The sequence below is a fragment of the Mytilus californianus genome, unplaced genomic scaffold (assembly GCF_021869535.1).
Source record: "Mytilus californianus isolate M0D057914Y unplaced genomic scaffold, xbMytCali1.0.p SCAF_5, whole genome shotgun sequence".
Lineage (NCBI taxonomy): Eukaryota > Metazoa > Mollusca > Bivalvia > Mytilida > Mytilidae > Mytilus > Mytilus californianus.
The window spans coordinates 48,935,613-49,079,791 of record NW_026262701.1 but is presented as its reverse complement, the minus strand read 5'-3'; the positions used below and the strand labels follow the sequence as shown (position 1 = coordinate 49,079,791).

The following is a 144,179-nucleotide window of genomic DNA, read 5'->3' as shown; positions in this document are numbered from 1 at the left end:
TCACGGTCTCGTTACGTTAAACAATCCTTTTAACGACTCCGAGTAATTTGCAGATGGTTTGTTGCCAGGCAAAAAATCTGCCATTACCCATAATGCCTTAATTTTCCACCATATCAGTCCACCAACTTTGCAGAACCTACCTCTTTGATTTATCACTATGTGTTTATCGTCCCAAATATGCATAACATATTGCCACTTTAACATCAAGCAAACATCTAATTAAATGGGCATTTAAAAAGTCGGAAAGCGAATACATATGTTCCAACTCTTTTAGGTCATTTTTTAGTAGCAACAAACAAAAGAGCTTTGTCAATTAGACATGCTTTGATACTATATCTGCCCTTGAATTTTTACTTGATAACATTTTTGATCGCTTTGGAGATTCCGTATATCGTCAAGTTATCGGAATTCCAATGGGGACTAACTGTGCACCACTTATTGCGGACCTGTTTTTGTATTGTTATGAGTTACAATTTATGACTAAAATCAGCAAAGACCCATCGAAACAACATCTGATACAAAAATTTAACAATACTTTTAGATATTTGGATGATATATTGGCTCTCAATAATGACGACTTCAGTATGTATACTAAAGAAATTTATCCTGTTGAACTTACTTTAAAAAAAGCTAATACTAACAATGACCACTGTCCTTTCCTCGATCTTGATATCTATATCATTAACGGGAAGCTTAATACAAAAATTTATGATAAAAGAGATGATTTTTCATTTCCTATCGTTAATAATCCATTTTTAGATGGTGACGTTCCCTCGTCACCATCTTATGGTGTTTATATATCTCAACTTGTACGATTCGCTCGTGTATGTAACAACGTATTAGATTTTAGCGAAAGAAATTTATGTATTACTGAAAAATTATTACACCAGGGTTTTCGATATCATAAACTAGTCAAAACATTTACTAAATGCCAAAGTCTACCAAATCTATTCATAAGTTGTTAAACAATCAGAAATACACAACATTGTTATTGAAACTCTCAAGTACACACAAGACGCTGGACTACAATGAATTTTTATGAAAAATTGAAACACGTCGATAAAATTGCACTTGTGTGCAATACATCAAGGGGAAGTTTTTCAGGGGGACTCGGTGGTCGAATGGTCTTAACAGTACATCTCCAATTATCACTAGCCAGTCAACAATGAGGTTGTGAGATCGAGTCCCGCTTATGGCAACAGCCTTCGACTACGATCGTAATTGATCGGGTACTCCGGCTTCCTCAATCAATAAAAATTAGATTCAATAATATAGTAGAAATCGTTAATCACCAACAATCAATCAGTCAATTTGTGTTTCAGTTATTATTGTCGGACATTTTATAATGTAGTTAATAGTATGGAGCATTAAGAGTTATCTACCATATTGTAACGCTGTTCTGTTATACTTTTCGCTAATATTTCTCATGAGCAAGTAATGATTTTTATAGTTTCAACTAATTTTTATAGTTTGTTCATATGTTGTACTGTTACACCACTGTCCAAGGTTTAAGGGGGGGAGGGGGGGTGTTGGCGTCCGCAAACATGTTTAAACCCGCCACATTCTATGTGTTCCTGTCCCAAGCAAGTCAGGAGCCTGTGATTCAGTGGGAGTCATTTGTTGCTGTATATTATATTTGCATTTCGTTCATTGATTTTACATATATCAAAGCGTTAGTTTTCTCGTTTGAATTGTATTACATTTGTCATTTCGGAGCCTTTTATAGCTTACTCTGCGGTATGGGTTTTGCGTATTGTTGAAGGCCGTACGATGAACTATAGTTGTTAACTTCTATGTCATTTGGCCTCTGGTGGAGAGTTGTATCATTGGTAATTATACCACATCTTCTTATTTTTATATGACATATCTTCTAATCTTAAGCTTATAACTTTTTCAGCGTAAAAATCCATATATGAAAGAAATTGACCTCTTTCTAAGTATGATAATAGACTAGGTTGTTTTGAGTACATCTCCCTATTTATAGGTACAAAACAATTTAGTCGAATGATCCATCAAGGGTATGTAGCAAATAAAACTATATTTTTCTGTGCATAATTCAAGAGAATATGATCTTGAATCTCCTTTTTGCACGGGCATAGCATTGGAATACATGTAGTTAACAACTTGTTAGTATTTTAGTTTCAAATTTATATGTCTAAATTACTTTTTCCCCCTTGCCATCATATTGTTTGATTATAACAAGCCATTTTTTTTTCGTGTACACAAAATACACAGAATACAAACTGGTATGAAGAGGATATCTTCTTTAGGTCATGATCATATAGAGTTATCTTGAGATTTTTGTACCACAAAAGCATTCACAGGATACATCAACTTGGAATTAGAATAAAAAGCCTGATTGTAAAATTTTATTGGTTGATTAATTGATAAAATTGAGAATGGAAATGGGGAATGTGTAAAAGAGACAACAACCCGACCAAAGAGCAGACAACAGCCGAAGGCCACCAATGGGTCTTCAATGCAGCGAGGCGTCCTTCAGCTGGCCCCTAAACAAACATGTATACTAGTTCAGTGATAATGGACGTCATACTAAACTCCAAATTATACACAAGAAACTAAAATTAAAAATGATACAAGACTAACAAAGGCCAGAGGCTCCTGACTTGGGACAGGCGCAAAAATGCGGCGGGGTTAAACATGTTTTTTGAGATCTCAACCCTCCCCCTATACCTCTAGCCAATGTAGAAAAAACAAACGCACAACAGTACGCACAGTAAAACTCAGTTTAAGAGAAGTATATTATTTATGGCCTATGATATTGAAATCCCGGAAAGGTGTAACTCTTTTTCAAAGTTTAACAATGTAAGTGAAACACGTGGGAATTTGTCATTGTTAATCATTTCCGAGTAGTAAGGTTGATAAAAAAGTAGGTTATGTAGTTTTGCTCTCTTGTTCTATATAAGTCAGTGAACTCTAATTAAGGTATATATGCTAGGCAGTCAACCTTAATTGAAAAGACATTTGACAATAAATTTTAATTATGTCTTTTATGTAAGACAGCCAGTCGTAACTGAATAGACATTGCAACCGCGTCTGAAGGTTCGTTTTCTCTCTAGAACTACCGTAAGTGACGCACTTAGAGGATTTACGCTGTTTTCCATATATTTTCCTGACGGCATGGAGCTTGATGGTTTTGTTTATTACTTTTGCCAATTTGGGAGAAAATGAATTCACACGCTGTGAATGGTTGGACAAATTGCCAATCAACTTGAAAACGATTGTCGTTCACAATTTCTAAATTTCCATCTAATGCCTTGATCAATATCGCAACTAAGTATTATAGGGGAGATAGTTTATTTTGATGTTTATTAAATAAGACATCCTGGGAATAAAAATATATTCTGAGGAGATAAATAAATGCGTTTCTCTGGTATGTCCAAGGGATCTAAGATTTTTATCTTTATTTCCAATCAATTGCAAATGATTGACTTTAAAAACAGTGGAATACCGTAAATTTGTTTGCGTACATTGAACTATGCCATAAACTCTTCAATAGATAGGTTGATCTAGGACTCTCCACACAGCAGAAAGTATTACTTGTAGGAAGAAAAGGAGATATGGTGTTTATGACAACAAGACAGTAACCAAATTACAAAAATAACCCAAAGACATGCATTTAGAGGGCAAGATACATGATACTTAAGTCGTCTATACAGCTACTTTTAAATATGTATTTTTTTAGTACTTTAATATAAAGTACGAGAATGTACCTATATGCAAGAAACATGATACGGCAAATCTCTATACAGTAGCTACCTTTGCATAGTAGGTACATTGTTGGTACCTTAAACGTACCGATATAGCTTAGTAATGTCAATAAATAATATGTACTTCTAAACGATTTTACTATTTTAGTACAATTATTTTACAGTACTTAATTTGTACTACGAATTTGACGTATTTGTTTTGTTTCTTCATTGTGTAGTATAGTTAAGGTGCTATAAATATATATTACTTCTTTAGCACTATAATTTAAAAATAAATTTTACTGAAATTGCGATACTACAAAAATTTTTTTAGAGCTGAACTGATACAAAATAGATTTTTTACATAAAAGGTACAACATGTTAAAAATATAAAACGGGAACTAAATCTTGTAGTGCAAATCTAGCCCTTATAAATTATGGAATTATGAAATACTACAATAATTTGGAAGTACTGCTGCAGTACCACCTTATATGGGTACATTTTTCGGTACTTCAAATTTCAGTACTAACAAAGTACACATGCAAAAGTAGCTGTTTACAATAGACAGTTGTCTGTTCAATATGTAAAATTCTAAATTGCACCGAGTTTGCACAACAGGTGAATAAATCAATCAGAAACAATCAAAGATCATATGTAATCAAAACCAAATTCTCTGAGGAAGAAAAAATAATACTAAGTTATGACATATGACAACTACTGACGAAGTATCTGACTGAATTTTATAAAAAAAAAAATGAATTATTTCAGACAACATTGACAATGAAGTTTTAATTGCCTTGCAATAGACTCTGATCAAAACTACAGCAGGTAAGACAAAACTTGAAATATCGCTATTTTCTATTTTCAACACAAATTTAAAAGTATTATCAGATGTTGTGTGTGTTATTTTTGAATATTTTTTCATAATAGGAGTTCCTTTTCATCATCCAAGTTGTGATTGCATGGGATTATTAATTGAATTTAACTAAAGGTGTTAATACAAATGTATAATAACAAGGATTTTAAACTATTTCTGTAAATCATCTTCCACGACAGAAAACACCATTAATACCATATATAAGAAAGAGACAAAAACACAAACAATATAATGAAGCATGTTATTTTGAGGTAGTTTAAAAAATTTGAGCGCAGCCCGAATCTAGACTTGTGACGTCATGAAACGGCTTTTATATGTATAGACATTTTGGTTGCCGTTCTGACTTCACACAGCAATAAACTCCGTAAATTAAAATTAATTCTTATCAATTATAATTCTCACAAAATGCACATAACATAATATCCGGATGCAAAATGTCATCAACAAGGAATAGACACAAACGACGACAAGAAACGGTTCTATATCTGTATTAACTTTCTTGGTGCCTTCATAAACATACAACTTAAGGTTATCACAAACAACTACCCAGTAGACAATAAACTGATACAGATTGAGCAAAACAAACCAACAAAAACTGGAAATAAACTCGGTTGCTCTTGGAGGTTCATATAATCAGTTACTTTTCCACCAGTTCCACTTATCGTTTTGCACGTGACAAGTAAAAATTCGGTGATGTCAGCTAGAAACGAGAAAAAGGACGGAAGTGTGGCTATTTAAAAGAGTTCGTCGACAAAATACCTAATACAATAATACAGACTTTTTTTTTATTAAACCTTGTTTTCCCAACTGTTCATAAATATACATGTACATAAATATTTATTACAAAATCTAAGATTTCTGTTTCTGTTACAGGTAGGGTGAAATAACATGATTAAAAATGTTTATGCATTACATTACTGAATAAATTTTAATTGATTGGTCATTCCTTAAATTATAGATACCTCCACCTTTTTAATAAAGTTTATTTACTAGTTACTACTCGTATATTAATCAAAGACGTGATGATCGTTATATTTTTTTGTAGACATCCTGTTTAATTGTCAGTTTTGACAATTCGATGTTATCGTAGAAGATGACGGGAATTACAAAGTAAAAACTTTAATTTGAAAACTTGTTTTAATCTTTGATTCTTCCTTTTAATTTGATATATTTTGATTTTTTAAATATATATTGAAAACATTTTTTTTTTCATCACGTTCAGTTTTTTTATTTCAAAATGTTGCGTTTACTTATATTTAAGCTGAAGCACGCCTCCGGGAGAGGGATTTTCTCGCTGTGTTGAAGACCCATTGGTGGCCTTGGGCTATTTTATGCTCTTTGGTCGGGTTATTGTCTCTTTGACACATTCCCCATTTCCATTCTCAGTTTTAAACTATGTTTGGAAATAAAATTAACCGAAGATGTATTAATTCAAAAATGCGGGGAAATGTTATACGCCCCGCTTAATATTATATAGCCATTTAGTCCACGCCCAGTCTGGAAAAATTAATCAAATAATATAATCAGATTTGCAGTTCTTCTATTGGTTCCTGGTCACATGCTAATTCAGTTGCTATCGAATTGGAACTAGCACCATCTTCTTTCCTTTGTAGACTATACACATGTTGTCTCAAACTTGTCTGATAGTTTTGTAAATCTGTTGAATGCTTGTTTGTATATTCGTGTGTGAAACCTCCAAAAATACCTCCTAGTATTGGTCCGACCCAGTATATCTACAAAGAACGCATGTAAAAGAAAACAAAATTTTAGCCACATTCAATAATTAATCAAACACCAATTTAGTGCTTTTTTTTAAAATTATTTCACGTTAGTATTAACCAATCTACTAATTTCGCTTCAATGTTATGTGTAACTATATATATTTGTCACTCCTGTTACGCAGGAAATCTGCGTCTGAGTGTTTATCAATAAACAGTAAAACAGTGCAACCAATAAAGGCGATAGTAATTTAACTATGATGAAATCACATAAATCGATTAAGAAGGACAAATGAGATTATTATACTTCACGTTAAAATACCAGATTTTGATTGGCAAATACGGGGGAGGTAATTTACTCTATCCCATGGCTCAGCAGAAGACAATTTTTTGAATGTCACCCTCTCGTGCAGATCAATATTGACACAACATTCAGTATGATAATAAAAAAACACATAGCTGTCAACATTGGCCTCGATTAACAATGTTTTCTCGGGGTAACAATCTGTCATATCAACCTCTCAGCTATATGTTATTTATATAGTAACAAAAAAACAAAAAAAACAAAAAAAAACCGAGGGAATCGCATGAATTCCAAAAGGAGCTAGACCGCTACAATTTCAAAGTGATTCTTTTACTTGTAAACCAACACAGATGCAACACGTGCAGAGCAATTCACAATTGAGAGTACTTGCTAGACTCTGTAACGGTTTGATATTACATCGGTTATTTTTATAGACTTGTTATTAATTGCTCAATGTTAATTTGTTTTATTGTATAGTTTTCTTATTTTATACTTTTGTCTTAGGACTTTCTTTAATGAATTCTAGTTACTAAAAGTCTTATAGTTACCTATTAAAGAAAATTCAAACATATGTTTCTTTTGAAAAGTTAACCTCAAAATTATACGATAGATTGACAAAATCATACCCAGTGATTTTCCCAGGAGTTGTGGATTAAGGCAGGACCAAACGACCGTGCTGGATTTACACTAGCACCTGTAAGATTGAACTGAAAAAGAAAAAAAAAGAAAGATCATACATGTCTTTAACATACTATAGTGAGTGGGGTGATTCTATAAGTTAAATAGTTTGCTACTGATCCCCTACAGATCCTTAGGGGTTTAGTAGCGAACTGTATAAAGAATCTAGCGCACACTGGCCTTCCCTGTCAAGTTTTATATAAAAATAAAACAATGAAATACTCAATGAAATCTTCTGACCAATGGCCAATGGCCAAATTGAATACGGATCCATAGGGGGCCCACGTGTTGGCGTTATACCAATCATATTGTCACTAATTTACCTCGGGTGCGATAAGACGTCACAGTGGCTTGTTGATGATGTTACTGAAGTACGATGGCGACATTATTGGGATGTATTCATAATTGCATCGGTGGTCATGGTAAATTGGAGGCTAGAGTAGTTTATCGATGTCAAATATCAAAAATTTAAGAAGATACAAATAAAACTAAATGACAAAAAATGAGTTAATCGCATGGCTTTAAAAGTAACGCCACCGGATGCATAACAGGTTACAAGCACCATCCGTCATGCAAATTCACACACAGTCAAAATGTCACAACATAGAATAGGACACACGCGTTAAATTGCGGATCAGACGACTGATCTATTGTCTGAAGTCTATTACATTATCAACAAATAATCTTAAATAAAATCTGAGTTTAACGACATTTGAATAACGTGATTCGTTTCGAATAAATGTGTAAACCATTGCAGATTAAGAAAGGAACATATCATTTAATATAACTCCCGCCATTTTTCATGTATCGCCTTGTCACATTTGTGAGTATTTAGATTTGACCTATATAAATTGGCTTGTAATACATTGCTTGATGTACAGATAGATAACACATTGCGTTAAGGATCTCTACAAAATCTATATTATACAAATAATATCTTAAACTACAAAATCTATATTATACAAATAATATCTTAAACTACAAAATCTATATTATACAAATAATATCTTAAACTACAAAATCTATATTTTACAAATAATATCTTAAAGTAGGAAATAATACTTCAAAATATGTCATGAGAGAAAATGACACGTATGACAAATATAAATTCCATAGAGAATATATTCCCAAAAGAGTTTTGATATATAAGTGTATTTAAAACAAATCATTAATTGAACTTGGCCTTCGGTAAAAAAAAACCCTCATTCACTTGGCATGTAACGTATCATTCAAGTTCGCTGTTGTGTAAAGCAAATTCAAAAGACATCTAGCTATTGTATTTGTTTGTCAAGAATAAACACATAAAATTTTCCAGGCTTATAATTTTGTATGTCAAAAGCTCGTTTCAACTACATGACTACGTGACACGGCTACACGAAATTGTATGAAATAATATTTATTTTTTTGTATTTTCTTTAAAATATCTATAGCTGATATGTTTGTAAAGGATGGTCGGTACTCCGACTTTTCTTTCTGATATCTTGTAACACCTGTGTTTTTCGTAGGAAGCAAACGCATAAAAAGTTTCATAATAGTATATGACTAAATGAAGATGTAAGGTAGACGACAATTGGGAACAACCAAACGACATTAAGATCACATACGATTTTTTGATAATGATGCATGTAGAAGATTTAATCGAATCTCTACATAGGTTTTCCCTAATTTCATGAGTCAAACACAGTATAGAATAATGTCATCATGTAACATTCAAGTAGATAATGCCTCACTGTTAATATCCAAAGTTAGACAATTAGAAGTTGCGACTATTAGAGTTACCAATAGAGCAAAAACTAATTGATAAAGGTCAGACATTATTTTATCTAAATAAAACAGATAACACAACACATCTGGTTTTTTTTTAAATTTTTTTTTGCAAAATTTGATCCAGAAAAATAAGTTCTTTAACAGATAATAAATTTGATAAAAACCATGTTCAATATTGAACTAAAACATGCAAAACTTGTGTTTAAAGCAGTTATAGCATATTTATAGTTCAAGTAACATTTTACATATCTGATTATACTGCTTCAGAAATCATGCCAAGTTGATATATCTTTACGAGACAATATTATCTTTATTGAAGAAAATAATATCCCAAATTTGGACTGGTTTAAAATAAAATAAAAAAAATTATTCTTACACAATTCCTATCTTAGCTAATCTTGCATTTATTCTGGATATATATAATAGAGTTTAAAGTATGAATAATTGACAAAAATAAATATGATAAAAAGCATGACTTCCTTTACAGGCAACTTATAAATATATGTCTGTTTTGAGATCAACCCACATTCTGTCAATAACAATACATAATCGTCTGCTTTACTGATTGAAAAAAAACCCTTAACGGTTGTAATTAGTAGATTTATAACTCCTAGCTACATCAACTAAGTCTTAGCGTTAACAATATCAGCACTATTTAGTTTTCTCTGTTTACTTATAGATCAAAGTCTTACTTTAATACCACAGCTGAAGTCATTGTGTATGTATTGACATGATTTATGGCATACTTTTCTAAAATTCTTCTTTGATATATTAGATAAAGAGCTGCGCCATGAGCGCATGACACGCTCGTCGCATTTTTTTAACGAATAAATTCCATAACTCCTCAATATCATATCAGAAATTTATATATATATATAATAAATATAATAAAAGGAGCTTATTTCATAGATATGAACCAGTCAACAAAGTTTCATGAAAACTTCTCAAAGCATTTTTGAGTTATTGTCCCAAAACTGAAAATCCCCCCTTTTATATGAATAAAATCCCATGATTCGAAAACATAAAATCGAAAATTTATAAAATTCGAAAGGGAGCTTTCGTCAATAGATATAAACAAAGCACCAAAGTTTCATGAGAATTGTTCAAAGCATTTTTTGGGTTATAGTCAGAAAACTGAAACGTTACTCATTTTTCATAAATAATATCCCATAACTCGGAAACGTAAAATCTAAAATTTATAAAAATCGATAGGGAGCTTACGTCAATAGATATAAACAATAAACCAAAGTTTCATGAAAATTGATTAATATTAAAATAAGGAGATGTGGTCTGATTGCCAATGAGACAACTAAACGTTCAAATGAAATGGATGTAAGCAATTATAGACAACCGTACGGCCTTCGACAATGAGAAAAACCCATACCGTATGGTCGGCTATAAAAGGCCCCGTCATGAAAAATATACAACAATTTAATTGAGAAAACTAACGGCCTAATTTATAACAAAACAATTTACGAAAAGCAAATATGACCGACATGAACTAACGACAACCACCGACAACTACAGGCTCCTGACTTGGGACAGGCACATAAATAATGTGGCGGGGTTAAACATGTTTGTGAGCGATCAACCCTCCCCTAACCTGGGACAGTGTTGTAACAGTACAACATAAGGACAAACTATAAAAATCAGTTGAAAAAGGCTTAACTCATCAGATGGATAAAAATGGAAATACATCTAACAAAAACACAGAGTGGACGTGGACGGGTACTTATACATCCCCTCAAATCGTCTTTGAGTTATTGTCCGACATGTTGACGACGGACGGACAGACGGACGGACAATAGTATACCATAATACGTACCGTAAACGGACATATAAATCTTAACAAAAATCTGAGTTTAAGAGTCCCTCAAGCAAAGCTGACCTTGGATGCATTTTGGCTATTCTTTTATGTCCTTTAGAAATAGGAAGATGTGGTATGAGTGCCAATGAGACAACTCTCCATCCAAGTTACAATTTATAAAAATAAACCATTATAGATCAAGGTACGACCTTCAACACGGAGCATTGGCTCACACCGAACAGCAAGCTATAAAGGGCCCCAAAAATTACTAGTGTAAAACCATTCAAACGGAAAAACCAACGGTCTAGTCTATATAAAAACGAGAAACACGTATGGACTACATAAACAGACGACAACTACTGTAATCAGATTCCTGACTTAGGACAGGTGCAAACATTTGCAGCGGGATTAAACGTTTTAATGGTACCAAACCTTCTCCCTTTTCTGAAACAATAGTATAACATCACAACATAGAAAAACACACTATAAAATATCAATTGGAAGGCTTAACTCAATCAAAAAACGTAAATTAACACACAATGAACGAATAAATTTGACCTGTGACACCTCAATGCAAATACACATTTAATAAAAAATTACAAGGGATAAATAATTAAAGTCAAAAGTAAATAAACAGGTTTAAACAAAGTTAAAGTATGATATCACTGTGAAATGTCAAACATTTTTTAGAAAATCATGTTTGATTATAAAGATCCTAACAATTTTACGTTTTTATTCATCCTAGCTTTACATGTTTAAGTTTAAGCGTTCCTGATGAAAGTATATCCACAAAAGCTCTTCGGACGCATGTTTATAAAACATTATATATATTTTTTTCATTTGAAGACTTTAATATTATATTAACTACAAACGCAACTGTATTGATTTATTGATTGATTGGTTTTTAAAGACACTTTCAGCACTATTGTGATATTTCGTGGCGGTCATTTTTAAAAATGGAGGAATCTGGAGTGCTAGGAGAGAACTACCGACCTTAGGCAGGCAAAATGACAATCCATGTCAATTAAGAGTGGAGTCGAGCGCGCCTTCCACGTGCGAGATTCATACTCAAAACCTCAGTGTTGACAGGCTAGTGATACAGTTGTTTTGTACTTAGACCACTCGGCCACCAAGGCCCCTAACTGTATTGACTTATATAATCTAATGTAATATTTGACATCATGTACATTTATTACATATTATAACAGGAAAAGGTTTGAAATTAGACATGAAGTGGAAAAGACTACGAAATAGTCAACATTTCACTTTAAATTGTCTACTACGAAAAGAATTGTTGCCATTTTGTTTTCTTTTTCGGTCTATTTTGGTTATAATATATAGCTCCTCGTATATTCAAGTAATTAAACATCCCTGTCATCCAACTTTCAATCATCCGTGATGAAGGTAAACCAGGCAATGCAGTGTTGTATTACAATAAAATTTGGACATTCAGTATTTTGAACGACGTTGTAGCTCAAAATGGAGTGGTTTTTCTAGCTAGGAAATTCATTGAAAATTTAAGTTTAAATGTATTTGTAATTATTAATTTTAATCGCAAAACGTTTTTCTTGGTGGAACGATTAGACACGAATTCATTAAGTGATATCATCCAGACTCGTCAAATTCAAAATGGCTTCCTTTCTAACTTGTCTTATAGGAGCAGGAAAACAAAAAATGGTAAAGGTCCTCGAACGCAATACTGTTTTAAATTATTCTTTTAGAACCGAAAAAATTCATGGCAGCCGTGTTTATAAAGATTTTAACTTGGGCAATACACTATTTTCAAAAAGTGACCCGTAGCTAACACTCAGGATTACAATTTTACGAAAACAAAATGTAAAATCGCATATAAACCATGGCTACCATGAATTATTTCGAATTGAAACACATGGACATATAGGATATTCTAGTACGTCGATAAGACACCAACCCTATGACTTAAAGACATCATATAGAAAAATACACTCTGAAATAGATGTTTGTATCATTGTGTTGCTATTTCATTGTACTATTCTACGCCTCCTTTGATTCAAACCAACTTAGCCCGTTGATCTAGTTTAAGAAAACTTGTACATTATCTCTTTAGAAGTGTTGAATACATCAACACATATTCTTCAATCCATTGCCTAACCATTTTTTCTCGGTTAGATGTCCAGTTCATTTTATCATGACCTTTGAATTCATGATCTTTCCATTACAAACAGACTTGATGGGATTTTCACATAAACGCTTTCTCCGTAATCATCACATTCTCCCTCTAATTGCTTCCGGTGAAATACAGAAATCATTTCATCACAACATACGGCGATCCGTTATTCCCTATATAATATTTCCAAAGGTTTCCGGTGTTTATCGTTCCTAATGTTCACTCATTATCAGATTGTTGACAAGTACAGTTCAATTTTAAGGCATCTTTTTGCTTCGTTAATTCAGTCTTCATTACATGGCTGCAATTAAGATCTAATTACCGAAATGTATTAAGTATCTGTTATATTATTGATTTCCAGCTCGCGGTTGTTTGAAAAGTATTACTTTCTGCATTTTCTTATCAATCCAATATTGTTTTATTCTGTAGGATATTAAACAAAACTGCACGTTTTTTTTTAACTTCGTCTCTGATTTTGCCTTTAAACTTTTTTTTATTTCGAGCGCTACTGGTGAGGTAGCTGTAGAAGAAACTCGTCTGTCGTACCAAATTATGAACCTGGTATCTTTGGTGATTTTTTCTCGACAAAGAAGTGTTTGCGCCAAGTGAATCAAATTTATCCTTTTTGCTTGCAGATTGACTGTTGTTTTTTTCCAGAAAAAACAAAATTCGCAACAAAATCTTTATTTATATATTTTAAAATGATGAACATTTTCAATACCAGTGGTCAAAATGATAACACAAAATTGTTTAGAATATCCTTAAATGACTCAGTGTAACGACAATGTAATAACATCCTTTGATAACTTAAAAAATTGAATACAGCTTTTTGCATAACAAATTCAATATCGTTTTTCAATGATTAGTTTTTATTACTCAGTAAAGTTACCAGGATAAGAATTTTGTACACCAGACGCGCGTTTCATCTTTTAAAGACTCATCGGTGACACTCGAATCAAAAAGTTGAAAAAAAAACCAAAGAAAGTGCGAAGTTAAAGATCATTGAGTATCCACAATTCCGAAAGGTTTTTGCAAAATACAAAGGTAATCTATTCCTATACTAGGGTAGAAAATTGTTAGTATTTCGAAAAATGCAAAGTTTTGTAAACAGTTGATTTATAATAATGACCATATCAATGATAATTCATGTCAACACAGAAATTTTTGAAGAGAAGTTAAGAATATAGTATATTAAGAATATATCAGCAAAAATATTTGAAGGCGAAGGGTGGCGCCACTGTTAATTTTTCAGAGAACCGTGTCAAAATTATTGCAGAATTCTGCAAAAATCCGGCTTTTCCGAAATTCACTTACATGTTTGACGTTACAAATACGTCACTTATGACGCAATTGGTGAAAATCGGTTTCAGCTGAAACAATTTGACATTTTAAGATATGTTTTTATCAAAATTTAAACACATTATCGCCTCAAATTTTTTTAAAGATGTTTGGGGCCAAAATTAAGAGTTAGTGAACCAACTCCTTTAAATATTTAGTCTTTAAAAACGAACATTTTGAAAACAGCATTGTATACGAGTTCAAAAATAAATAAAGCAAATAAGAGACTGCATTCTTATGGTTCCACCCACAGCTATTGTAATGACACAGTCATGATTTGTATGATAGACAATGTCTCTCTTTATTTTTGATTCCTATACTTCTTTGACTTCCTTTGCCTTCAAATACAACCATGTTTGTTATTAGAATAAAGATAGAAAACTAAACGAGAATTGTTAATACCACAAAGTATTAATAAAATTAATAAAATATGAAAAGGTTCAATGATAAATGTCAGTGTCAAAACTAAACCTTATATTTTGTTTTACGTCTTACATTTTGATGTAAACATTAGATAAAATGTTTTTCATATCAGTTTCATTTTTTTTTTATCTCTGATAATTTCTTTAAAACAATTACAAAAGTCTCCATGACAATTTTGTACTCGGGACTTTATAACGCCTCTTTTATCATGTATTGGAGAATGTTATTTATGGTTTCGTCAAGAAAATATGGAGAAATAACCAAACATTACAATTAGGAGTTACAACAACTTGTAAATTTTAACAACTTTATTCTGATTTAATGTTTCCATCTTCCTTTTGCAAACATATAAAACTAATTGACACGATGTATGTCTTTCTGAAATGTAGTATTTTGTATAGATCTGCGTGCTTCGTTTACAGTTTGACAAAATAAATCAACTAAAATGTAATCTGAACAGTTATACAATCTAAAAAGAATAGATCTTTATAACTTAATGGAAGAAAAGCATGCGAGGGTTTACGAAAAGATAAAAAAATCTTAAAAGCACACAAAAGATAATAACACTATCGATATATTTTCTATCTCTATTCAAAATATGGCCTCAAAGTCACAAATTCTGAGAAAAAGGGCATTTATGGATAACATTTTTCAATAGATACATCAAACGTCTGGCAATTGGAAAATATGACACATAATAATATTAAGTTTTACAAGTATTTTTATTTATGTTAAGTTAATACTTATTTCACCATTTAGCAAATTCCTCTGCGTGTACACGAATTGTGTAAAAATGGATCTACATAGAATCTTAAAAAGTTGCTATAACTTCGACTTCAAAACAATTTTCTAATTCCATTTTATGTCAGGGACACTTGTGTGACATAAAGATTAAGTAGAATGTAAGCTTAAATTTCTGCGACGCTGGTCATTAGAATTAAAATAATTTTATATTTTTTTAAGATTTCTTATTGATGCAAATGTATACTTGTAAACTAGCTATAAAAATAATAAATTGAAAAAATTCATACTAACAACCGCCCACCGTCAAAATGTATTATCAAGACCTAAGATCTAGACAAACCAAGTGCACACGAACAAAATAACTGCCCTTTCGCATCAATAAGGTTGATTTGTACAATCAATTCGCGCAAGGGATATTAACACGCATATTACGTGATCACGATATAAGCGAAAATTCCACGTTTATAGTATATTGTCACTCGAAACATTCATTCGATCACAAAGATAAGGAATCTAATTCTTATAAAAATAGTTAAGCTTTCTTGCCAAACACTTTCAACATTTCATGATGCTAACTTTAGTGACAGTAGCTATTGAGGCATGCTATTATGTTCTATATGCTGAATGCATATTGCAATACAGAACAAGTAAAAATTTGGATAGGAGAAAAAATTACCCCCCCCCCCCCCCCCCCCCCCCCCAAAAAAAAAACATACAAAATTCCCTTCCTTCTCTGGGAACCGAAATATATATTTCAAGAATAGGTGAGAGACGATTCTAAATTCTCTTTAATTTGTGCCTTCTTCGATTGTCATATGATTGTTAAATATGACAAAACTAATATTTTATACGATTATATATTTATATATGTAAAGTAAAGTGCTATGACAATTGAAAACAAATTAGCGCAAGGATAGGATTTTCTTTGTTATCGACGTTCTACGTTGCACAGTGTTCACATGTTAAATTTGAATTCAGACGTCAGATCCCAGCAGTGTCGATTTCGTTTGACAGGTTTGCATATACGTCGACGCGTAATTACAAAGAAATAAATTGTGTGCAAATGTCAAAGATTGCATCCTCAAAGTATTAAAATCAATTGTATCTATAGGAAATTTTCACAATCTCTCGGTAAGAGCTTTTCTTTATGACATACTTTGTTGCATTTGTTTACCATTATAAAGTTCAACAGTTGGAGAAACGTTTATTAATTGACGAAATGTTTGAAAGCTAGCAGCGCAAAGTACTTGGTATATTCATAGATGTATAAACCCATACATTATACAATCTATGGTATATTCAAAATATCATGTTTGGCCAGGTTTTCGTGAAATCTCATGATACCTTCCCTTTACATTCTTCTGTTAATACGTTATATGTATTATATACAATAAAACATTGTATTTTGGGGCATTTTTCAAGATATACTTCTGATTCAAATCCAGAGTGAAAAGTTATGTTCAGTCGAAAACACTGCCCTCAAGCGTTCTGATCTAAACTTATTCTACTAAAATAGTCGATTTTTTAAATTAAACAATTTATATATAGAAACTGTTTCAACGTCTTGCAATAGCATTCAACAATAGGCACAAGTACCCTTTGCAATCCGGTACTCCTCAGTTCAATTTTTATCGGTTCACGTTTTTTGATATGAAATAAAATAAGATGCAACTGGAGTTGACCGATGTACATATCATGTAAATATATTTTGAATATCCAAATGCATGAACTCATGAAGAGGGAGAACTGGAGTGTCAACGGGTAAGCGTCTTTTGCTATGCATGCTTCACCAACTATTTGAATTTAGACTCAGTCAAAATGTCATGATAAGCAATAAATAACAATACGTAAATTTATTATGACATTTGAAATTTTATCTTAACTTAATGGCATACGATACAGAAGATATCTCGCGTTGATTTTTCCTTACAATTTTGACACAAGATGCATAAGATTGCCGTAGCCATATTTGGCATAACTTTTCAGAATTTTCTGTTTTAATGCTCTTCAGCTACGTACTTGATTTGCACTTCAAACTGTTTTGTTTCGAACGCCACCAATTAGTATCATCTAGACGAACCGTAACAAATTTTAAGCCTGATAGCTTTGGTGATTTTTTGTACCCATTGATTGCTACTTGAAATATCAATCTACCAGTTTCGTAAATTCGACAAATATGTTGTCGATCAGTTCCAGCATTTCAGATATATCGTCTTCGGTGTATTTATAGTTTGAATCAGTTTGTTTTTTACACAAAGTAAGATGATGTGATGAACGAAAACAACCAAGTTGCTCTACGATATCCTTTCATTGTATCTAATGGATAATTCAATTAAAACTTTTGATTTAATTTAGGGATATAAAATTAAAAAATAATTAAAAAAATAAAAGCATTGCATTTAGGCGCCCTCCCCTCAACTATATAAACTTCAATTTTACCACCCTATCAACTGTAGACATTGATAACTTTTCCTTCTGCAGTTCCTAGTACAATTTTGATGAGCCTTGTCGAATAGATAGCACGAACGTCTGCTTCATTCATGTCCTTGGTTATAAGCTTTCTATGTATTTCAATGAATATACTATTAACTAGAATTCTATTAATTAATGTTAACCATTAAACATGTATAATCAAAGAATGCAATCAAAACTAAAGACAAAATTGTCATTGCTGGCTAAAGATAACGATCACTGTATCTTAGTGGCTGTTTATATGCTGAAGTTGTCATATAAAGCGGAACACTTACCACCGTAAAAAACAAATTGATATCAAAGATATAATTTTAAACAATACATACGGGCGATTCTAATTTCTAAGATGTTTGTACCTTACTCGGTTTTCATTTAATCAATAAAAGACGGTTAAACTAATATTTAGTATGAACTGTATGTGCGTATAATAAAATGCCATAATTATTGAGCGCAAGGGTAAGCTTTTTTCTTTGTAATTTGCAAATTTCGTTGCACAGCGTTCACAAGTGAAATTACAGTTCAGACGTCAGATATCAGCAGTAACGATTTCGTTTGACATGACTGCGTATAAAGCGACTCTTAATTATAAAGAATTTAATTGTGTGCTAATGTCAAAGATTTCAATCTCATACTATTTAAATCAATTGTATCTATAGAAGATCTTCACACACTCTCGGTATGTTCTTAATTAATGACAAACTTTGTTGCACTTGATTTCCATTATAATTTTAACAGTTCAGCAGGAATTTGCATAAAATAACGGAATGTTTCACAATTAGCAGTGCAATATGGTATAAATTTATTTAAGGTCAACTTAAATGAGTTGGAACTTAGTTTCTTTGTAGTTGTATTTGTGATTCAAAATATAAACTAGTTTGTATCAAATATCACATTTTGAAATGACTCTTTCTAAAGTTTCAGTGCGGTTCCCTGAACGTTTCGACTTCTTGTTGTAGATGTAAATGTTGTTACAGTGAATTTGTAAAATCGGGGATTTTGTAAAAATCCCTGAAATAATTAGTGATTTTGTAAAGTCCCTGAAATATTTAATGATTATGTAAAAACCATGAAATTGTAAGGAATTTTAATCACCGAAAATATTGCTGGGGATTTGGTGTAAAGCTTACAAGTCTATAATTTGAAATGTATTTTTCTTGATATACATGATATAGATAAACCATATTTTTTTTAAATATATTTATTTAATAAACATTATTGGTTTACACTATTTAAAGTGGAATTGAATAAAAGGCATATTAGAGTGTTTATGAATAAAAGACGTATGTACAGATTTAAAGACTACAATTAACTTAGTGTTGCATAATAAGTTTGGTGGCACACTTGTTTTTAACATCTCCAAATCGAAGAACTCAATACCGTGACTTTTTATATGTAGCATACTAATAAAATAACACTTTATTTGATTTTTAGATTTCCTTTTTTCTTAACATGTGCCCTCTTAGGCTGACCTGTCTTCATGCGGACATTTACCTTGTGCACATGGTATATATAGTTTTAATTAAAAATAGCATGGTTTTACTCATAAATTAACACACTTTTTATTGATATGAAAATCATTTTCAGTATATCTTCGATCTTGGTTTTGCGCAGATTAGAAATTACATTAGTTTACTTGGAAGCCCAGGGTAATTGTAGATTGCACAAATATTACCTAATATTAATATCATAAGCAAACATTATTGAATGGAATGTCTCTACTGAATAAACAGAACTACTGGAGTAAATGAATGTCAGCGTATATATAAATAAAAGTTGCTCTCTTTTGTCTTGAGTTATGTATATAAGCCTCAGAATGACGTTGATTAGAGATGATGTGTAAATATTTCAACATGAATTAGATACAGAACAAAGGTAAAAAAAAAAACGGTCCGGTAACAACCGTTGTCGTATAGTTTGTTTTTCTGTACGAGTAGTCAGGTTAATGTCTGAGGCGATAGCCGAGGACATTTACCTTGCTACAAGTGCAGAACAAACTATACGGCTGGATGATAATAACTCGTTTCTTTTGTAACTTTTGTTTTGCATATTACGTGTACGATGTTTTAATTAGAACATTATACTTTGTGCTTTTTCAAGACTATTACATGAATAAAAAGATGAAACACAAAAAAATGTCTACCAGTGTTGAAATGAGGGAAAACATAGTTTTGTTTTCCACCGCCTCACTTTTGAAAGTTGACGGGGGCAGTTGACTACCTTCTCCGGATCCTATGTAGTGATATATACTCTTCCACTCCCAAGAAAAAAAACCCAATCATACATACGTACGAACAAAGAAAACCAAACAAGGAAACAAATAATAAAAAAAATATATGAACAACTCATTTAAGATTTGTTTTTAAACTCAACGACGTATGAATATATTAAGATAAGAAAGAGAAATCAGACAATCGTAAATAAACATGCGTAAAGATGAAATCAAAAGAGCAATTATATGAATCTAGAAAAAAGTTTTTTTCCTTATTTATGGGGAATAAAATGTAACGAACAATAAAGGATTTTCTCTTGTATTGATTTTTGGATCCACGTATTTTGGAAATAAAATATTTCAGTTTGTTTTCGAGCTCATTGGAGTACAGTGATTTCGAATAGACCAAAGGATTTATCACGTGACACTATATGTTTTCCTTTACCGTCCCAATGTCCAAAACGGGTGAAACTGATTTTGCACAGTTGAACTAATTCATTGAAGATGACAAATTTGAAGAAGAAAAGAGGCAATCTTCCATAGAGTTAAATTCAGAAGACTTGCAAGATTTCAGTTTTCCTACTAAGCAATCCGACGAGAAGTTTGTACATGGAAACAATTTGTGGTTACTGTAACTCTTGCAGACAGTAAATCCGTAGCTACTTTATTTAATTTATCATTTTGGGAAACCTTTCATATAAATTATATTTATAAAAACAGGCTGTTGGTTCACAAAGTGTACGATAAAGTGCCTATGAACTCATGTCCGTGTAACACCCGTTACAGTACTTTTTCTATAGCTCTGTAGCGCTGGGTCGTATGTAATATTGTGTTTAATTGCGTGTAAAACAGAAACAAAATATTAAAGCACTGCACCGGGCGTCTTGATTTTCCACTTTTATTTCGATGCACTTTAAAGCAAATACACTTGGTGCTTCCGATTATAGTCAAAACAACGAAAGGTAGAAATAAGAATAAAGTGTTTATAAGAAAATGGCGTCTTAATCTTCCCCTTTTCTTTCCATGCACTTTAATTCAAATACTTGCCTCTTATAGTGCTTCCGGATATAGTAAAAACACCGCAAGGTATTAATAAAAAATAAATGTTTATAAGAAAATGGCGTCTTGGTCTTTCCCTTTTCTTTTGATGCACTGTAATGCAAATTCCTGCATTTTACGGTGCTTCCGTTTATAGTCAAAACACTGTATAGGTATTGATAAGAAGAACATGAGCAAGAAGAAAATACACAGAGAGTGATTTAAGTTACATGAAAACTAAACTTTACTGCTTACCTCCTTATAGGTATCAGACCATCAATTCGTCCACTCCAATTTAGAACATAAAAGTAACCTTATTCTAACGAAAAATAGTGTTGTTGATGTTGTTTGCTTAAACTAGCAGATGACGTTACATGAATGTTACTTTTCCTGATTGAGAAATACATGTATATATTGATCATTTTTAGCTAAAATGTACTTGTGTATGAACTTGCATCGCAACTTTTGGGTAGATGCGCTTAATAGTATTCTAATGAAGACTTTCAGTAACCTTCTATTTTTAGCACGAACATCGTGTGTCATTTCACCTCTTTAAACATTGGTTGCAAATTGGCATGTTGAAGGTTGATAAATGTATAATTCAGGATATACATGATTTACATGAAGTCAAATTTAGAGTAAATATTTAGAGAGCTGTGAAAATTGAAAAATTTGCCTGAATACATAGGGATTTTCAATTGGTGGTCTGACGCCTATATATATGGCGGCACATCTAGATAAGTAGACATTTGAGGAAACTGTCGTACACCTACGATAAGGATTACAGTTACATTTACAGGTAGCATTTAAATCTTGGGTCGTCTCAAAGTGTAATTATAAACTGTCGTTCCACAACCAGGTCTAACTCCTATAATGATTTTCTATAGTTGAATCACCGGGTTTTTTTAAAGAAATATATGTAGTAATGTGTACACATTAATTATTGTGCAAGGTGTTATCCAGGTTGAGCATGCTATAAATGAACGGCGTATGATAAAATGGACAAACACCAGTTAATCAATTTTACACGAGACATGAAAAACAATTCACAATTGTCGTCGGATGGATTGAGACAGTTAGAAATTAATTTCAGCAAGACTAGTGTAAAGAAAGAGCGACCAACCAAGGAGCATGTTGACAATAATTAATGTTAAATCTAAGACATACAATTTTCTTTTTTTTAAGGAATGAGGGGGTACAGCGAATGGATCCTTAAGGACTATTTATTTTACATGGCATTATGCTAACCGGACGGTATATTTATACTATCTTTTTTTTTCTGAATTGGGCATGTCGATAATTCTCTCCCATGAACATGGGTGAGTCTGGTCTGCTCGAATGATGAGCTGTAATTCATGATCCGAGACCAGTACAATTTTCTTGAAATTGTCCTATAGAGTGCACTTATGACAGTCACACAAAGTTTATCCGCAAAATTAATCCCGGTGTTGAATAAAAAGGATTATTAAAAGGTGCAAAGGTATATCAGGCGAGAAGAAATTGCTAAAACAAAATCACACATTATTCAATTCGGTTAGGGATCAGTTGTGGATATAGAAGTGAAAATGTGAAAACGAAGGGCATTAATAGTTCAAAAGCATTGCACTGCGGCGAGTATATTGAATATTTTGTGTAAATTGCTTATTGCATTTCCCCGTGATTATCAAGTGCACCGTTTGTAAAGTACCCACTTAACGATTTTTTTTTCTGATTTTGCTATACTAAATTAAGACACAATTTTGGAACTATACCTTATAGAGAAGTACTCTGTTTCTCGGGAAACGCGTATGGTTCTCTGCTGTTTTTGGTAGGCGACAAAAGATATCCAAACAGATATCCAGTTTTGACACCCTAAACAAGACAACAGATTGTTTGAAAACCCAAGAACATGTACAGTGCAGAAAATTAAAAAAACTTATCATACTCTTTAAAGTAAAGGTTGAACACACTATCGGAGAATTAAAAAAATACAAAGTTACGAGGATTTTAGGTGATAGCCCATACAGATTCAAATTAGAAGTGTAATACAATTAATGTATAAGTGTGAAAACTTTATTCCCTGTACGACTATAATACACTTCATTCTCGTTCATGTATAGTGATTTTAGACGGGTTTACTTATTTGTTTAAGTATTTTGTTTGCTAACATGGCCCAATATTTCAGAAATAAGAAGTGACGGGAACACCAATTAGTCTTTCTGGTCAGGGAAATTTAATTAAAATGTTTTAATAAAATATTAAAGATTGAAAAAGTAGACTCGACAAAACAATTGTAAAAATTCAGGGTGGAGGTCGCTCTGATCGTCGTCTTGCAGTTTATTGTTACTTAGGTAATTTATGAAGAACGATTGTGGAAAATGTTCACATCCCATACCCGAAATTATTTAAATATTCTTTTACTTTTAATAATTTCATAATTATCTAGAAAAAAAGTAAATAGAAAGTTTATGTTTTGCTTTCGTTTGATGGTCCGCCATCGTACTGGAAATTAGTTATTAAAGAGTCGAAGCAATTTTTGCCGGGGTAGTTTAGACACAGTGTTAACCGCGAGGTATTATCATTACATAATTCAGATCAAGATATAACATGATGAATCGAGTGACCCGACCTGCTCATATGTGTTGTTTATTTGTCTTTATTTTAATATTTTGTATGAATTGTATATGCGTATAATAAAATTCCATAATTATTGCGCGCAAGTTAGGGTAATCTTTTTTTCTTTGTGATTTGTGAAATTACAATTGAGACATCAGATATTAGCAGTAACGATTTCGTTTGACATGATTGCGTATAAAGCCACTCTTAATTATAAAGAATTTAATTGTGTGCTAATGTCAAAGATTTCAGTCTCGTACTATTTAAATCAATTGTATCTATAGAAGATCTTCACACACACTCTCGGTATGCTCTTAATTAATGACAAACTTTGTTGCACTTGGCTTCCATTATAATTTCAACAGGTCAACGGAAATTTGCATGAAACGCCGTAATGTTTGACAATTAATTAGCAGTTCAATATGGTGTATAAACACAAATGAAATAAACATTTTATAAATTTAGTGCGTGTTTGTATATAAATATCAACAATTAATGAGCTCTAATAACTATATTGTACTTGAAAAACTATGTAGATTTATAAAAATTATAAATGTGAGGGTCACTCCTCCTGGTTAGTTTGTAATTTAATGTTTATGTCTGTATTGTTCACATGTGCTTTAATATTTAATGTAATTGTTAATACATATATATTCATGATGAACAATGTCTGTATTGTTCACATGTGCTTTAATATTTAATGTAATTGTTAATACATATATATTCTCTGTAACTATGTAATTTGTAGTTAATGAGTAATAAAATTCATTCATTTGTTGATATACCTTCACCAGGAACGCTCCAACTTAAACATTTTAAGAAAGTTCGCTGCTCAGTTTCAAGCTTTTCATAACACTAGTATATATTGATAGGGGATTAATAAAGGAACAAAAAGAGCAAAAATAAAATAAAGGTCAATGTGCTTGTTTTCGAGATATTAGCCATTGAAATTTTGGCGGGAAAATATCCTCTCTTGATTTTTCATAGCTTTATTATTGACAAGTTAAAGTTCTCAAAAACTTTTAAAAAATAATTAAGATTTTATAAGACTTTTACAGATGGCTTATAATTATACATATAAAAGATTAAAAAAAAAAATAGGGTCAATGGGCAAATTTTTTTAAGGCATTCAAATAGATAAAAACCAGAGGATTCCGAAAATCTGACAAAAAATTCCAAAACATGACAAACGAACTTCCTTAAAGCCAGGAAAGCGTAAAAACGTTGCAACGTTAGGAGGTATATGACCAAATTGGACCTTAGCAGAATAGAAAAATTCATCTTATGTTCACTTTTCCTTGGAGAGTTGTAACTTAGTTTCTTTATTGTTGTATTATTGATTCAAGATATAAGTTTGGCTGTATTAAATGTTACATTTAGAAATGACGCATTTTTTAATGCTTCTCTGCGGTTCTCTGACTGTTCGACTTTAGGTTTTAGATGTATATATATTTTTTTTTAATCACATGGTTTAATTACTTGCAAACAAATACACCTTTTTTTTATATGAAAATCATTTTCAGTATATCTTCGATCTTGGTTTTACGCAGATTAGAAAATTATATTTAGTTTACTTGAAAACCAAGGCTAATTGTAAATTGCACAAATATTAAATAATATTAATATCATAAACAAACATTCATGAAGAAAATGCTTCTACTGATTTAAACAAAAATACTGGAGTTAATGATTAACAGCGCATATACATATAAAAGTAGTTCTCTTTCTTTTCGAGTTATGTACATAAATCCTCAGAACGACATTGAATCGGGATAATATTTAATTATTCCATTATTATTGTGTTAAACTCATTGTAAAAGAAAAACGTATTAAAGCACTACACCAGGGAGTCGAATTGTCTTTCCCTATTCCAACGATGCACTTGGTCCGAGGACACAGTTATCTACCTTCAATTTTCGTTGTCCACAAATGTAGTTCCCTTTAATTTCAGTGTTTTTTTTCTTATTTTTTTTCTTTGTCTTTTTTTGGAATTTTTCATTATTTGTTTTGCATTTAGGTGAAAGATAAGACTTCAAATATACTGTCTGGAAAAAATCTTTTTGAAATTTTCTGTAGAAATGAGTGATTTGGTCAGGTAAATAAAGGTGGAATTTCCTCTTCTCGGAAGCTCTCTGGCTTCATCCTTACCGGTGTCCTTATGTTTGGGGTTACCAGGAGAGAATGAGCTGGTAGACTTTTCTGAATTTTTGATATGTTTTGGGATAAAAGTCAAACTTTATGCACACCAAATCTTTTTAGAATAGAGCAGGTGGAATTTTTTTTAATTGCCATTATGTTTTAATAGACAAATAGGGGAAAATAACTGTGTTCTCGGGCCTAAGAGGCTGAACCCACTGTACCCCAAAATGGACATTTTGGTCCCCTGATTTGCACAATTTGCCTCAAAATTGAAATGTAAAGATATTTCATTGTTAATTTATAGTAAATAATTGGAAAATATTTTTAAATGCCAAAAAAATCCTATTTTGCCATATTTTTGGATTGTTATTTATATGTTGAAACTTTTGGGGCAAATCTCAAAACAGGGGCTCATAATTTTTCTATTTTGAGCAAATTCCTACTCATTCTGATAAGAAATAGTTCTTTAAAGTTTAAATGGAGGGATTTATTCAAAAATACTTAGCAAAATTACAAGAAAAATCTGCCCCTGGCCAAAATGGGCACTGTCTGATTTGGACAGGGACTTGTACGCCTAATGGCAAATATGGGGTGATAAATTTCAAGCATCCCAATGCCGGCGGGTGGAGACAAATACATGTGCACAGACTTGCGTACATGATAAGGCATCTAAATTTTCATTTACCTAATTTTGATGTCTCGCATCTGTGCCACAACTCAAAATGCATTAATGTTGATCATCTGGTGTTGGAGCCACACGGCTTCAACAACAGTAGAAAAACTTGCATTTCATGTGGCCATTGCTTGGGTCACCCAGCTCCATTGCCACCTTGCAAGTTGGACTTAAAGATGGCAAACAATAACCTTGGTATTATTCATGTTTTAGGATTTACAAATTAAATATTTACTTTATTTTATTTTATTGATGTAAACAACAATTTCAGATATCTTTTTGAAAGATTTGGGTGGTCCTTAAAAGGACCTTTGGTTGAGTTACTGTGTTGCTGGGTTGCTGTCTCATCTATGGTGCTGGTGGTAGTTTTCTCTTGCAGTAGGTACTATGGCTAAGTAAGGCAGGCACTGGGTCCAACTGCCCTTTTCTGTAGACATCGCGCTCTTTACTTTTTACCTTGGCCTCTCTATGTTCTACTATTTTTTCACCACTCTGTGTGAGACGTCTACGTTTAACTTCAGGTTTTTTTTCATACTCTCGCTTGTAGGTAAACTGTTTATCCATACTGTCGAGGAACTTTAAACTGGAATCAGATAAATTAACCCCCAGATGTTCACACTTTTGCTTTGCTGAGGTTCCTGGCATGTTGTTGTTTCTGTGAATTCCAGATGCTAATCTGGCCTCCATGCCTCTTGAGAAGATTACATTCTTGGGTAAATTCACACTCAAGGATCTGTGCACAGCTTCATTCTTGTTTGTTGTGTTGTAAAGCTTCATACTACTAATCGCATCTTCACTAAGCTTCATTTTCAAGATCTCTTGCAGTAACAACTTGTCTTTTTCGTCCATTTGCAGGATAGTAATGTTATAGCAGCCAAGATACTTGGAGCGGGTCCACCAGTTGTAGCTCTCATCACCTGCACATACCACTGAGTGCTGTTTACACATGGAGCAGTCACCATCATAACACCTGATTGTCGCCTGCAGAGCCTTGGGTAAGTCTTTACATACGTCATCTGTATTTCTTTTGTACTGTTCCATTAGCTGTCCCACTATCATCGAACTCCTACATTTGACATCTTGACTAAAAGCTTTCTTCATTTCTTTCTTTATCTCTTTTGTACGCCCATAGAACATGCCTTCGCTGAACTGAGCTCTCAGGGATGCTCGGAACTGTGACTGGCCAAGGTGGACATAGTCAGCTAGCCTTTCGACCTTCCACATGGGATGTAGGGCTCTGGTTGCGTCATCTATCCCTTTGGCAGCCCGTCCGTCTCCATCTGTTGTGGCATTCTTTACAAGGATGTCTTGAAGTGCCAGCTGTGAACCAATTTCTTTACCCATCTGGTACTCTGACACTGGAGCTGCTCTGTATAAGTTTGCAGTGCAGTCTTCGTGGCCATTGGGACAATTAACATCGAAACCTTTCCCCCTCAGCCAGGCTCCTTTCCAGCACATCTGATTTTGGGCAAATGATGCAACAATATATTGCCTCTCTGTCATTTTCTCAATGGCAAGTGTGAAAGCTTGGGTGGCATTCAGTCCCGGTTTCTTGCGGCTGGTAATGGTCTGACTGTTGTACCTTCCGTCGACTGTAACATTAATCACATTTTCTGGTAGCCCCCTCTCTCGATTTACTGACTTAACAATCTCAAGTTTTTCTGACATGTCTGTCCTGTTAAGTTTTACTAGCTCCTTTCCAACATTATGTGACATTCTCTGCATGCTTGTTCTGGATGGAGGAGGACAGTTCATTCTAGCAAACAGCTCCTGGAACTTTGTACTACCAATGGGACAGTCATGTAGGACTGCAGCTACTGCAACATTGGGTGCTCCAGGGTTGGTACCAGGTTTATTGGTGACAACTTCTTTGTATAACTTTATAACTGGGCTCATGTAGGTGCAGTTCTTACATCTAAGGGTATATTTCCAGCAAACTCCCCATTTAACTTGTCTGTGTGCCAGTATTTCTGGATTTTTGCAGTACTTGAATTCTTTTGTGTGAGCCTTTATAACAATGTTCAGCATCTTCATCATCTCTTCATGATCGACGAACCTCATACCAGAAAGTGAACTCCAATCTTCTTCTTCTGTTTTCAGGTCATAGGATGATACCAGTAGCTGGGAACGAGTCTTTATGCCATCATTGTGTACAGCTGAAGTAGAAGTGATTGTAGGTTCATCTTTAATGTCCTTCTGTTCAACATTCATTTCAACAACAGGAGCATTATTGATATCTTGGTCTGGTGTAGTGGACAACTCTAGTACAGGGACAGGAACAGGAACATTCCATGGAATTCTGCCATTCTGGAATCTACACACAGGTGCAACTCTCCTTCTCTGCAGCCGTCCAGCTAAGCCTTTGTTGAATGGCCAGTAACCTTTTGGATACATGTTGAGACAAATATTTTGGTGGTGCAGTGTAAAGCGTCGAAAGAAACTTGGATGACAGACCATAGAAGTGTTAGTTTTTATACTTTTTGTCATTATGTAACTTTTGATTCAGATTTTTAATTGGCTAAGTGATGATGTCAATCAATTCTGTGGATTCTTTTGATCTATTTTTAGCTGCAGATTAAAGAAATGACCAACTCTGGCTTCAAAGGGTTTGGTCCAGTTCAAACAAAATTCCTTATTTTGGCCTTTATTTGTGAAATAAAAGTTCTTTTCCTATTCAGATTTTACAAACGTTAATTTTCCAAATTTTAGAAAGTTGTTTTGCCATTGAAAAGTGATTTTGTAATTTATTGTTAATTTTTTGGTTCTATTTTTGTTTGATTTTGAAAAAAAAAAAAAAATTCTAAAAATCTGTTGAATTTTTTACTTTTTTTAATTGAAATGAATTTTTGGCATCTTAACCTTTCCAAAACACTTTATTTCATCTCAAAATTGCAAAAAATAAGGATTTTACAGCATTTTAAAGTTTTTATGACATCTTGATTTTGCCTTTGGCAGATGGTGTAAAGGGGGTGTTGAATATACAGGTAAATAAGCCAAAAGTTTATTCAAGACCCCCATAAAGTTAAATTTTGTGTATTGTAGTATGACTGTAGAATTTTTTAATGCAATTCTGAAAACTGTAGGTTGAGTTTTGAAATTTTCATTGATTTTTTTAAATATTCTGGTTTGGAATTTTCGTGATTTGAAATGAATTTAGAAAAATAACCTTAGTTACACAATAATGCGTTCTAATTTTGGAAAATTTTATCAATGATTAAATTTTATCAATGTTTCTACTTTAACAAACACTTTAGTTTTTCGTAAAAATTGCACTAATAAAAAAGTTATGAGCGTTTGAATAAAGATGGTATTTTGAGGAAATTGAAAATTCCATACCAGAAAAATGATAAAATTTGGGTGTGAAGGTAGGGGTGCAAGAAATGCATTTGCTGGTGCATGCATTGTCTGATTGGTCTGAAATTTGGTATGTAGTCTTGATATATATTAAAGTTAATGTATGTAAAATTTTATTTCATTTGGACTACTGGAAGGGTCCTATTAGGTCCGAGGACACAGTTATCTACCTTCAATTTTCGTTGTCCACAAATGTAGTTCCCTTTAATTTCAGTGTTTTTTTTCTTATTTTTTTTCTTTGTCTTTTTTTGGAATTTTTCATTATTTGTTTTGCATTTAGGTGAAAGATAAGACTTCAAATATACTGTCTGGAAAAAATCTTTTTGAAATTTTCTGTAGAAATGAGTGATTTGGTCAGGTAAATAAAGGTGGAATTTCCTCTTCTCGGAAGCTCTCTGGCTTCATCCTTACCGGTGTCCTTATGTTTGGGGTTACCAGGAGAGAATGAGCTGGTAGACTTTTCTGAATTTTTGATATGTTTTGGGATAAAAGTCAAACTTTATGCACACCAAATCTTTTTAGAATAGAGCAGGTGGAATTTTTTTTAATTGCCATTATGTTTTAATAGACAAATAGGGGAAAATAACTGTGTTCTCGGGCCTAAGAGGCTGAACCCACTGTACCCCAAAATGGACATTTTGGTCCCCTGATTTGCACAATTTGCCTCAAAATTGAAATGTAAAGATATTTCATTGTTAATTTATAGTAAATAATTGGAAAATATTTTTAAATGCCAAAAAAATCCTATTTTGCCATATTTTTGGATTGTTATTTATATGTTGAAACTTTTGGGGCAAATCTCAAAACAGGGGCTCATAATTTTTCTATTTTGAGCAAATTCCTACTCATTCTGATAAGAAATAGTTCTTTAAAGTTTAAATGGAGGGATTTATTCAAAAATACTTAGCAAAATTACAAGAAAAATCTGCCCCTGGCCAAAATGGGCACTGTCTGATTTGGACAGGGACTTGTACGCCTAATGGCAAATATGGGGTGATAAATTTCAAGCATCCCAATGCCGGCGGGTGGAGACAAATACATGTGCACAGACTTGCGTACATGATAAGGCATCTAAATTTTCATTTACCTAATTTTGATGTCTCGCATCTGTGCCACAACTCAAAATGCATTAATGTTGATCATCTGGTGTTGGAGCCACACGGCTTCAACAACAGTAGAAAAACTTGCATTTCATGTGGCCATTGCTTGGGTCACCCAGCTCCATTGCCACCTTGCAAGTTGGACTTAAAGATGGCAAACAATAACCTTGGTATTATTCATGTTTTAGGATTTACAAATTAAATATTTACTTTATTTTATTTTATTGATGTAAACAACAATTTCAGATATCTTTTTGAAAGATTTGGGTGGTCCTTAAAAGGACCTTTGGTTGAGTTACTGTGTTGCTGGGTTGCTGTCTCATCTATGGTGCTGGTGGTAGTTTTCTCTTGCAGTAGGTACTATGGCTAAGTAAGGCAGGCACTGGGTCCAACTGCCCTTTTCTGTAGACATCGCGCTCTTTACTTTTTACCTTGGCCTCTCTATGTTCTACTATTTTTTCACCACTCTGTGTGAGACGTCTACGTTTAACTTCAGGTTTTTTTTCATACTCTCGCTTGTAGGTAAACTGTTTATCCATACTGTCGAGGAACTTTAAACTGGAATCAGATAAATTAACCCCCAGATGTTCACACTTTTGCTTTGCTGAGGTTCCTGGCATGTTGTTGTTTCTGTGAATTCCAGATGCTAATCTGGCCTCCATGCCTCTTGAGAAGATTACATTCTTGGGTAAATTCACACTCAAGGATCTGTGCACAGCTTCATTCTTGTTTGTTGTGTTGTAAAGCTTCATACTACTAATCGCATCTTCACTAAGCTTCATTTTCAAGATCTCTTGCAGTAACAACTTGTCTTTTTCGTCCATTTGCAGGATAGTAATGTTATAGCAGCCAAGATACTTGGAGCGGGTCCACCAGTTGTAGCTCTCATCACCTGCACATACCACTGAGTGCTGTTTACACATGGAGCAGTCACCATCATAACACCTGATTGTCGCCTGCAGAGCCTTGGGTAAGTCTTTACATACGTCATCTGTATTTCTTTTGTACTGTTCCATTAGCTGTCCCACTATCATCGAACTCCTACATTTGACATCTTGACTAAAAGCTTTCTTCATTTCTTTCTTTATCTCTTTTGTACGCCCATAGAACATGCCTTCGCTGAACTGAGCTCTCAGGGATGCTCGGAACTGTGACTGGCCAAGGTGGACATAGTCAGCTAGCCTTTCGACCTTCCACATGGGATGTAGGGCTCTGGTTGCGTCATCTATCCCTTTGGCAGCCCGTCCGTCTCCATCTGTTGTGGCATTCTTTACAAGGATGTCTTGAAGTGCCAGCTGTGAACCAATTTCTTTACCCATCTGGTACTCTGACACTGGAGCTGCTCTGTATAAGTTTGCAGTGCAGTCTTCGTGGCCATTGGGACAATTAACATCGAAACCTTTCCCCCTCAGCCAGGCTCCTTTCCAGCACATCTGATTTTGGGCAAATGATGCAACAATATATTGCCTCTCTGTCATTTTCTCAATGGCAAGTGTGAAAGCTTGGGTGGCATTCAGTCCCGGTTTCTTGCGGCTGGTAATGGTCTGACTGTTGTACCTTCCGTCGACTGTAACATTAATCACATTTTCTGGTAGCCCCCTCTCTCGATTTACTGACTTAACAATCTCAAGTTTTTCTGACATGTCTGTCCTGTTAAGTTTTACTAGCTCCTTTCCAACATTATGTGACATTCTCTGCATGCTTGTTCTGGATGGAGGAGGACAGTTCATTCTAGCAAACAGCTCCTGGAACTTTGTACTACCAATGGGACAGTCATGTAGGACTGCAGCTACTGCAACATTGGGTGCTCCAGGGTTGGTACCAGGTTTATTGGTGACAACTTCTTTGTATAACTTTATAACTGGGCTCATGTAGGTGCAGTTCTTACATCTAAGGGTATATTTCCAGCAAACTCCCCATTTAACTTGTCTGTGTGCCAGTATTTCTGGATTTTTGCAGTACTTGAATTCTTTTGTGTGAGCCTTTATAACAATGTTCAGCATCTTCATCATCTCTTCATGATCGACGAACCTCATACCAGAAAGTGAACTCCAATCTTCTTCTTCTGTTTTCAGGTCATAGGATGATACCAGTAGCTGGGAACGAGTCTTTATGCCATCATTGTGTACAGCTGAAGTAGAAGTGATTGTAGGTTCATCTTTAATGTCCTTCTGTTCAACATTCATTTCAACAACAGGAGCATTATTGATATCTTGGTCTGGTGTAGTGGACAACTCTAGTACAGGGACAGGAACAGGAACATTCCATGGAATTCTGCCATTCTGGAATCTACACACAGGTGCAACTCTCCTTCTCTGCAGCCGTCCAGCTAAGCCTTTGTTGAATGGCCAGTAACCTTTTGGATACATGTTGAGACAAATATTTTGGTGGTGCAGTGTAAAGCGTCGAAAGAAACTTGGATGACAGACCATAGAAGTGTTAGTTTTTATACTTTTTGTCATTATGTAACTTTTGATTCAGATTTTTAATTGGCTAAGTGATGATGTCAATCAATTCTGTGGATTCTTTTGATCTATTTTTAGCTGCAGATTAAAGAAATGACCAACTCTGGCTTCAAAGGGTTTGGTCCAGTTCAAACAAAATTCCTTATTTTGGCCTTTATTTGTGAAATAAAAGTTCTTTTCCTATTCAGATTTTACAAACGTTAATTTTCCAAATTTTAGAAAGTTGTTTTGCCATTGAAAAGTGATTTTGTAATTTATTGTTAATTTTTTGGTTCTATTTTTGTTTGATTTTGAAAAAAAAAAAAAAATTCTAAAAATCTGTTGAATTTTTTACTTTTTTTAATTGAAATGAATTTTTGGCATCTTAACCTTTCCAAAACACTTTATTTCATCTCAAAATTGCAAAAAATAAGGATTTTACAGCATTTTAAAGTTTTTATGACATCTTGATTTTGCCTTTGGCAGATGGTGTAAAGGGGGTGTTGAATATACAGGTAAATAAGCCAAAAGTTTATTCAAGACCCCCATAAAGTTAAATTTTGTGTATTGTAGTATGACTGTAGAATTTTTTAATGCAATTCTGAAAACTGTAGGTTGAGTTTTGAAATTTTCATTGATTTTTTTAAATATTCTGGTTTGGAATTTTCGTGATTTGAAATGAATTTAGAAAAATAACCTTAGTTACACAATAATGCGTTCTAATTTTGGAAAATTTTATCAATGATTAAATTTTATCAATGTTTCTACTTTAACAAACACTTTAGTTTTTCGTAAAAATTGCACTAATAAAAAAGTTATGAGCGTTTGAATAAAGATGGTATTTTGAGGAAATTGAAAATTCCATACCAGAAAAATGATAAAATTTGGGTGTGAAGGTAGGGGTGCAAGAAATGCATTTGCTGGTGCATGCATTGTCTGATTGGTCTGAAATTTGGTATGTAGTCTTGATATATATTAAAGTTAATGTATGTAAAATTTTATTTCATTTGGACTACTGGAAGGGTCCTATTAGGTCCGAGGACACAGTTATCTACCTTCAATTTTCGTTGTCCACAAATGTAGTTCCCTTTAATTTCAGTGTTTTTTTTCTTATTTTTTTTCTTTGTCTTTTTTTGGAATTTTTCATTATTTGTTTGCATTTAGGTGAAAGATAAGACTTCAAATATACTGTCTGGAAAAAATCTTTTTGAAATTTTCCGTAGAAATGAGTGATTTGGTCAGGTAAATAAAGGTGGAATTTCCTCTTCTCGGAAGCTCTCTGGCTTCATCCTTACCGGTGTCCTTATGTTTGGGGTTACCAGAAGAGAATGAGCTGGTAGACTTTTCTGAATTTTTGATATGTTTTGGGATAAAAGTCAAACTTTATGCACACCAAATCTTTTTAGAATAGAGCAGGTGGAATTTTTTTTAATTGCCATTATGTTTTAATAGACAAATAGGGGAAAATAACTGTGTTCTCGGGCCTAAGAGGCTGAACCCACTGTACCCCAAAATGGACATTTTGGTCCCCTGATTTGCACAATTTGCCTCAAAATTGAAATGTAAAGATATTTCATTGTTAATTTATAGTAAATAATTGGAAAATATTTTTAAATGCCAAAAAAATCCTATTTTGCCATATTTTTGGATTGTTATTTATATGTTGAAACTTTTGGGGCAAATCTCAAAACAGGGGCTCATAATTTTTCTATTTTGAGCAAATTCCTACTCATTCTGATAAGAAATAGTACTTTAAAGTTTAAATGGAGGGATTTATTCAAAAATACTTAGCAAAATTACAAGAAAAATCTGCCCCTGGCCAAAATGGGCACTGTCTGATTTGGACAGGGACTTGTACGCCTAATGGCAAATATGGGGTGATAAATTTCAAGCATCCCAATGCCGGCGGGTGGAGACAAATACATGTGCACAGACTTGCGTACATGATAAGGCATCTAAATTTTCATTTACCTAATTTTGATGTCTCGCATCTGTGCCACAACTCAAAATGCATTAATGTTGATCATCTGGTGTTGGAGCCACACGGCTTCAACAACAGTAGAAAAACTTGCATTTCATGTGGCCATTGCTTGGGTCACCCAGCTCCATTGCCACCTTGCAAGTTGGACTTAAAGATGGCAAACAATAACCTTGGTATTATTCATGTTTTAGGATTTACAAATTAAATATTTACTTTATTTTATTTTATTGATGTAAACAACAATTTCAGATATCTTTTTGAAAGATTTGGGTGGTCCTTAAAAGGACCTTTGGTTGAGTTACTGTGTTGCTGGGTTGCTGTCTCATCTATGGTGCTGGTGGTAGTTTTCTCTTGCAGTAGGTACTATGGCTAAGTAAGGCAGGCACTGGGTCCAACTGCCCTTTTCTGTAGACATCGCGCTCTTTACTTTTTACCTTGGCCTCTCTATGTTCTACTATTTTTTCACCACTCTGTGTGAGACGTCTACGTTTAACTTCAGGTTTTTTTTCATACTCTCGCTTGTAGGTAAACTGTTTATCCATACTGTCGAGGAACTTTAAACTGGAATCAGATAAATTAACCCCCAGATGTTCACACTTTTGCTTTGCTGAGGTTCCTGGCATGTTGTTGTTTCTGTGAATTCCAGATGCTAATCTGGCCTCCATGCCTCTTGAGAAGATTACATTCTTGGGTAAATTCACACTCAAGGATCTGTGCACAGCTTCATTCTTGTTTGTTGTGTTGTAAAGCTTCATACTACTAATCGCATCTTCACTAAGCTTCATTTTCAAGATCTCTTGCAGTAACAACTTGTCTTTTTCGTCCATTTGCAGGATAGTAATGTTATAGCAGCCAAGATACTTGGAGCGGGTCCACCAGTTGTAGCTCTCATCACCTGCACATACCACTGAGTGCTGTTTACACATGGAGCAGTCACCATCATAACACCTGATTGTCGCCTGCAGAGCCTTGGGTAAGTCTTTACATACGTCATCTGTATTTCTTTTGTACTGTTCCATTAGCTGTCCCACTATCATCGAACTCCTACATTTGACATCTTGACTAAAAGCTTTCTTCATTTCTTTCTTTATCTCTTTTGTACGCCCATAGAACATGCCTTCGCTGAACTGAGCTCTCAGGGATGCTCGGAACTGTGACTGGCCAAGGTGGACATAGTCAGCTAGCCTTTCGACCTTCCACATGGGATGTAGGGCTCTGGTTGCGTCATCTATCCCTTTGGCAGCCCGTCCGTCTCCATCTGTTGTGGCATTCTTTACAAGGATGTCTTGAAGTGCCAGCTGTGAACCAATTTCTTTACCCATCTGGTACTCTGACACTGGAGCTGCTCTGTATAAGTTTGCAGTGCAGTCTTCGTGGCCATTGGGACAATTAACATCGAAACCTTTCCCCCTCAGCCAGGCTCCTTTCCAGCACATCTGATTTTGGGCAAATGATGCAACAATATATTGCCTCTCTGTCATTTTCTCAATGGCAAGTGTGAAAGCTTGGGTGGCATTCAGTCCCGGTTTCTTGCGGCTGGTAATGGTCTGACTGTTGTACCTTCCGTCGACTGTAACATTAATCACATTTTCTGGTAGCCCCCTCTCTCGATTTACTGACTTAACAATCTCAAGTTTTTCTGACATGTCTGTCCTGTTAAGTTTTACTAGCTCCTTTCCAACATTATGTGACATTCTCTGCATGCTTGTTCTGGATGGAGGAGGACAGTTCATTCTAGCAAACAGCTCCTGGAACTTTGTACTACCAATGGGACAGTCATGTAGGACTGCAGCTACTGCAACATTGGGTGCTCCAGGGTTGGTACCAGGTTTATTGGTGACAACTTCTTTGTATAACTTTATAACTGGGCTCATGTAGGTGCAGTTCTTACATCTAAGGGTATATTTCCAGCAAACTCCCCATTTAACTTGTCTGTGTGCCAGTATTTCTGGATTTTTGCAGTACTTGAATTCTTTTGTGTGAGCCTTTATAACAATGTTCAGCATCTTCATCATCTCTTCATGATCGACGAACCTCATACCAGAAAGTGAACTCCAATCTTCTTCTTCTGTTTTCAGGTCATAGGATGATACCAGTAGCTGGGAACGAGTCTTTATGCCATCATTGTGTACAGCTGAAGTAGAAGTGATTGTAGGTTCATCTTTAATGTCCTTCTGTTCAACATTCATTTCAACAACAGGAGCATTATTGATATCTTGGTCTGGTGTAGTGGACAACTCTAGTACAGGGACAGGAACAGGAACATTCCATGGAATTCTGCCATTCTGGAATCTACACACAGGTGCAACTCTCCTTCTCTGCAGCCGTCCAGCTAAGCCTTTGTTGAATGGCCAGTAACCTTTTGGATACATGTTGAGACAAATATTTTGGTGGTGCAGTGTAAAGCGTCGAAAGAAACTTGGATGACAGACCATAGAAGTGTTAGTTTTTATACTTTTTGTCATTATGTAACTTTTGATTCAGATTTTTAATTGGCTAAGTGATGATGTCAATCAATTCTGTGGATTCTTTTGATCTATTTTTAGCTGCAGATTAAAGAAATGACCAACTCTGGCTTCAAAGGGTTTGGTCCAGTTCAAACAAAATTCCTTATTTTGGCCTTTATTTGTGAAATAAAAGTTCTTTTCCTATTCAGATTTTACAAACGTTAATTTTCCAAATTTTAGAAAGTTGTTTTGCCATTGAAAAGTGATTTTGTAATTTATTGTTAATTTTTTGGTTCTATTTTTGTTTGATTTTGAAAAAAAAAAAAAAATTCTAAAAATCTGTTGAATTTTTTACTTTTTTTAATTGAAATGAATTTTTGGCATCTTAACCTTTCCAAAACACTTTATTTCATCTCAAAATTGCAAAAAATAAGGATTTTACAGCATTTTAAAGTTTTTATGACATCTTGATTTTGCCTTTGGCAGATGGTGTAAAGGGGGTGTTGAATATACAGGTAAATAAGCCAAAAGTTTATTCAAGACCCCCATAAAGTTAAATTTTGTGTATTGTAGTATGACTGTAGAATTTTTTAATGCAATTCTGAAAACTGTAGGTTGAGTTTTGAAATTTTCATTGATTTTTTTAAATATTCTGGTTTGGAATTTTCGTGATTTGAAATGAATTTAGAAAAATAACCTTAGTTACACAATAATGCGTTCTAATTTTGGAAAATTTTATCAATGATTAAATTTTATCAATGTTTCTACTTTAACAAACACTTTAGTTTTTCGTAAAAATTGCACTAATAAAAAAGTTATGAGCGTTTGAATAAAGATGGTATTTTGAGGAAATTGAAAATTCCATACCAGAAAAATGATAAAATTTGGGTGTGAAGGTAGGGGTGCAAGAAATGCATTTGCTGGTGCATGCATTGTCTGATTGGTCTGAAATTTGGTATGTAGTCTTGATATATATTAAAGTTAATGTATGTAAAATTTTATTTCATTTGGACTACTGGAAGGGTCCTATTAGGTCCGAGGACACAGTTATCTACCTTCAATTTTCGTTGTCCACAAATGTAGTTCCCTTTAATTTCAGTGTTTTTTTTCTTATTTTTTTTCTTTGTCTTTTTTTGGAATTTTTCATTATTTGTTTGCATTTAGGTGAAAGATAAGACTTCAAATATACTGTCTGGAAAAAATCTTTTTGAAATTTTCCGTAGAAATGAGTGATTTGGTCAGGTAAATAAAGGTGGAATTTCCTCTTCTCGGAAGCTCTCTGGCTTCATCCTTACCGGTGTCCTTATGTTTGGGGTTACCAGGAGAGAATGAGCTGGTAGACTTTTCTGAATTTTTGATATGTTTTGGGATAAAAGTCAAACTTTATGCACACCAAATCTTTTTAGAATAGAGCAGGTGGAATTTTTTTTAATTGCCATTATGTTTTAATAGACAAATAGGGGAAAATAACTGTGTTCTCGGGCCACTTGAATGGAATACACAGTGCTTTCGGTTATAATCAGCAGAACACTGTAAGGTAATAATAAGAATAAAATGTATAGGAATAAAATGCACGAGAATGTGCTTTAACTTCCAAGAATATTAATCATTAAAACTTTACTGCTTGCCTCCGTATGTGTGAGGGTCTGGATGGGGCTACAGAATAGAGAATAATGGACAAAAAGTACAGAATAAAGGGCAAAAAAAAAAAAATCAAAAAAAATCGAGAAAATGGACGAAAGATTAAATTATTGAGAATAATGGGCTACTATATTATATGAAAAGAGAGAATAATGGACAAAATATATATTTAGAATAGAGAATAATTGTCATAAAAAAATTGTCATTAAAGAATAAAGAGATGAAACACCCAATCCTTACAGATATGTCTGTGTCTAGATCAAGTAGGGTTTGATTCACCTTATCTAATTTCTGATACATGTGTTAACATCATCTGCATTTACAATATTTCGTGTTATAAATGTAATTAGTTTAGCATAAATTAAGTTTTATAATAAATAAAAAAGATAAGTAGAAATTTGCATTTACAATATTTCGTTTTATAAACGTATTTAGTTTGGCATATATTAAGTTTTATAATGAATAAAAAAAGATAAGTAAAAAATTGAATTCCCATTGATTAAAATTTTATCATTTTGATATTTTTTTGCAAATTCGGCAACATTTACTTTTATGTGAAATAGAACAATTTTTAAAAAATCATTTAAGTAGCGCAAACTCTATGTTTATACTTTGTCTGAGTTGGCATTGTAGAAGGTTCGAGTTGACATAACAGAAGATCCGAGTTAACTTTATAGCCGGTCCGTGTTGACTTATTAGGCGGTCCGAGTTGTCTCCTCGCCGAATTGTCCCATATTCCCCGATACTAGTAGCAAAAACTCCTGTGTTCGATTATTGGTATGGTACAAGCAACAATAAGAAAGTTACAAATATGAGTTTTATTAATTATTTATTGAACATACATGCTGAAAAACTGCTTTGGAAAGATTATGCCGACTTCACTGTGTTAGATTCATGCGCGATACACATGAATATAATCCTGTGGTTCCAAAAAAGTTAAAATTGAAAGAAAAAAATGTTTGAGCTGTCAATTATAAGATAATAAACATTCATGTACTCGTACTAGGAACAACAAATTTATTTTGTAAAAGATGTTTCGGTACTCCTAACAACAAAATTATTATATTTAAATTTACATTTGTACGTTATTTTATTTACCGCAATTTTGTCCTAGGTTAAAGTTGTCTTTTTGACATTGATACATCTTTTTTATTTATATTGTGTCATAGATCAAACTTATTCGTTCAGTGTATATTTACTTGTTTGTGAATATGTATTTTTGATCGAGTTAAGCCATTGCAATTGATATTTTATTGTGTGTCTTTTTATGTTGTAATGTTACACCACTGTTTCAGGTTAGAGTGAAGGTTGGCGCCTGTTAAAACGTTTAAACCCGCTGCATTTTAATGCACCTGTCATAAGTCAGGAGCCTGTTGTACAGTGGTTGTCGTTTGTTGGTGTGGTTCATAAGTGTTTCTCGTTTCTATTTTTTTTAATATAAATTAGATCGTTGGTTTTCCTGTTTGAATTGTTTTACACTAGTCGTTTTTGGCCCTTTATAGCTTGCTGTTCGGTGTGAGCCAAGGCTCCATGTTGAAGCCGTACTTTGACCTACAATTGTTTACTTTTTACACAGTGTGACTTGGATGGATATTTGTCTCAATGGCACTCATACCACATCTTCTTATTTATATATGATATCCTTTAATCCGATAAAAAGTAAAAATAGGCTGACAAAACCAGAAGCCATTTTTACAAATACTTATACCGAGCAAAACCCTTATTACGTTAGGATATTTACCGACCGTGCAAGACCCTCAAGTAGGTAAACATCCCGATGGTAATTTAGCGCAACTTACCATCAATTTTAGCCACAGGTTGTTTCGTAAAAACATGCACGGTTTACCATAATTGTTTCGATATAAATGTTTTATTAATGAGTTGCTTTCATTAATGTAATACAATTAATGTATTCGTGTAAAAATGATATTCCCTGTGCGACTATAATAAAGTTTATGCTCGTTTATACATAATGGTTCTGGACTGATTTGCGTATTTGTTTAAGTATTTTGTTTGCTAACATGGTCCAATGTTTAGGGAATTAGAAGGGATAGAAAACACTAATTAGTCTTTTTGGTCAGGGATAATAAATTAAAAGGTTTGAATAAATGATTGAAAACCTGCAGGTACGTACACTCGACAAAAGAAATTGTAAAAATTAAACGTTAGACCGACCTTGATTTCAATTTCCGTTATATTTTTATGCATAACAAAGCCTGTTCCTGTTTTGTGAAGTTTTAGGACGAAGCCAAGTCTTTTTATTTTTAAATGAAACATTCCTTCGTTCCATGTGTTTAATACAACATGCAAGCTTCTGTTCATTTCATTCCATGTAATGTGAGCCAAATTCAGGTGGTGGTCGTTCTGATCGTCGTCTTGCAGTTTATGGTTTCTTAGTTCTCAATTTATTTAGGACGATTGTGTAAAATGTTATATCCCATACCCGAAATTATTTGAATATTCATTTGTTTTACAATTTTTTAATTATCTACAAACAAGTAAATAGAAAGTTTATGTGTTGCTTTCGTTTGATGGTCCGCAATCGTACCGGCAATTGGATATTTACGAAATGGAAGCAATTTTTGCCGGGGTGGTTTGGATATAGTGTTAACCACGAGGTATTCTCAGTATATAAGATGTTTCATAAAATAACAAGATATAACATGATGAATCGAGTGTCCCGACCTGCTCATATGTGTATTTATTTTGTCTTTTGTCTTCCTTTTTTTTTTAAATCTATAATGCATAATAATTCGATTTTGTTGCACTAAACTCTATTTCATTAATACAAATTTATTCATGAGAAACCATAGCATTAAATATTCTGATATTCAAAAAATTTTAATATCCATGAATCCAAAGTTATTGTTTAAAATATTAATATCCTCAAAATTTTTTTGGATAGTTATATAAGTATGCTTGTCTGGACTTCTTCTGTTCGCAGATTAACCAATGCTAATGTGGGCTGTCGTTTGTCATTTGTAGATTTTTAAGTATACACCGTCTTATATAATACATGTATAAAGCATGTTGATAATAAATATAGTGGAAAGTTAGCTTTCATGAATTAGGGAACTACCATTTGATATTTATGGGGAAGGATCTAGGATGAAATTTGAAAAAAAGGCAGGACAGGAGTTTTGAGTAAAAAAAAAAGGCAGGATGACAATTTATGTAAAAAAAGTCAGGATAAACTAATAACAAAAAAGGCAGGACCGATCAGAGTGAAAAATAAAAAGGTAGGACAGAGATTACAACTAAAAAAAAAAAAAAAAATTTCATCCTAGCACCCCCCCCCCCCCCCCCCCCCCCTAAAAATCAAATGGTAGCTCCCTTATAAAACATCCAAATGTCTGTAATTTGAAGCTAACATACGCGCATGTCTTTTTACTTTATCGTCTGTTTGTCTTTTTTTTTTTATGTTATGCCTTTCCTTTTTTTTTACTTCTTTTACGGCCAAGATAGGAACATATATCAACCGCTCTAGAGGTCGAACAATGACATGACTTTACCAAGGATGTCATTAATTACTTTTTGTTTATTGGTAGGTGTTTCTTAGTCTTTCAAAATGGTTTATCAAAACTTTAAAAATCTGCCAAAAGTAATTACGTGTATTCGGAGAGCTCCTTGCAACACTTGAAAGAGCGGACCAACTGTTTAGGATAATTTTAGACGTTTTGGGACAAAAAGGTTAAAACTATAATATCATTACTGAATAATTATTTAGGGGAACGACCATTTAACTTCAAAGAGAGGGGGGGTATGTTTTTTTTTTTTGTGGAAATGCAAAAAATTATTAAAAGGCGTTATATAACTTTGAATTTCCTCAGCAATCTTAAGAAACACCATATAACCACGCATTTATTGGAAAAGAAGGAATGTTGTGAATAAACTCACGACACAAAAATCCCTACACTGAACTAAACCCTATGCAAAGTAATAATATTTCTTTACTTTTCTTAATATTCTTGATGACGACCAAAGTCAAATTTGGAGCTTCGACACGGAGCAAAAGCTCTTACTGTACTGCCAGTTCAATGGGATCTATAGCATCGGTTTGAACGAAATTCTTTACAATGGATGTCGATATTTATGCATGTCCATTGAAAACAGATAAAAGACTTGTCTCGTAAGTCTTTAAGAATATAGTATAAAAACAGGAAAAGACATATACCCCAAAGGGGCAATTCAAATTCAGAAGTCGGAAATAAATAGAAAACACAATCATAAAAAGAAAAGACGACTAAAATACAAAAGGGTCTGGTGTCATATATTTCTGTATTCTTTAATTTTTTATGCTATTTTTCTCTATTCTTTATATTTTAGCCCATTATTCTCTAACCTTTATATTTTGGCACCTCATTGTTCTCTATTCTTTATTTTTTGGTCCATTTTTCTCTATAGAAAATGAAAGGATATGAAGTAAATGTACATGGGACAAAATCGCACACAATACATAGAAAACAGAAAATTATCAATGAACAGGGCTTTTATTCCTGTTATATTTATTGTTCATTATTCTCTATTCTGTAAACCCCCATCCACACTCACATACATTAACAGTCCACAAAACATTACTCAGAAAACTAGATTAAGAAACACGAGCCATGTGCGAATCAAATGCTTAAATATTACCTCTTCAGCTGTCATAATTAGAATATGGTCAGCAAGCGTAATGGGCGCATTTGCGTCAATTTTGGAAAAATGCACTGTATTTCATTTGCGCCAAAAATAAATACTGCTTTTGCGCCAATTCACAGGTAAAATATAACGGAGAAATTTTGATATTAGTTCAGAAATGTGAGTATTTCTCTCCCAAAATCGCGAAGATGTACCCCAAAAAGTTGCAAAGCCAGAATCACAATAGATGTGGACAAAGCGTAATTCATTGCCAGTCCCACACAAAATATGTGCTTTGTGACATTTTATTTATACTTGAGATTTGCTAATCTGCAGATGTGAAAGGTACCCAATACTGCTTGATTTTTAGCGTCATATATATATATATATTGTAAATTGATGATAAAAAAAAATGAACATTTATTCTATGATCACGTCAGTTTTTCTCAAGGTTGAATTGTTAAGCTATGGAATAGATTATATGAAAACTGATGGGAGGATATCAAGTGCTGTTCCGTGAGCGTAAATTGTTATTTAAACAGTTCAATTGTTTAGCTTATTTTTTAACTTGAAATTGCAATAAGTCATTAGATATTTATTTTTCCTGCAAACAAAAGATAATTTTCAGAATATGCCAATATTGATTAAATCTCTATATGGTTAATGATTATCAACAAAAAGTTTGATGAAGCAGAAACAAGGTCAAATTTACTTTTTTTAAAAGCTGAATATTCATATTAAAACAGAAAAAAGCTAATTGCAAAAAAAAAAAAACGGTATAAGTTTGTAATTCTTGCAGAATGTCGTGTTTTTGTTTTGTTTTGATGTGACGTAGTGTATACACTAACTGAACTTGTAGATGATCATTGTATATTTACATTCTCCGAAGAGGAATAACTTATTTCATAATGTATAAAAATATTCCATAAAAGGAATTGAAGATCTGAGAAAAATGTATAAAAAGGAAAAAAAAAAAAAAAAAAAAAAAAATTACTGAAGCAAGTTTTTAGATTTAAACGGGAAAATACTATTCAAAAATGAGGGTGCATGACAGAACTGGTGACAAGAACTAACAGTAAAAGGAATTATATTTAGTGAAGGTCAAAATACAATTAAAAATTGAAGGTGATCTCGGTAAAGTGATTGTGTTCGTATCGATGTTAGCTTTGGAGTAAATTGACCGTTGTGTCCGTTAGTTCAAATGTGACCACTCTTTGTCCGTCCAAAAATCAGGATGAACTTTAATGAAATTGTCAGGAATTATTTAGAACCAAATTGCATTGTGCAGCCCTTTTTCTTTATTTGCCGAACAAGTTTTTGGACTTCTCAAATAGCCAAAATGTACCTTGTAATATATATTTATGTAAACGGGGGAATCCTCTGTTATTCTAGCTTATAGTTGTCTTATGTTGGCACTAAAAAGTCATAAACTTAAATCATTACATATTTCAAAACTGTACTTTTGTCTTTCTTCAAATTTCTATTAAAATCCCGTAAATTTACAATGTTTTTGGCTTACATGCATATTTATACTTACTGCAAACAACTGTGAAAGACTTATTGACAATCCACATACGACTGATTCTGGGACTAATACATTATTTTTATTCTCCAAATTGGAAAAATATGTAAAAATAACGATAAACATTGCGAGAAACTCGACTCCAAATGCACGAACGTTATCAACGTTTTTATGAACTTTAGTCACGCCGAGGTCATGCCGAATTTCACTTGGTATAATTCCATATAAAATTGCTGCACCGCAGATAGATCCAATTATTTGGACCAGGATGTAAAAAAGTCCTCTCAAAAGTGATATATATCGTGTACAAAGTAACGAAATTGTCACAGCTGGGTTAAAATGTCCTCCACTTGTCGGTCCTAAAGTTTTCACAAGTATTGAGTACGAAATTCCAAAAGACAAAACAGATGCAAAAAGTTTTACAACGGTGTCATTCGTCCAATTTGTTGTGCATCCGCAACCAAATATAACATACAAAATACTGCCGAAAAATTCAGCTCTTAACGATTTCCATAGCTGTTTAGAATATAGTTCTTCTTTCGCTTTCTTTAGCCAATCTTTAATTCCCATCTTCATCTACTATCTTCATCGAAAGCTTTGTAGAAAATCAGCTATTGATTGAAGCTTGCATGTTTTATATAGCTATATATTAGGTATAAATCTAATAACAGCAATTCTGTTAGGAAAAAGGGATAATAGAGAGAAATTGATGTTAAACAATAATCATATTTTCTTTTATTTCAATAATTATATCACTTATTAGAACTTTAAGAAAAGTCAAGAAGCATCAAGAGAATGTTAAGCCTTGTATTTGAAGAGATAGTGATTTTATAGTCGCTATAATCACTACGAAGCCTAATAAAGAATTGATTGGAAATTGATATTCTAATGTTAATTTCTTTTCAAATGTCAATAGGTGTCAAGCATTAATTACATTTGTGAAGATTGTGATTTGTTCTTTAGAATTGAATAATCATTTATTACATTTGTGAAGTTTTGTTATATGTTCTTCAAATGGAAATAACACTTTATAAAAAAATGAAAATCTAAATTTATCATAATAGCATTTTACCACCTAGTACAAAGAATTTTTTTTCATCTCTTTGGCAGGGAATATAATTGTTCAAATTTACAGCGAACATTAATGTTTTCACATATAATATGATTAGTCAACCATTTTCTTTTTCAATATGGAAAGCTAATTATCAGAGAGAAAGATTTGTTTTTATTTTTATGTACTTGCATATGGATACTTGAAACTTGTTTCATTTAGTCATTTTTTACATTTATCAATAACTTTGCAGGTTTAACTTGTCGTTCATTTTTTATCTATCTATGATATTTACTTTATAGCATATATGCGCTTACCCCGCATATAACACGCATCATTTAATTAATGACGTTTGTCCTCCTAATAATTTTTGCAAATTTTTTTGGAAGGCAACTGAAAAACAATATTAGAAATATGACTTTAACGCCCGCCAAGATGTTTAATGCACAGAATCGTTTAAATGCTATGATCTGCTTGAAGCCAAATGCTGTAAACTTAGAAATTTTTTTTCAGTCACATTTAATCAATAAAATCACAAAAGTTGTATGGCAACCATCATGGTTTTGTTGACCTTTTCACTGTGAGTTTCTTCAAAATGACTGGAAACATACTTTATGTACATGTAGTCATTTGGACTTTGGTGGATAGTTGTCTCATTGGCATTCATACCACAGCTTCTTACTTTTATATGTAGTACCCGAATGAGTCTCGTTTTCAAACTGGAAGGCGTTTGCTACTGGACGTTTAATAAACTACATACAATATATCGGCCTATATCGGGAAAAACCACTTACCGATATTCAGCGATGCTGAGCTTGATGCTTCATATTTTACTGTTTTAGGTCACCTGTCTGTCAGATTTCCTTAAGAAGGATTATTATTCTTCGGTTTAGTGTGTTTTATTTTTAGTTAATTATTGTCCAATTCAGCCTCAGTGTGCGAGTGAATATTTTTGCACTTGCATATATCTGGAACCAAAACGAATTAGTTTGTGTCGAAAAGGTGTTGTAACATGTCTTTTTTAAATCCCCTATAGATTTTTGGTTTTGTTTTTATTATTCTTTTGATTAGTTTCCCTTTTTTACTCGAAATTTACCAAATTGTAACAAAATTAAAGTCTGAAGCATTTATAATTGTATAACACATTACGTTGTAAAAAAATTGGAGCTGATACAAAATGCACACATGTGAAGTTGTACGTTATACAGTGAAATTGAAAAAAATTACGTTACCTTATTGCCTTTGTGTAAGAAAAATCATGTTAAATTTTACTGGCTAAATACTGCTGACTACTAAAATTCTAGTATTCAGCAGTATTTAGCCATACTAGTGGGCTAGTCTATACAGTTTCAATTTTGTTAGAAATGGATTATATTTTCTCTGATTTTTAAATGCTGCCCCCTTACAAAGAATGTAAATATATATATGGAAGTTTTTAACGACCTTGACTGGCTATACAGCCCTTGCACGGTCGGTAAATATTAATGGGCCCCTTTGTTCGCCTTTTAAAAAAATTTATTGTAAACGTCACTGATTAAAATGAAACTAGTTGGTGCTATAGAGGTTTTCGCGTGCTAGCTATTGAGCTCGAGGTTATCGTTGAGGACCTGTCAGCAAGTTTCGAAATGAAGAATAGCAATATGGGGCTGTTCTTTGCTATATTCGTTATTCTTTGATATTTCATTTTTTTTTGTCTTGTGTATACATTTATCTTCCAGTTTCTTTATTTTCCAATAGTGAAAATACACTACATTTTCTATTTAGAAAAAAAAAATCCTAGACTGTTTCCGCAATTATAAGGGACAATTATTGCACATAGTCGTCTTAAAAACGTCAATAAAATCAGATTTTAATTGTCTAAGATACTAGTAGTAAAAAACCGTATTACAAAAGAAAGTCTAGGTATATCAAAATCAGATGGTTTGATCTATTTTATCGCGTTCATTTTAATAAGAATTAAAGCGTTATATTTCTTGATATCGTTTTATATATCACTAGAGTAATATAAAGTATTTCTGTCCTAAAGAAAATCATTAAATACAACGTTACCGGATAAATACAATTTAACATAAAATATTTAGCGATACGTCTAGACAATTAAGAAAGCTGTTGTTCACGTACCACAGAAGTTTATGTATGGTTTCTAGAATTAATTGTACCCTTGGTAGCCTAGATTTATTTAATGTTTACAGAAAAGAATAGCAGATTGGTCGATTATTGATTCTTGTTTGCTTAAACGTCCAGTTACAAATATTTCGTGCATATTCAGGGCGAGATCAAATCAATAATAAATCTAATTGAATGGTTTTGCAAATTGGTTCGACCGGGAAAAAGGGCTTGAAATTTGAACCGCTACTGGAAAATGAGGATATGTTGGATTATGGAATACATTTTCCTTGCAAAAGGCCTTCTACGCAAGGACTCGTTGATGTGCAGAGAGAATGACACTCTCTCTACACGAGGTATCGGATTTAACTTCCACATTTCGACCGGACTACTTATTTATACATCCCACACAGCGAAAGTGTGCCACGGATTTTATTGCCGGATAGGAGAAGTTCAGATGACCATATTACAATACACCAATCAACTATTTTTGAAAGAAAAAAGAAAGAATAAGGAGAAAAAGAAACAAAAGAAGAAAAGTATTCAAAGGTTTTTCATGTATAAGTTGCACACGCATAGACAATGTTAAAAGAAAATTGTAATGTATACTTCTATAAAGTAATTTTTTTGGTATGCAACGCATAAACTGGCGAAAAATAAAAATATGAAATGCTGGTTTATGAACTGTTTTCCCTTCCAGTGCCACTTATTTCATCCCGGCATAAGGTGGAGTTCGTGTCGCTCAGCCCTTGCTTTTTTGACGCTGTGTTGACGGCTGTTTGTCTATTCATTTTTTTCTTTTTGCAAGCGTTTGTCTGTCTTTCTTCGACTAATGATTTTTTATAGGCGTATTTACACTTGTATGAAACTTATCCAATATTACTTAAAATCAAAAATGATTCTGTAAAATTTTTAGTAACAATTTAAAACATTTGTCGTCATAATTAAAGTGATTGTTCAACTTGCATGATGCTAGAAGATTATTCGGAGACAGATCTAGGGTCATTCAGAGCAAATTCAGCCGAGTACACAAAAGTGTAAATACGTCTATTGTCTCTTCGTTTCTTCGGCAAAAACACACATGAATTTTTATACATTGTCATGATACCACAGAGATTGTAACACATACTTAAAAGGAGAATAACAGTTACTGTCTATCTTTTAAGATCAAATTTTATTAACTTATTGCTCTAATTAAACACTCGTCAACAATAATATAGTACTTCCGATTGATTACCGTTTAACGAATAAAAAAGAGGTTAATATTCATTCGTTGTCCCAAATATGTAAGAACTATTTGCCGTTTTACGTAACTACAACATATCAAAGAATTGATAAATTAATGAATTTATATAAATTCAGAAATATTTTTTTTTCATATTGCATCAATGCTATTTACGAAGTGAAGTGGAACATTTCATGATTTTCTTCATTAAAAGAAGCAATGTCAATTAATGTCAGATAAACGTTAATGTTATATTAACTTTTCAAGGTTGTTTTGGAACGTATTATCTATTTCCAACCATTGTTTCTAGAAAACAGATAAATGAAATGGGATGGATTTTCCCAGGAGAGATATAATGGTGATTTCTTTCATGCATGCAATCACCAAGACGGAGAAATGCGATGTAAAATAGGTTCAAAAGATAATTACAAAGTGATGTTTCTAGTGCAATTGAGGTTTCCTATTCTTGAATTGGAATTAATACTACTCAATAAAATGCTTGTTTCAGTAGTTAGGTTTATCATATTTCATCTACATATTACCTGCTTAAATACAATATCGTTCTTGTATAACTATCTCCTTGTATTCATTTTATGGACACAACTGACTTTCACTACTATTTTTTTAACCCTGTATATGAGGGTCTGGATCGAGAGGTTTTCATTCTTGTATTGTTTTAAAACTATTTTTCTCTATTCTTTATATCTTTGCCCATTATTCTTTATTCTTTATATTTTTGGTCATTTTTCTCTTCTTTTTTTTGCACCCGCTTTTTCTGCATTGTTTATTTTTTTCTCTCTATTCTTTATTGTTGGGTTAATTATTGGCTCTGCTTTATTATTTTGTCCATTATTGAATTCCAATCTTATTATGTAAACCCCATACAGATCCTCTTTTAAGCAACTAAAGCTAACGCTTAAATATTCTGTCCCTTGGAAAATTATGTAAACAAAAAACTAGATTGTCAAGGCTTTGATTGTAACCTCTTTCATTATGAAAAATGACTTGCTTCATTTTATTTTTTTTTAATCAATTTCATAGTTTCGGGTAAACCGAACAATCCAATCACTATAATCGCAAGTAAAGAGTATCAGAGAAGGAGATAACGTTTAATGTGCCTAATATAACCTTCATCACGTACGGTATTGACCGAAAGTTTGGAAGGCCAAACATAAGTTTATCTACAATATTTAAGTACTAGTAATAAAAGTAGTATTACTAATATGACGTTCTGTTAAAAAAAGCATTATATATCAATAATCTAATTTTGGATGTAACACGTCTTCTGATTAACTGAAAGTTTTTTGTCTATAAGCTCATAGACATAATTTTATCATGTGACCGTGACGTCATGAATGTTTTTTTCATGATTTACTCCTTAAAAAAATAATTTAGAATTAAATTATAAGGAATGACTGTAATATTTTTTCTGTCTATTCGAAATAACCTAAAAAATTTGGTGCACCAATTAAATAACCCGCTACGCGGGCTATTCAGTGTGCACCTCATTTTTATGTTTTTTCTTCATCGACAGAAAAAATATTACAGTTATTCCTTAAATGAACTAAATTTAAAAGTATAAAAAATCAATATCCGCTTACACATACGCTTGCATCTTTAATAAAAACCCAACTTTTTAATGCATACTATCAATCGCAGTCACGTAATATCAATATATAGGGACTTTAAATCATATGACTCTTTAAAGAACCTTTGCAACAACTCTCCGAGGGGTCGTGAGTGGCCTGTTGAATGGCATTGTTTTGCCACTATCCTACATACCCTCATTGTCTAGCGGCAGTCCAAATTTCCCGCCCTTCATCTCAGTCGACCTACATGTACCCTTTAAACCTAACCTATTGTATTAATTGATGTTTTTGTCCTTTATATGCATGAACGTTTTGCCACTGGACGTAAGGCAAGCAATATTATTGATCAATAAATTTCATATAAAGTTCACGACACATCGATAATATTTAACTATTTTAAGTACTGGTACACAAGTATTGTTGTGAGTATCATGATTTTTGTTTTAAATGCAATGAATTTGCACATTGAGATGCATCTGTTTTTTTTATGAGTATAGAATATAAAAATAAGAAGATGTGGTATGATTGCCAATGAGACAACTCTCCACAAGAGAAAGCTATATTATTTCACTTTACTTTGGCTTTAAAATACGCAAGGATATTTTCCTTAATGGCATCAGACGTGCATTAAAAGGAAATCTGAGTGTTTGAATATGACTGCAATTATCTGTAAATGATCGTCAGTCTAATATTGTATTACTGATAAATCCCCTTGTCTCTTAAAGGCTAAGATGTCGATAGCCTGATGATTTCCGTTTCCCGTTCTACAATTTGTTTTGCTTTGGTAATTTGACAGTCTTTGTCAAAATCATATAAAATATTACTAAGTTCGATGTTCCTGTCTATTGTCATCAGAAAATGGTATTTAAATCTGTAAGCTGACATTATCGGTGTCTCGTATATATCACGTCTTTTATCATAGTATGAAAGTTCAATAAAGTAAACGCAAGAAATGTCATTTCTGATATTTTGTAAACTCGTTTATTATGGGTTTTGAATAACATTGTGTTTTTCTTACACTATAATAATTCATGATGTTGCTACATGAGAAGTATTTAGAGACGCATTATCCAACTTAAGAATGCAAGAAGGCGTAATTCCATAATTAACAAATTTCAAAAGTACTTATAGTTTGTTTTCAATAGCTGTATGAATGAAATTGAGGTAACCTTTTTATATTTTTATTTTTGAAGTGTTCCTCTACAAAAGGATGAATTGATGGATTGATTCGTGTTTAACGTTCAGTGGTAAATATTACATGCAAACCAGAACGAAAACATTGTAGTTAGAAATGAATATGAAAAACTGCTGTGTACTAGACTGACACTAGATATTTTGACATGATAGTTTACAAGGTAATAGCCAATAAGAAAACTTGCATGTCACCCTACCCAAACACATTATTCCGACTCCAAGCCGACCAGTCTTACTCTTACACCAAAATGCCGTGTGCGTAGCGGAGAAACGATACCAATTGTCAAATTTTTGGTATGAATCGACCGGAAATTGATCCCACTAATTTTCAGTCAGTAACAATGAGAGCATGCTACCAACTGAGGCGGACAACTAATCGAGATCAGTTGAGAAGTTTGAATACCGAAAAGCAAATCTTGCTTAAACTCACCGACATGCTCAAGTGCATATCTAAGTCAGGAATTTTTTATTGACCGTCGCTATCGTTTTATGCTTATGAAATTGATTTAAGTATCAAATATTTTGTCGTCTTTCTTTAATGTATTCACAAATTGTCATTAGAATATGGATGATGGTTGGGTGCTTAACTTCCAGCGGCAAATAAATATGCATATATGTCCTTTTTAATTTATGCATTGCTATTATGTATCGTTTTGTTCTGTGCAATGCACAAGATTTGCCTTTCTGAAAAGGTAATGACTTTGCTGTATAAAGTTTACTCTGAAGTACAGCCACTGATATTAGAATGAGCATACTTTCAGTTACCGTGAGCATTCTTTCGATGTTATTTGTATTTCTTATGATTCAATCAAAATTACCATTAATACAGAGTAAAGTACTTTTTCATGGAGGAACCACTCATTATATATTATATAAAGGCAAAGGAAAATGAAATAAAAGGTAGATTCAATAGTCCTTCAAAAAATAAATAGTAAAATTCAATGTCATATCAGAGACATTTTCATGCCTGTATTTCATTTAAAAAGCGTTGAAATAAAATACAATATAATGTAAAATGCAGCAGTCTTCGATGGTCGGTTTTATTCTAGCGGTCTAGCTCAGAAAGCAAGAGATAATAGGTTTGATTCGCGGTTTAATAAACAAGAACTCTAATTAAATTAATGTCTGCTGTTATTTTGTTTAGTAAGCTACATTTTAAAAGTCCTAGAAAAGATTAGTTGGCTCGAATTTTTAAACTTCTAAAATGTTTGATCCATTAAATTGGTTGAGTAATTTATTAGTTGTTGGTTAGTTGTATAAGGTCCACTGTCGTGAAGTGGACCAGTGAAAATTTGTTATATATATACAGGACTAGCAAAAGATTAAGAATAAATTCAACTGGTAGGGGGTTTAAAGTAGGTCAACCGGGATGAAATGACTGAAGTTTGAACTACTACTGGAAAAGTAAATAATGATGGATAGAGACACATATTTTGGCCATCTACGGACCGTTCAATGAGTTAATGCAACGGTTCTTCAAGATGCCGCGGAATGGCTATCTCCTGTCACGAATATGAAGTTAACGTCAACAATCCGATCGGACGTTGCTGCGTATCTTCATATCCCACACTACAAAAGCGGACACCTCTCTCAGCTTGTTGTTTACTTTCGTCAGGGAAGTCTAGGTTACCATAATTGTCCTACATCCCAATCAATCCTTGAGGTTCCAAAAAATGAGGAATATCCAATTCAAGAAATTGTAATTGGTGATACTATTTTCAAATAATCTAATTAAGGTCCACATTAAAATTGGTAGAAGAACATGTCCAATTATATCAAATGTATCAACATCAAAATGTAGAACGAATCTGAAATTAATTATCTGTTAAATATATTTATTTCCAAAATCGTTTCAGAAGTGACGATAATTAAAATCATTTTAAGATTTTGAAGCGGAAAGTTGACAGCTAGCTTTTAATGAAGGAACAATTTGTCACTTAACTGTACAAAGTTTGTCTATAAAATCAATCAAGTTAAACCAAATTTGATTAATGTAATATCGTTGACTTAAAACTCAATTAGGATAAGGACAAAAGAGTATTGAAAAGTGAGCACTGATACTGTTCATTATTTCGTCCATTCCCTTTTTGATTGAGGGAATCTGTAAACCTCTAAATCTTCAATTTCAACATACTGAAAAAGTCAATTTCAGGTTCTGCCGATGACTAGGAAAATGAATATTTCGAGTGCTTGCTTGGTGCTGACCCTATTTCAAATTAGGTATAAGTATCATATTTCGGACGCGGAATAATCACATTGATCAATTTTAAACCAAAATACGAGTAAAAATCGGCAATTTGTAGAGATAAGGATACTATTATTTTAAAGATGGTGATCTGGTAGAATTAAACAAAGAAAAAAATACCCGTATGAATATCACAATAATTGTAAAAAAAACGTCGAAAAGACAGGAAAACGACAGCAGTATACACCAGGTAATAAAAACTGAAAAATTCACCAGTGCGTGTGTAAAATGTTCCCGTGTTTCGTACTTTTCATGATCGCCTGCTTTATACCTATTATCCACTGATATGTTAAAGTTCAAATGTAAAAAAAAAGGGTTTTTGGCTTTGTTTTTTATAATAATTAACAAAAGACAACGAAGAAACATACATGATTCGATTGATGCACATGTGGTATTCATTGTAACGCACAGTATCTGTGTAAATGGTCCAATTCGAACAACTTTAAATAATATCTGTGGCCAAATCTTTCTGTTATCTGTGTAGTTCAGTTGACTGTTTTCGCTACGTCTCTTTTCCTATTGACCATTTTGTTGTCTGTTTTTCTTCGACTTTTGCCCCTTTGTATCTTCCCCCTGCTCCTATTTGGTTTATTTACGAGCCATTTTCTCAGATTGTCATTTATTGTGCTGTAAATAGTCCCTAGTGCAGTCAGTCTGATTAAAATACAGATCTTATGTCCGCGCTTCACTTACAAGGATCTGAAAGCTCTCCATTCTACTTTCAGTTTTAACGACCTTTCGGGACCCTCGTGTTTTATCGTAATGATACACACCTTCAAAAATTTGAAGGCAGACATTTCATTGGTTGATATAAAATTTATCAGAATAGAAAGTGATACGGATGGTTGTCGTCAGGTCTGTATTTTAGATTATATAATAGTGAAATAAATGAAGTATATCTATCAGTCAAAGTAGAAAATGATAATAAATCCTGACATAAAGAGACATGTGAGGAAAAACAGCCTCAAATACATGTTTGTTGATAGGATCTATGTTGCAGTTCACGTGTCTTTAGTAAGTCGAAAGACTTGGAATGTTCAAACTATTTGTAGGAAACTCGTGAAGCTTGATTGATGTTGCTAATCCTCATGACATTGCAGGTAAGAATATAGAAATAAGAAGATGTGGTATGAGTGCCAATGAAACAACTCTCCATCGAAGTCACAATGTGTAAAAAGTGAACAATTATAGGTCTAAGTACGGCCTTCAACACGGAGCCTTGGCTCACACCGAACAGCAAGCTATAAAAGGGACCAAAATGACTAGTGTAAAACAATTCAAACAGGAAAACCAACGGTCTTATCTATATAAAAAACGAGAAACGAGAAACAATTATGAATCACATCAACAAACGACAACCACTGAACAACACTTTCCTGACTTAGGACAGGTGCAAAAAAGTGCAGCGGCTTTAAACGTTTTAACAGGCGCCAACCTCACCCTAACTTGAAACAATAGTGTAACATTACAACATAGAAAGACACACTATAAAATATCAATTAAAATGGCTTAACTCAATCAAAAAGACATATTAACAAAAACAAGTAAACATACACTGAACGAATAATTTTGATCTATGATACAACATAAATACAATATTAAATAAAAAAGGGGAAATGTAAAACAATGTCAAAAGACAACTATAACCTTGGACAAAATGGCGTTAGATAAAATAACGTACACAGGTAAATTTAAATATAATAATTTTGTTGTTAGGTGTTAGTGAAATTCCATTTAGAACATGTCATTTAACGTAAAGCATAGGCAAATTAATAATAAAGAATGAAAAGATGACAATTGGAAAACTGAAATCATCGTGTTTTGTATAAATGAAAGTCTTGAGTCATCCTTGAGGGCAAAATTCTTGAAACAACTTAGTTTATAAGCAGGCATTCTTTTCTCAGAAGTATCCCGTTTCATGATAAAACTAAGGTAATACTATGCTTGCCATCAACTAAAATACCAAATAATATGAATGTACACAACAACACTTAAGGAATGAGGAAAACCCGTACCGTTTAGTAAGCTATAAAAGGCATTGGATTAAAAAACGTTAATTACACAGCAACCCAACGACAGGAAAAAGACACCAACTGAATTTTACATAAGTTATTCAACACTGAAATAAAGACCGGTTTCTTTACAATATGCCAAGTTCTAAATGGCATCATGATTCAAAACGTTGTGAATTAATTTTACAGAGACTACCAATATTTTTCTTCAACACCAAACTCCCCAATTGACAAGAAACATGCATGTAAAGATATAAAAAAAAATACATCACCGACGATAAACATGAAAAGATTGCGGGTTAAACTATAATTTTTGGCACTTCTTTGTGATGTTTTTATCAGGAAAGTGTATACTAGTACGGCATTATGTTTTAATTTACTGTATGATTTATCATCTACAAATAACTGTTTTTTTTGTTGGCGTCTTTGTAAGATTTATTTGAATTTAATAGTCAATTGTGGTGTTTGTCTGTGATGTTAGTTTACACAGATTTGACTGCTGGATCCTAATTATTGTCACATTAACCAATTATGTCTGTTTGGGTTGCTAACTCATTTCTTTTTCAATATAACGAAAGTGGGAGGCTAAGCTAGCTATAAAACTATGTTTAACCCTGCTATTTTCTTCGGGAAATGCCTATATCAAAGTCAGGAATATGACAGTTGTTTTCCATTCGTTCTGTTGGTTAATATAGCCTAACGTTTGATTTTGTCATGTTTAATGGACTTCCCCCTTTAAAAGCTACCTTGGATTATATTTGTTAATACATTTTTATGACATTTAATCTCTTTTTTATTATATTGATTTTCCCTTTGGAAGAATATGGAATTGATTACTCCAGTGATGCCCCGTTGATAAAAGGTAAGGCGATTGGTAGTCATGAACAGTCTATTATCATGTGGCTATTCCTTTTATTTCTACTGATATTAAATTCATTACATTTCTAATGTTAATGAAACATGTCTTTTACATATATATATAGAAAATAATCTTAATAAGATCTACAAATTTCTTTAGGATTTCTACCTAAATGAAATAGTAATATGGTTTACTCACGGAAGGATCACATGAATACAGTATTTAACGAGGAGTCTAGACAATATGAATCTGATATATCTTTGCTAGGCATGCAATGAAGTTAATGAACAAATATTGCCAAAGGCATGTTTGTTCGTAAAAATTACAAAACTGATAATGCTGTCTGATAAGTCACATTAGGGTGATGATTATGATGGATACTTAATATCCAGCGGCAAATTAATATGCATATGAATTTTTACCCTGCATTGTACTAGACCGACACACTGAGCCGGATTTTTAACGTGCTAGTACACAAGGTAACAGTCCACAGGAAAGACATGTCACCTTACCCGGACACACATTATTCTGACTCCGAGCTGACCAGTCTTTGCTCGTACTCCGTAATGCCGCGTGCTAAAAGCAGCAAAAAAACAATTTTAAAGTCTTTGGTTTTACCCGGCCGGTGTTCGAACTAACGATCTACCGCACTCGAGGCGAACACGCTACCACGAGACCACCGAGGTGATACTCCATGGTGTAACCAATATAAAATTTTTGCATGTTTGCATGTGAATTAAATTCTGTATTACTTTACTTTGTCAGATATAATAGATGGATGCTTAATGTAAAGCTTCAAACTACTATTAGAAGCATAGTGTCACTATATATATGTAACTGTGATATGTATAAATAAAGGCAACAGCAGTATACCGCTGTTCAAAATTCATAAATCGATTGAGAAAAAACAAATCCGGGTTACTCTTTCAATTTTTAAATATAAATGTTGGTTTAACACGTCTTCGACACATATGTACTGCTAGACCAACACGTTTGGTCGAATTTTCACAGGAAAACAAATTATCAGACTGAGTGGATGTCGTATGTTGCTGTATATCGTATTTGTCGTTCGTTCATTGTTTTGTACGTTTGAATTGTTTTACATTTGTTATTTTGGGGCCTTTCATAGCTGACTATGCGGTATGGGCTTTCTCATTGTTGAAGGTCCTTAATGTGACCTATAACTTCTATGTTGATTTGTCTCTGATGGAGGGTTGTTTCATTGATAATCATACCACATCTTCTTTTTTTTATACCAAACTTAGAAACGTTAAACTGACTCCAAGCTAACCAGTCTTATTGCTGAATGCGGCTTGAAAGAGAAAGCAGAAACACCAATTTTTAAACATGCTAATTGAATCAGACGTAAGACTTGTTATTCAGTTGTGAAAATGAAATATGTGTCGAAGACGTGTAAACCAACATTTATATTTAAAAAAAAAAATTAAAAAAGATTGATAAAAAGATATAACCAGAACGTACAGGTAATTGTAAACTCTATATCATCAGACATGTTATTTTCAGAGTTAAGTTACTAAAGGGATGGTGAGGTCGTACATGAGGGTCTGGATGAGGATTACAGAATAGAAAATAATAGACCAATACTATAGAAAACTGGGCAAAAATTATAAAGAACAGAGAAAAATAGGCAAAAAAAAATAAAAAAAATAGAGAATATTGGAGTGTCAAAATATAAAGAGTAGAGAAGAGTGGGCAAAAATAAAAAGAATAGAGTGAAATAACCTAAAATTATAAAGAATACAGCAAAATTATCTAAAAAAAAAGAATACAGAACTGAAGGACCCCTCGATCTAGACCATTCACTTATGAGTGTCCTTCGATTAAAAATGTTCATTCGTAGCGTCAATTCAAATTCGCCTTAAATAGCCATATGACGTATTTTCCGATAAAATTAAGCTACATGTATCATTTATAAATATGTTCGTTCTTATTCACGAAGAAGGGGGTGATCATGACCTTTTAAAAACTATATCTATGATCACGTTTTTAGCTCTACTGTATCCATTCATGTACATATTTGAAACAATGACTGTGACATTTATTATCCCTCAATGTGTTAACTATAAAAATTTATATGACAATCGGTCAAATGAAATCAATGCATCACATTCAGGCGTTATTTTATCAGTTTTCGCTGTTTACGTAATTTCTCTTTTTTGGAAATGATCAAATAATAAAAAAAATAAGGAGATGAGGTATGATTGCCAATGAGACAACTATCCGCCAAAGTTCAAATAAAGTGGATGTAAGCAACTATAGGCAACCGTACGGCATTAGGAAACTTAGAAAACAAATAATTATGTTTTAGTATATAAATAAAGCTTTTAAAGTTACATCTCTGTCAGGGAGTAGGGATCGGGCCTCACAATATTTCATCCTTGTTGAAATCCGTCCTTTGGACATACAGAAGAAGAGACGAGGCGATATAATAGTACACTTTTAGTTTTCTTCGCAAGTTTCGTGATGTACACATTTGAAATACTGGAAAGACATATTTCCAATTTATGAACCAAACGCTTCTTAGTAAAAGTCGAAAGAAAATATACGTGTGCCAGCAATCAACTGCATCATCCAAGATGAAAAAAATAGTATGTGTTGGGTGGTAATGATAGTCGATTTATACAATAAGGGAACAAGGGAAATCAGTAAATGGGAGGTATCTATCGATTATTTATAAGATAGATACCGTAATGACAGGAACTGATTAAATGAAGCATTTGGTTATTTACACCTTTTGCTTGTTTCCAGGTACGCGAAGAAAGCTCAACTACCTGGAAAAATCAATGTATTTTGTTTATGCATGTATTTTACATTTAATGCATGTATTTTACATTTAATTACCGTAATATCATATCATACAGTAACATGTGGGTACACGAAAGGTTATATCGTTCATGTTTCATATTACTAGTAGTCAATTTTTACAAAAAGTTTTGTTAACTATATGTCATATACCAAAAGGTTTGTTGTTCGTGTTTCAAACAATTCTTGAAAATATTTAATATTCTTTCCCCTCATTATCAGTAATTAAAACAATTCACTTAATATTCAAATGAACAGAAATTTAATGTTTTTCTTAATTTTAAGAAAATTCTACGGATACGTTCCAGTACGCTTAATTATATAGTATATGGCGAGTTAGGTAGATTCCCTTTCGATCCACGCGTAAAGGTTATAGCTATCTGACTTTTAAGTTTTCTTCCTTGTAGTACAGGTTAATTATTCTGTAGGTGCCTGTCCCAAGTAAGGAGCCTGTAATTCAGTGGTTGTCGTTTGTTGCTGTGTAACATATTTGTTTATCGTTCATTATTTTGTACATAAATTAAGCCGTTAGTTTTCGCGTTTGAATTATTTTACATTTGTCATTTCGGGGCCTTTTATAGCTGACTATGCGGTATGGGCTTTGCTCGTTGTTGAAGGCCGTACTGTGAGCTATAGTTATTAATTTCTGTGTCATTTGGTCTCTTGTGGAGGGTTGTCTCATTGGCAATCATACCACATCTTCTTTTTATAATATATAATTTCCTCCAAGAAGGTGATGCTTTTTTGTGTGTTTTTTTTTGCTGTGCAAGTACTGATATTGTGTCATGGATGGATATTCCATATCCTTTGTTTTTCTTTTATCTACATTAAAAGTATTTTTGCTGATACAGAATTTAGTAATATATGGAACAACAAGAAGGCGAAACGCTATAATGATAATTAGAAACAAAAGGTATTATACAAAGTGCATAATGGTATTATATGGTAAGGATTGTGAGAACAGTTGAATTAATTGTAATAAGGAGTTTAGAAGGAGTTCCAAAAATGGTACACTCAAACAGAGCAATGGCTAAGTCGATGCTTTGGTAAGGGAACCCTATAAAATAGTCGGCCTAAAACACAAAATAGGAGGGGCAAAAGAAATCATGGAGTAAGATTTTTCGAAATTTTCACAAAATTCTGTCAAGCGGTTCAGAAGCAGTTGCGGTTACAAACGTGGGACAGCATGCCAAATAAACGGACAGACGGTGGAATCGTTCACTTTTTAAAAGTACATGTGAGGTAGACGCCAAAGAAACAACAACCCAACAACTAAAATAACAAATGCACAGGTGTCTTGTTATATGAAAATTGTGAGTCAATTAAACAATAGCAATCAAAGACCTGCCGTCAAACTCAAATTCTTCAAATAAGAAAAAAAAGCAGTGAGGGTGACTACTGGTTCTACTAGCTTTAATTTTTAGTGAATGTTTTTACTATAATATCGAACGGGCTCTTCATCTAACAGAACGAATGGACGAGGCTATTTTGCCTGTTCTCAAAGCAGTTTTGTCACAAACGAGTCAAGTTCCTGAAATTGCAAAGATTTTCTGAGGAATCGCTTGGCATAGTGAATTATGATTTTGAGGTATTTGTGCTAATCTAAATCAAAGAGGATTGAGACAGATGAACAAAGTTTATCATAGAGCCCTTTGTAAATTACATACACAAAGCTTTTTCTCTTAAAATATCCACATTTGAACAAAATCTTGCACTTAAGATACTACATGTAGGATGATCCAATATAGAAGTATATATTTATTATAATTTGCAGGTTTATTTTGCCAAACCAAAATAAGATATGTCAATAACCACCATCTTGTAACATAAAAGAAACAGATGGGTAATACACAAAAAACAGCTTATAATAAACCATTTCAAATATTAAAACCAAATGATGCACAAGTGCACCAGGGGTGTTTCTTTTCTAATTTTGAGATTTTGGTGCTTATCTAATAAAAATTAGAGATGGACACCACTGGAGAACAAAATTTAACAAATAATCATATTTCAAATGAATACAAATAGCTTCTTCTCTGAAACTGTCTCAAACATTTCAACCGAATCTTAAATAAATGATACAAGTGTGGTCCTTTACTATCTTTTTGAGTATTTTTTGTCAATCTGAAATCATAGATGGCTGTCATTGTGGAACACACTTTACCATAGAACACAATGAGAAAGTCATTCAAACCAAAGCATGCACAAGTGGTATCATGGTGGTGAAGCCTTACTAAATATACGCTATAGATAAGCCAACAAATTCAATTAAAAAATACCTCTTAGTCCAGCGTAAAAAGGGAACAAATTTAGAGGTAATATCTCGATAATAATACTTTTTGTATCGCGCAAAATTCGGTGTGCAATTAATGTCCCAAAATACCACGACTCAAACCTACTAACCTTTTCACACCTGTTTATATATATTCAAGAATATAAACTAAAATCAAAATATTCCCAAACTTTTAAATATATATTCATGATAATATCGCATTGCGAATTAGTTTGTATTATATCCGGTTTGATATATCGCCTATTTCTAAGATGTTCAAATATGAAACTTTCTTCAAAATAATATTTTTCGATGCACTTATGATCAAGTTGAATGATTTTTTTTTTGCTAACATCTGGCTTAATACAGCCATTTTGTTGAAACAGTTCACTAAATAGTAAATATTGTTTAAAATTTGAATGAAATAATTTAATCAAGCAAAGGTTGATCCGAGCTCATGCGTATACTAGTACCTAATGTAAAAACGTCAAAGCTGAAACTCGACCCTTGTTTTATACTTTAACTTGAATTTCCAATTTATGAATGTCTGAAAAAATCCATCTGTTGTAGGGACTGGATGGAAATTCTAGTTGTCGTTGTAAATTCAGTAGCTTGCAGATATCGTAAAGATATCAAATTTGTTCGGATCACACCGCAAACATCATGGTCCAAGACTTGGTGCTTAATTGAAAAAAAATCAACCTTGTCCATGTTGTATCTAACTTACTTATTATACACATAAACTATTAGCAATGAACTTAACAAAGACCCCATCCTTGAAACTGTAGAATCCAAGATTCATCAGAATCTAGTAACTAATCAACTTGAATGTCAGTTCTTTTGATTGTAGCTTTCAATAATACAGAGTTTAATGCATATTGAGTAATTGTTACAACATGAATTATAAACACTAAACAAACAAGAATATATCATTTTGTCACGGTTTATACTAGCAATGTCCTACAGTTTATTACTGGATAAGGGAATATAAAGTCTACTTTAAAGTACTCGCCAAATTTGATTTCACTAATGGTTATATATTACCAGACTTTCAACTGTACAATACATTCTTATTTTTATTTCCACATATAATTAATGCATCTGAATTAAATGATTAAAATAGCTCACTCATCAGCCAAAGTCGACTTAAGTAGCAATGGTTGTTTCTTTCCCATTGTGTTTTCCTCTATTGTGTTTTTTTTTGTGTGGAGCACCTGATATCACCCCCGGTTTTTGGTGGAGTTCGTGTTGCTCAGTCTTTAGTTTTCTATATTGTGTTTTGTGTACTGTTGTTTTTCTTTTTCGTTTTTTTCATGGCGTTTTTAGTTTATTTTCGACTTATGAGTTTGAATGTTCCTTTGGTATCTTTCGCCTCTCTTGTATTTAGAAATATTTAACCGGGGAAGGTTAGACTTTCAGTACTACATCATAATATTATGTAGTTAACAACCGTATCGAAACTTTCCTGGTACTTATTTCAGATGTATTTTATGTTTAATATGTTCACCATGCTGATTTTTTAAAAAAATGGAACTTTAGTGGTCAGAAAAGTTTACTTTATATATAATTGTTAATAGACTGTTAATGCTTTTGAGATTAAATGAAAAATTTCTTGTGTTTTGATTTCCTTAATGAAACAAACAGTATATCCATCTTCCACTTGCTGCTTGTCTCTCTCATCCATTGTGTGGATGGCAGTTAGATCCCTACAAGAAACAGAAGAACAAAAATAATATGTCTTTAAATATATTTTTATTCTCAATTAAAATTGGCCATCTGTATCAGAGAAAATTCAAGAAGGTAATCACGTAACATGACAAGCATAGATTATAAACAGTTATTTACTTTAGAAATATAGGTAATTAAAAATAAAATAAATGAATAAGTATTCAACTTTTCGCATTCAGTAATGATGAACTATTGAAGTACAGGTTGCATCGTAAATAGTATTTCAGTTTATTATTTTACTTTATGGTCCCGTGTCTAGGTTACTTTCGCACAACTAACAAGTAATTTGACAGCAATATCCACATAGCAAAGATGAAGTTCAAAAAGATTTCAATAATGACAATCAATTAAAACTTTAAAGCAAACAACAGTTTCAGTTGACCCCGACAAAGCTTGAAAGTAGTATGAAAAGTAAGTTAATATAAACTCCTTGTTACAAATGTCATGAACAATTACAACATAAAGTAACTGTGCAATATCATTAACATTGACATACTAAGTTTCATTACATGTATTACAAGTAACAGCACGATAAAAGGTAACTGCATAAAATATTATAAACACCATCGAAAGTAAATGTACAAATTGTTATACACACCGGGAAATGAAATTGTATAAATTGTTATCAGTACCATGAACAGTGACTACATAAATTTACATTCCCTGTTACATTTAAACAACACCATAAAAAGTGACAGCGTAACATTACATGTCTAGTTATCAACACCATGAAAAAGAAATGCATAAAATAACATTCCTTGTCATCAGCACCATGAACAGTGACTGCATGAAATTACATTTCCTGTTATCAACACCATAAAAAGTAACTGCATGAAATTACATTCCCTGTTATCAACACCATAAAAAGTGACTGCATGAAATTACATTCTTTGTTATCAACACCATAAAAAGTGACTGCATAAAATTACATTCTCTATTATCAAAACCATGAAAATTAATTGTATAAAATAGCATGCCCTGTTATCACTACCATGCAAAGAGACTTTATTAAATTACGCTCTCTGTTATTAACACCATAAAAAGTAACATAACAAAAATACCGAAATCCAAAGAAAATTCAAAACGGAAAATCCCTAATTAAATGGCAAAATCAAAAGCTTATATACATCAAACGGATGGAAAACAACTGTCATATTTTTGACTTGGTACAGGCATTTCCTTCTGTAGAAAATGGTGGATTAAACCTGGTTTTATAGCTAGCTAAACCTCTCACTTGTATGACAGTCGTATATAATTCCATTATATTGACAACAATGTGTGAACAAAACAAACAGACATAATTGTTAAAAATGTCAAAAATATGGGTACAGCAGTCAACATTGTGTTATAATCTTAATCACTATAAAAACAAACAAATATGTCAACAATGAAAAACAAAATGGCATATAGACAATGCACATTAGCAAATATGAAAGACAAGAATACAAAAATGACCAATGCATAATAACACAATGTGACTGCATAAAAATTACATACCCTGTTATCAACACCATGAACAGGGTCTCCGTAAAATTATATTCCCTGTTATCAACACCATAAAAAAGGGACTTCGTAACAGTACTTTCATGGTATCAACACTATGAAAAGTAACAGATAATAGTTACATGCCCTATCATCAACACAATGAAAACTGACTGCATAACATTACATGCCCTGTTATCAAAACCATGCAAGAACAGTGACAGCATAAAAAGGAAGAAAACGATACCAAGAGAGAGAAGGCGAAGAAGAGAAATCAAAACCCATAAGATGACGAAAAGTAAACGAAACCATTGACAAAAAAAAAAAAAAAAAGACGAAAAGACCAACACCAGTGTACAAAACACTACACAGAAAATCAACGACTGGGCAACAAGAACCCCGCCATCACCCATTTCAAGTAAAATGTTGATGATAATTTGCATTCGATGATGTCAAAATCTAGATAAATATGATAGGCTTCTGGCTACGACAATTAGAAAGAAGTAATTTCCGTATTTTACTTGCTATTAACGCCACGAAAAAATCACTGCATTATTTTTTCTTTGCCATAACTTAACAATATCTCAAGGAGAGTCTATTATAAGATAAATCGGAGATTCGGTTAAAATATGTCAGCCATTTATTTTCTAAATAATGCCACAACTTACAAGTAATAGATTTGTATATTGAAATAAAACTGTCGTTTATTACCCTGAAGTAAATATAAATGAGGATTGATAGCGAACCTATCAGATGATCAAATATATTTCGGCATAAGAAAAGCAATAAACAAATATAGATATGAAAATGAGAACGGTCTTGTATAATTTTAAACTTACATATGAACACTCATAGATATACCCATTTTCTCATGACTGCATGGAGCATCATTCCATTGATACTGACGGAGTGACCAAAAATGACCACAGTCTTCATTTTTCCAAGATTGCTCGGTTGGCCTGGAAGCCACTGCGAATAAAGAACTTTAGAGGAGTCATGAACCCATCTCCAGTCTCCTTTTTTCTTTAAGTCTGACGCTCCCATCCAAGTGCTTAACCGATTCTGTTTTCATCAATAATAATTGCATATGTTAGTAAAATTTGTCAGTTTATAAAAGGATGCAATTTTATGCAAATCAAAATGAACTCACAAGTAAACACACAATATAATGAGAAGTATCAATAACACGACACTTTCATTTATTGTCTGTGTAACCAGAATCTTAAACACTACAAACGTGTTATGATACAATAACCACAAAAGTTTGAATTGGAATTCGGTTGGTATTGTTACAAAATTTATTTTTGAACCCCAAAAACGCGGCTTAACTGACGCAACGTTTAAACCCGTTTCTACATTTCTGTGGAAATAATAACTATAATGAAAATAATAGTAATTATCATGATAGTAATAATAAGGTATTTATAACAGATTGTGAAAAGATTGTTGTGCAGCTTAAGTCATAAACAATGTGATATAGTTGCTGGGGAAATATCAAATAAAACATTAAAAAAAGTAATTTTATCTTATCGTATTTGTCAAACTAAATATACTATCATGGCCTTTCAACAGATTAATACATTGTTTCTATGTATTAATATTATTTGTATACATTAAACTGATTCGTGCGGAAAAAAAAACCAGAACAATATTTGAATGTAATAGGCTTGGCGTTCCCTGTAAATAAAAAGTTAGTAAATATATTATCAAGCCAATTGCCATTTGTTATATATTTTAACTAGCACTAGATGGTATTATTATATATTTTGGCAGGAAAGTGTTCAGCCGAGTATGTAGTTGATCATACAGAGAACACGGAAATATATATTTTATCTAGCTTTGAGCACGATACCATTTTTCTTTTATTTATAAAGCTTTATCGTTTAGTTAAAGAGCCTTTTTCTCTTATAATCTATTTAGATTTTGACCTAGTTGCTGTTTAAAAAGCATTCTATTATACATGTAGGTTTGTTATGTGTCTGAAACTTATAACTTGATATAAATGCACTGTACATTTTATTTGTTATTTGTTAATTACGCATATAATCTTGATACAAATAAAAAGATACTATCACTCTTTCTCTGAATTTTGGTTTTGTTTTAAAATTCAAAATTTATTTTCACACACTATGTCCGGCTCTATTTTGTCATTTTTCTAATACAGCTGTGTTCCAAAAAATGTAACAGCATTTGTGTTTTTTATCATAAGCATACAATATACTTACTAGTAAGCATGTAAACAACCCACGAATTTTCTGCTGAGTCTGTAATTTTCACAAGGTATCCTCTCATATTTTTACATTGTTTCTGAATTGACAGAGATAGAACGTTATACCCTGAACAATAGCAAAGCATGCAATCATTATTTTAAATTTCTTACTTTTGACTTGTCATTTAACTCTCAAATCGTGTCTAAAAGAGGAATGAAAGATACCAGAGGGACAGTCAAACTCACAGATCGAAAACAAACGCCATGGCCACAAATAAAAAGACAAACAGACAAATAATAGTACAGATGACACAACATAGAAAACTAAAGACTTAGCAACATGAACCCTATCAAAAACAGGGGATGATCTCAGGAGCCCCGGATCCTGCTTCACATGTGGCACCCGTCGTGTTGCTTATGTCATTACAAATCCGGTAAACAGTCTAATTCGGCAGGTCACATTCGTAAAAAAGGGAAGGGTATTGTAGTTACGACATAAGGAACATATCCGATATTATCTGTGAAACGGTTATTCCATAACGGTCAACCAACTCGTGATGGCGTCCGTAAAATTTACGAAGGGATGATTTCAACTTCACTATTTGGAGTTCTTGGTTTAATAGCTTCCTTGTGATCAGCAATCCTCTATCAAGGAAATCATGATAGGAAATACAAGCCCGGGAATAGCGTATCAATTGGTAGATATATACTCCGTATGCAGGTTCTGCTGGAATGTTGCTACATAGAAATGGAAAGTTCACAATTGAGAAGTTGAAATCATCTCTTTTGTCGTAAAGTTTTGTTTTAAACCGACCCTCATTGTCAATTTGTAGATGTAAGTCAAGATATGAGGCAGACTTAACTGTATCTGTTGTATCCTTTATCTCTAGTTCGATGGGATAGATTCGTTCAACATAGTCACCAAAATTTGAATTATTTATTGAGAGAATATCATCTGTATAGCGGAAAGTGAAGTTAAAGGATACTGCTAACTTCTTTTCTTTCTTCCTTAAAAGTTCCTGTATGAAGTCTGCCTTGTATGAATAAAGGAACAAGTCGGCAAGAAGAGGAACACAGTTGGTTCCCATGGGAATGCCAATCATTTCTTGAAAAACACGTCCTCCAAACGTAACAAATATGTTGTCAATCAAGAAATCAAGCATCTTGTTATTGTCATTTTCAGATAATTTTTTGTTTGAATCAGAGTGATTCTTTACAAAGTAGGATTTATCCCTCCCCAAGACAAGATACTTGTATCTACGTTCGCCATTCTTTTTAATGAAACAAAGTAATACCAACTCTTTCAATTTGTCTTTTAGTTTAGAATGGGGAATACTTGTGTAAAGTGTAGAAAAGTCAAATGTTTTAATACTATTGCAAGATGAGAGAGTCTTAGATTGTATGTACTCTAAAAGATTTTTGGAATTTTTTAGTATCCAAATCTGATTCACGCCACCTCTAGAATAGGCAGTTTCACAATAACTTTGAAGCCCGGCTTTGATTGCTGATAAAATAGATGTTAATAATTTGAAAATAGGTTTGGTGGAGCACTTGGAGGACCCAGCAATATACTGTTGTTTGTAAGGACACTTATGTAGTTTAGGTATCCAATACAGTGATGGAAGATCCATTTCTTCATCTTTGGTTGAAATTCTAAAGGAAACATAGAACAGACCTATGATTATCCAGGATTTCGTCTTTGGTAAGTGTCGTGTTGAGTTTCCAAATGAATTGTCAATACCTAATTCATTTATCAAGCAGTTTATGTAATGATATTTACACACAAAAACGATGTTGTTTGGGGCTTTATCTGCGGGGACAACAACATATTTGTCATGGAGGTAGGACAAGTGTTTTGCAACATTTGGGTCTTTAAAAATTGACGTAGCGTGGGTATTGATAGACTCATTTAGTTTCTTAATTCGGATTTGTATCAACGACCTCACAGCCTAAATCCATTCGGAAAGAGTATCTACGTCTTCTTTCTCGCGTTTAGCCCATTGCCTGGCATAATCCTCGACTGAATCCATCAGTATTTTGAAGTTGTATTTCCAATTGATGGATTTAGACTTACGATATTTCGGACCTTTGGATAACAAATTTCGCAGGGAAGTGTTATTGACAATGTTGAGGTCTCCTGTAATAACGTGGCCAGCCGGATTATTTGTGAAATGGGAACTAGCAAAGGTGCAATCAGGAGGTTTATACTTGAAGTCGTCAATGTTGAGATCCTGCAAAACGTGTTTGTAATTGAAAAATTTTAGTTCCAATTGGTTTGGTATAGTTATAAGAAATTATTGGTACAGACTGATCTTTAAAATAAGGAGGTACTTTCGACTGAACCAATTTATGATGAAGGATATTGCCTAAGTTGACTGCATACTATTTATAAAATATCTATTACATTACAAGGTATAATTGACAGAAAATGAGAAAGAGGAAACATAGGACTTGAAACAAAATTGCAACCATTGTATAAGAAAATCCTGTAGTTTTTATTGTAGTAAAATAACATTGATTTTTATAATGCTTCTTACTATTCCGTAACCCGCCCACTATATAGCCACTATATCTTGCAAGGGGATATTTCTTTTAATCTAAAGCTATTGAAACATTTCATATTTTAGAACAAACATAAGGCATGTGGATGTTAAAATGTGTAACCTGAATCCAGTATTTGCAATAGAGAAATATTGACCCAACACTAAATTAATGATCGAACAGCTCTTGGATTGACCAGTTGCAAGGAAACTTGTGGATTATTTCCTTTATCTGTAATTCGTACATTTTCCCTTTGGTATTACTCCCTTATGTTTTTCATGGACAGGACCTGACACTCAAAAATATTAGGCAATGACGCCACCTAACAGTGCGCCAACGTCACGTGTTCATGTCCATCCACGTCCATTTGTCAGTGAAATGCACGTGACTTCATTCATAGAACCGAACAAATATCCTAACGCGTAAAAATTGTTTTACTAACTTTTTAATTTTATTTCATATTCTAAACCAAAAAAACATGCAGTTAAGACAAATAACTGATTAAAAATAAAGGCATTTTATTTTTAAATTCTGACTTCATTAGCTCGAATATCAGCTTGCCTCCTCGCTTTATATTCTTGCTGAGAAAGTGAGTACCAAAAACAAAAATGCAATTGTTCTATATATGTAAGTATAGGTAAAGAAGTTGCCTACTGCAGCATCCTGTCAATTTTTACCATCAGGTGAAAAAAAAAATAGCAGTGATCCTTGTATTCCTTCCAACCGGCTGGACAATTCTCATTTGCAGTGCACTCTGTTGAAATAAATATGATAAGCGTTATACCAAGAACTATGGTTCAATATTAAAATTAACAACGCATAATTAAAAAAAAACTTTTAAGGATGAACTTAGGTCCGGTTTAGGAATTTTTGTCAGATGTTTGGATTCCTTGGTTTTTTTCCTACGATACAGGATAAATTATTTTGCCCCATAACACCCATTTTTCTTGTCATATAAGACTTCAATAGCTCATAAAAAGTCATTTACTAAAATTAAAGCAGATTCTAGGTTTCTTTTCTTTCGATTTGAAACCCAAATAATACCAATGCAAATATAAGGTAAAAGTCCGAGCCTGCCTTTTCCCGCCATTTAAAAAAATTATTTCGAAAAGGAGCTTCATAACCTATCAATATCTCTAACTTATTTTGTTCCTTAACTAATGCTCTTCTGACTGATAGTATCAATTTTAAATTTTAGAATTTTTTACTTTCACCTAAGTACATCCTTAAATCATTTGTTTACATTTTTTTGTAGTTGTTTGTCTTTCGACTGTTCAAGAAGTATCAAATAGTAAAAGTGAGTTTAGCGAATAGAAATTACATTGAAACTTTATTCGTTGAAATCTACGTTAAAAGATGTAACCTACCACATTTTTTTATCTTACAAAAAATAAATCAACATTTGATTAAGAAATTATCATTTAAAACTTTAACTTGTAATTGATAAATTTTCGGCGACACCGGTTTAGTATCTCAATAAGACATACATGCATATATGCCATCTTAGAACGTCATACATCATGTATGAAAACCGAAACTGCTTTGATATCGTAAATTCACTATCTCATTCATCTCGCGTTCCTGCGTTGTCTGACGGTAACCGATTATGCTATTTTTCAAACCAACATTGTATGGAACCTCCAAATGGTGCATTTTCTATCGCTAAATATTGATTATTCTTAAACATTTCAAATTATTTTAAGTATTAATAAGTTTTACTGCATGTTAATGCTTCAAGTCTAGCTATATACATTAAAATTGAGAATGGAAATGGGGAATGTGCCAAAGAGACAACAACCCGACCATAGAACAGACAACAGCAGAAGGTCACCAACAGATCTTTGTATATATATATATTTTTTTTAAAAACCCAAGCATAGTTACACTTAAACGACAGTGCGTATGATAACACAGTTACAGGTTTATGTTGACATAATAACCTTCAAATTATTGAACTTTTACTGTTCTCATTCAATCTGGTGGAACAAAGAAATTGACACTTATTATAACGTCATATATATATATTAATAACAAAAACAAACGTATATACAAAGTACCACGCCGTACTAGTAACATGATTAATTTTTTTTAAAATAGACATATTTCTATCTAGTAATTGTTATAACTATGATATATATCTATATATTATTTTAATCCTTAGATAACGAACTGAGCTAAAAAATCTGTTTAACAGGCATTATGCCATGTGCTATCATCTCAGTATAAAACCTTTGTTATTTATCGACGCACTTATGTTTTATTTGCATGATATGTTTCAAACGAACTTCTGTCTAAATAAAGTCCTTATTTTGAAACAGTAAACAAAAAAAGTTACATAATTTGAATGAAAATTCATTCAAGCAAGCCCGGCTAAGATGTAGACTAAACTCCTACGTATACCTGATGTGAAAACGTCAAAGCTGAAATTCGTTCGTTTTATACTTTAATTTAAATCTCAACTTATGAATGTCTGTTAAGATCCATCTGTTGAAGGAACTGCGGTATGATCACATCCCAAGCTTTCATGGTTACGACTTGGTGCATAATTGTGATTTCAATAATAGATAGATATCAATAAACATTTCACAATAAATTCTTTTTTTATTTCCATATGTCGAAACGTATCTGCGGCAGTTAATTAAACAAATCATTCATCCGTCAAATGTCGACTTGAGTAGCAATGGTTGTTTTTCCCCATTTGTTTTTAACTGTGGCGTTTGTTTGTATGTGTTACAGGCATTTTCTAAATTTAGGCATTTTGTAAAATGCCTTAAATGTTAAGGCATTTTCTAAAATGCCTGCAAGATTCAGGCATTTTACATAAGGACTAATTTTTCTAGACATTTTAGAAAATGCCTGAAATTATTTTACAGCATGAAATGTTAAAAAAAAAACAATTCAAAGCTTTGAACAACAGACCAGTTTTATTTATGATAATTACTGAATGTTAAAGTTTGCATTTTAAGAATTTTAATAATCAAAACTAAATTTTACTGAATTATTCCAAATTTACACAAGCACAGAACTCGACAGTTATATGTTATTTCTTAAAATGTTTGGATGATAGAACTGTTATTTGACCTGATGTTTTGCAAATACATTGTTTGGCGAAAATCTGGTTATAGCACTTCTACCACATTTGGAGAAACCTGTATCATGACACGTTTAGCTCTTTCATTACCTTTTTTGATAAAACACTTTACGTTCGACAACATTGGGTTTCGCAATAAGCACACACGTCACACATGAATATCTTCTTTTTCATATGTTCCCAAAAAATTCAAAGTACATTATCATGACTAGTTTGGCTTGTATCTTTTGGCTTATAGCTTTTAACAACTGAAGCAGATCTGCCCATGAAGGGTGATGCATCTATAGCAGGAGATGCTTACCCTGTCAATGCACCGTTATTTGTCTCTTCCTGGTCCATTTTCGAGATTTTAACCACATTTAACTACTGTCTCATTAATTCATCAGATTGAAAAGACCCAGGAATTTCGTTGAGGCAGTGAAGATGAGGATACTCATATATTTGCATCACAATCAAACACGGCCTTGTATGGCAAAACCTATGCTAAAGAAGGGGATTTGCTTGGATGTCATCCACAAATTCTCATTCTTTCTGAATGGGGACATTACAATATATTGCCGCATGTTAGTTAAGTGCAATACGTTCTGTTTTTGAAAAATAAATTAATTTTCCTGAACCATTAGTTAGTTTCTTTGCAAGATGTTGTGTTATGTCCACTTTTTGTCATATGCATCTCAATGATATCCTTTTTCTACAAATTGCCTGAAACTGAACGCAATTTTTTAAATTTTGTTTCAAAATTTCAGTAATTTTACAAAATGACTAGGTATTTTTAGTCATTCCGGGAAGCAGAAAATACCTGTACCAAGTCAGGAATTTGACATTTGTTATCCATTCGTTTGATGTGTTTGTTTTTTTTGATTTTGCCATTTGATTGGGGACTTTCCATTTCGAATTTTCCTCGGAGTTCAGTATTTTTGTGATTTTATTTTTTATATAATGCCTGTCAAGGTTAGGCATTTTATAAATTGCTGAAAATTCAGTAATTTTACAAAATGCCTAAATTTAGAAAATGCATGTAACATATACAAATATTGACCCGTAGAAGGCTAGTGATGTAAATGACTTTCTTTTACATGTTTTACATACATTTTCTTATAATTTGTAAACGTTTAAACGTCGTATAGCGCGGTAACTACGTAACAGTATATTCGACTTCGCTACTTAGGGACGATATTGTGATCATTTGTAGTGTATATAAAGATTTCGCTTTGTGAAGACGCTCGTCATTATTTCATTAGAATAGACTGTAAACCAATGTATTTACGCGGATACTTTATTTCGCGTCTAGCCCTTCGTAGTCGACTTTGCGGCGATTTCTTTTCACGATTTTTAATTTATTTTGACGTATTTATCATGTTTATATAAAGTAAGATAAAAGTTTAAATAATTCGCGAAGATTTATTTTTTTCTTAAAATGTCCTGTACCAAGTCAGGAATATGGCAGTTGTTATCACATACATATCATAGTCCGTTGTTTCTATGTATGTTGGCGTTTGTTTTTGTCATGTTTGTAGCAGTTCAGTGTTTCTGTTGTTCCGTTTTGTTTCCTCTTATAGTTGATGTGTTTCCCTCAGTTTTGGTTTGTGTCCCGGAATTGTTTCAGTTAAATCGATTTATGACTATTGAACAGCGGTACACTACTATTGCCTTTATTTATATTCGCGTTAATTTTCAACTCGCGAAAATAAGTTGGTTAAAAGTATGTCATATTGGTAACGTGACAAAAAAAAGATGAGTTCCAAACTGAAGGATATTCGAGCTGGACATCGTGGTGCCGTAACAAAAGCTGAAGCAAGTAAGCGCACATTTCCAGGAGTTTTTACAGGAATACATGAATGAACTTATGTCCACCAAATAGATGATACGGAAAATGAAACAATACTCCCGGAACTCAACAATAAAATTGTGAAAGAAATTTCGGAAGAGGATGTTGAAGAAGAGATAGCAGAAGCCGACAGGTATGCATTTGACACCCAATTAATTGAACAAAATTAGCAAGTAATCTAGGAAGCAGACAACACAACGAGTCAACCCCAATCAAACCCACATGTAACTGAATTGACACTTTGAAACAACCATACACATCCAACTCAATTTAGTTTCACAAAAGCGAATCAATCAGCATCTACATTTTTAATCTTCAGTATGTACTATATATTTACAAAGTTTATCCTACCCACGTTCGGAGGAAATATATTAGAATTGCAGCCATTTTGGGATTAGTTATATGCAGCAGTTCATGAATTCTTTTCCTTAAACGACGTTCCAGATGTTTGACTACTTAAAGACTTCATTGTAAGTAGAAGCAAGCCAGTGAATCTCAAGACTACAAATTACAAACACAAATAACGTCCAAGCCCTACATGTATTGAAACAGAGATTGGGTCAACATCACAAAATTGTGAATGCCTATATGCAAAGCCTCATTATTCTACCAAGTCTATCTGCAAATATTAGAAAGCTAAAGAATTTTAGGACTGTATCACATTCGCACGAAGCTTTATTCATTACCCTATTCAAAACTTCATTCTCTGTACAACTTATATTGAAAACCACTGTTACAAACCCCAATTCAAATCAATACAAAATTACAGCTATTATCTCGGATATTGCTAGTCATAGACTTTTCATACCAGTTTGCATTAGAAAAGATGAAAACGAGAAAAGATCCTTTCTAAAACTTTCCTTTGATAACAAAAGTATCAATGGCACCAACTTGGACAATATCCTTCATCATAAATAAGTTTTCGAAAATACCTCCCTATTTTAAAGATCAGTCTGTACCTATCATTTCTTATACCTATACCAAACCAATTGGAACTAAATTTTTAATTACATACACGTGTTGCAGGATCTCAATATTGACGAATTCAAGTCTAAACCTCCTGATTGCACTTGTGCTTGTTCCCCATTCATATATAATTCGACTGGCCACGATATTACTGGTGACCTAAACATTGTCAATAACACTCCTCTGCGAAATGTGTTAAAAAAAAGCCCGAAATATCGTGAGCCTAAATCCATCAATTGGAAACACAACTTCAAAATACTGATGGATTCATTCGAGGATTATGCCAGGCAATGGGTTAAACGCAAGAAAGAAGACGTACATGTAGATACTCTTTCCGAATGGGTTAAGGCTGTGAGGTCGTTGATACAAATCAGAATTAAAAACTGAATGAGTCTATGAATACCCATGCTACATCAATCTTTAAAGACACAAACGTTGCAAAACACCTGTCCTACCTCCATGACAAATATGTTATTGTCTCCGCAGATTAAGCCATAAACAACATCGTTTTGTGTTTAAATCACCTTACATAAACTGCTTGACACTTAAAATTGAAATTCAACAAATACCTCTACGACACTTACCAAGAAGGAAATTCTAGATACTCATAGGTATGTTCTATGTTCTTTTGGAATTTCAACCAAAGATGCAGAACTGGATCTTCCTTCACTGTATTGGATACCTAAACTACATAAGTGTCCTAACAAACAACGTTATATTGCTGAGTCTTCAAAGTGCTCCACGAAACCTCTTTCTAAGTTATAAATATCAATTTTATCAGCAACCAAAGCCGTTCTACAAAGTTATTGTGAAACTACCTATTCTAGAGGTGTCGTAAATCAGATGTAGATACTTAAAATTCCAAAGATCTTTCTTTAAGAATACATACAATCTAAGACCCTTTCATCTTGCAATATTATTAAAACATTTGACTTTTCTACACATTACACAAGTATTTCCAATTTCAAACTAAAAGACAAATTGAAAGAGATGGTTCTGCTTTGTTTCATAAAAAAGAATGACCAACGTGAATACAAGTATCTTGTCTTAGGGAGAGATAAATCATACTTTGTAAAAAGAATCACTCTGATACTAACAAACAAATCTATGAAACTGACATTATCAAGATGCTTGATTTCTTGATTAACAACATATTTGTTACGTTTGGAGGACGTGTTTTTCAAGAAATGATTGGCATTCCCATGGGAACCAACTGTGTTCCTCTTCTTGCCGATTTGTTCCTTTATTCATACAAGGCTGACTTCATACAGGAACTTTTAAGGAAGAACGAAAAGAAGTTAGCAGTATCCTTTAACTTCACTGTCCGCTTTATAGATGATGTTCTCTCAATAAATAATTCAAATGTTGGTGACTATGTTGAACGAATCTATCCCATCGAACTAGAGATAAAGGATACAACAGATACAGTTAAGTCTGCCTCATATCTTGACTTACATCTACAAATTGACAATGAGGGTCGGTTTAAAACAAAACTTTACGACAAAAGAGATGATTTCAGCTTCTCAATTGTGAACTTTCCATTTCTATGTATCAACATTCCAGCAGCGTCTGCATACGGGGTATATACCTCCCAGTTGATACGAAGATCAAGGGCTTGTATTTCTTATCATGATTTCCTTGATAAGGGGTTACTGCTCACAAGGAAGCTATTAATTTAAGAGTTCCAAGTGGTGGAGTTGAAATCATCCCTTCGTAAATTGTATGGGTGCCTTCACGAGTTATGAAATATCTGTTTCACAGATGACGACGGATATGTTCCAATTGTCGTAACTACAATCCCGTCCCGTTTTCTCCGAATGTGACCTACGAAATTAGACTTATTCCGGGTTTTACTTACATGAGCAAGACGACGGTTACCACATGTGGAGCAGGATCTGCTTACCCTTCCGTAGCACCTTAGATCACCCCAAGTGTTTGGTGGGGTTCGTGTCGCTCAGTCTTCAGTTTTCTTTGTGTTTTTGTACTGTTATTTGTCTTTTTTTTCCCTTTTTTTGTCATGGCGTTGTCAGTTTATTTTCGACTTATGAGTTTGAATGTACCTTTGGTATCTTTCGTCTCTTTTTTTAATTTTTTTTTTTCATATTCGAGGTTTTGAGGGAATTGGACAGACACGAGAGCCTTCTAGTACCAATAATCTTAAATATATTTCCCGGAAACATCCTACAAAATATGGTACACGTTCACGGAAATTACAGATGGAATTTACAGTTGCTACGAGACGCATTCTGCTTGAGATTACAATCCAAGAAGCAGGTCAGTGAGTAAATTATTACGAGTTAGAAGTAGAAGTTACACCTGCTTCGACATTTATATAACAAAACGAAATTTCGATTCAAATTACTGAAATTTAACCAGCAAACACTGTATATATTGTAATGCCATTTACGCCCCAACTGCATAATCATATGAAAGTTAAACTTATTAATGAGAAAAGGCGCGCAATTAATGAGAAACAGCTATGTTTTATTTGTTTGGGAGTCACAGAGTTGCACACTGCAAATCGAAGAAAACCTGTAAAAATTGTGGAAAACGACATCACATAGGTATTTGCAACAAGAAAGAGCAGGGTACGCAAAACAAAGCAAAAACAGAAACGGGAGTTTTGAAAAAGATGTTCATTTGTTTATTTACATGTGTGTGTGTTCGAGTGGTTCATTTAGAACCTGTTCCAGATATGACACTTGACGCTTTCATGTTAGCATTTAGATGCTTAGCCAGTAGGAAAGGACATCCTAGTATAGTGTTTTCTGATAATGCCCTAACTTTTTTTGGCGGGATGTAAAATTTCTCGGGAGCTGAGCATTTAATTGAACTGGAAATTCCTCATAAGAGCAGCACCTTGGTATGGTGAGTGGTAGGTGAGACTGATCGGTATAACAAAGACAACATTGCCAAAGTACTGAAAATATCCCAAGTTAATGCGGATGTGTTACAAACAGTTCTTACGGAGGTTAAAAGCGTAATAAACGATCGCCCAATAACGTTCCTTTCGCAAGATATCCGATATCAAAAGCCGTTGAGACGATGGACTTGTTCGTGCTGTAAAGATTCGTACATCAAATGGACTGATTACGACACGGCCAATTGATAAACTAGTCCCACTTGATTTGAGAACAGTAAACCCGTTTTGAGCCCCCCCCAGGAATTTTGTAAATTACTTTTTTTATATACATTTTCTTATAATTTGTAAACGTATTAACTTCGTTCAGCGCGGTAATTACGTAACAATATCTTCGACGTCGCTTTTTAGGGACGATATTGTGATCATAAGTAGTTTAGATAAAGATGTCTTTCTGTGAAGACACTCTTTATTATTTCATTAGTATATATGTCATAGTTTTCAGTACGGCACCAACCTTACCGAAACGTTCCGAGTACTTACTTCACGGGTATTTTAATTTCATATTGTCATCATGCTGATTTGTAAATTTGGCACTTTAGTGGTATATACACTGTTTATGCTTATGATATTAAAAAAAAAACCTTTAGTTTGGATTGTTTTAATAACACAAACAATATAATATATCTTCCAATGGTTACTTGTTTCTCTCATCCATTGAACGGACGACAGTTCGATCCCTGTAGAAAAAGAAGAACAAAAGGAGTAAGTCTTTATTTATTTTTATTATAAATTAAGTGCAGTTGTATCGTGAGTAGTATTTCGTTTCAATATTTCACATTATGATCACGTTTTAGAGTTTACTTCCGCACATCCAACGAGTAATTTGAAAACAATACAAATATACAAATAATACATTTCAAAATGATACGAAAACGTTTCAGTTTATATCTACAATAATTAAATAAAACTTTAAAGCAGACAACGTTTTGTAAATGACCTTGACAAAGTATGTTAGCAGAATGAAGGTAAATGTATGCAAACTTCTTGTTACAATTGCCACGAAAAGTTTCAGCATTAAGAAACATTCTTTGTGCAATATCTTTGAAAATTGACATACTAAATTTCAATCAATTACATGTATCAAGACCATGAAAAATGACAGCATAAAATGTTATAAACACCATGAAAAGTGCCTGTTTAAAATGTTTTCTCTAATTCTTTTTCATAATAAACCTTTCAGGGCACATTGTGTAAAAACAATTAATCAACGTGTAGTTGCCGATGATCTCAGTAAATGATTGGTTAACCTAAAAGGTCATAACTTTTTCAGCTCTCAGGATGAATATTATGAAAAAAAAAAAAAGTAAAATCACAAAAATACTGAACTCCGAGGAAAATGAACGGGTGTTAGAGAAATTGACATTTTTATAAAAACTTTTTCTACGAGGAAATACTTACACCATAAGAAATTGTTGTTTAAGTTGTTTACTATTACATATGAATGCATATTTCACTAAATACAATGTTCTTCGTTACAATTTGTCTTTTATTAAAGTTTCCTTCCATTTGATCCAGAGATGCATAATTGATGTGTTTATGCATGAATTTCGTCGAAGGGTATTTTGGTTTATCAAATATCAAAATGTATTTAATAATCATTAGAGAAACAGATTATTACATAGTTTAACGTAGATTGTCGGAATTATCCAATCAAGATAGATATGTTATCGACTGGATAACTCCGATAATCATTTTGTATCAATATAAGAATCTATTTATAAACACAATGAATGCATACACTGTTATAAACGCCATGAAATGAGAGTACATATGAAATAAAATTTCCTGTTATCCGCACCATGAAAAGTGACTGCATAAAATTACATGCCTTGTTACAATGTATCAATGAAAAGTTACTGCATCAAATTACATTCTCTGTTATCAGCACCATGAACATTGATTGCATAAAATAACATGCCCTGTTATCAATACCATGAAAAATGACTGCTTAAAATCACACTCCCTGTTATCAACATCATGACAAATATCAGCTTAAAAAAAGAAAGAAGATAGCAAATAGACAATCAAAAACCACAAGTTGACGAAAAACAGAAAATAACATGACCAAAAAGGAAAAAGAATGAAAAGACAAACTACGGTCTACAGAACGCTACACAGAATCCTCAAGACTATGCCCATCGACAACTGAGGGTGATCTCAAATGCTCCGAATTGTTTACCAAATCCTGATTCACTAGTATCACTTATTACTGATTATAAGTAACATTTAAATGATAAGTCGCATTCGATGATGTCATAATCAAGATAAATAGGATTGGTTTGTGGCTACGACAATTAGAAAAAAGTACGCACCTTGTTATTAACGTCAAGAAAAATAACTGCAATATTTTTTTTGGTCATAACTTCATCCCAAAGTGAGACTGATAGAAGGGAAATTGAAGGCAGGGTTAGAATATATCAGCCATTAATTGTCTAAATAATGTCATAACTTACATGTAGAGATTTGATATAAAAATGTCATTAATAACGCTGAATTGAATATGAATATGGATTAATAGCATTTCTCTCAATTTAATCAGAGAACCAAACATTTATGGGCATAAGAAAAGCAATAAACAAATATAGAATGATATGAAAATGAGAACGGTTTTGTATTAAAATAAACTTACATGTGAACACTCACAGATGTATCCCATTCTGTCTAGGTGGCATGGTGCATCATTCCATTAATACTGATGGGCTGACCAGAAATGACCACAGTCTTCATTATTTCTATAATTATCCAGTTGGAATAACGAACCTTTGAAGAGTCATGAACCCATCTCCAGTGTCCTTCATTCTTAAAGTCTGCCGCTCCCATCCAAGAGCCATAATAGTGCTTAACCGATCCTGTTATTCCGGAATAATAATCATCATTGATAGTAAAAATTGTTATTATATAAACCATAAAAAGACAATCATGTTTAGTCATGCAAATCAAAATAAACTCGAATAGCATACTGAAAGACATCAATAACAAGACACATTCATACAGTCTGTGTTACAAGAATTTTAAACAATATACATGTAAACGTTCTAATAATGCTTTAACCACAACACGATTCTTAATTGGGATTCGGATTATCAGACCATTCATATTTTAAATTTCAGAATTGTTTTCGTGATGAAATTTGAATTATACAAGACCATATTTATAAACCCAACACCTGACTTAGCTCACATAACATTTATATTCGTTTGTTAGTTATAATAATAATAATAATAATAATAATAATAATAATAATAATAATAATAATAATAATAATAATAATAATGTTTTATTGAGAACTTTAAAACAAGTCTTCAGGACATAATGCATAGATTTTTGTCATCTTTAGCCATAAAAAAACCAACTTACAATTCTGAAAAACTCTAAAATTTCACTAGCGTTTTGGTCATATTTAAATCATATATGACGTTAGAAAGATAAACACATCAATTTCATTTGTGTGAACAATAAATATTAAAAAGAAATGTAATAAGATTTGGCCTTCTTTTATTAAAAGGTATTAAATATATTATCAACCAAACATTATGTGTTTAATATTTAACAAGCATTGCATGGTATTATACTATCTTGTTGGTAAATTTACGACTTTTTTCATAGTGGCTTTTTAAAACCATCATCGGTTACACACATGTAATTTGTCATTTGTATAATAAAGATGATTGTGTTCCATAATGTGTCTTATCATAAATATACTTACTAGTGATCATGTCAACAACCCACGAGTTTTCTGATGAGTCTGTAATCTTCACAAGGTAGCCTTTCATATTGTTTCTGGAATGACTTTATACGCTGGACAATAGCAAAACATGAAAATCATTATTACGTTACACCATAGTTTTAAATCGCAACTTCTGGCCTTTCGGTATAGTCTCAATCTAACTTATCTGCATCAAATTAATGAACTATTAATTACAATACAAGGTATTGACAGCACACTTAAATGATGAAAATTAGAGAGTGAAATAAAATGATAACCATAGCATGAAGAAATTTTCTAATTGTCATATTTCAGTTTTTAATGCTTCTTCGTTTTTAGCCAATTTTCTTCGATTAGGTCATTTCTTTTTATCAAAAGCTATTATATATTTTTAGGTGTTGGAACCATAAAGGTCTCAGGTATTGTCAACAAAATGAAGTAGTTTCAATAGAGGAATAATTTTCTAACACCTACTAAATGTAATACAAGCGCTTGATAATTTTGAGCTAACTAGTTGCAACAAAATTTAACACTTGAACAGTTTCTGCTGTTAAATTTATTGAAAGTAAAGAAGTTACATACAGCAGCAGCATGCCATGTTTTTGCGTCAGGTGAAAAAAAGTAGCAGTGATTCTTGTATTTCTTCCAACCGGCTGGACACTCTTCTGAGTTAGGAGTGCACTTGCAAGAATCGTCTGTTAAACAAATATAGCAACATTCATAATTTTATGAAAAAAAAAGAACACCACTGTTCCAGGTTAAGGAAGAGTTGAGGTCTCACATACATGTTTAACCCGGCCACGTTCTTCATGTGCCTGATCCATGTCTGGAACCTGTAGCGCAATAGTTTTGGTTGGTTCATATATGTCGTATTAGTTTTTTACGTAAATTGTTTTATTAGAAATTAAGCCGTTTGTTTACCCGTTTGAATTGTTTCACATTTTTCATGTCAAGGCCTTAAATAACCGAATATATGGTTAGGGTTTTTCTCATTATTGAGGGCGTACGATGGCCTATTATTGCTTATATCCACTTCATTTCAACTCAGGTGGATAGTTGTCTCATTGGCATTCATACCATATATCCTAATTGGATAGGGCATATAGTTGATAAAAACTAATATCAACAATAAGTATTTAAGGGATTTTGATGAACGTTAAAACATTCAAAAACCCTTTTTATTTGAATACTTTCTTAAAAAAAAAAATACCCCCATAGCACAAAAAGAAATTATATTAGTAACCTGAATGAAAAATAAAACAACATTGCATTACGTTATTTACCCTTAGTTAATGATTGTTCAACTTTGTGCAAATTGAAGCTTTGCTTGTTTTTGTTAAATGATGTCAAGTTCCCAAAGATCGATAATGTTAATGTACCGTTTATCCTGTTTTCGAATGCCTCAAGTAATGACCGCATTTCAGATATCATTGATATCTCCTTGGATCTGTCACATGTTTTCGACTCGATCACAGATATACAACACAGAACCAGAATTACAGAAAGGAACATCCTGTAAAAACGAATCATTTATGATTATTTATTCAAATTAAGGTATCAATTTGCTGAGTCCGAATTGTGTTATCATGGGCCAATATCTAGCCGTAAACTTAAAAATGTTATGAATTGAAATTATACATTTTGAAAATGTCTTACAGTTTTTTAATTATTTTCGAATTTCTGTTACATAAATTAAAATATTAAGAAATATGCTTTATTTTGAAAAATAATGTCTAATTTAGTTTTTTTTCATTGTAGATTGGCACAGAATAGTGATTTTAATCTCTTCTACATCTGGTAGTGAAAGAAACAAATAACGATCATAAAAGCGTTTTAAATTTGATTTTTTTGGACAAAATTGAAAGTTATAATGCTTTTCAGTAGCCGCAGTGCTTTAACCAAATTAGTCTCTAATCACATTTGTATATTAGAAACTGATAGATTTTATGAACTATAAATTTATGTAATTGATTTGTTAATTTTTCATGTTTTTGCAGTGGCAAATATTAAAAGTATTCTCAGCATGAGAACAAAATAACGATTCTCATAGGGGTTCGATCGTGATGAAGGGCGGGGTAAAGTTAGACAACTAGTTGGTAGAGTTGGATAAGGAGCAATACATCTGCTTTGCAACATGCTACCTACGGAACCCTAACAATTCTTTAACATGCAGATAGCGTCTCACTATCCTCCGGCTCTTTTCACAAAAAATCTTACAAGTAATAATACGCGTTAGTCATGAATATTTCAGTTTAACTAACAATCAATTTTAATCATTAGATGAACGTTGCTTCTTATTAATACGTGTAGAGTCCTTACAGAAAGGCGGATACACATTTTTATACATGGCCAATCATTTGGGTGTCTTAAAACTGGAAGAAGGACACTGTTTTTATTGCTTTGATTTCACTGAATATGGATTACATGTTATTTATAACTGCCCTGTGTATTGTGATCCGAAAAATACTTCTATTGAAGTTTTAAAAGTGGAAAGTAATTTTATTATTATTTATAAGATTGGCAGTCAATCATATTTTATGTTTAAAATTCTTTATAAAACATGTGCAAAACATTTGAATAGTATTAAGGAAGCGTTAGGCACTTTTATACAGTAAATTATATATATTATATAAATTTATGAACATAACTTATATCAAAATATGACATTATATTGTCCATCAAAAAATGTTTTGTTTGATTTGGCATATGTTTATTTTAGTATACTTTTTAATAGATATTCGCATTATATATGAAGTGACACATTGATAAAACTAAAAAAAAAAGTAGAAAAACGATAAAACGGTTAAAGGTGGTCTTTACGAACCCTTTATATGGTTTATTTATGAACGGTTTATTTTTCTCGATTGCGATGAAATACAAAGAATACAAAGAAACCATTCAACCGGTTTACATACATTATCAACAATTATTTCTCAGTTCGCTCTTTCTGTACATACATAATTATGGTGTTGTATCAATAAATTAACGTTCATATGCAAAACTCAGTAGAAACTTAGATAAAACACACATATTAAGCAAACAAATTTGAAAATACACATGTACAGACATCGATTTTGATTATTGTATTATTTCTGTATCTTATTTTGAAATTAAATAGGATGAAATTAAAACGAAATTTGTACAAAGCATATATATAGATTAGTATATAAAAAATTATAACAAACCTTTTTGGTATTTGATGTAAAGTTGTAACGCTGCACCTGAATATTGGTTTATGATATAGGAACAATGTAACTTTATCGTGTTTAACTTTCTGTAGTCCACCTGTCACTATATGGTATTATGGTAGAACAGTGTTAAATATCTCCAACCGAATATTTCCTAGAAATTACACTTTTTAGCTTTGTCACATTTTTAATAGTGATTAAGATTAGAACACAATGTTGGCTGCTGTGCCCCTATTTTTGACTTTTTCCTATTATGTCTGTTTGTTTTGTTCACACATTGTTGTCAATATAATGGAATTTTATGCGACTGTCTGAGAGGTTTAGCTAGCTATAAAACCAGGTTTAATCCACCATTTTCTACATAAGAAAATGCCTGTACCAAGTCAGGAATATGACAGTTGTTATCCATTCGTTTGATGTGTTTGAGCTTTCGATTTTGCCATTTGATAAAGGACTTTCCGTTTTGAATATTCCTCGGAGTTCGATATTTTTGTTATTTTACTCTACACTTATTCTGTATCCTGATCCGATTTAAACAATAATTGTCATTTTATTTCAAATATATACTTCTGGGTATTATGATTCGTTACTGTGGAAGTCTTCAGTATTGGCTTGCCAGTTCAAATTTTAATCGATCTTGGTCGCTCTTTTTTTCAATTAATTGTTCAACTTGTTTTCATCCTGGATATCATGAGATGTTTGCCACCTGACGTTGATTCAGCACTTATGTTCAATTATTTTGGTCAGTACAACTGTTTTAGCACTGTAAACATTTTAGAACTATCTATCAAACCTTAACACAATGACGGTATATATGCTCGCTTTTTGAGGTTTTTGTGGTGCTTGAAGCATAGGTATACTATGGGACCTCAAAATGGTGCATGTTCTTACTCTTAATGTTGATTATTCCGAAACTTTCAACATATTATAACTATGTTAAGTATGAATAATTTTAAGTGCATTTTAATACTTCAAGTCTAGCTATATACATTGTTTTGAAACGAAAACAAGAACGTGTATAGTCGCACTTAAAAAAAGTGCGCATAATAACACTGTTATAGGTTTATGTTGACATAATAACCTTCAAATTGTCACGTTTTTCTGTATTATGAACATATTATTTAAATCGTGGAAATATATATATTGAAACACAGATACGATAACCGGAAAACAATGTAATATCCAACTCCGTTGTTGTGATCCGTCTAATTCTAACTTCAAACCAACTGGACAGTTGATTATTGCAAAAACGTTTTAATTTAACTATTTTTACATTTCCGTTTTCTTTAATCTGTGTCATATATAACTTTTTTGTATAATTATGATTAGATGTCTATTAGTTATTTGTGTCGCTGGGATGCTGTCACATTGACATTGACCAGACATCTCCTTTAATAATATTCTACATCAATCAAAACCCTGGTTACATTTAATAAATTGTAAAGTTATTTCTACAACGAAACTTGTTGGAAAATCAACGGACCGCGATTTGCGATCACACAAAGCATCAACGTAATTCTTGCATGGGTTCATATGATACTAGATTGATATTTCCGGAAAAAAAATTTGTTTTCATAATATTAAATGCTCATTGTTGGAGTCTTCAATAGGATTTGTTTTGTGCAAACTATAATAATGTCCAAAGCATTAAAATGACTTTTACTGATCAAGGTTCTGGTATAGTCCTATAACATATTTTCTTTTATTATGTGTCGTCCCAAAAAGACCCAAAAATGAAACAATCAACAGAAAACGTTTAAAAATGAGTTAGAATGCCTAGTTATGTATTATAGAACTAATTCTGAGTTACTTTTCACAAAAAAGATCTTCAGATGAAAATTAGTCGTACTCACTACTTTTTTTGGTGTATTTGTTTGGACAACAGAACATTAGTTTTAAACATGATAAAAACTATAATGCATTTTTTCTTTTATTTAATGATACTACATTTATTATTCTTTGAAAAAAAACTTTTTGCTGCGATTATATAAATCATACCTATAAATTTGTTAACAAACACACATTTCATGAATGGAAATATGTGTATATATATATATATATATATTAAAAAGTTTTAAATTTTGTCCACGCTGTGCATAAAATAGGGAAAAAAATAAGGCTGAAAATGCACCAAATATCTATATTCAATATGAATATTCACATTTTGTCTATTACAACAAGAAATTATTCAAAAATGTTTTCCATAGTATCCTACCGGTTTCACTGTTTAACAGATCTTCAAGGATATAGTTGCTGGCGACGTCGTCAGGGGTAACGTCCATTAGCGACATTATTATTTAGTCCTGAACGTCATAATATAGCACAACGTAGGTACTTAAAACGAAAGTGAAAGTACAAAAGTACCTACGTTGTGCTATATTATGACGTATATTATATATACTTGTAGTACACGTAAGGACGTATATTACTAGCTATACATTTGCCTAAGTCCTTCAAGGATCTTTGAAGGCCTAAGGCATGCTACAAATGTAGGCAGTTATTGCATGATTTGTCTGATGTGATGCTTAAATATGAAGATTAGAACAAGGATCCGGAGACCTAGTTCACAATTTCACAAAGAAACAAATAACGATCAAAAAAGCGTTTTAAATTTGATTTTTTTGGACAAAATTGAAAGTTATAATGCTTTTCAGTAGCCGCAGTGCTTTAACCAAATTAGTCTCTAATCACATTTGTATATTAGAAACTGATAGATTTTATGAACTATAAATTTATGTAATTGATTTGTTAATTTTTCATGTTTTTGCAGTGGCAAATATTAAAAGCATTCCTGATCAACAAAAGTTGGGTTCCTCTTTTTTTTAAAACAGAAAATACAGCATAAATGAAATTGTAACAACTATTTCACTGCATAATCAATATTCCTGTAAAAACGTTTAAATCAATATTTGGAAAACATTTTTATAAACTTGGAACGATTAAAATGACAAAATATTTTAAATTTATCATGAATAGATCACGTTTACTTTCGATTTTTAAACAAAATGAGAACAGGAAGTGACAAAAGGATAATGAATTTAGAATGAATCTGGACTCATCCACGGATTGGTTCGTGTTTATCAAAAAGGCTGGAAATTATCAATTTTTGAATTAAGTTGCTCAGTAAGAAATATATATGTGTGTCTCGTTTAATTTGATACTAAATGATTTCATATTTTACGTTTTAGCGTCTATCAAATTTATAAGAATACGTTCACGCATGAGCAGAAAATGATAAAGAAGGCACCTATTTGACTCGTGAAAATATTTTTGAACGTTTTGAAGAAGGTTTCATTTTCATAATCGAAATTGTCGATAGATTTTGATGAAAAATTATATAAAATATGACGAAAATACGTTCGTATGACGAAACGAGCTGCAAACAGTGATCGTTTGAGAAATTTTGAATTTAAAATGCTCACTGTCCGGGGGAAAATAATTTTGTTCAATTGACGAACCTACTAAAACATCTATAATTGTCTATGGATAAACAAACTGCAAATTGTGGTCTTTGAGAAATATTGAAATTGAAATGCCGACTGATATTTCTGGGAAAAATAATTATAGTGGTTCAATATGAGGTTTATTGATTAACGGATAAGTGTGACCCACCCGATGGTGATAAGTGGATTACTTGTAATCACAACTTATAACACCTGCTGTAAAGGTTAATTAGCTGAGGGTCATAAATTGTCAGAAACATGAAGACAGGTAGAAATATAGTATTCCATCAAAATAATACGGCAATAAAGGCATGGACTTGCAAAAAAGGGCACAGGGCGGCAGTCGGGAAAGGGCGGGCGGACCGCTCTGTGAAAATAATCAAGCTGGAACACTATGTAAGGTGTAATTATGTTAAGTCCCATATAAATGCCCCGGACATACTGTAATAGTCCATTTGCCAATTACCGATTTGATTCTGTTATTACACACTTTTTAAACAAATTACTTCCTTTTGTCAATCGTAGACTGGTTCTATACCAGACGAAATTGGCTTTTGCCCACGCAAAGCATGATAAGTTGAAAGTGATATATCGGCATTTTAACAAAATTTGTATTGAAAAATAACTTCTGGTATCAAAAGTGTTTAGCTTAACAACAAATTAAATGTAATTAAAAGATTTGAAAAAGTTAAAGGTTACACACTTTACGTTCAGATACATTTGCTCTTTCCGCTTGCTCTCCATTGTCAATTAAAATGTATGTCCCTCCTAAGGAAGACAACTACAAAAGGAATCTCTTATTACAGGGTCAATTACGGAAATTGGCAAACACACTATTGCGTGAAATCATTGTTATTTGTTTTAGAAGTTGAGAAAACCTTTGGCGACCCATGCGTGTAAATGGCCATTGTAAATAAAACGTAATATGTGGGCGTAACGGACGAATGTATGGCTATTTCTAAGATGCTATGGGTTTAATAATATTTATATTTCCTAAGGCACGATGGAAAGGTATATCCCTTCCTGCATGGACATATATATTTGTATTTTTCGCGAAATAATTGTGTACAAAATTGAAAATAAATTTGTCCCACAGATGAAAATAAATTAACCTTCGCCAAGACAAAATGAAATGAATCCTCACACCTATATGTAGTTTTTGTGTAAAAATAAATGTATACAAATCGAAAATAAACTTTCTGACATTATAGTCAAATAAAATAAACTTGCCGACATAGCAAAAAGTAAAGATGAACATTTTGTCAGTTAAAAATCCTTTTCAAATGTGGTAAAGAATATTAAGCCAGATAGTGTTAAACATTTGAACTGACAAAGGGGTGCATTTTTTGGTTCGTTAAGCATGTTAAGGGCGTTATAAAGTCACAATATCGAAGTTATGACTTTAAGATGAAAAGATTTCAAGTTGAAGTAAAATAGAACAATATGTAGAGAATTTCTTTAATTCATTGTTTAAATTTATATACCCCAAATAGCTACAAAAAATAAAGAAATTTAGTGACATTTGATCAAATCTCTTGAACTTTATTCAAATATATTTTCATCACAGCGTTCGAAATTTTTTTTTTTAAGTTTAATATAACATGACTGTATAACAAACAAGTACATTTTTGGTATATGCCTGCGCTATATGTTTCCTGTCCTGAAAACCAATTGAAATTTGCTTGTTTTCATTTTATATGGTGGAAAATAAAATTTACACAAATCTTAACGTCATATGTATATATAATATTTATCAATATAAATGTATGTTCAATGTACAAATGATGTACAACTTCGTACCAGTAACATGAGTAAAATTTTCCGAAAAAAGTCATGTTTATATCTTGAAACTGTTATAACTGTGAGTGATTGTGATACTTTTGTATAATAGTCATTACATAATGATTTTAATTTAAGAGAGAAATGTGGGTCATATTGAGGCCTTATTGAATTGACAGTTATTTTGGGTCTATATTGAGCTAATAAAGAGGCTGGGGCATTTTCTCCTAGTGAATTTATTTCACACAGGTCATTAAAACAATTCTTCTAATCCTTACTGAAATTAGTATGACACTTTCATGTGTACCTAGTTATTCAAACAGTAGTATGTATTACATTCAATGGGATAAAAAAATATGCATAAAGATTGCTTAAAACCGCAATATTGACTGATGTTGTCTATTTGTTAGGATTCATCCGAAAAGTCTATTAGAATAACATTCTAAACCAAAATTTGTTTGTAGAAAACCTACATATTGACTTTTGGGTAAAATTAATTTATGTTTGCATTTTACCTTCAATACATAAATAAGAGAATTATTTATGTATTGAACAGTAACAGTTATCGTTTTTAGAATTAAATTTTGATTTTATGAATATATATGAAAAAAATATCGACAAAGTTTAAGTATATAATGTAGAGTCTTCAATATTTAAATTTTGATGGGGTTCGTGTTGCTCAGTCCTAAGTTTTCTATGTTGTGTGTTGTGTACTGATGTTTGTCTGTTTGTCTTTTCCTTTACAGCCATGACGCTGTCAGTTTATTTTCGACTTATGAGTTTGGATTTCCCTTTGGTATCTTTCACCTCTCTTTTAGAAGGAAGAGAAAACCTTTAGCTTTTAACAATCATGGCCAATTGTTCCACTTATAGGAAAAGCTCAATCTGTTTTTTGTACCAATCTACAGAGGATTTGAACCAACACCTTTGGCAAATTTAAAACGTTTACCCACATTTTAGCCACTCAGCCACAACAGCTATATAAACATACGCTCATATAAATATTAGGGAACATGTGATAAAACTTTGCTTCCATCCATATACATGCAAGTCTTTGAGATTACACTCTGATTATGCAATTATATACTGGTCTTGTCATGAACCAAACCAAACCTAGGGAAAAGCTAGAACTATTGCAAGCTAAATCATAAAATGTTTCATAAAAAAGTCCATTAATTGTCAAAGAAACACCCCCCCTCCCCCCTCCAAAAAAAACCGGACCAAAACGCAAAATAGGAAGTGCATAATGGAGTTATATATGGTTAGGATTTTGAGAAAGTTTGAATTAATTGTAATACGGGATTTGGAAGTATCTGCGGATACATAAATGCTACCCCCAAATAGAGCAATGACTAAGTCGATGCTTTGGTAAGAAAAACCCTGAAAAATAATTCGACTCAAAACACAAAATAGGAGGAACAAAAGTACATCATGGAATCAGATTCTTAAATTTAGGAGCAGTTGTGGATACAAAAATGGGACAGAAGGAGGAAGAACGAACAGACAGATATACAGACCCCCCCTTTTCCATCAATATATAATACAAGAACAAGAAAGAGCAACCCCCAAATTAAAATAGATAATATATTTCAACAATAGACACCTTTGTCAAGTCATGGCCAGTTTTCCTGATATTGCAAAGATTTTATAGGAAACGCTTAGCAAATTGTACTGGGATTTTGAGGTCTTTGTTCAAGTAAAAAGGCAAACAAAGGGAATTCACACTGAGGAACAAAGTTTATCATAGAACACTTTGTGAAATGTTTACACATTGCTTTTACTAAGATGCTATCTCCAACATTTTCAATAAAATCTTGCACTTTGATGATCCTATACTAATAAGTAATATTCCTAGAGATCAGAGATTATGCCTTACATGTAAATGTAACATTTTGGAAGAGGATTTGTTTTTTTATTAGATTGTGAATTAAATAGGGAACTTTTTGATTATTTGGAAATACATTTTTCTATTCAAGATTTGTCTGATGAAGAAAACGTGATTTGATGCTCAATCCATCAACACCATCACAAGTAAATAAATTTGTTTACTACATTAAACAGTCGTTAGAACTAATGACAGGTGTCTTTGGAATATATACTGTAATTAAATGATTGTGTACATATATATGTGAATTTAAGTTAAATTGTATACTCATTTTGAATTTGTCACAACTTATTGTTTAAAGCTTAAATGGCAATAAAAATTTGATCTTGAATCTAAATTTTGTTATAGTCGGTTTGAAAAATCTTCTGATTTTAAGATGCTCAAGTATAAAAACTTTGTTCAAAGTTAACATATATGTATTTATTGATACCCTCATGTTTTATTTGCATAATATTTCAAACGAACTTCGGTCTAAATACAACCCTTATTGTCCAACAGTAACCAAGTATATAATTTGTTTGAAAATTTGTTCAAGCAAGCACGACTTAGGTGTAAACTAAACTCCAGCTGAAATTCGACCTTTGATATATACTTTAACTTAAATTCCCAACTTATGAATGTCTGTAAACATCCATCTGTTCTAGGAACTGCGGTTTGATCACGTCCCAAGCTTTCATGTCAAGACTTAGTGCATAATTAACGCGCCTTGTGTCTAAACTAATACTCATCAACTTTCAAGGCTGAGCTCAATAATGACACGATCCTGGAAGCAAAATGTCTAGTAATCAGCAAATGTTCTTTGTTTAATTGTAGTTCTAAATAATACGTAGTTTTTATGGATAATAAGTTACTGTTACATAGTGAATTATTAACACTTCTAAACATTAAAACTACATTTTGTCACGGTTTATACTAGAAGTACCAGCCTAAAACAGTTTATTGATAGATGAGGGAAAATACGGTCTACTTTGAAGTACTTGCCTATTGATTTCAATAATGGTTAGATATTAATAAACATTTTTAACAATAAATTCTTTTTCTTAACTCCACATATCAAATTAATGTATTTGAGTCAAGTAATTAAGAAAAAAATCATTTATTATTAAAAAGTCAACTTAAGTAGCAATGGTCGTTTCTACCCCATTGTTTTCTTCTATGGTGTTTTTTTTTTTTGTATTTACAAATATCAAACCGTGAAATTTAGACTTTCAGTACGTCATGAGAATATTTTTGTAATTAATAGCCTTTCCAGAACTTTCCGGATGCTAATTGTGGTATTTTTTTTTTGTATATTGTCACAATTCTGATTTGTAAAAGTGGCTCTTTAGTGGTAAGCAAAGTTTACATAATATGATAGTTAATATACTGTTTATGCTTAAAATATAGGAGATGAAATGCAAAATTCTTTCTGTTTAGATTTCTTTAATGAAGTGAACAATATATCTGTCTTCTAGTGGCTGATTGTTCCTCTCTCATCCATTGAAGGGACGGCAGTTCGGTCCCTTAGGAACAGAAGAAGAAAACATTAGTATGTCGGAATATACTTTATTCTCAATAAAAAATTGGCATGTGTATCGGAGGAAATTTAAGACAGTAATCATGAAAAATTACTAGCAGAGATTACAAACATATATTCACTTTGCAAAATGAAGCTATTATATATAAACCTTAAAATTTTGAATTATTCGTATTTTGTTCAATAAAATATTGTAGTGCAGTTTGCTCCGCGAGTAATATGTCTTTTTAGTGTTTGAATTTATGAACCCCTGTTTAGAGTTTATTTCCGCACCAGTAATTTGACAACAATACAGATATCTAAATGATGTATTTCAAAATGATTAGAAAACGATTCAGTTGATATTTATAATACTAAACAAAAAATTAAGCAGGCAACATTTTGCAGTTTAGCTTAACAAAGTTTGTTAGCAGTATGAAGAGTAACTTAATACTATTACACCCCTTGTTGTAAACACCACGAAAAATTACTCAGTTGAATAACATTCTCTGTTAAACATCGTGAAAATTAATATTCTTAATTCCTTTCCCTTAAACATGTATCACGACATTAAAATGTGTTCTAAACACCATGAAAAATGATTGTATAAATTGTTATGAACACTATGAAAAATTACTGCATAAAACTACATTCCCTGTCTATAAAGCACCATATAAAGTGACTGCATAAAAAGAGACAGAAGATACCAAATGGACAATCAAAGACAACAATTTGAAGAAAAACAGAGAATACCATGGCCAAAAAGGAAAAACGACGAAAAAAACAACAACAGTCTATAAAGCACTATACAGAAAACATAAGACTGGGCTACACGAACCCAAACGAAAATCATAGGCAATCTCATTTTACGTTGAATTGATAAACAGATCCAGCTTCACCCTGTACAAGTATACGTGATAAGTCACATTCAATGATGTAATAATCGAGACAATTAGGAAGTGATTGTCGCTCTGACAATTTAAAAAAAAAATTCCTTGTTATTAATGCCATGAAAAATGACTTCATTACTTTTTCATTATCTCAACTTAACCCCTTTTAATGAGAGCATATTAGAAGAGTAATGGGGAGATTAAGTTTAAATATATCAGACATTTATTGTCCAAATAATGAAATAGTTTTCATTTAGGATATTTTGAATAAGAAATGCCGTTTATAACGCTGAATTGAATATGAATGAGGATTAATTGTAATCCTATCAGTGGACCAAACATTTCTGGCCATAAGAAAAGCAATAAACAAACATAGAAATGAAAATGGGAACTGATTTGAATGAAAATAAACTTACATGTGAACACTCACAGATGTACCCTGTGTTATCAAGGTTGCATCGTACATCATTCCATTTATACTTAAAGACTGTCATCAATAGACCACAGTCTTCATTTCTCCCATTATTGTTTGGTTCGCCTGGATACCACTGGGAATAACGAACCTTGTCAGAGTCATGAACCCATCTCCAGTCTCCTTCTTTCTTAAAGTCTGCCATTCCTATCCAAGAGCCATAGTTGTGCTTAACCGATTCTGTTTCCAGCAATAATAAACACATATTATAGTAAAAGTTGTCAATATATAAAAAGCAAATTATTTATGCAAATGAAAATGAACTTACACGTAAACATACTTCATATCCTTATTTTATTTACTAAAAGACATCAATACTACGACATTTTCAATTATAGTCTGTGTAATCAAATTTTAAACAATACAAACGTTTTCAAATGATATACAACCACACAGTTTTGAATTGGAGTTCGGTTAATTTTCAGAACTATCTTTCGTTAAGAATTTAAATTAATACAAAATTTATTTGTGAACCCAGAAATTTGGCTTAATTGACGGAACGTTTAAACTCGTTTTTACATTTTTGTGGGCATTACAACAGCAACAATAATAATAATAATGATAATAATAATAATAATAATAATAATAATAATAATAATTAAAATAATAACAATAATGTTTTTATTATGACATTCATTCAAGTCTTGATTTTTGTTCATCTTAAGTCACAAAAAAACGAGAGATAGTTGGATTATTCCGAATCAAAATTGTATAATAAAAGTATGATACATACTAGTATTTCTTTACAGTAAACTGACTTATGCGGAAAATCAATGTTTCAATGTATTAAGGTTAGCGTTCCCTTAAATAAAAAAAAGGGAAATATACTATTCCACCCATTATCATTTGTTAAATCTTTTAACTAGCACTAGATGGTATTATTATATAATTTGGCGGGAAAGTGATCAACTGAATATAAAGTGTATCCTAGAGAGTGCGGTTTGGAAAAAATGTTATGTAGCTTGAACACGAAACCATGTTTCTTTTATTCAGTGGTAGCTCTTGGTAATTTCACCTATTTGTTTTAAAAGCTCTGTTATTTTTTGTTGTCACATAATGAGCTTTCCCTTTATTTAATCCATATACATTTGACAAAGTAGTGTGAAAACAATCCTGGGTGACGTTACCATGTTTTGTTTGGTATATTTCCGAACTTAAAGAATTTGATATAAAATACACTGTAAATTATGCACGTATTTGTTGCTACCATATATTACCCTAATTGATATTATAATATAGAATCACACTGTTTCCCTAAATTTCGGTTCTATATTGAAAATTTTAAAATTTATTTTCACACACTTTTTGTCTCAACTGTGATTTCTCTATTTTGTTATTTTTCTACTACAGCTGTGTTGCGAAAATGTAACAGTGTCGGTGTGTCTTATCATACGTATAAATATACTTACCATAAAGCTTGCTAACAACCCACGAGTTTTCTGCTGAGTCTTCAATCTTTACAAGGTAGCCTCCCATATTGTTACATTGTTTCTGGAATAACAGAAATAGAACGTTATACTCTGGATATTAACAAAGATTGAAATCGTTACTTTTAAATGACTTCTTCTGACCTTTCAGTAAACGTTACAATCTGATATATTTGCATACAATTTATGAAATATTTATTACATTAAAAGGTATAATTGACAGAAGATATGAAAGATGAATGAATAGATTTAAAAAAAATGCCATTGCCATTGCACTAAAAATTTCTAGTAATTATTGTAGTAGTGAAATTACAGTGATTTGTATAATACTCCTAGATATTACCGGAAACACTTATCATTTAGCTAATATTCTTGCACGGGATCATTTCTTTTAATCAAAAGCTATCAAAACATTCCATCTAGGCTTGTGGATGTTGAGTAGTGTCAACTAAATCTAGTATTTGCAATAGAGACATATTAACCCAACACCCACCTAATAAATGATCGAATAGCTCTTGATACAATTGAATTGACCAGTTGCATTGAATTTTGTGAATAATTTCCTATATTAGTATAAGTAAAGAAGTGACCTACTGCAGCATAATGCCATATTTTTGTGTCCGGTGAAAAAAAGTAGCAGTGATCCTTGTATTTTTTCCAACCGGCTGGACAATTCCCTGAGTTGGCAGAACACTTTTCTGTTAAAATATGCAATATTTTTTATAAGTATTATTCCAATAATGTACATGTAGCATAATCTCAAAATGAACAATGCATAAGTATTAAAAATACTATTGTCAAATCATTTGTTTAGTCGTCTGTTTTAATCTCGGTTATTCAGGAGTATATTAATGTGATTTTAACGAACTTTAAACACTTTAAAACCTTTTCGTTGAAATCTACGTTAAAAACGTATCCCTGCACAAAAAAAAAAATAATCAACTCTAACAAAAGTAAAAGAACCTTGGATTCAGATATTATCTATAAGAATTGTCAAATTGGTGTAAATTGAACCATGGCTTGATTCTATCAAGCTTTGCCAAGTTCCCACAATGAAAAGTGTTAATTTACCTTTCATCTTTTTTTCTATGGACTGAAGCATGCTATATATCGTTGATTTCTCTTTGGATATATCACATGAGTTTGACTCGATCATAGAAATGCAACACAGAACCAGAATTACAGAAAGGAACATCCTGTAAAAACTAAGCATTTAAGATTTTTTATATTTTAACAGACAGAAACTTTTTTTGATGGGGCAAATAATTTCAGTCGCCAACTTTATATTGTGATAAAACGGAATTATATTTTTCGTAAACTTCTCAACGTTTCAGAATTTGGGGGTTTCTGTTATATAAATCAAAATATAAATAAAAGTGCTCTATTTTGAATTTTTTGTTTTGTGTAGATTGATTGATTGTTGGTTGCTTGATAGAAATTTAGCCTTGCAACAGGTCACTACGGACCCCTCAGAGAGTTGTCATAAGGGTTCTTAACTTGCAAAGAGCGTGGCACTCTCTTTACAACAGGCATCGGAGTTAACGTTTCCATTTTGACCGGACGTGACTGCGAGCTTGTACATCCCGCACAGCCAAACGGACGCCCCACTTTGGCGAGGGTTTTATAGCCGGTCGGAGGAATACCAATGGTGATCATATTTCTATTCCTCAGTCACCTTTTTTTTGTGTAGAATGAGTTGCGTCTTCTACGTCAGGAAGTAAGCAAATATAAATTACGATTATATAAGTGTTTTAAACCCGAATATTGTGTTGAAAATATTGTAATTTTGTTAGTTTGTAATGTCTTATAGTGCCCGCTGTGTTTTTTCCAAATTTAGATGTGGGTTGGCTCCAATTATCTTAGAAACTGGCATATGAAAAACATTAAACTGAATTAATTGATCGTTTTTTTCTCTGTTGCAAATATTGAATACATTCTCAAGATGAGAGCACATCAACAATAAAACAAGTACACGAAGGTAGGTTTTACAAAAGATTTGATCAATCCGGATAAAGGACGATAAGTTTGGACAACCACTAGAGCATTGATTTTGTTGCCAGATAGAAAAAGTCCAAGTTAGCATAATTGTATACCCCAGCCAATCATTTGGGTGCAGGAAGACTGGATGAAAGACGCTGATTTCATTGCTTTAATTTTACTAAATACCGATTGCATTTCATTGAAAACTGTTGTGATCTAAAAACAACTTTGAAGTTTGAACAGTTGAAAGTATTTTTTTTTTTGTTTTAATTTGAAAGATTGCCAGTCAATACTATTTTATATTCAAATAAAGTTCTTGTGCACAACATTTAAATTTAAAGATGAATATTTTCAAGAATGCGTTGAGCACCTGAACATTATCTCTCTCTCACTCTGTCTCTCTCTCTCTCTCTCTCTCTCTCTCTCTCTCTCTGAAAGATTGCCAGTCAATAATATTTTATTTTCAAATGAAGTTTTTGTGCACATTTCAATTTAAATATAAATATTTTTAAGATAGCGTTAAGCACCTGAACATTTCAAATTCTCTCTCTCTCTCTCTCTCTCTCTCTCTCTCTCTCTCTCTCTCAATGTGATCTTTACGAACCGAAGATATGGTTTATTTGTGAACGGGTGTTTCATTGTTTTATTAAATTGCAAAACAATAGAAAGCAATAATTGAATCGGTTTACATTAATATTTACCATTTCTCAGTGTTCTCTTTCCGAGCAAATATAGGATGTGGTAATAATAAAATTAAAGTGCAGATGCATCACTCAAAGGCAAATTCTTTTAGATAACATACACTTACTAAGCAAGCAGATTTGAAAAAAAACACCTGTACAAATATTAATTTTGGTTATTGTTAGTTACGTGTATGTTCTTATTTTTGTATATATTTTTTTTTAATTTGAATCAGATGAAATTGAATAAAATTTTTACGAAACCATAAATATAGATTAGTATATAAAAAATCACAACAAACCTTTTTGCTTTTTGATGTAAAATTATAAAGCTGCTACTGAATATTGATATTGGTTTATGATATAGGAACAATGTAACTTTCATGACCTTGTCGTGTTTAACTTTCTTTGGTCCACCTGTCACTATATGGTATTACGGTAGTACAGTGTAAAATTTCTGCAACCGATGTTTTCCTGGAAATCGTATTTTTAAACTTTGTAACCTACACTATATCCTGATTTTGATTTAAACAATAATTGTCATTTTATTTCAAATATTCTTCCCGAATGTTATGATTCGTTTACTGGGAAACTGTCTTTGGTTTGGAAATTCAAATTTTAAGCCCTCAATCTCGATCACGTTATTTCAGAACACTTGACGTAAATTAAGCATCAATGAATCAGTTATATGGGTAAATAAAACTGTTTCAGCACTGAAAATAGAGTTTTTTTTAGAATTATGTTTCTAAACCTTAAAATATTAACTAAAGTTATGCTTACTTTTTGTGGTTTTTCATTATAAATCGAACCAAATAATTAGGCGTACACATCAAATCACATTAGTTTGATTGATTTAATCTTTGCTCAACTCCCAGTCGAACGAATATGTTTCGAGAATACTCAGAAGAAGAACAAATTAAACAGTAATTCAGTAAGCAGATTGGAAAAAAAAGTGGTTTGACTGGAATAAAGGGACAAAGTAAGTGTCAAAGTGTTGTTGCAAGGATTTTTAACATGTTTAGAGCATAGCGCTTTCCAAACATAGGCCTCATATTCTAATTGGTTGGTCTTTGCTTCGTGAATGTGAAAGACTCAAATCATGAAATTACGTATTGAAGCTTATTTTAAAACTGTAACGGAAAACCAAGGGTCTATTTTTGTTTATAGTATATTTAGAATATTCTTAAATAATCAGCAACTCAAAAACAAAATCTCCACACACACAAACATCAACATAAGAAAGACACGACAAGAAAAGACAAGTGAAAAACAATATACAGACTCGAACAAGACAGGTGTCTTTATCAAGCTCTTAGTCGTTGTGTGTCTACATGAAATGTTAATATTAAAAAAAATAACAAAGATCTGTCATCAACTTATAGATAACAGGAAACAAACATTGATGAGAATCCTGATATCCGACAGATATATTTACACGTAACAGGAAGTTAACTATCTTTTTGAATATTCGATTATCTCCCTTATTTGTTTTTTCAGTTTGATGATAAAGTATATACTAAAAATTACCAAGGAAATAAAATTAGAATAAATAGTAAAACTCATAATGTCCGTATCACATACGACTAAAACAAAGGCTTTCATGGCAAAACAGTACTAAATAGTGATACGACCAACATACTTCACATATATCCCGTCACTTGCAGTCTATGAATTGTTGAGGGAAACCCAAAATATAATTAAAATAGAGAAACAAAATAAAGAGGTGCACAATGTATATGGTTAAAATATATAAGTAAATATTGATTCAAATAAGGGGCTTAGAAGAAATTGCATATTTACTCCAGATAAAGCTAAGATAAAAAATTTGCTAAAGGATATCAATAAAACAAATCAGATTAAAAGCAATATAGGCGGTGGACAATGGTATAAGAATATGATTAATAACAGCTTGGATATGCGTTTTTCAGTATGTTGTTGATATTACAGGACGGCTTATCTTTATTGTGTTTGCCAATGACTATGATTTTACGCAACGACAGCCTGTCAGGGGCCTTTCAGTTGGAATATACATGGTCACTACATACACATTTCCATTCCATTAATAAAATGAAAGTTTTTTGCATACAATTTATAGGAATTTGTTTAACATACACCCTATCAAAAAATGTTCCATTTAAGAGAAAAAATACATTCACATCTAGATTTTTTCCTTGCACAAACCTAAATTTTGTGGATCATGTAAAACAAAATCAGTATGCTTCTTCTGGACTCAATAATTTTTTCGCATGGAACATAATTTGAAGTCACATAGAATATTCAAGCGATAAGAAGACAATTTATGGAATGTAACTAATGTTAACATTCTGTTAACTATAAATAAAGGAGATGTCTAGTATTTGCCAATGAGACAGCATTACAGCGACACAAAACAAATCACACATCAAAATCATATAGCAAGGTCAGCAAAACATACAGAAAGAGTAAAATGTGTCTTTGTCAAAATTTAATGTTGATTATTCCTTAACTTTCAATTATTTTTTTTTTGCATGAATATGTTTTACTGCATTTGCTTCTAGTTTTTCAATATATATTGTCTTTAAATTAAAAAAAAACACTTTCTACGCCAGACACTCGTTTCTTTTACAAAGACTCATCAGTGACGCTCGACTCAATAATAAAAATTAAAATTATGATTAGATGTCTCTTGATTATTTGTGTAGCTTGAATGGTGTCACATTGACATATATCAGGCATCTCCTTTATTAATTGTACATAAATCAAAACCTTGGTTACATTCAATTCACTGTAAAAAAAATTCTACCACGAAACTCATTACAAAATTCGAGCCGCGTTTTGCGATCACACAAAGCATCAACGTTAATTTTGCACCGGATTCATATGATGTATTAGAATGGTATTTCCGGGAGAAAAATGTTATTATAATTATATTTGAATGCTCATGCAAAATCTGGTCGTTGGAGTGTTCGATAAGACTTTTTTGTGCAAAGTATAATGTTCAGAAGATTAAAATTACTTTTATTAATCAAGGTCCGGGTATTATCCTATGACATATGACGTGGGGGCGATATTTTCTTTTATCATATACTTGTATAAAATATTACTTAAATTTTACAGTTCCATAACATTTAAAAATAATTAAAAGGCTATGAAAGGGTTACAATGTTTATCAACCAGATTCCTAAGAATTTCCTCGGCGGGCTGATAAACGAACTTTTATTGACTGCTTCCGGTATATTATCACATGCCTTTCCGTAATTGTCCGTGGGGTTTATCACATGCAACTTCGTGCATTTCCGGAAATTTGTTTGTAAACATGGCAGACGTTGACAATAAATTTTTCAAACTAAGAACATAATAATTGTTGTGATATGTCACATGATAAATGAAATGCTTGTTATATCAGTCAAAAAATTAAAGTTAATAAATTTGTATTTGGTTGTCTGTAAATTATTATCTAGAATTTCAAAGGAAGACAAAATTTTAATAGTTCTTGTCTGTATTTCTTCTGCTGAAGTATATGATAAAAAGATCATTACATGTCATTTTTCATATCAGACCCTTTATCGGCCCTCGTTCATGATATCATCCCTCGAGCCTCCGGCTCTTGGGCTGATATCATGACCTAGGGCCGATAAAGGGTCTGATATGAAAAATGCCATGTAATAATCTATACTTATTGTGTATGGTCCCAAAAAAGCCCACAAATGAAACTAGCAACAAAAAACGTTAAAAATTAAATCAGAATGCCAAGTAATATGTTTTAAAACTAAGTTTTTGGTAGTTTTAACAAAAAGATCTTAAGATGAAAATCAGTCGTACTCGGTTTCTCGAAACTCTTTATATCGTAGGACTTTTATTTTCTCGTGTATTCTTTAGACACAGAACTTAAGTTTTAAACATAGAAACAACTATATTGTATTTTTTTCTATTATTTAATGATACTTCATTCATTATTCTTTAATGGAAACTTTTTTCAGCGATAATACAAATCATATTTGAAATAAATACCTATAAATTTGAATGTAAAACATTATTTTATGAATGCAAATGTGTATATATATATATATATATATATATATATATATATGGTGTTTTTTTGTAAATCTCCATGTAGATGCCTCGGACTGTAATTGTGTGAAATCATTGTTATTTGTTTACATCGTTGAGAAAACCTTTGGCGGCCAGTGCGTTTAAATGTTCATTGTAAATAAAACGTACTAAGTGGGCATAACGGACGAACGTTTACCTGATCTGACCCGGCCAACGGCTGTCCACTGTGGTTCAATGTATGGTTATATCTAAGCTGTTGTGAGTTTAATAATAAATATATTCCCTAAAGCAGGATAAAAAGGAATATCCCATCAAGCATATACATTTATCTTACCTCCTATACATTTCTAGGAATATCATTGGTAAAAAGCGATCGCGTGGAGACCCTGTATATGGGGTTAGTATGTATGGTTTATTTTAATACACGGTTAGTAGTGTTACGTCCTTTATAAAAACAACACGAGGAAGAAATTGAAACGTTTCACCGGGACAACAGATTAAGAAATTGATAATGAACGATTGAAATAAATGCAGAAACCATATGAAAAGCTAAAAAGTTGTTATTGTTGGCTTTTGTTTTTGCATAGACCAATGGAAGTATGTTCTTTATATCGAATACTTGATCACTTTGATAGGCCACTAGTCTAAATGCCATATGTTAAGATAGTCAGTAAGATAAATTCGTTACACAGTGTGCTAGTAACCCAATACGATATATATGGGGTCAGTAAATTCTATATGAGGTTCGAGCTTATGTGTATTTTTTTGCGAACTAATTGTGTACAAAATTGAAAATTATTTTTATCGTTAATCATGTTAAGGGCGTTATAAGGTCTCAATATCAAAGCAATGACTTCAAGATGAAAAGTGTTTCAAGTTGAAAGAAAATTGAAAAATTTTAGAGAACTTTTTCTACTTCAATATTGAAATTCATACACAACAAAAAAGAAAAAGAAAACAATGAAACTTTTGTGAAAATTTGACAAAATCTCTTGGATTTCGTCCATATTCATTTTCATTACAGTGTTCGACAAACATAATTTTCAAGTTAAATATGACTTCTGTGTAATAGTCATTACATAATGTTTTTTAATTTCAGAAAGAAATGGGGTCATATTTGGGCCTTATCGAACCGACACCTTTATTGGGTCTAAATTGAGCTTACAAAGGGGTTGGGTCAATTTCTCCTAGTGAATTTATATCAAACAGGGGCATTGAAAAAAAAAATCTTCTAATCTTTACTGAAATTAGAATGACACTTTCACGTATACTTTGGAGTTCAAACAGACGTATGTTTTACTTTTAATGGGATGACCCAAAGAAAATGCTCAAAACCGCAATATTGACAGATTTTGTAAAATTTTATAGATTTATTTATTCGAATAACATTCTTAACCAAAATTTGTTTGACGAAAACCTACATATTGACTTTGGGGGTTAAATTCAATTCATTTTAGCATGTTAGATAAAAGAATTCGTTCTGTATTTAACAGCCATAGCTAGCATTGTTATAATAAAATTTTGATTTTATGAATATATATGAAAAAGTTGTCGAAAAAGTTTAAGTATATAGTGTAAATTCTTAATATTCAATTTTAGAAGGAAAAGAAAACGTTTTGATTTAAACCATCATGGTTATAGTAGTGAATTACTTACAGGATTAGTCCTATCTCTTTTTTCTCCCCGTGGGTAGAGAGCACTTTTGTGTTGACATGAATTATTATTGAAACGGTCATAATTATAATATAACTGATGATAAAACTTTAAATATTTCGAAATACTTAGAATTTTTCTGTTTATCGTACAGGTGATTCGAACCAACACTTTTGGCAAATTTAAAACTTATCCCCATATTTTTATCACAGGAAAACTATTGTTGTGTATTCAACTGCTCAAAGTATGAGCATATATAAATGTTGGGGTAGATGTGATGAAACTTTGCTTGCATCCATATACATGTAACACTCTGAGATAACACTATGTTATAATAGATTTATATATGGTTAGGATTGTGAGAAAGTTTGAAGTATTTGAAACAAGGGGTTTAGGAGAAATTGCGGATAAATGTTACCCCCAATAAAGCAATGGCTAAGTCCATGCTTTGGTAAGAAAACACCGGAATAATGGAGTAATATTCCTTGAGTATCATACAATTCTGACAAGCGGTTCAAGAACAGTTGCGGATACAAAAGTGGGACAAAAGGAGGACGAATGAACGGACAGATATACAGACTCCCCATTCACTATCTAATACAAGAACAAGACAGTCCAAATCTAGACAGGTGTCTAGTTATAAGAAATTGTACGTCAAACAAAAGCAATCAAATATATGCTGTCAACTTCCAACTCTCGAAAAAAGAAAACAAACCAGTGAGATGGTGAGACAACCTCTAACTGTGTTTTTTCAGCTGTTTACCATTGAGAGGTGGAAGTCTGTTCAATACATGATCAAGTGTCAAAAAGAGGGGCGTATCACGAATGTAAGTAATCAAAATATGTTTTTGCCAAGGATTTGTTCATGTGGGTTGACTACTGGTGCTACTAGGTTTAATTTGTGCTGAATATTTTCACCACAACCTCCTTTGCGTTCTACATCTAATGAAACTAAAGGACGATTCTATATTGAATGTTCTCCATGCAATTTTGTCACAAACGAATTCAAATTATGGCCAGTTACCCTAATATTGCAAAGATTTTATAGAAAACGCTTAGCATATTGAACTGGGATTTTGAGGTCTTTGTTTCAATCCTAAACAAACAAAACAGAACTGACACCGAGGAACAAAATTTATCATAGAACCGTTTGTGAAATGCATACACATATATATAGGTTTTTTTCAGAAGCAATCTCCAACATTTAAACAAAATTTTGCATTATAGATATTATGATGATCCTATACTTATAAGTAATATTCATAGATAGCAGAGATTATGTCTTAAATGTAACATATTAGAAGATGAAAAACATTTTTTATTAGATTGTGAATAAAATAGGGAATTGAAAAACAACTTTTTTGATAATTTAAATAAACTTTTCTGTTCAAGATTTGTCTGATGAAGAAAAAGCGATTTTTATGCTAAATCCATGAACATCACCACAAGTAAATAAATTGGGGTCCTACATTAAAAAGTCATTAGAACTGAGGACAAGGGACCTTGGACTATTTACAGTAATTAAATGATTGTGTATATATATATATATATGTGTGAATATCAGTTATATTGGATACTTTCTTTGTATTTGTTACAAACTTATTGTTTAAAGTGTATATGATAATAAACATTTGAATTTGAATTTTATCATAGTCGGTTAGACAAATTGTCCGTTTTTAAGATGCTAGAGTATAAAACCTTTGTTCAAAGTTTATATGTATTGATACACTTAATATGTTTTATTTGCATACATTTTTTTCAACGAACTTCTGGCTAAGTAAAGTCCTTATTTTCCAACAGTAAACAACATAGTATAATTTGTTTGAAAATTCATTCAAGCAAGCCCGTCTGTTAACATCCATCTGTTCTAGTAACTGTAGTCTAGTCACATCTCATGCTTTCATGGTCAAGACTTGGTGCATAATTGACAAATTTGCGACTTTTGTCTAAACTACTTAATATACTACCGGTATAACAATGGCACGATCCTGGATATTTCGATATCCAAGATAAACAAAATGTCTAGTAACCAACAAATGTTCTTTATTTTGATTGTATTTTTTCAATAATACGGAGTTTTTGTGGATATTTAGTTATTGTTACATCATGAATTATGTACACGTAATAAACATGAATATATCATTTTGTTACGGTTAATACTAGAAGTATCTGGCTAAAGTGTACTGCTAGATACGGGTAAATACAGTCTTCTGTGAAGTACTCGTCCAATTTGATTTCAATAATGGCTAGATATTAACAAACTTTTCATAATAAATTCACATATTGTTAATGTATCTGCGGCAGTTAATTAAAAAAATCATTCATCCATAAAATGTCGACTTAAGTGTCAATAGTCGTACTTTTCCATTTGTTTTTTTTTTTCTCTCTGGTGTTTGTTTGTATTTACAAATATTGACCGGTGGAAGGTCAGTGTTGTAAAGCACTTTCTTAGATATACATTTTTTTTTATAATTTATAAACGTAAAGTTTAAACGTCGTTTAGCGCGACAATTACGTAACAGTATATTCGAAGTCGCAACTTAGGGACGATATTACGATCATATGTAGTTGAGATACATATTTCGTTATGTGAAGACGCTCTTCAATATTTCATTAGAATACATGTCATTGTTAGACTTTCAGTACGGCATCAGGATATTTGTATAGCCTACAACCTTACCGAAACTTTCCGCGTACTTATTTCACAAGTATTTTCATTTAATATTTAATATTATCATCATGCTGATTTGTAAAAATGGCACTGTAGTGGTTAAACAATTTTTCATTTTATGATTGTTTATACACTGTTTATTATTATGAGATAAAGTGAAAAATTCCTTCTGTTTGGATTGTTTTAATGAAACAAACAATATATCAATATTCCTCTTGCTGCTTGTTTCTCTCATCCATTGAACGGACGGCAGCTCGATCCCTGTAGAAAAAGAAGAACAAATTAATTAGTATTTACAATTTTTATACTAAATTGAGGGCAGTTGTATCGTGATTAATATTTCTTTTTAATATTTGACTTCATGATCACGTGTTTAGAGTTTACTTCAGCACATCCAACCAGTCATTTAACAACAATATAAATATATAGTTCATATGCATTTCAAAATGATGCAACGATTCAGGTTGTATCTTTAACAATTGAATAAAACTTCAAAGCAGACAACTTTTTGCAGTTGACCTTGACAAAGAGTGTTAACAGAATGAAAATGACCTAACGCAAACTCCTTGTTACAATTGGCACGAAAAGGTTCTGCGCTATATTCACTGTCAGGGCCGTAACTACATTAAGGCAATGAGGCAAACGACTCGTGATGGAAATTGAAAAAAAAAATAATAAGTTTAAACAAAAGCTTGTCTTCATATCAAATTGTTTTCAAGGTGAGTGTTTGCAAGAAGCAAGTTCTGTTCACCCTTTGACGTCGCACCATGTTTCTCGGGATCCATGTTTCTCATTTATTTTTTGTTTTCAGTGTTGATTGTGTATTGTGTGTCGTTATGTGTCTTATCTGTTCCCGGGTTTGTCTCTTCTTCATTGATTGCCCTTCTTTATGACTATTCTCGTGGTGTTGAATTTCATTTGTAAATTAGTCATTTTGTTTTAAACTTGAGTTTTATTATATTTAAGGACCTTTTGTCTAATTAAAAAAACTACTTTAAATAATTGTAAAAATATTTGAAATTAGCTCTCAACTTTTTGTTCTGAGGCGGCGTTAAGCGAACACAAATCAATCAATAAATCTTTATGACTAACGCTTCAGTTGTCTAATATTCCTTTGATAATTGTATATGACAGATTATAGTGTTGATTATATTGATTTTTAATAATAGTTTGTTGCAATGTATGTCTAACTTTGTCCATATTTACACAGTCAAGCCCCAAGCCTATTTGCGATGTAGATAAGCTAACGATTATCGGGGCTTGCACAGATCCCGATTATAATTTATTTCATCTCATATATATATATCTATTCTCGTAAACTAAAGTACAATGGAGACATAAACAAATAAATTAACAAACATAAATTAATTAAAAATGTACAAATGCAAAGTAGTGACTTAGTTTTGACGGTTTGAACGGTAGGAACGCAGCCAATATGTCATTGGAGAATTGTTTAAAGACTGGTTCATGGTTCCTCCCGTAACATCCGTATGTTGTGAACGTTCATTCTTTGCTTTGCGTAGACGTAAGACTTGGGAAAGATTTACGATGACAGGTGAACGGTTGTGTGGTTTGGCAATGTTACATGGCCACCGATGTCCAGATATTGTTCGAAAAATTTTTTTGAGAAAATAAGATGCTACCGGACATAGAAAGATTGTTTTTTTTTTTCATGGAAAATTAAACGTTATATTAAAGAATACAAAACTGGCTCTCTTTTCTATAAATAAAACTAAAAAGCTGGCATGGGTTAAATTAAAGTGAGACAACCAATCTCCCGGAATCAAATCATTTAAAAAGAAAAATAATGTATTGCCATATGACCTTTCACATTGAAGGGCTAAACTTGCATTAAGCCGTGTTCAGGCCCCTGTATAGAAAATAAAGGGATATGGAGTAAATGTGCAAGGGATAAAATCGCACACAATACATAGAAAAAAAATACAAATTATCAATGAACAGGGCTTTTATTCCTGTTCTTCATCTTGACATTCGCTGGAGGGTCTTTAACAATGAACGAATCATTCATATCCTACAACAAGGTCAAGACGGCCCATAGCGTCGACTTAAGCGGTACTTAAAGTATTGTACTGTGAATAAATTTCAAAGTCACAAAAAAATTACACCAAAGTCTAAATACAATACAAGACAAGAACAGACAGATCCGACATTAATCAGCCGGTATAATATTAAAACAGCACAAAAATGTAGCAATGAGGTCTAAGAACAGTTTTCCCGAGTATACCCTGAGTGCACCCTTTTATCCCAGTTAGGAACTACATCAAGTTGTAATTGAAATGTGTTATAAAAACTGAAAAAATACCAGCAGCCACACACTAAACTTTGTGAATTACGCTTTTTGCTTTATCATACATATCGGTTTTTTGATGTCCCTAAAAACTAAAAGTCTTACACTGAATCTATATATTTAGCTTTGAAACCAGAATATTGTCGAAAAAATAATTAAAACAAAATTTGCGTTTCAGATTCAGAAAGGGTCCGGGAAACGCTCAGGATGAACAATTTTTCCAGAGCTTCTAAGGGCCTTAAGCGGCGCTCGGCGAATAAATTTTGCCTCACTTTTAAAAGAGGATAGTTACGGCCCTGACTGTGCAATATCATGTAAATTGACATACTACATTACATTCCCTGTGCATGTGTCAACACCATGGAAAGTAACACGTAAAATGTAATTACCACCATAAAAAGTTACTGTATGAATTGTTATTATCACCATGAAATGAGACAACATATTAAATTACATGCCCTGTTGTCAACACCATTTAAAGGGGGACTGTATCAAATTACATTCCCTGCTACAATGTATCAATATCATGAAAAGTTAAAGCATAAAATTATATTTCCTGTTACCGACTCCATGAAAAGGGATTGCGTAAAATTACATTCCTTGGCATCAGTACCATGAAAAGGTACTGCATAACATTCCATCCCTATTATCAAGACAACGAAAATGTATTGCATAAAATAACATGCCCTGTGATCACCCCATGAAAAAGGACTGTATAAAATTACATTCAACCTCATCAGCACAATGACAAGGGACTGTGTAATATTAAATTCCCCGGTACATATTTAGCAACATGAAAAAGGACTGCATAAAATAACATTCCCTGTCATCAGCACCATGCAAAGGAACTGTCCCTGTTACAATGTATTAAAACCATGAAAACTGACAGCATAAAATTACAAGCACTTGCATCACCAATATGAAAAGGGACTGCGTTGAATTGCATTACCTGTCATCAGCACCATGACAAATGACAGCATAAAAAGAGTCAGGGACAATCAAAAACAATAAGTTGAAGATTTACAAAAAATGCCATGGCAAAAAAGGAAAAAAAACTACGAAAAGCCAAACGCCCGTCTACAAACCACTAAACAAAAACATTCAGACTGGGCAACACGAACCAACAGAAAACCGATGGTGATCTCATATGCTCCGAGCTGTTAAAAAAGAGAGGCGAAAGATACCAAAGGGACATTCAAACTCATAAGTCGAAAATAAACTGACAACGCCATGGCTAAAAAAGAAAAAAGACCAACAGACAAACAATAGTACATAAAACACAACATTGAAAACTAAAAACCAATCAACACGAACCCCACCAAAAACTGGGGGTGATCTCAGATGCTCCGGAAGGGTAAGCAGATCCTGCTCCACATGTGGCATCCGTCGTGCCGGTAATAAGTCTAACTAGGTAGGTCACATTCGGGAAAAGGGGACGGGATTGTAGTTACGATATTAGCAACTTTACCGCTATCATCTGTTAAACGGATATTCCGTAACGGTAAACCAACTCGTGATTGCGTCCGTAAAATTTACGAAGGGATGATTTGAACTTCACCACTTGGAACTCTTGCTTTAATTGCTTCCTTGTGAGCAGCAACCCTCTATCAAGGAAATCATGATAGGAAATACAAGCCCTGGATTATCGTATCAACTGGGAGATATATACTCCGTATGCAGGCGCTGTTGGAATTTTGCTACATAAAATGGATAGTTCACAATTGGGAAACTGACATCATCTCTTTTTTCATAAAGTTTTACTTTTAACCGACCCTCATTGTCGATATCTAGATGTAAGTCAAGATATGAGGCAGGCCTAACTGTATCTGTTGTATCTTTTATCTTAAGTTCGATGGGAAAGATGCGTTCAACATAGTCACCAAATTTTGAATTATTTAGTGAGAGAATAACTCTATTAGCGGAAAGTAAAGTTAAAGGATACTACTAACTTCTTTTCTTTCTTCATGTATGACGTCAGCCTTATATGAATAAAGGAAAAAGTCTGCAAGAAGAGGGCCACAGTTGGTTCCCATGAGGACTGCCGATTGTTTGTTGAAAAATACGTCCTCCAAATTAACGTAACAAATATGTTGTCAATCAAGAAATCAAGCATCTTGATAATGTCAGTTTCAGAGAATTTTTTGTTAGAATCAGAGTGATATTTTTTACAAAGTAGGATGTATCCCTCCCTAAGACAAGATACTTGTATCTACGTTGGCCATCCTTTTTATGAAACAAAGCAGGACCAACTCTTTCGATTTGTCTTTCAGTTTAGAATGAGGAATACTTGTGTAAACTGTAGACAAGTCAAATGTTTTAAAACTGTTGCAAGATAAAAGAGTCTTAGATTTTGTATGTACTCTAAAAGATTAATTTTTTAGTATCCACATCTGATTCACGCCACCTCTAGAATAGGTAGTTTCACAATAACTTTGAAGCCCGGCTTAGATTGCTGATAAAATTGATGTTAATAATTTAGAAAGAGGTTACGCGGAGCATTTGGAAGACCCAGCAATATACCGTTGTTTGTAAGGGCACGTATGTAGTTTAGGTATCCAATACAGTCATGGAAGATCCAGTTCTTCATCTTTTGTTAAAATTCCAAAGGAACATAGAACAGACCTATGATTATCCAGGATTTCCTCTTTAGCAAGTGTCGTGGTGGTATACGTTGAGTTTCCAAGTGAATTTTCAATAACTAATTTATTTATCAAGCCGTTTATGTTATGTGATTTACACACAAAAATGATGTTGTTTGGGGGCTTTATCTGCAGGGACAACAACATATTTGTCATAGAGGTAGGACAAGTGTTAAGCAACATTTGGGTCGATAAATATTGATGTAGTATGGGTATAAATAGACCCATTCAGTTTCTTAATTCTGATTTGTATTAACGACCTCACAGCCTCAATTCATTCGGACAGGGTATCTACGTCTTCTTTCTCGCGATTGGCCCATTGCCTGACATAATCCCCGACTGCATCCATCAGTATTTTGAAGTTGTGTTTCCAATTGATGGATTTAGGCTCACGATATTTCGGGCCTTTGGATAACACATTTCGCAGAGAAGTGCTTTTGACAATGTTTAGGTCACCAGTAATAACGTGGCCAGCCGGAATATTTATGAATGGGGAACTAGCACAGGTGCAATCAGGAATTTTAGACTTGAAGTCATCAATATTGAGATACTGCAACACGTGTTTGTAATTGAAAATTTTAGTTGCAATTGGTTTGGTATATGTATAAGAAATGAAAGGTACAGACTGATCTTTAAAATAGGGAGGTATTTTCGAGTGAACTAATTTATGATGAAGGATATTGCCCAAGTTGATGGCATCGAGACCTTTGTTGGCAAAGGAAAGTTTAAGAAAGGATCATTTCTCTTTTTCATCTTTTTCAATGCGAACTGGTTTGAAAATTCTGACTTGCAATATCCAAAATGATAGCTGTAAACATATCCTGCTACATTAGAATGCAAGCCATCGCCATCTTTGATTGTGTGTAAAATAGCTGTACACAATCGGCCTAGTTTTTTGCTAAAAGACTGTTTATTAAAGTAAAGAAAAATAAGTGATTTTTTGCATTATAAAAACTGCTTTTTTTCGATTCAATTTTTCAACTTATCCAAAATTATAAAACGATGTTAATGAAATTTTCATTTCTTCGGTGACACCATTTTTACTTTTTATTTTCTCAAAGCATATTATAAAACCTACCTCCTCATATTTTATTTCAAAATTATATCTCATAGATTTCTTTTTATTCACACAAGTTTTTTTTCATGAATCATGAAATATAAAGCACGGTCACTCTTATTTTTTGTAATAGTTTTGTAAAAAGGAAAAAAAAAATAAGAAGATGTGGTATAATTGCCAATGAGACAACCTTCCACCAGAAACCAAATGACATAGAAGTTAACAGCTATAGATCACCGTACGGTCTTGAACAATGAACAAAACCCACACCACTTAGTCAGCTTTAAAAGGCCACAAAATGACAAATGTAGAACAATTCAAACGATAAAACTTACGGCCTGATTTAAAAGCATGATCAAATCTACATTTTGACAAACCGTAAGCAAATTTTATCTCAGGAAATATAAAACGATGATCCACTATTAACACCTTTCCAAAGCGAGCTTGCTAGAAGAGCGAAGAGAAGGCGGGTTGAAATATATCAGCGATTTATTGTCTAAATTATGCCATAACTTACAAGTAAGAGATTTTAATATTGAAATAAAACTGTCGTTTATAACGCTTAAGTAAGTATAAATGAGGAGTGATAGCAAACCTACCAGAGGACCAAACATTTTGGCCATAAGTAAAGCAGTAAACAAATATAGATATGAAAATGAGAATGGTCTTGTTTGATTGAAAACTTACATGTGAACACTCACAGATATATCCCATTCTTTCTATGTTGCATGGTGCATCATTCCATTCATACTCATAACCTGACGCAAAATGACCACAGTCTTCATTGTTTCCATAATTGCTCGGTTGGCCTGGATGCCACTTAGAATAACAAACCTTAGACGAGTCATGAATCCATCTGCAGTCTCCTTCTTTCTTTAAGTCTGACGCTCCAATCCAAGAGCCATGATGGTGCTTTACCGATTCTGTTTTCACCAATAATAACCATGAATAATCACATATTAAAAGTCCTAGTTTATAAAGGGGTAATTATTCATGCAAATCAAAATGAACTCACAATATAATGAGAGACATCAATAACACGACATTTTCATTTATTGTCTGCATAACAATATTTTGAAATTATACAAACGTTTTCGTAAGGTTACATTAACCACAAAATTAGGAATTATGAATTCCGTTGAATTTCAGAATTGTTTTTCGTAATTGAGTTTTGGAATTATTACAACATTGATTTCTGAACTCAATAACTCGGCTTAACAGACAAAACTTTTTAATTCATTTCTACATTTATGTGGATAAAATAATAATAATAATAATAATAATAATAATAATAATAATAATAATAATATAATATATTATCCATCCCCCATCCCAAACAACAAAAAAGACACTGAGTACAGATCTGAGATTATTCGCAGTTACTGATCATGACAGCTAGTTCAAAGCCAATAACAACTAATTAAAAAAATCATGTATCTTAGACAAAAATATCAATCAGTACACATCCAACGTTCAATGGATTTAGTGTAAAGACGTCATTATCAGTCAGAGAAAAAAATAACCATGTGCAATGCCAAAATATAGGTATCGAGAGATTGTAGTACCGTGAAAGCACATATGTTTATAACAATAATGTTTAGTATGGTTTTAATTTACTGATAACAAAATCAGTATGTATTGGTTGGTATATTTTCGAACTTAAAGAAATTTATATGAAACACACTGTAAGAAGTGGCAATGTATTTGCTGATACCGCATATTACCTTTATCCAAATAACAAGATACGATCACTCTTTCCATCAATTTTGGTTTTATTTTTGAAAAAAACAATGTACACACACTTTTTGTCTTTTTTATCATTTTTCTAATACTGTAACAGCTGTTTTGCAAAAATGTAATCGTGTCGTAGTATCTTATCATACGTATAAAATATACTTACTAGTAAGCATGTCACGAACCCACGAGTTTTCTGCTGAGTCTGTAATCTTCACAAGGTAGCCTCCCATACTTTTGCATTGATTCTGGAATGACAGAAATAGAACGTTATACCCAAGACAATAACAAAAATCGACATTATTAGTATTAAATTCTACTTCTGACTTTTCACTAAACGAGAAAATCTCATGTACTTGCATACAATTTATGAAATATTTATTATATTACAAGGCATAATTGACAGAAAAAAGAAAGATGAAAAAAAGCCTTGAAACAAAATGCCTACCATTGCACAAGAAAAACCTCTAGTAGTTATTGTAGTAACAAAATTAGAGTGATTCGTATATATATATATATATATAAATGCTCCTATATATTACCGAAAACAATCATTATTTAGCCAATAGTATTGCAAGGGTTCATTTCTTTTTATCTTTTTATTAAAATATGTCAAATTTTAGAACACACATTATGCACGTGGGACTAGGTAGTGGCACCTGAATCCAGTAGTTTCAATAGAGAAATTTTGATCCAACATCTAATAAATGATCGAATAGCTCTTGATTCAAATGAATTGACCAGTTGCAAGGAAACTTGTAAATAATTTCCTTTTTTAAGGAATAACTGTAATATTTGTTCTGTCTATGAAGAAATAACATCAAAAATGTGGTGCACACTGAATAACCCGTGTAACGGGTTATTTTAAAGTGTGCACCACATTTTTTATGTTATTTCGAATAGACAGAAAAAATATTACAGTTATTTCTTATAATTTAATTCTAAATTCCATTTTAAACCGGAGTAAACCATGAAAAAACGTTGATGACGTCACGGTCACATGACAAAATTATGTCTATGAGCTTATAAACAAAACAACGTCCGCCAATCAGAAGACGCGTTACATCCAAAATTAAATTATATAAGTTTAAATAAAAAAATGACCTACTGCAGCATTATGCCATGTTTTACTATCAGGTGAAAAAAGTAGAGTGATCTTTGTATTTCTTCCAACCGTCTAGACAATTGTTTTCATTGGCATTGCACTCACAAGAATTGTCTGTTAGAAAAAATATAATAAGTACCATACCAAGAACTGTAGCTCAATATTGAAATGAACATATGCATTATACATAGTTTAAAAAAAAATTCATAACGTTTTAGTTTCAAGAAGTATTAAAGTGATTTAGACGCACAACAACACGTTGAAAACTAAGTTAAAATACAAGTACCCTTCCCCTACCAAAACATATTAATAATAACCTTAATTAAAATAATAAAACAACATTATATCAAACTATTTTCTGTAATGATTGTCCAATTTTGTACCAAAGTGAAGCTTGATTTACTTGTGTATGTGTAATTTTGTAAAGTTTCCACAGATATAAAGCATATTTACCGTTTATCTTGTTTTCTAAGGACTCAAGTAATGACCGCATTTCAGATATCATTGTTCTCTCTTTGGATCTATTACATGTTGTTGACTCGATCATAGAAATACAACCCAGAAACACAATTACCCAGAGGAACATACTGTAATTTAAAAAAAAATCAATTATAATTAAAAAAAACAAATTAAAGTAACAAAGTGCTGAGATATAATTGGATTATCATGAACCAATAATATAACAGACAAAAGATATTTATTTGGGCAAATAAGGTCTGTTGTATACCTATACTTAATACTGTTATGAAATGGAATTATACTATTTTGAAATTTCTTATTGATTTTAAATGAATTCTTGAATTTCTATTACTTACATTAAAATATTAAGAAGTGTGCTTTATATGCAATTATAATTCATCTAAAAAAAAAATAACCGAAAATTGGCACAGAACAGTAAATTTGTCTCTTCTAGGAAGGATAGTTGGTTGGCATTAATTCAATTACTTCGGTAAAGTAATTTCTTTTTGCAGTGGCAAATATTTCATGCATTCGTAGGACGAGAACCAATTAAATTATTTTTCCAATACCAGAAAAAGGATTTAACGTCCCGCAAAGCCAAGCGGACGCCTTTCTTTAGCATGATGGGATATAACTGTCAGATTGGAGAAGTCCATGTAACCATATTTCTATACCCACGCCAATCATTTGGGTGATTTTAGACTTAAAAATTGAATTTTAACTGAATATGAACATCATGTTATTCTAAATTGTCCTATGTTTGGGATCATAAAATTTATCTTTTAGTGAAGTTTTAGCGGTTGAAAGTACTTTTGTTTTAATTTGTACGATTGTCAGACAATGACATTTTTATTTTCAATTCTGATATGATGTTCTTCTTTCGCTTTAGAAACAAAGCCATGTTCTAATTCCAATAAAAATGGGCTGCACGTGATTGACGTCACAATTGAAATTGCAACGTCAGCTGTGCTTTGAACAACGCCGGAAATCAAAATGGACATTTGTTTTGGTGTTGCTCGCTAGGAAATTAAATAAAATCATTCGAAAAGTGAGTTTAAATGTATCTGTTCATTTGCTTATCGTGAAACGGTGATTTTCTATAACGTTTTGGCTTCATCAAATCAAAACGAATGCCTTTTAAACGCGTATTATAGGTCCGCTTCGAAGTACAAAAGTCCTAAATTTTCCTATTAGAATCAAAATAATTCCATCATGCCATGCTCTATGCTAATTTTAACATGGGTAGGCATTATATTTGTCAACATTTTAAACCTGGCTAACGCTCGGTATAAAGATATTGACAAATATAATGCCTACCCATGTTAAAATGAGCATAGAGCATGGCATGAAAGAATTATTTCTTAAATAAAAATAAAGAATAGAAAATGTAGTATGTAGCCAATGAGAAAACTCTCTGCCAAAGACCAAGTGGCGTAGAAGTTAGCAACTATATGTCGCCACATAAGGCTTTCAACAATGAGAAAAACCTATACCTCACAGGAAACCATAAAAGGCCTCGAAATGCCAAACGTAAAATAATTCAAAGTAGAAAACTAATAGCGTGATGTACATACAAAACAATAAACGAAAAACAAATAAGATTTTATATAACATGTTTCAAACATAATAAAATACACATCAAGCGTATGATCTAAGTAAATACCGACACAGCAGACCAAAGCCAATTAACTAATAAAACCTCAATGCGTTGACCTTAATAGACCAATTGATAAGAGAATTACTGGCGTGAACAATGATTAGAGATATACAACTAAATATAAATAAACCTTGACCGCAGATAATTGATAGCTATTAACGACCACTCTTATAAGAACGATCACAGACACTATACCATAATTACAAAAGTAGTTATTGTTGACATAAAGCCTGTAAACGTCCAGCAGGAAGTATTTCAAGATACCCAGTCTGATATTGTTGAAGTACTGAGATATAAAACATGATAAAATAATTATTTTTATTATGCAAATATTTGGGCTTAATGGCAACACGTTATGTTACAGAAAACTTCCTTGGCGTCATTGAATAAAAAGCGATGAATGTAATCTAACTGACGCTAACATTATACTTAACTATCCGAGCAGTGTGCGCGGCACACTGTGAATGCTTGAGGATATTTTTTTTCTAGTATCATGTAATTCACTCTGTTCCGTCATATTGTAAATCAAGAACAAAACAAATTACATGCTACCTATAGTTGACACAAAGCACACAGTATGTACATAAAATGATAGTGTGTTCTCAGATAATTAAGGATAATTTGCCGCTAAAATACTGTGCCTGAGCTAGCCACATCTATTTGACAGAAATGCGTCACCATAGGGGTATTTGCATACACGTGTGTGTACGTCTACCAGTCTACTTGTCTCAGAGTACTTTAGCAAGCCGTTCCTGAGCGGTAAAGCCTTACTTGATTTTCCACGTGGTACCGCATAAGAGTAAATCTTTGTGGGCATAGACCGACGTGAAATAGAGCTGTTGAGCAATCAAGATGAGACTATTCCTCGTTAAGTTACGTAGGCACCCTAACTACTCAGAAAATGTTCATAAATGTCTGGCCTTAACATTTATAATAGTAACATAACGTGAACCATAAAGGCACAACATCTTCGTAAAAATTCGGCGGTGTTGGGGCGGCTGGAGGGTTGATTTGAATATTGCACTGCTACTGCTACTACATTGTAACTAATTAATGCAACTGACTGAATAAGCCTGACAAATATTGAAAATTAACACGTGCACCAAGTTCATGAGACGGTTAAGAAAACATTGCCGTCTCTACCACAGACATCATAAATCTAGTAATAAAATGTGTATTGTCCACCTAAATAAATAATGGATTTTGACAGAAGCCGAGTCGGACAGAACATGAAACACTAATATAAACATCAATTAAAAATTTCTAAATACAGCACCAAACGACAAGCATATGCCAAAACCTTAAAGAAAGCGATAAGAATTTTTATACTTCTAAAAGGTATACATATATAGCAATTAAAAAAAAATGTTTTGTGCATGTTTTATCAGAAAAAATATTGTATCGCCTGTCATAAATCTACGTTGATTGGCCTGTGTATTTGTATCTTTTATTACGAACAGAACCGATTGTATGGTTTATTTGTGAAGGGCTGTTTATCGGGTCGCATAGAAATACATGTACCAAGCAACCATTGAGTCGGTTACATACATCACAATTAACCATTTATAGGTTCGCTCTTTGCGTGCATAGAGTGTGGTATTAATAAATGAATTTTCATATGCATAATTAAAAGCAACTTCTTTTGGGTAAAATACACATATTATGCAAACGAATATGAAAGTACAGATATAAATTTTATGGTTGTATGTTCTAATTTCTGGACATTATTCTTAATTGATTATTAAAAAAAATATGAATAAGTACTATGTGAAAAATTTATAGCATACCTTATTAGCATATATGATCTAAACAAAACTGCTCCTGAATATTTGACTATGAAATAGAAACAAAGCAACCTGTTCGTGTTTAACTGTCTTTGATCCACATGTGACCATAATGTATTACGGTTATATAATGTAATGCATGTATATCAAAATCCGATATAATTATCCTATTTTTTTTTTCTGTTTTTTTTTTTTTTACTTTGCTTGCTTTTTCTTTCTTTCTTTTCTTATTTTGTTATTTTATAATTAACTCTTTTTAACTTCGATGTTAAGTTAAAGAAGTAGAGTCAATTTTCACCATTTTTCAATCTTTAATTAAATATGCAGTTTCATAACTCCATATGTGAACTTTGAGATGTTTACAATATTATACAATTACTGTCTTTTGATGAGGTAAATATGCGGTCTTATTGACTTTTGAAAATCTGATATTCACTGAAGCCGACGGCCGAAGTGAATATCAGTTTTTCAAAGGTCAATTAAACCACATATTTACCGAAACAAAAGACAGTGATTGTTTTATTCCATGATATTCCGAGAGAAAACAATGCAATAAATGACAAATATTTACCAAACCCAATTGTACATCAAACAGTTTACCAAAACGTTACATGTAAAAGCGCGTGACGTTTAGCGCGGTGAATATCACTTTCCTCCAGGTGAATATGCTTGTTTATTCAAAATTCAATTCATATAGAGAAACCTACTTAAATTATACCAATATGGAATAATTTTCTATATTTGAATTCTTCGATTAGTTATTCTATAAATATTGTCTTTTGGGCACACATTATTTCATTTCATTAGCTAATTCCTTCAATTCACTAGTAAAATTTACAATTTTGTATCAAAATGCTTTCAACAGCAACATGAAGCACTTAATAAAGCTTTTATTTCATGTGAAACTGTTGAAATAAGTATGTTTAAACTTTTAAATATAAATGATATTAAACTTTTTAATATTCAGAAGTAAATTATAATAGTTATTTTGACCGGGTTGAAAGAATTCCCAAACCGGTTTATAGTTTGGTGATGTAGGGCGGGTGAATGGTCGGGCGGATGAATGGGCGGGTGGATGGGCAGCCGGCCGGTGAAAAGTGGGTACCTAATTTGTGTAATTAACTCATTTTACAGTTTTCAACCCAGATCTACCAGAAAATTCACAGGTAGATTGCACAGGAAGTTGTGCACCTGCTATTATGAAATTGTTTGAGGAAGTTTTTCTCATTTTCCAGAATTGGGAACGTAGTCTTTTTTCCGCAAAATTTATGAAAGAGGGTACAAGTTTTTTGTAATCAACTCCTCCTACAGTTTTCAGCCCAGATCCCTGTAACTTTGCAGATAGAATGCATATATGTTAACGTTGTGCACCTAGGCCTGCTATAATGGCATTGTTTGACAGAGGAATTGTTGCTCATTTTTCAAGACTTGGAACTTAGTCACTTTTTAAGTATTTAAATGTTCAGTAAAGAGCATTCTCGGTTTTAAGAAACAGTCTGCCCCACCCGGTCATTTGAGTCTTTGAATCTATACTATTAAACGAGAAGACCTCATTTTGTGTGTCGCTTCTCTTCCTTTCCCAATAAATTAATCATCATGCCTCTGTGTCCTATAGGTACCATGCATAGTCGCATTTGTCATCCATTCTTATGATTATTCAGTTTGAGTTATTTTGGGAGAAAAACAAAGAAAAAGGCGTCCGGATATTGTTTCCGTCATCAGAACGACTTTTAAATCATACTCAAAACTTCCGATTTTAGGGAGCTACCATTTGATATTTATGGGGGGGGGGGGGGGAGGGCCTAGGTTGAAAAATTTTGTCCTGCCTTTTTATTTTTCCCTCTATTCGGTCCTGACTTTTTTTTTTAGTTTATCCTGACTTTTGTTTTTACATAAATTGTCATCCTGCCTTTTTTTTGCAAATAATCTCATCCTGCCTTTTTTTTTTCTCAAAACTCCTGTCCTGCATATTTTTTTCAAATTTTATCCTAGCCCCCCATAAAAATCAAATTGTAGCTCCCTTAAACTTTAAAAAAGGGGGTAAAGGGTTATTTTCGTGCAACGTGTTTTGCCACTTTTTATTTCACGTGCAGCCGTGAAAAAGGTTCGTTATTCACCGTGTTTCTTGTATAGATAAAAAGAACAACGTGCAAGAAATTTTTAATTGTTCGCTCATCGTGAAGTGGCAATTTCATTTCGCGTTCTTCCGTGCAGATACCCCCCCCCCCCCCCCCATCTTTACTCCCCTCTTTAAACATAATTTTCATAATTACTCGGGGACAGGACATTTATTTTCGCGTTATTCTGCATGTATACTATGATTATAATCCTATAATATATAGAGACTCTCTATATAATATAGCAGTGGTCGCCGTGGAAAAGAAACTTGGAATTGATAGTTAATAGCAAATTATTAATACAGTTTATTTATATTATATGTATGTTCATAGTATACAGAAACGCCAAAATCATGGAATTTAACAGAGAGCAAAAAAACAAAGGACTTTGGAAAAAAAGGGAGAGGGCTTAAAATAATTGTCCTGTCTCCAAGTGCCTATGACTCAGTTTGATACCTTTTCTAAAATTCTCCAGACATAAAATCTTTTACAAAAATTCATCCTACAACAGTTTACATACTTTCAACCAAGCTCTAAATACCCGCGATTTCGCGGGTGTGTTCTAGTTATTTTTAATATTCAGACTTCAGTAGAGTTCAACAACTTTTAGATTTTGTACCTGTAGTGGTTAGTTTTATAAACGTGCGTTTCGCTATATATTGCACTATCCAAGCATTTACCTTGGAGTAAACGTCCCAATTTCTACCAGACGTTAGAAGAGGTTGGTGCGTACGTAAAACTGGACGAATCCCACTACATTTTGTACCAGTACCAAATTAGGTTATCCAGACCATTGTGTTGTTTGTTGTTGTTCGTCTTTATTTGTATATCTAATTTTCTGAAGAGTAAAGTGTTGGTGGTCTGGTGTATTATGGGATATGTTTGTGTTTTGTGTTATCTATTTTATGTACACAACGAATAGATATAGAAATCAGCACTTCAAGGCAGGTGTCTTTATCAAGCTCTCAGTAACGAAATGTGAATATTATAAAATTGACCGAAAATAACAATATCTGTAATATTAAAACTTAAAGTAATCTGACTAGAATACAGATCATCTGCCGACGCTTCGCTTAACAAGGATCTGAAAACGCTCCATTCTACTTTTTGTTTTAAGGATGTTTGCTACTCTTGTTTTTGACTTTTTTGTCAGATATTCGGAATCCTCTAGTTTTATCCATGTATTGCCAATAAAAAAAATTCCCGCTAACCCCTACTTTTCTGTTCATAATTTTAATACATGTAGTTTGACAAGCCATTTATGAAAATCTTATAAAATCCTTGTTATTTTTTCATAGTTTTTGAAAGAAAAAAGGTGCCAATGTTAAATGTATGAAAAATCTAGAGAGAATCATTTCCCGCCAAATTTTCAATTGATTATATCTCGAAAACAAGGTCACGGACCTATCATTTTTTTCTGCTTTTTAATTTCTGTTATTTATATACTATCAATTTATAACAATCATTTAAAAATCTTGTTATTTTTAAACAGAGGAGCGAACATCCTTAAAGACCTTTTGGGGTCCAAATGTTTTATTGTAATGCTACAAACCTTCAAAAATTTGGAGGCAAAAATGTCATTGGTTGATTTAAGAATTGAATGCTTATTTTTGTAAATTTATTGGGTTGTAAAAGCGTTGACCGAAGTACTTTTGTGTGAAGCGCTGAAGCGAAAGCGCTTCATTCTAAAAATGTGCCCACGGTCAACGCTTTTACAACCCTATAAAATTACTAAAAGAAGCATTCAATACTTATAACTACATTTTTTGGCTAGGATCATGAAAACACGATTTCTATCAAGTTTTTTCTTTTATTTACCTGTGCACTTTATTGTTGAAGCTCGTGTCATCATGAATATTACATTTCATTTTCATAACGTATTATAATGAAACATACATGTAATGTAATTATATCAAATTAAACAGAACAGAAAGTAGGACGGAGTGTTGTCAGATCCTTGTAAGGGAAGCGTGGACACCTTGTAATGTATAATTTGCTAACGGGACCGTCTGCTTCAACCAACAAAAAAAAACAAAAAAACGGTTAAAAAAGAGATTCTGATTCTAAAAAGTTTTCAATAATTCTAACTTAGAGAAGCAGTTGCAGATACAATGTGAGTATTCTCCTGATAATGCAAGAAAAATTATTTGCTACGGGGAACCCAATCAATAATTCAGATAAAAAAAAATTTAGGCGGTGCACAATTACATTATATGGTAAAAATTCTGGGACATTTTCACAAAAATCAATCATGATGTTTGGTTAAAGAGGTAGAAACAAAATTAGGACGGATGGACGAATGAACAAATGGACGGGCAAACGAGCGGATGAACACCCATATCACTTTATGCATATATTGCCCGCTTGAAAAGAGGGGTATAATAATGCCATTTATCGCTTTTCTTTGTTTTGTTTTTTTTAAGGGAAAATTTTCTTCTCCAGCTTCTTGAGTTGCTACCGTCAATTTTTTTCTTCGTACGTATTTCAATTAAACGGCTTATGGACAATGAATGGTACAAGAACATTGCAAGTTTTAAATATATATCAAGTTATTGAGATATTAAGAGTATATACATATATATATATATGTTATACTTTTTACAAAACTGAACCAAGTTCTCTCTATTATAAATGTCAGAAATATCCTCAGATACTACCCATCCCAATTATCAGTTCGCATAGAATTAATGTTGTATTTGTATGTTTAGCAATATATGGACAAAGCTTTGCTTGAAAAACTTTTTTGCATGGGAAAACCAAAACACCTACTTTTACTAAAGATTCAGATGTATTATAATTAATTATAGAAGATACGGTAAATATGTATCAATGATTAAGTGCAGTAAACAGCATGCGTGAATGATTAATTACAGTAACCAACATACGTCAATGATTCAGTACAGTAACCAGCATGCGTCAATGATTTAGTACAGTAACCAACATGCTTCAATGATTTAGTACAGTGTAACCAACATACGTCAATGATTTAGTACAGTAACCAACATGCATCAACAATTTAGCACAGTAACCAAAATGCGTCAATGATTTAGTACAGTTACCAACATGCGTCAATGATTTAGTACAGTAACCAACCTGCATTAATGATTTAGTTCAGTAATCAACATGCGTCAATGATTTAGTACAGTAACCAAAATGCGTAAATGATTTAGTACAGTAACCAACATGCGTCAATGATTTAGTACAGTAACCAACATGCGTCAATGATTTAGTACAGTTACCAACATGCGTCAATGATTTAGTACAGTTACCAACATGCGTCAATGATTTAGTACAGTAACCAACCTGCATTAATGATTTAGTTCAGTAATCAACATGCGTCAATGATTTAGTACAGTAACCAAAATGCGTAAATGATTTAGTACAGTAACCAACATGCGTCAATGATTTAGTACAGTAACCAACATGCGTCAATGATTTAGTACAGTAACCAACCTGCATTAATGATTTAGTTCAGTAATCAACATGCGTCAATGATTTAGTGCTAGGGTCAAGCTAGCAGCCACTCGTCAATGATTTAATACAGTAACCAATATGCGCCATGTGCAATGATTTAGTATAGTAACCAACATACGTCAATGATTTAGTACAATAACCAACATGCGTCAATGATTTAGTTCAGTGACCAATATACGTCATGTGCAATGATTTAGCACAGTAACCAATATGCGTCATGTGCAATGATTTAGTACAGTAACCAACATACGTCAATGATTTAGTACAGTTACCAACATACGTCAATGATTTACTACAGTTACCAACTTACGTCAATGATTTAGTTCAGTGACCAATATGTATTAATGATTTTAAGGTGAACAGAATAAATGGTCGTAAGAAAGACATATGCAGGAGTAGGTATATAAGTAACTGTTCTTATCTCCAATTAACTGCATCAAAAAATTCATTTTCTTACTCTAGAAACATCTTTATGTATTCTTTCGTGTTGCGGCTTAAACTGCAGCATGCAGAGACCTTCATATGGAGATGGCAAAATCCAATGTGTACCAAAAATGATTTTTTTCAATTCCTCAAAAAATGAAGTTTGCAGAAAGTTTCAACTATTATTTTACCCACCTATCATTTCACAAATTGCTTTGAAAAAAAACACGAAAAATATATTTATTTACTAATAGGAAAAAACAATTATTATTATCGAGTTTGAGTTCGTTATAGACCTGAATGTGTGGTTACAATTGTCGTGACGTGTTTCTACGGTAAATTGAAAGATGATTTCCAACTTAATGGTTATATTCTATTAATATTACACACAAAAGCAGAGATGCAATTTTACCAAATTAGGGATATGTGGGTTAAAATCATAAAAAATAAAGAGCATAAAACGCCACACAGAAAAACAACGATTTTAAACTTAAACTGTGGGTAAATTTAAATTGAGGTGCTCAAGAAGGTCAATTAGTTTCCGCTTTAATAATGGAACCCGTTGAGTGTCGATGGAAAGTTAAATCTTGTAGCGTGGCCACAACAAATGGAATATTTTTTACACCAATATTCCACGTCGGTCAATCAATCATGATGGTGAATGTAAACCTTTTGATGACAGAGATAACATTAAATTTAACTCAGTTATGACAACGTTCACCCGAAGGAATAATTCAATGGTATTTTTAATCGCAATGTAGAATTACGTGATTAGTTTCTGCTTCCGAATAATTAATCAAAATATGTGGTGTCCCTTGTTCTAAAAATATACCGATGTAAATCTTTCGAAAACACGAAAGCGCTCAAAGAGAATATATATATATAAATATGTATAGCTGAATAAAGAAGAAAGTCTTGAGACTTACAGGTTGAGTCCACAAAATAAGTATATATCTATTACAACCCAAACGGTTCATAATATCTTTCTTTTACATTTGGTTACTTCGGTTATCCTGTTGGATTTCTCTTTCCAGTTTTGTTTCACATTTTGTTTTCTTATTTTTCATTACGGCATGTCTTGAGGTGCGTCTCTTTGTTTTTTATCTGAAATGTTGGTAATACGGTGACCCGCAATGTTATTGTTCTCGTCCTTTGGTATGCAATGTATGTATTTTCAGTGAGCGAGATTTGCAGTCGCGGTATACATCTTAGTAAAGATGACTGACACAAAGGAATTTCAAGTGAAACAAGTAGAAGATACAGTGAGTTATCCTTAGCCGGATACTAGAGTCAATTTAAAAAACAAGCTATTTCTTCGAATATATTCTTTTGACATAGTTTAAAACTACATTATTCATTCTTTTGTTTCAGAATGTTTTATGGACTAAAAAACATGAACACGCACCATGAAACTTATACTATGATATAATTTAATTTTATATACAATTGGTACAATTAAATACAGATTTAGCACTATTATTTTCATGTCAATAGAACAATCGACCGGAGGAAGATTTCAGTCGTTTTTGGCCAGCATACCATGATTTAGATTTGGACCGGAAATGACGCAAATCGTCTTTGTGATCTTTGCTCAACATTGGAACGTAATCCATTGGAGTACATAATGTCTTATAACTTCCATAAAAATCTTTGTATCCTCCCTTTAGAATATAAAGTTCAGGAAAATACAGGGAAGGATAATTTTCAGCATTTAATTCTCTGTCATGATTACGGAGAAAGCGGCACATTTTTGGTCCTCTCTCGGAAGAAAACTCACAATGGAAAATAATTATGTCACGCTTTCCATCTGAGCGGGATGTATTTGGATTTTTTAATAGTTCTAAAATATCGTCCTTGTTATGAATATTTTCAGCGCCTCGTATGTGACCACCTTCAAACTCATACGAGTATCTACTGTCAATTATACGAAAGCTGCCAATTGTATGCTCGTATTTCCCGTTTAAAACATCATTCATGGTGGCTGGAGTTATGTATCTTAGGTCATGACAGTGCCCCTGAACGGTTTGTAAACAACATACTTCTTTTCCATCTCCAGTGAGTACGGCGGCTTGAACTAAGACGTCTTCTGTTTTAATGTCATTGTGCTTGCTGGCGTCAGTTGACAAGTCTTTACTGGTACTGAGAATCTGAGCATCGAAAGACAAAGATTTTTTCAGTAAAAGTTTTTGAGATCTGATGTATCTTTTCTTGCTGTAAGATACAGGAGTATCAGAGTCAGTATTAGTGTCTAATTTGTCGGCTCTTTTTCTCTTTGAGCTAAGTTCTGAATTGAACAGACTCAGTGTCGGTGAATCGTCAAATGCATTAAAGTCCATACCAAGTCCGGAATCTTCGTCGAACAAGCTTTTTATAAAGTCTGGAGTTCTTGGAACTTTGTGGTGACAGTTATCTCCGGTTAAACAATCCATCTCATTTACTGAAATAAAGAAAAACAATAAATATTTTTTTTCTACAATTGAATAGGTTTTATTTACTTGTAGGTGGCCTGAACAATCAATGTAAAAATACGAACTAGTTTCATATTTTTCATGTCGGGGCCTTTTATAGCCGACTATACGGTATGGGTTTTTCTCATTGTTGTATGCCGTACGGTTTCCTATAATTGCTTACATCCACTTCATTTTAACTTTGATGGATAGTTGTCTCATTGGCAATCATACCACATCTCCGTTTTTATAGTTAGTAGTTTTAATGGGGAAATCTCTTCATACGATCCTCAATGGAACAGTTTGTGATTGAATTTTATTTTAAGTGTAATTATAAATGCTTTTGTTGAGTTCAAACACATTGATTGATTGATTGATTGATTGATTGATTGGTGTTTAACGCCACTTTCAACACTATTGTGCTATTTCGTGGCGGTCAGTTGTTATTGGTGGAGTAAGCCGGAGTGCCCGGAGAGAACCAGAGTTCAAACACATATTGCAACTCAAACAATGCACGTCGTCTTTTTTTTACATTTAATTTTCGTTTCAAGTAATTTACTTCAGTTAGCCTTTTGGATTTCTCTTTCTAGTTTTATTTCAGATTTCCTTTTTTCAGTATTACATGTCTTGCGGTGCGTCTTGGTATTTTTTTATATCGTGGTTGATGGTATGGTAAAACGGTGACCTGCAATGTTATAGTTTTCGTCTTAGTTCAGTTAAAGTTGTGTTGCTGTGTATATGGAAATATACGGTGTGCAAGTAGAAAAGCGTTAATATGAAAATGAAAGTGTTGTGTTATATCAACGAAGCTTTTTTTCATCGATGAATGTTTCTCGATTGCGTCGTTGCAGATACTGTACAAAAAAAAGTCATGCTTAATAATAAATAATATTATTATTACCAGAGACATATATAGTACCTTATATTTAAATAAACTTAAAAATATTTGAATTGATTATCATTGTTTAATAAGTAAACTTACTTTTTTCGAACATTTTAATTGTGACCAGACAGTATTAGTAATGACAGATGTCAGACAGAAAATGACTACAAATTGTAATCGCCAACTATTTATATTCTGAGCCGAAAATAATCATATTCTTCATCTCAATTACATCTTAACATTTGTAATACCTTTTATTAGATATAATTATGATTAATTATATTGTATATTCCATTGTCATACAGGTAGATTTGTGTGATACCAAGAAATAACCGAAATAATGTTGTAAAATATTGTAAACGAACGGTAAATCACATAATTGACGTCTGCAGGGTGTACATTTCAAGATGCTTCACCTTAAAATGTCTTTAAAGTTAATCTTTTAAATATTAGAACCATAGGGTTAGGAAATTTGTATCTACAAATATCATAAAAGTCAGTTATCTGCGATAATCTGTTTTATTTATATTGTGTTTAATGATTGGATCTCTGAAATCTTTAACTTTAAGATTAATATCTACCTAAGATTAGTCATTAACTTCAAGGTAGCAAGAGTATATTTGCATCGAGTCTTAAAAACTTTTGTCTTTACGAGGTAGTTGCATTCAGTCTAAGAATATAAGATGAATTTAAGATGTGTAATGTCATACAATTGTGCAGATGTAAAAATGTCATTATACAAAGTGGATGTAAGAGAAAAGACATTACAATGGAAAAAAACAACAGGAATAACAATAATCATAATTATGATTAATATAATTATTTTAGCAGTTATCATAAAATTCTGCCCCTTTTCAAATGTATAAATTTATATCAATACTTTTTCGTGTTCGATTATAATAAAAATAAGGAGATGTGGTATGATTGCCAATGAGACAACTATTCACCAAAGTTCAAATGAAGTGGATGTAAGCAATTATAGTTAACCGTACGGTCTTCAACAATGAGAGAAACCCATACCGTATAGTCTGCTAAAAAGGCCCCCACATGAAAAATATGGAGAAAAAAAATGGTTTTAAAAGAAAATTTATTGATAAAACTTACTTTGTGAAAAATTGATAATAACGAATAAAATTTCCCGTCTTTCTTTAAAAACTTGCTTTTCTCGTACATGAATTGATTTCTTCTATTTCAATTCTCTATGAACAAATGATAAAATATTAGAAAATTCTGCAATATTTATAATATTTCAAATGCCAAATTATAAAAGGTGAGAAAATAAAAAAGACAAGTACTTAACGAGTTGTAAGTATTTTACTTAATAGGTACTTGGTATTGTTAAGAGCAGACACATGCAATTTCGATGTTGTTTTAGTCAAGTTAATTGTTACTACATGTGTGTTAATTACGATTAGGGAGTAAGTTCTTCTACTCTCTGCCCATTATTCAAGTAATTTTAATTTGTTTATTTTTTCAACATTTTTGAAAATTTCATAAAAATAATTCAATATCGTTAATTACACAAAATCATTTTGAAAGCATAATTATTTTAAATGGAAACGATTAGTTTACGGAGGGATTTAAAAAAAAGTAAATATAAAACCCTAAATTTTACAAGGCTTGTGTGTTAGGGAGGAATTTCCCAAAATTCGTGTTTTTCTGAAATTCTCTTAATAAATACTTAATTGATCATTTGAGGGACGTGAATGAAAGAAGAAATGGCATTAATCTGCAACTTTATTACAGCTTGTCCGAGACAGCCCTGACGTCTGACGGTATTTCTTAGGACTTGCAGGGGCCGTGAGGACGCGAGAGCAATAGCGGACTATACATTACAACTGTGATATGGTCAGAATAATACTTAAGTGTCACACCATTTGAAAAAAACTCTGGATTTTTATTTTTCTCTGAAATGTATTTGAGAAAAAGAACAGTATACTTAGTTATACCGTATTAATTAATGTATTTTGAGGCACTAGCGATATTTTGTAACATTGTCCCTCAGCGTACTCGTGCAATAGTTTGAAAATATTTAAATTATGTACCCATACATAAGTATTCTTCATTCTAGGCTTTGAAAGAAGAGGTTGATAAAATATTTAAGTTTTGTTTCATACAAACAAATGGCAATCGCAAGTACTAATATCTTTTCTTAGCAAGGCAGACATTATACTTTGCAAAAATAAAATTCTGATTTAAATAAAATGTTTTCTGAAACAGACACCATCAAAATGCTCGTTTATTATTGGACAACATATTGGTAACGTTCGAAGAGCGTGTTATTCAACAATCAAATGTTTTTCGATACTAGGCGTGCTCTTTTTCATGCAGCGGTGTTTTTATGCTTATTATGAGAAACACTTCATTGAGGACCTTTTCAAGTACAATTAAGTGAAGCTGACATTGACCTTTATTCTACACGATCCGCTAAATACATGTAGATGATGTCATTTCATCGAATAATTCATTGTAAAGTGAATAAATTTGTTGTCTATCCCATTGACTTGAAATAAACGACACCATATATACATTTGATATGAAAATAAGAAGATATGGTATGCTGGACATTGAGACAATTCTCCACTAAAGAACAAATGACGTAGATTGTTCGCAACGATAGGACACCGTACGTCCTTCAACAAAGAGCAAAATTAAACCCATACCGCATAGCAACCCTCCCCTAACCAGAGGCAGTGGGGTAACAGCACAATATACAAAAACCAATAACGAGTATAATCAAAGTACTGAAGTACTGAACATCGGATGACCACAAGTTCTTGAGGATGGTCAAAAGCACTTGTCTCAGAAAAAAACAACATATCTCTTTACCTAAAACTGAGGTTAATGTACAGAGATATATTTTTTTCTGAGACAAGTTCGTGCGTGGATGATGAATAAATGACAGGAAATTCAACTTCACCGTAATAACTATTATATTGTAGTGATACAAATCAGTATACACTGAGTTGTTGTTTATATTATATTAAAATAACAGTTACATATATATATATGATTTGAATCCATTTGTATATCATTCTATTCTACTATTCTAAAAATAGTGCAATGCAAGTGCTTGGTGGACACTTTTCTGTAAAAATTCGATTTTTCTAAGATTGGATACGAGTAGGCATTCATATTTTCCCGCAAAATCAATTACAGAGTTACCGGTCCTTGACGGTATTTTCACAAAACGTTCTTTGAGATATTCTTCCGCATGCTTTAACACAATTTTTCGGTACGTGTGCATTGATATTATCAATGATTTTTTACTTATATATATATATCTAACTACAAAACATTTTCATATTATTAATTTATGTTGTAAACAAAAATATTTTTATCAGTATTCATTGAAGAGATGTATTTATATCAAACGATAAGGAATGTTATTTTGCACTCGTTTATGTGCGCGTATTTATCATGTTTATAGATCGGTTACAAACCCAAAACTAATTTACATAATGGAAATCTAGGCGATAGCAATACATCGGGATGACCTCAAGGTCATCGCGATGTAAAAATCAGTTGAAAAGCGATTAACTCATCATATTTAATGTCTGCTCCATATATATGACTTAAATCTACAAGTTGACAATTATAGGGTCAGTTGGGAATTAAACTTTACAACAAAATAGTTAATTTTTCGATGAGTATCTATAAAATGTCTTTTAAAGTTCCAACACATTTGTGTTACTAGTTTCGGATTTTTTTTGGTATGAAAATTAATAATGTTCATAGTACAGTATTCAATAATAATAAAAAAAAACCATCATATTTATCACTGGGCTCTATTTCCCTTTGGTGTATTCTAATTTACTTGGGGTCTTTATCCGTGAATTGAATATGCATGAAGTCTTTGTCACTGGACATTTAAGCAAACAATAATCGAAACTTCTCCGTTGATTTGATAATGGGGAAAAGTCAACCAAAAAAGCTTTCTATACAATTGTTTTACATAAAAGGGAAGATTTTAGTAGTTGATTGTTGATTTTATTCATGCTTAACGTCCAGTGGAAACTATTTCTTCCATAATCAGAACGAGAATACAATTAAACTATACATAGACAAATAAATCCTGCATAGTGGATGCATTGATCGGATTGTTGGAAGGGAAATCTGGACTGACATCATTAGGGATATAATAGAACATGTGTGTATCTTGTTGAACAGGGGCAACAGTCAAACTTGGTTGTCAATTTTCATCTTCGACTAATACATGAAAGGACACTTTATTACGTGTAAGTTACGATCTACTCTACATAAACCAAATCATGATATCGTCCGTAAAACATTCGAAGGGAAGACTTCAACTTTAACTTTAAGACACCTTGAATAGCTTTTTATAGTACAACTGTATCAACTGTTCTCTTTCCCAAATATATTTTCGAAAAGAAAATACTAGAAATCCAGTATTTTTTCAAATGGTGTGGCATTTAAGTATTATTTGATCATAAAGTTGTAATGTAGTCTTGTATCTTACTATATCGTATGGGCTTTTGCTCATTATTGAAGGCAGTACGGTGACCTATAGTTGTTAATTTCTACGTCATTTGGTCTCTGGTGGAGAGTTGTTTCATTGGCAATAATACCACATCTTCTTATTTGTATATTGTCAGTCTTATAAAAGGCCGCTAGATGTCGTAGCAATCTGAGAATAGTAACTTTTGTAATAAAGTCTCAGAGAAATAAAGCTTATTTTTTCATTGTCATTCAAATAATCAATTAAACATATCTTTTTTCAAATAGTTTTAGAAAAAAACACGGAATTTTGGAAATTTCCCCATCACCAACAACAATTGTTAAACTACTCTCCCCCCTTTTTTATTAATATTTTAGAATAACTGCATTGATTTTTGTCAAGAATTCTAAGCATGTCGACTTGAACATTTTTTTCTTGCATCCCACCAACACACGCACTCATCATTTCTATGTCAACTTTCATTCAAAAGAGCCTCTGAAAATACTATATGAGTTTTGTGTAATTGGAGATTTTTTTTTATACAGATTTAATATAATTATTTTTTCAATAATTCAACAATGTGAAATTTAAAAAAAAAAAAAAAAATAATTAAAATTGAATAATGGACAAAAAGAAAATAACAGAACTTACTCCCTAATTGTAATTAACACGCTTGTAATAACAATTAACAAGAATAAAACAACATCGAAATTGCATGTGTCTGCTCTTAACAATACCAAGTACTTGTTAAGTAAAATACTTAAAACTCGTTAAGTACTTGTCTTTTATTTTCTCACCTTTTATAATTTGACGTTTGAAATATTATAAATATTGCAGAGTTTTCTAATATTTTATCATTCTTTCTCTTTGAATTAAAACAAAATAAATTCATGATATACGCAAAAAGCTAGTTTTTGGAAAAAAAAGAAGGGAATATTTTTTTTTACCACGTAAGTACTATCTTATTATGAGACAAATAATAATTTCACATGAATAGTTATATAGAGTCTTTTATTTTTCTAAATCAGAAATACAACCAAATCTTGTGGCCACCGCCATTTTCACCAGACGATAACTAGTTATGTCTTTCACGTGCAAATAAATGTCACGTGCAAATAAATGCACGCCAAATTTGAAAGTGTTATTTTACTACGTGCACATTGCCGGTTATTTTGCTTATGCACACTTTTCCGCTGGAAAAAGGAGTAATTTTTCCTACGTTCACTTTCTTCAAACAGTTATTTTTTGACTACGCGCCGTCAAAAAGATTATTTTTGGTGATTATTTTTTTAATATTTCTTTTAAATGTATAGAAAAGTAAAATAATACGCTTAATTGATTATAATAGTCATTACGTCTCAATGCGATGTATCAACGCTGCCTTAAACAGAATAGTGACCATCTTTAATGAGGATGAAAATCTGATTTTTTTTCATCAGTTAAAGGTTCAAATGTTGATGAAAATGTTAATTTAAGTTGACGAGATACACTCGTGACGCCAGCAAACACACAATAGATAAATAAAACATTAAAAAAAGGGGGACGACCATTTAATATTCTGAGGATGGTGGTTGGAGCAGGAGGATTTTGTGCTGATTGACTGTTTATTTTCATATGTTGCTATGCACGCTTATTTTTTCCGCAGCTTCGCCGCGCGAATAATTATTTTTACTTTTGTGCACAACTGTTTCCTGCATTTTGTGTTGCAGAATATTTGCATCCTGTGTTTTGTTATGTTATTTATTTTCAGCCTCTACCAGACCAGGCCCAGATAATCGTTTTCAAAATACTCCTGACCCCCCCCCCCCCCCCCCCTAAAACAAATAAAAATTTAAAAAAAAATAAAAAAACAACCAACAAACCAAACAACCAAAAAACAAGCAAAAACAAACAAACAAAGCAAAACAAAATTAAATCGAAAATAAATAAATAAATCGATAAAATAAAATTTTAAAAAATCAACTGGTCGTCTCCTAATGAGATCGTCTGTAGATTTCGGAGATCCAATCATCAAACATATTATAAACGAAACAGATTATTGCAGATAACTATCTTTTATGATATTTCATGTATAATAAATAAATTTCCTAACCCTATGGTTCTAATATTTAAAAGATTAACTTTAATGCAATCTTAAAGTGAAACATCTGGAAATGTACACTCTGCAGACGTTAACTAAGGTATTTACCGTTCGTTTACAATATTTTACAACATAATTTCTTTGTATCACAAAAATCTACCTGTATGACAATGGAATATACAATATAATTAGTCATAATTATATCTAATAAAGGGTAATACAAATGTTTAGATGTAATTGAGATGAAGAATATGATTATTTTCCGCTTATTAAACAGTTGGCGATTACAACAGTGGTCATTTTCTGTCTGACATCTGCCAATACTAATACTGTCTGGTCACAATTAAAATGTTCGAAAAAAGTAAGTATACATGTATTAATGAAAAATTAATAATTATTTTCAAAATATTTTATGTATTTCAGTTATATGTAATAAGGGTATGATCCATAATACAATTATGCATGAGCAGACTATACGGCATGGGTTTTTCTCATTGTCAAAAACTGTTTGGTATAATAGTTGCTTACATCAAAGCCATCTGGACTGTGGCGGTCAGTTGTCTCGTTGGCACTTACATCACATCTCCTTATATTTTAAACTGCTTTTGTAATCTGGTAAGAAAATTGCGTTAATATAGTAGTTTTTTTTTCAATTTTAAAGCTTTTGATGCTTACACACTATTGACGTTAATAACGTAAGTTCAGCGGCATTGTTTTTAAAAATCAAAACTTTCGTGCGCTATACTCGAGTTTCCGGACAAACATTCATCATGAACGCTCGAAACTTACCGAGTATAGAAAACCAAAAATATCATAAAAGTTTGAGAGCGCAAAAACCCACTTTACGTCCAAACACAAATTATTTACAGTATAGTAAGGTATTACCATATAAATATAAAAGATATAATCATATACAGTATCGGATAGAAACATTATTTGTACCCGGCTAGAATCATTAGGAAAAGGGTCGACATGTCTAGTAATTCTATTTGTATCTCGTGCTAATATGTTTTTATATTCCGAACATTAAATTTTTATAATTATTCAATTATTTGAATGATTTCCAGGCAATCTACAAATAAACAAAAACTTTGCAGAAAAAATATTTTCATTGTTTTTCTTTATTTCAGTAACCGAGATGGATTGTTCAACCGGAGATAACTGTCGTAAAATTCCCAAAACTCCAGACTTTATAAAAAGCTTGTTCGACGAAGATTCCGGACTTGGTATGGACTTTTCTGAATTTGACGACTCACCAACACTAAGTTTGTTTAAATCAGACTTTAGCTCAAAGAGAAAAAGAGCCGACAAATTTGACAACAATACTGACTGTGATACCCCTGTATCTTATAGCAAGAAAAGGTACATCAGATCTCAAAAACTATTACTGAAAAAATCTTTGTCGTTTGATGCACAGATTCTCAGTACCAATAAAAACTTGTCCGTTGACGCCATCAAGCACAACTTCATTAAAACAGAAGACGTCGTAGTTCAAGGCGCCGTACTCACTGGAGATGGAAAGGGAGAATGTTGTTTACCAACCATTCAGGGGCACTGCCATGACCTAAGTTACATAACTCCAGCCACATTGAATCATGTTTTAAACGGTAAATACGATGATACAATTGGAAGCGTTCGTATAATTGACAGTAGATACTCGTATGAGTTTGAAGGTGGTCACCAGGCGCTGAAAATATTCATAACAAGGACGATATTTTAGAACTATTAAAAAATCCAAATACATCCCGCTCAGATGGAAAGCGTGACATAATTATTTTCCATTGTGAGTTTTCTTCTGAGAGAGGACCAAAAATGTGCCGCTTTCTTCGTAACCATGACAGAGAATTAAATGCTGACAATTATCCTTCCTTGTATTTTCCTGAACTTTATATTCTAAAGGGAGGATACAAAGATTTTTATGGAAGTTATAAGACATTATGTACTCCAATGGATTACGTTCCAATGTTGAGCAAAGATCACAAAGATGACTTGCGTCATTTCCGGACCAAATCAAAATCATGGTATGCTGGCCAAAAACGACTGAAATCATCCTTCGGTCGTTTGTTTTATTGACATAATTAATTACATGTCATAGTGCTATATCAGTATTTATTTGCAACAATTGTATATAACATTAAATGATATCATATTTTATTATTGTGCGTGTTCATATTCAATCATTAGAAAGTCGATAGAAAATTCGGATGTAATAGTGAAATAAAAGTTTTCTTGCCAATCTTTTGAAATAGATTGAAGACCAAATGTATCTCCTAATTTTTTCTTGAGAGTGTTTTTGTCAGCAATCTTTTTGAACGTGTTTACATTACAGAAACCCATTTAGGACCTCTAAAAATATATTTGTGATCGAAATCACGAATTTAAATCGATATCACAAATTGTGATAACGGATCAAATTCGTGATAACGAATTTATGGATTTTGTTATCACGAATTTTATTCGTTGTCACGAGTAATACAAGTTGTTATAACGATTTTAAACCTATATCACGAATTACAAAAATCTGTGATAACGAGTTCAATTAGTAATCACAAATTTGTGATAACAAATGGCACACATTTACATTTGCGATAACGAATTTAATCAGTGATATCATGTTTTTAATTCGTTATTACGAATTACAAAAACTATTATAAATAATTCCATAAAACCGTGATTACGAATTAAATCTGTTATAACCAATTCTACAATTCGTGATAACGTTTTTAACTCGTGATATCGAATTCCCAAAAAACATTTTGGGAGGTCCTAAATGGGCTTCCGTAATACATCAACCGAAAATCAAGTAAAATACATGCACAGTATTTAACATACAAAAAGACGAGAAAGTGAATCTTTGGAGGTCATCGTATCACCTTCTTCAATGAGCATAAACCACACCACAAGACATGTCATACGTGTACATGGCACTGAAAAAACCCAAAATGTGGAACAATTGAAAAAGAGAAAAATAGGGATATAACTTCATTAAAAATAACGAAATACGACAACTAAATGTTACAGCAAGACAACGACTACCTGCTGGTTTGATTGATTGTTGGTTGCTTAACGTACAGTGACAAATATTTCATGCATGTTCAGGACGAATCTGCTGGTTTGCAATAAGAGTATAAGTATTAGGAGATATTAACCATTTACCTTTTGCTACTTTTGTCGTTAGTTTGGTATTTTATTGTCGTTTACGCTTCGCGATGACATCATATACATATACTCGTATACGTTTACAAATGTATAAATGTATCTCAAAAGTAAAGGAAAGGAATTTTTATAACACAAAATCACCATGCCATGGCATACAAGTATATTTGTGTGATACCAAAAAAATATGTTGTAAAATATTGTGAACGAACGGTAAATCGGATAATTGACGTCTGCAGGGTGTACATTTCAAGATGTTTTACCTTAAAATGTCTTTAAAGTTAATCTTTTAAATATAAGAACCATAGGGTTTGGAAATTTGTATCTACAAATATCATAAAAGTCAGTTATCTGAGATAATCTGTTTTATTTATATTATGTTTGATGATTGGATCTCCGAAATCTACAGTCGCTGAAATTCTGATGATTTTTGTTTATTATGTCAAAATCAAGCTGGTTTCAGAGAAGGTTATTCAACTACAGATTACTTATTTGTTATTTACATGCTTATTAGTATCATGAAAAATAAGAAAAAGAAACTATTCTGTGCATTCGTTGATTTTGCTAAAGCCTTTGGTACTGTTTGGAGAGAGGGTCTCTGGCATAAATTACTTATAAATGATATTAACGGTAAAATGTATAACGTAATTTTTAATATGTACACTGGTATTAAATCTCGCATTGTATATAAAGGTGAAATGTCAGAATACTTTACATGCAATATTGGTGTAAGACAGGGTGAAAATATGTCTCCTTTTTTATTTTCGTTATATTTGAACGATCTTCAGCAGTTTATTGAAGAAAAAAATGTATGTGGTTTAAATTTTATTACTGATGAAATAGAGGATGAGTTTGATATCTACCTAAAACTTTTTGTGTTATGAATTCCTTTCCTTTACTTTTGAGATACATTTTTACATTTGTACGCAGATGATACAGTGTTATTTTCTGATAATGCATCTGATCTACAGTTGCAATTAGACATATTCCATGATTATTGCAGAACCTGGAAATTGAAAGTAAACACTAGTAAATCTAAGATTATAATTTTTTCTAGTGGTAGATTACCCAAAAATATTAATTTTATATATGATGGAAATGCATTGGAGATAGTTAATGATCTGACATACCTTGGGTTGAATTTTTCAAGAACAGGTAGCTTTATGAGTGCCAAGAACATTTTAGTTCGAAAAGCAAATATAGCAATGTATGAAGTATTGAAAAAGGGGAGGTTGCACAACTTGTCAGTGAAATCTCAATATGATCTATTTGACAAAATTGTGAAGCCAATCCTACTATATGGATGCGAGATTTTGGGTTTCAGTAATACTGATATTATAGAAAGAGTGCACTTAAAATTTTGTAAGCTATTACTAAACCTTAAGAAGTCGACACATAATTTTATGATTTATGGTGAACTTGGTATTTATCCCATGTCTTTATATATACAGCTGCGTATGGTTAATTTTTGGTCAAAAATGGTAATTGGGAATGATAACAGGATTGCTAAAATATTATACAGATACATGTTCTTGAAGAATTCTGACAACTAATTTAGGTCAGATTGGTTGAAATACGTTAAAGATACATTAGATAGATGTGGATACAGCAATATATGGTTGTCACAAGGAAATTTTAATCCTAAATGGTTGGGTATTAGTTTAAAACAAAGGTTATTTGATCAGTTTCAACAGAAATGGAGAGCAGATATTGACTATTCATCAAAAGGTTTGGCCTACAAATTGTTTAAACAAAAATTTGAATATGAAGAATATCTGAATATTTTAAGTGATAAAGATATAATAAAATATTGTAGATTTAGAACGGGAAACCACAAGTTACCCATCGAAACTGGTAGATGGAATAAAATTGAACGTAACTATAGATATTGTGATTTATGTCATTGTAACGAGATTGGGGATGAATTTCATTACATTTTGCAGTGTAGTTCTTTGACAAACTTTCGAGCGCAATATTTGGATACTTTTTTCTTGCACAGAAGTAATATACTCAAGTTTGGAAAACTATTTCAGTTAAAATTAAAAAATAAGTTAAAAAAGCTGTGCAAATTTATCAGGGTTATAACTTTTCAAGCAAGTCTTCCTGGTTAATCACCACTCTTCGCCACTACTGTGTTATTTTGTTTTATTTTATTTTTTCTTCTCATCTTGTCATGTGTGTTTATGTTATGTTATAACTTTTGATGAACTTCTTTGTATCATTGTAGCTATATGGTGTTTGAGAAATAAAGAATCTTGAATCTTTCATTAATTTGATTTAACTAATTATTCAATTTGACCTTTAACGGGCATTGATAACAGCCGAAACAACTCTAGTTAATCTCCTCGACTTAATTTTAAAAAAATGCACATATAAACAGTAATAATTGACATTTTCGTCAGCATTTAAACCTTTTATTTTAAAAAAGAAATTTCAAGAAATAAAAAAAAAATACTAAACATTAACTTTAAGATTAATATCTTCCTAAGATTAGTCATTGACTTCAAGGTAACAAGAGTATAGTATTACACTTGTTTCTGTAGCTTAGATATTTGCATCGAGTCTTAAAAACTTTTGTCTTTACGAGGTAGTTGCAATCAGTCTAAGAATATAAGATGAATTTAAGTTGAAGGAAGAAAAACATGTGTAATGTCATACAATTGTGCAGATGTAAAAATGTCATTATACAAAGTGGATGTAAGAGAAAAGACATTACAATGGGAAAAAACAACAGAAATAACAATAATCATAATTATGATTAATATAATTATTTTAGAAGTTTTCATAAAATTTTGCCCTTTTTCAAATGCATAAATTTATATCAATACTTTTTCGTGTTCGATAATTATAAAGATAAGGAGATGTAGAATGATTGCCAATGAGACAACTATTCACCAAAGTTCAAATGAAGTGGATGTTAGCAATACTAGTTAACCGTACGGTCTTCAACAATGAGAAAATCCCATACCGTATAGTCTGCTAAAAAGGCCCCGACATGAAAAATATGAAAGGAAAAATGGTTTCAAAAGAAAATTTAATGATAAAACTTACTTTGTGAAAAATTGATAATAACGAATAAAATTTACCGTCTTTTTTTTAAAAACTTGCTCTTTTCGCATATGAATTTATTTCTCCTATTTCAATCCTCTAAGAACAAATGATGAAATATTAGAAAATTCTGCAATATTTATAATATTTCAAATGCCA

The 144,179-nt window shown here is 32.3% G+C and overlaps 4 protein-coding genes, 3 long non-coding RNA genes and 1 pseudogene across 7 annotated transcripts; 2 read left to right on the top strand and 6 right to left on the bottom strand.

Annotated features, from left to right (window-relative positions):
- Positions 1–5,369: 5,369 nt before the first annotated feature.
- LOC127702415 (aquaporin-4-like) lies at positions 5,370–46,359 on the bottom strand. Its single transcript, XM_052206622.1, has 3 exons — positions 45,761–46,359; positions 7,234–7,314; positions 5,370–6,318 (listed from the first exon to the last, which is right to left on the bottom strand). The coding sequence occupies exons 1-3, from the start codon at positions 46,319–46,321 to the stop codon at positions 6,109–6,111; spliced, it is 852 nt and encodes a 283-aa protein (XP_052062582.1). The 5' UTR covers positions 46,322–46,359; the 3' UTR covers positions 5,370–6,108.
- LOC127702417 (uncharacterized) lies at positions 27,207–39,174 on the top strand. The gene is made up of 6 exons (XR_007982415.1): positions 27,207–27,631; positions 28,737–29,099; positions 31,921–32,060; positions 33,166–33,528; positions 36,349–36,488; positions 37,594–39,174. It is a non-coding gene; the product is annotated as an uncharacterized LOC127702417 (long non-coding RNA).
- Positions 46,360–68,576: 22,217 nt separating the features above from the next.
- LOC127702420 (uncharacterized) lies at positions 68,577–87,244 on the bottom strand. Its single transcript, XR_007982417.1, has 4 exons — positions 86,781–87,244; positions 84,975–85,108; positions 84,178–84,290; positions 68,577–68,638 (listed from the first exon to the last, which is right to left on the bottom strand). It is a non-coding gene; the product is annotated as an uncharacterized LOC127702420 (long non-coding RNA).
- On the bottom strand, positions 80,472–82,639 carry LOC127702423 (uncharacterized). The gene is made up of 2 exons (XR_007982420.1): positions 82,519–82,639; positions 80,472–80,566 (listed from the first exon to the last, which is right to left on the bottom strand). It is a non-coding gene; the product is annotated as an uncharacterized LOC127702423 (long non-coding RNA).
- Positions 87,245–95,292: 8,048 nt separating the features above from the next.
- Positions 95,293–101,178, bottom strand: LOC127702413 (perlucin-like protein). Its single transcript, XM_052206620.1, has 6 exons — positions 101,137–101,178; positions 99,246–99,379; positions 98,769–98,872; positions 98,157–98,238; positions 96,692–96,927; positions 95,293–95,392 (listed from the first exon to the last, which is right to left on the bottom strand). The coding sequence occupies exons 2-6, from the start codon at positions 99,367–99,369 to the stop codon at positions 95,363–95,365; spliced, it is 576 nt and encodes a 191-aa protein (XP_052062580.1). The 5' UTR covers positions 99,370–99,379; positions 101,137–101,178; the 3' UTR covers positions 95,293–95,362.
- Positions 101,179–109,357: 8,179 nt separating this feature from the next.
- On the bottom strand, positions 109,358–122,033 carry LOC127702414 (C-type lectin domain family 17, member A-like). The gene is made up of 5 exons (XM_052206621.1): positions 121,937–122,033; positions 118,487–118,620; positions 117,114–117,176; positions 115,882–116,117; positions 109,358–109,451 (listed from the first exon to the last, which is right to left on the bottom strand). The coding sequence occupies exons 1-5, from the start codon at positions 121,945–121,947 to the stop codon at positions 109,422–109,424; spliced, it is 474 nt and encodes a 157-aa protein (XP_052062581.1). The 5' UTR covers positions 121,948–122,033; the 3' UTR covers positions 109,358–109,421.
- Positions 122,034–129,402: 7,369 nt separating this feature from the next.
- On the bottom strand, positions 129,403–130,363 carry LOC127702410 (M-phase inducer phosphatase 1-B-like). The gene has a single exon (XM_052206616.1). It carries the CDS (start codon positions 130,281–130,283, stop codon positions 129,435–129,437), a length of 849 nt encoding a protein of 282 aa, XP_052062576.1. The 5' UTR covers positions 130,284–130,363; the 3' UTR covers positions 129,403–129,434.
- An 8,591-nt stretch (positions 130,364–138,954) lies between these two features.
- Positions 138,955–139,889, top strand: LOC127702015 (M-phase inducer phosphatase 3-like; annotated as a pseudogene).
- Positions 139,890–144,179: the final 4,290 nt, after the last annotated feature.

What these genes read in the sequence shown, in the direction of transcription:
- LOC127702415 (XM_052206622.1), bottom strand. Translation starts at nt 46,321, where the DNA reads ATGAAGATGGGAATTAAAGATTGGCTAAAGAAAGCGAAAGAAGAACTA. An exon ending in GTCTTTCACAGTTGTTTGCA is followed by an intron (nt 7,315 to 45,760) that starts GTAAGTATAAAT and finishes TTTCTTTTTCAG; the next exon opens with TTCAATCTTACAGGTGCTAG. An exon ending in ACTCCTGGGAAAATCACTGG is followed by an intron (nt 6,319 to 7,233) that starts GTATGATTTTGT and finishes CGTTCTTTGTAG; the next exon opens with ATATACTGGGTCGGACCAAT.
- LOC127702413 (XM_052206620.1), bottom strand. Translation starts at nt 99,369, where the DNA reads ATGTTCCTTTCTGTAATTCTGGTTCTGTGTTGCATTTCTATGATCGAG. An exon ending in GGTTGTTAGCAAGCTTTATG is followed by an intron (nt 96,928 to 98,156) that starts GTAAGTATATTT and finishes TGCTGGAAACAG; the next exon opens with AATCGGTTAAGCACAACTAT. An exon ending in ACATCTGTGAGTGTTCACAT is followed by an intron (nt 95,393 to 96,691) that starts GTAAGTTTATTT and finishes TCTGTTCCTAAG; the next exon opens with GGACCGAACTGCCGTCCCTT.
- LOC127702414 (XM_052206621.1), bottom strand. An exon ending in CTTAGAAAACAAGATAAACG is followed by an intron (nt 117,177 to 118,486) that starts GTAAATATGCTT and finishes CTGTCATTCCAG; the next exon opens with AATCAATGCAAAAGTATGGG. An exon ending in ACTCAGCAGAAAACTCGTGG is followed by an intron (nt 116,118 to 117,113) that starts GTTCGTGACATG and finishes TGGTGAAAACAG; the next exon opens with AATCGGTAAAGCACCATCAT.
- LOC127702410 (XM_052206616.1), bottom strand. Translation starts at nt 130,283, where the DNA reads ATGGACTTTAATGCATTTGACGATTCACCGACACTGAGTCTGTTCAAT.